This window comes from Mizuhopecten yessoensis, unplaced genomic scaffold (assembly GCF_002113885.1).
Source record: "Mizuhopecten yessoensis strain PY_sf001 unplaced genomic scaffold, ASM211388v2 scaffold9035, whole genome shotgun sequence".
NCBI classification, from domain to species: Eukaryota; Metazoa; Mollusca; class Bivalvia; order Pectinida; family Pectinidae; genus Mizuhopecten; species Mizuhopecten yessoensis.
This window is the reverse complement of record NW_018407846.1, coordinates 88,350-232,528: the sequence shown is the minus strand read 5'-3', so window position 1 is coordinate 232,528 and position 144,179 is coordinate 88,350. Positions and strand designations below refer to the sequence as shown.

Sequence of the window (144,179 nt, the reverse complement as noted above, 5' to 3'; positions counted from 1 at the left end):
TTTTTGCATATTATTTTAATCATATTGAACATCATAAAGTTGTTCAGCAAAAATGAACCTGCTACAATTAAAAATGGTGACACAATGACAATTTAACTGATCAATCTAGTGTCAAAAAAAATGAAATTTTGGCCCTTTGTGAAGCGCAAGAAATTCCCATAAATACACTTTTTCAAAACGGCCGCCAAATTGGTCATTTTTAAAAAATTCTTGTAAAAAATGATCTACACACAACAGACATCTAGTTTTTTTCCTGTTTTTCCAGATGTGTGTTTGCTATTATACCTATCATAATTTGTTAATTATTACAAAAACCCGTTACACTAGATCAAAACGAGACTTGAACGTGACTGAAACCTCAGAAGAGTACATCCTTAAATGTAAAGGGAGAATTCAGAATTTATTATTGGGCAAAAACAGATTTTACCGTCGAAGGGCGAAACTAGTTGATGTCCAATTGGTTCCCTTACGTACATGTTAAGACTGTATGTTCATGCCTATCTATTATACTGACATATATCATGCGATACGAGTCTTTTAAACTAAGCCGCTGATTTAGCCTAAGGGAGGATGTAACCTACCTTCAAATTGTATCTTTATCAGCGGTATATTGTCTTTTGCAGTTTTGCTGATACAACTTGTCCCCGCAATTAGCATGTTTTACGCTTCCTTTTTAATTTACAATCGCAATCATAGGATTATGATACTAATCGCCGTTAAAAAATACAAAATTGGTCAGATCTGTTGAACGTAACAAGTTTTCAACAATAACTAGCTATCATTTACATAAAACACTCTTTGTAAAGTATCGAAAGACTTTTTCTACGTCCTTCTAAGGAGGGGTGAATTAAAGTATCACGTGAACGGGCGTACAGTGACCTCTCGATATATACTGAGTAGTTATTGACAATTTAACTCCAAAATGTATAGGAATGTCATTTACCGTCAAAGCTAGGAAAGGGTTGATTACCTCAATCAAACACACTGATTTGAAGTAAAGTTTTGAGTTTAGACTTTGATGTACAGTGTCGGTGGGAAGTGCAGTTAACCCCACTACACAAATGGTTGATCTCAAGCTCACAAGCTAGTGCACTAGTGTTATCGTTTCTTGATAACTCCAATGTACTAGGTTAGCAAGTTTTATATCAATGGATTAACATCAACCTTAGTAAGAAGGTTAATTTACGTAAAAACTCGGACAAGTTCGGCAAACACTTTTATCTTACATTTCTTTTCCGAGTTATGGACTCTTAATTACGCTGAATTTGTTCGCGCTGAATATCTTAGTAACTTTAAACTTACCTGACACTTTATAACGAGGTTTTATACCATTAAAACCTGGGAAAGTCTGATTAACATTTTTATATGCCTGTAATTAATGGAGGTCAACAAACAACTGATCACTTTGTACATGACAATTGTAGTATGTGTCTCGTCAGGTACCTAATCGTAATGATATCGGATTGTCTAATTATATATTTATGCATTTCAGTATAATGTATGGATACGCAATTACACATATACATATAATATCTTTTGTCTAATGTTTTGTTTCCACAGCAAATGATGTAACTACACATTTAATTTACAATTATCATTGGAGGAATAATAACATGACGAAGTAGGGGCTATTTTCCCAACAGTCGGGTTATGGTTGCTGACCTGTCACATAAGTATAAAACTGAATATTGTTTTACCCTGTCTAAGTTATGCGTTATTGACTAATGAACTAAACTATCATGATTTATTAACATCAGCTTTCGACACTGCGCTAGACTATGTTTTATAGTACCTCCAAAATAATTAGTTTTTTTTATATTTTCGTTCATGATATTGTTTTACTATGTAAGGCGAACTATGAATGTATTAGGATTAATTACTTTGGCAGATTGCATCAACAATGGGTGCTGCTTGGTGTTGTTTCCCTCTTCCCCCACGCGCTGTTGAAAATCATCACAGATTTCAGATAATTGATTTCCGCACCCGCTACATCGACTCTACATCCTTTAGCTAGACGTATAAGAAAGTGGATGTTGGTCCATGTTATTAACACGGTATTGAGGATTTGGAACAAGAACAATTTTAACATTTACTGATCGTTGTTATACCCAGTGTTATAACAACAATAACACATGGAGGATAAGATGAGGACAAAACCATACCGAGACAAGACCAGACCACTGACCTATTTATTATACTATGGAATTAAATTGTTTATCTTTCTCCGGGAGACAGTGGTTGAAGAGAGCCAAATGTTGAGATATAGGAGAAGGGAGAAACACATTAAGGTCATATGTGGGATTCTTAGACCACCCCTGTTCCATCAGGAAGATAAGCGTTATCAAAAGGAATGTAATAACAAGTGTAGAAGCAAGATATTTACTGACCAAAACTGCACTGTCAAACATTAAAAGAAAAATTTAGCAAAGACAGACAATGACGAAATTCATCACTTTGACAAAATCCACCTACCCATAACTATGTTCATAACATCATAAAAAATCCTTTTACAAAAATTAGTAACAAGGCGTATATGGGACGGTGTCGTCTCACGTTACAGGTAAGGTGTTGCGTGTATGCTTGGTGAGATTTGGTGTCAGTAAGAGAACAGTACAGTCCATTTATAAATGCATGCTCTCCGAGCACGGGAACATGTACCAAATAAATAGAGTAAATTGGCAATACCGAGCTGATTTAAATATCACACAAACAACTAAAACTAATATTTTTTGTTTTCCAAATGTTCCTATATGATACATGTAGCTACATTGTATGAACCACTGAAACAGGATCCCGGAAGTTTACAGATTAAATAACACAGAAAGCTATGAGCTGAAAGCTGTTTTAATTTAAAGATGAGCTGCCTACCAGTGTTGTTTATTTTAGCTATCTTAGCCGGTGCCCATAACCGGCCGAAATAGGAGATTGACCAGACATCAAAACCATTTACTTTAGATGATTGTAAAGCGGCCCTGGTCAGCCGTGGGATCTAGAACGTTTGTCAACATTTTAATTGTAGACGCGGGATCGACTTCATTTGTAACAACTATTCTTTGATGTGGACATTTATTTACATATTATGTATATAAATTTCGTTTCATGTCATGCGATTTCATATAAATATATTTCATTGAAATTGAGCGTGATCATTTGCGAGGGACATCGTATCGTAACTCTGTTATAGGCTAACAGCCATTGCTTCAAACTTTTAACGTTATTGTATATATTTCATAAAACTAGGTATCAATTTAACGAAATGAATTATCATTACTTAAAACAGTTGTTTTGATATTGTTCATTTGTGGGTAAGCGTCAAATTTTGTGTGGCATGTTTGTATGTGAAATAGAAATGGAATTATGTTACAGTTATTCATTATTGTAAAAAACGAATAAACAATAACTGTCCAACATTTCTCTGCTTTAAAGAGATACGTTCGTTCAGTCTATCAAATAAATTGTAGATATGTGTACTGAATATGTTCACTATCCATATAAATCACCCAAGTCAATCTAATCATCTATTCAAATGTCCAACCAAATCTTACCTTAAGTGAGCGTAGACTAACTGTTTGTTATTCAAGGTCGACTTGATTTGCATGAAATTACTCTCTAAAGTAATCCGCGTTGTATCTCCGACATATTTCATACAGCAACATCCTGACAGTACATATATATTAGCTCTTTACGAACCTTTGAGATGAATTAATTACAGTGCGGACAACTTCAGTGTCGTAGTTGTTGTTTCATTGTAAGGTGTCTTACCGTAGCGTTGATGCATTGTTCTACTTTTTCTGTTCGTTATTTGAATCACGCTGAGATTAACGATGTGTTGAGAAGCAGGTAATTTTAAGATATACTATATAATAAAATAAAATGAGTCAAATTTTAAGAATTAAGTTATTGCATTCACAAAGTTCATGAACGCAACATAATGTTAAAATATAATTGTAGATTTAGTAAGTTTCAGAATTTTGTTTTCTTTAACTGATAAATTTCACTGTGGTGTTAAATATTCACTAAAACAAAACGACAATATATCATTTTCCTTGAAACATTTTCACACCTATATATATATTTTTTTCTCTCACGTAAAGATGGTGACGTATGTAGTACTGTTTTGCAGCACGAGCGGATATGACTGACCATGGCTAACTAAGTAGTTTGTTGTTTAGTTGTTACAAGTAACATGACTAACCTTGCATGGGAAAGCCACAATAACACATTACTGATGTCCTTGTACTCAGTAACATCTACTGGCGAGTGATACGTCAAGCGTATTAAACCAACCCTGTTTAATTTAAATGGATTCTGAAACTGTTCATCCTGTTTCTCTGAACATATTGACGCATGTGTTAAAGGCATTAATCAGTAGAATCGTACACATACCCGTGTCCATATGGACATTGGTTGTTTCCGAACGTCATGATGTGATGCAATTTAATTGTTTGGTGTCAAAAAACAAGATTTTGAAAAGTTGAGTGGATAACTATTTGTGTGAAGTTGTTAAGAATTGTTGTGACTTTTGTCAGTAAATATCATATACACCGGAGTAACAACACACTCAACATATACACTTGTACAAGTAACACATCTAACTGTATGGCGCAACAAATAAAGCGATAATAATGTGTAAATCGGCCCGCTTGTAGTTTAGTCGAAGCATCATTCTGTGATTTAGAAGCATGTATTTCATTTTGGATTTTTTTAAAATCAATACTTTCTAAATTTAGTTTGAGCGCGATGAAAACATAGTTAATTTATTTTTTAGACGGGACAATTTTACCATTTTCGCTAAAAGTATGAATATTATAACTGTTGTTTAAATTCATTGAATCATATAAGGGCTTTTCGCGCAACATTATACGACAGTTATGTGGGTTTACACCAGTTTATGTAGGTGTAATGCGCCTCCTTAGTCAAACAGTGTGTACTGCCGTGTTAGGGTATTCTAAGCACGTTCAATATTAAATCTGTATAAGAATGTTCGTCAAGTTGCTGCTCCTCTGTAAGGAACTTACTGTATTTGATCACACAGTCGTCATTTTGTTGCAGACTGCAGCACAATCCAAGGCCACAGGCAATCACAGTCTGAAAATTTGACGGGAGCTGATCTTAATCATGAAAATGTCGGATAATACACATTGCACTTTTGATAATCTGTTTAATATATACAGCGTAAGGCTGGTGATATACATACATTTATGCTTAAATAGGCGAAGGCTAGTTGCTATCGCCCTTGGAATGTTCCTACATTCTGACTGCAGTGATAGGATTTTCTTTGGCAGTATAACATCGGTTACGGCGTTATCTGCCTTGTATTCGGGAAGCAAAGCCTGGGAGGGATGTGGTGCGAACTAGTGTCACTTCCTGAGGATCACAAATCATCGTTGCTTAATCAATTTAACCTTATTCGAGATAGCTAAATTTAAATTTAAATTTGACATTGAGACAATCGCAAAGCCTACAAGATTATTAAGACACGGTGTTATAGAAGGGTAAGTGCCTTCTGCTTCATGGACGATGCTGTCATATACATCCTGTTCGAATCAATAGCTACTTAAATCTTTGTACAATCCTGGAAATATCATGTCCCCGAATCGAAAACCGGGGTAGCGACAAGCCACACTCGTGAGTGTAATAAAACACCAGCCTTCCTATCCCGCAAGGACAAAACATACCTCCCAGTAAGAAAGTTCATGGCGGCAACTGTTGGGTTACGATTGGTGAACGTAGTATACTCATGAGAGTAAGATACACGTTATTACCGACTGATAAGCATTGTGAAATGAAAAAAGGTCATGACCTACATATTAGTGTCATTTCCTGATGTTTGTTATGACTTTGGCGTTATTGGTGATTGAACATTGATATGTAACACAGATGCAGCACCAATCAGGAAACGACTTGTGTGACATGTTTTTGTTGGGATCTGTTAATATTGATATATGACCACGGTTTATACCAAACTCGCGGCATCCTGGTTTCCGGTTCGGTCTGTTACAATCATTGTTATGTTGATGTTTCACATATGATATTTCAGTTATGCAAAATCTTTGTAAAGCAACGTATATAGAATGATCAAATTGACATTTGACATTGTAAATGAGATATCAAAGGACAAAATGATTGGCACAATTGAATAATAGAGAAGGTGTGTAGACATTAATGCGTATACATACATTCCTTACCTTTATGTACGTGTCTATACATTTTATGAGATCATTGCATTATTTATGGGATCCAGTGACAGCCCGACAGTAATTATGCTATCGAGGAATACTTAGCATCTACTTTATATCCATACTGGTTATATGGTTATATACTTTATATAGTTAGGTCATATGATTTATAAACGTCCTCCAAACATTTGAAACCATTTTATGATATTGTGGCACAGTTAGGACTTACCGTCGCGATGGTGATGCGTTGATTTGTACATCAGCCTTAGTTGGCTGATTTTGTAAAAGGTGTTAAGGTCAATGTTCTTCCGTTGATTCCTTTCGGAAGACTTTCCCTATTGTTGCATACCGAGGGTTACCGTCACTATGTGGAGGTACGGATTGTAACCCTCCCTGGGGACACTATATATAGTGGTATCCCTTTCTTCTCCATGTTACTTTGTTTTCTACCCGCATGTCTGTCTGACCTACTTGTTTGTTTGACCGTGTGGCCTGGTATAACATTGTCGTGTTTATGGCCGTAGGCATAATTTACTATTTCCAACTAATCAGTCCCTATATAAGCGTATTCATTTCTCGAATTCACTTCCATCAAGTGAAGCCCTTATGTCATTGTATTTTGTGGGACGTTCAGCATTGGTTTATTTTTCTCTAGTAGCACGTTTATATTCAACTTAATTTTTTGCTTAGAGTTGGTTACAATTTCTTTAGTAGCCTATTTATAGTTGGTTAAATTGTCCCGACAGCACAGTAAACGTTAGGGTTATGTAGACATACTCCTTACTGTATACCTATACTGTACTGTAGGCCTACGCCGTACTGTAGATCTATACTGTATTGTAGACCTACGCCGTACTATATACCTATACTGTAATGTAGGCCTACGCCGTACTGTAGGCCTAGTCCGTCCTGTATACCTATACTGTACTGAAGGCCTACGCCTTACTGTGGACATATACTGTACTGTAGGCCTAGGCCGTACTGTATACCTATTCTGTAATGTAGGCCTACGCCGTACTGTATACCTATACTGTACTGTAGGCCTACGCCGTACTGTATACCTATACTGTACTGTAGGCCTACGCCTTACTGTAGACATATACTGTACTGAAGGCCTACGCCTTACTGTAGACATATACTGTACTGTAGGCCTAGGCCGTACTGTATACCTATACTGTAATGTAGGCCTACGCCGTACTGTAGGCCTACGCTGTACTGTAGACATATACTGTACTGAAGGCCTACGCCTTACTGAAGACATATACTGTACTGTAGGCCTAGGCCGTACTGTTTACCTATACTGTAATGTAGGCCTACGCCGTACCGTAGGCCTACGCCGTACTGTATACCTATGCTGTACTGTATGCCTACGCCTTACTGTAGACATATACGGTACTGTAGGCCTACGCCTTACTTTTGTCCTATACTGTACTGTAGGCCTAGGCCGTACTGTTTACCTATACTGTAATGTAGGCCTACGCCGTAATGTAGGCCTACGCCGTAATGTAGGCCTACGCCGTACTGTATACCTATACTGTACTGTAGGCCTACGCCGTACTGTAGACATATACTGTACTGAAGGCCTACGCCTTACTGTGGACCTATACTGTACTGTAGGCCTACGCCTTACTGTAGACCTATACTGTACTGTAGACTTACACTTTACTGTATACCTACGTTTTACTGCAGACCTACACTCACTTCCGCGACCTCAATTCGACAGCATGGTGGCGTGAACGCGAGAACGCGAGAGTGCGAGAATACGACGGCGAGGGAGCGAAATTAAAATCCCTCGCGATCGGTCGCCGTCGTATTCTCGCTCCTTTGCCGTCTTGTTCTCGCGTTCTCGCGTTCTCGCTCCCTTGCCGTCATACATCGTGTACTCGCACTCTTGCCGTTGTATCCTCGTGCTGTCTCGTTGTCGACTTTAGGTGGAGAGCGAGTGATTACGAGATTCGTAATTACCTCCTTACCGGCCACCATAGTAATGTATAAAGATGTGCTATAAGTGGTTTCCAGTAGTTAGCAAGAAAAGTACTTAATATGAATATTGCTAAAATAACTGTTTAAATTATTTGTTTGACCTTAAAGTTACATACAATTTGACAAACCGGTATTTACAATATCAATAAACTAACCATGAGTGGATTGACGTCTTACCAGTGAAGGGTCGGTCCGTACTTTATTGTTGTAAATAGGATACCTCCGAAACCATCTTTTCTCACGGGATTTATACAAGGTATAAAACATACCAAAATGAAATAAACAGTGTTGTTGTAAATCAATCAGTGAGGGACTACTTGTTCACCGACTTCTTAAATACACAGATGATCTATAACAATCTAGTTTCAAGCTGACATATTTATCACATAGTTATCTTCTGTTGTGTGCTATACATTTAATTTCCTAACCCCTGCCTGCTGGGCGGAATGCTGTGATGGGCACCTTCGGCATGATTCTGCATCAGATCCGCGCTATCACAAGGAGGCAAACACACTTACATGGAGGCACGTCCTTAGATGACCTGACCTGTTAACAGGATGTTAAACTAAATAAAACTAAACCATTCCTGCCCGTCCATCACTTCCTCACCATCACCAAAGACTATACCGTAAATCCTACAGATGGTCTCGGACCAGGAATGATTCGATAAGATTTATATTCAATACAGATTTTCTATTCTCAAGTATAACCTATAAACTTCAGAGAGGAGATTATTTTTGAGAATATAAATCACGGGATTGGATAGAAATCATAATAAATTCTAACGAGATTGATACCTGGTTTATATTGAAAATATTTATATATCAGAAAAACAAATATTTCCTCTATGGCAAATACATTAACAGGCGTTTGAGATTTGGATAAATAGTATGTAAAATCTGTGGTAGCGCAAATGTATCTGGGCTTGAGAATTAATTTTACTATTTCGAAATATAAGATCACCAATTGTTTGTTGTAGACGGCATCCAATTTAGAGTATGCCGCATTCTCTAAGGAAGTTGCTAGGAACATCACCACCAGATTTTCAAACTGGAACACATACACTAACGCAAGCGTTAAAAGACAATTCAAGAAGCTTGTTGACATTGGGTTTGCAGCTATCAACGACACAGAGAAACTGAAATCAGTAAGTAAACACATGTCGGTGATGTTTGGCTAAAAGGAACATTTCGCTTGCTTTATTGTGAAAAAGAACATGCCGGCTTAACTGACAAATCAGTGTTGTCAATAACAGGAGAATAATGACTACATTTGTGCTGAAGTACTGGGCAGCTATATGTAATAATCGTACTAAAGAGATTGGTGAAAACAATTTCAGCACAAATTAGATATAAGCAGTACAGACACATATTGGAGCGAATCTATTGCTAAATATGCCATAATTTGGAAAATATTCTTATACAGAATTCGTTTGTAATATTGATACAACTAATAAAGCTATTATTCAAAAGGACTCGGCAGTTTCAAACTTCACAGTAATAACTTATTGGTCACACGGTTGATGCTATATTAAGTTATAGTTCGATCACCCCAAAACCACTAAAATATGAAAGTACCTAAAAAGGGTTATCAGAACAGATAGATCTTGAAAAAGACTAAACGGTCTTCAAATGATAGCAAAAACAGAATAATAAAAAGCAAAATGTTACAAGTCTAGCGAAAAATTGTTTATTGTAAAAAGGGTTTTTGCATTTGTATCTTAGAAATCCTTCCAAATTAAATTAAATCTACAACCCCTGAGACACCCGACATGATGTTTCCGGACCAATCCATGAGCGTTTATAGGTCAACTACGATCCACCAATTTCAAATTACCCTCTCGTACAATATCAATTCAATATGTTTATATGGTAATCCTTTTAACAGCGTTTAAATATTTAAAAGCTGAATTTGTCTAAGCGGTTCTCACCTGGCTATATTTGTCTAAGCGATTCTCACCTGGCTATATTTGTATGAGCGATGTTCACTAGATTTTCCTTAGCTTTGCTTGTCTGTGTGTATTTTTCTGAGCGATGCTCACCTGTTCACAGTAAGTTACATAATGTACTATCAGGTTCCGGATTGTGACGCCATATACTAGCTATCAGAGGATTATTAACTTTTGTAAACGGACATAACTTGCAGTGAAAGACTTTCTGTTTACCAGGAGATGTCTCATCATTTAAAATTATTTTTGTGTAGCTCGTTGATGATTCTTGATGATAAGCAAATGCTCCATAGAGAAAACGCATAAGTACAGAATGAAAACTCGATGAAGCTTTGTGTTTTTTTCTTGTATCACAATTGCAAGAAATTCAAATGATCAGTGATTGTCAATTAAATAGAAAGCTTTCAATGAATTGTGTTAAACCAAGATACATGATCTATATCATTGTTTCTCCCAGATATCCACATTGGAGGCCGAGTTAACGGGTATATACAGTACCGGCAAGGCGTGTCTTCCAGAGTTCGGTAAAGGATGTTTGTCTCTCGAACCAGGTGAGTTACTATTGTGCTGAATCAAGGAACATAATACATTCATTATTGAAACATTAATCGATGATACCAGCTACCCAATGTTGAGGCTATCGTGATCTATTGTTTTAGATAAACGGGGTATTCGAGATACACACTCGATATATCACTGTATTCAGAACTGATTGTTTCTTCCTTTTTTTTCAATTTCAAAAGTATTTCATTGACAATACATATATAATACAAACATATAAGTTAACATTAAAGAAGATATTAGAACAGTATTGACAAAAGAATAAGACAACGACAACAGGCTTTGCCTATATCAGTCTTCTTCTATTTCCGATAGCTATGTACAATGCTTAAATATATAAAATGTGGTAATTCGTTTTCCTCTCAAACACATGCACACCCACACCCACACCAGCTTATGTCTAATACTCGTTATTTAAGGGACAATACTTGCCTGAATAATAATAATAACAATACATGAATATTCATTTGGAATTCCTTCTGAGACCGAAAGAGCCGGAGACACCATGTTGCTTCTGATCCTTGTAAATTGGATGTAAAAATGCAATAAAGTGGATTGATTGATTGTATAAATCGTAATCCATCTATAGCTGGTCCGCGTTGGTCTCTGCAGTACCGGATACTATTTCAGTATTTTGTGTAGGGTTACGGTGCAATTCATTGAATGTACCGTTGATAAAGTAGCATTTCACAGTTTGACTCCAAGCGGTTACTGCACATGTTAGTACCTCGAACGTCTGTAAATTTTCATTACATTAGTATATCTGTTCATTCAATTATCATGAAACTAATCCTGGACTACGGAAGTTTTTTAAATCAAGCATCTCTTAGATATGCCATTTCTTGTAAAGTGGGACGGGGATTGGGGTGCAATTTTTAACAGTACGCGGATCTAAACCTCTTTAAGTCGGTCCAAGTACGCAAGTGATAGAATTTCAAGTCCCAGTGCTATCTCCAACCTTTAGCAGCCCTTTTATTTATCATTTGAATGATACAATTTAGAATAACGAAGGTTTGTTTTATTTTCACGACACAAGGCCTGACGGACTTGATGGCAGGGAGTAGAAACTATCAGGAATTGTTGGCTGCTTGGAAGGGATGGCGTGACGCATCGGGAAAGAAAATGAAGTCGAAGTACACACAGTTTGTTAACGTCATGAATGAGGCCATTGCTTTCAGTGGTATGACGTATACACATTTCTATTTTTGATTCCATTATGATGAAATACAAAGACGTAAACTTTTGATTTCGATATACATGTAATATGTTTTATACCAACTGACTGTTATAAATTTGTATATTAATATATTTAATACAGTATTCGTAAGACGATGTAGACTGCACATGCTCATCTTTAAATAGGTATGATCATGCATGATACCTGGATACAATAGTGTTTATTTATAGATTTGTTATATCCTTCATTACGAATAGAATAGCCTTAAGCTTACTGTAACCCACTTCATGCTGTTATAAGAGGCGACTAATGAGGCCCCCTTGCATAATCAGAGGTGTTCTTCCGTGTCTTCCGTGAAGCCCCCCCCCCCCCCCCCCCCCCCATCACTATGAACACTTTGAGGAATCTGTATCTTTTCTTCTACTTACATCTCTAGTTGTTTGCTAGTCACTTTTGACAACCGTCTACATGCTTCATTAGCTGACAAATAAAAAACTACAACAAAAATAAAAATGTAACATGTCACAAGCATTTGTTTTTGGATGAAGTAAACAATGAAGAACAGGCTTATCAAATCAGTCAGTGACTGCGCATTTACTTGTTTCCCCGAAACTAACCAATTGTAATTGTATTGAACTTTTCTTACAGTCATTAATTAAACTATACTACACCACAATGACGCACTGCTACATATATTTGCATTGATTATTCTTTATTGATAGATATTTAATATTTCTGAAAGAAACATAAATCACGGATTTATAACATAAATTAATGCAAGTATACAAAGGCGTTCTTTAATTAACAGAAGTGACTTATCAATACATGTTTTTACATGATGTAATAACAACCTATGATGGACGAGATACCTTCTTAGACAGGACAAAGAATCAAAGTCTTTTAGAAGTTTACGATTTTACGCGCTCTCGATGAAATTTCACATGGAATAAAGTCTTGTAATACATATATTCACATTGACTTTCCTATGCCATGTCTATATGATGTATCAGCTGTTATACCTTCTGAATTGAAATGCATACATAAGTAAGTCATCTCATCTCAGTAAAACAGTTAACAAATTCAATCAAACAAAAAATAATAAATTGACGCACAACTTCGAGTTAAAGGCTGGTGATATTAACATATTAAATATTATCTTATTTATATTGACAAGTAAATAACAAGGAATGCTGCATGTTATTCTGACTTTTATATGCAGGTTACAATGACACTGGTGAATACTGGAGATCGTGGTATGAGACGCCATCTTTTGAGGAGGACGTTAAAAACCTGTATGAACAGTTACGTCCATTATATGAACAGCTCCACGCCTACGTCCGCCGGAAGTTGATGAACAAATACGGAAAGCAGTACTTTCCGGATAATGGACACATCCCCGCTCATTTGTTTGGTAAACATTTAAAAAAAATAACGTTTGTGGCGTTATATTTTGGTGCTGCGATATAGAAATTGCGACGTCTTTTCTGGTTTTTGAGCAAATTCTGTTGATTGCAATAAGAGAAAAAAAACTTTTTTCTGCAACGGTGTGTAATATAGGGAATTTCAGTTCAACTCTCTTGATTTTCAAATAAGTTCAAAATCCTTTGTAAGCCTGGGGTTTAAACAAATATGAAAACCCATTTAGTGGAATTTCCCTATCCCACACACCTGGGCATGAAACTTATTACTTAATCGCTAATGTGAGAATTGTACATGTGGAATTACTAGTAATTGAGTTCTGTATTCGCCAAACACCGGTTGCTTTCCCGACGACAAATGCATTCCGAGTTATTTTGTATTCGTAGGTAACATGTGGTCACAGGATTGGGGCAATATATACGACCTTGTGGAGCCCTACCCTGACGCTACCAGCGTGGATATCACAGCCAAAATGTTGGAAAAGGTAATCAAATGTTATCACTCTCGGAATCTAGGAATTAACTCTAAGAGAACAAATGCTGATGACTGCTACGCCTCTGATCAACATCATAAACTTTATTTTAATCAGTAGATTGGTTACCATCATTGTTTTGGTTATTTTTTTGGAAGAATTTTAAGAGTAATGTACATTGTTACTGCGTAGTAAATCATTTTTCTTTGAGCATTTCTAAAATCCAAAGAAACAAACCTATTTTTCAATAGTTTGATTTAGTTCAGTATTTTTTTCCATCCCGACGAACTTAATCAAATGTTCACATGCATTGGATACAATCGTGAGTTGATGTATTAATCAAATTTCATTAATGCAAAGTTAAAATTTTAATGCATTTCTTCAACTTCCTGTTAAGAAAATCACAGATTAACTGGTTAGCAAGTGCCGTATTCTATTATTTAGTATCGTTGTCTTTTACCAGGGATACAACATCACACATATGTACCGAGTTGCGGAAGAGTTCTTCACTTCAATCGGTCTCGATCCTATGCCGGCAGGATTCTGGACTAAATCAATGCTAGAAAAACCGGCCGACCGAGAAGTAGTGTGTCACGCGTCGGCCTGGGACTTCTACGACGGACAGGATTTCAGGTAGGCCTCTTTTACAGAACCGCTGGAAAACTGTAAACAATTTACGTATTGAACGATCTCACTTTTCCACTCTTTAGGTGAATATGTTATTAAAGCTGACAGTGCAAGTTAAAAAGTTTACAATTAAAAAAAAAAATGGTTTCTTTTTCAAAATATTTGTTTCTGGTTTTGAGATCTTCCCCGTCTCTTCCGACTAGCGTTTTTAAGGAAGTGCCGACATTTTAGTTTGGTCCTTGCTTGGTAACGAGTATGGGTCTCGCTGGGTATACAAATCGCATTACCCGTCGAACCGGTTATCATTCTACTGTACTATATATATATATATATATATACAATGTATATATATATATATATAAAACACTTTCACGACATTTTGTATCAGATCAGTTGAATAAAATTAAAATTGAACACATCGAAGTTAGCATTTATTTAAGAATAGTGGAAATAGTACAAAATGTAGTAAAATACGTCCAATTAAAATATAATGCACGATCCCTGCCCCCCTCCCCCCAAAACCCCCGAAAACGGCTCTGAAAGACGGAGACATACGACGAACGTTAATGCCTACGTTTAAGATATCCAACTAGTTATAACCTCCTGTGTGAAATTCTATCATTTCCATGAGAACGGTTCTATTATCAAATTTCACATTGTTGACTTCACACCTGGGAGTTTTAACGTGCACTGTCAGCTTTAAGGCTATTTTCTACTTTTTACATCATGGATACACGAGTTATCGCCCTTGCTGATTTAACAAAACGTTTGTTTTAGGATAAAACAGTGTACAACATTAACAGAACAGCAGTTAAATACAGTCCACCACGAAATTGGTCACGTGATGTATTATCTTGCCTACAAGAAGCTGCCAAATACATTTAGAAATGGTGCAAATCCAGGTATTATTATATAAGGGCAGAAACTAGGGAAGTGCGTGTGTAACACAAGCTTGGTGGATTTGTTATAGAAATGGCTTCGGCGGTAAGGCTATTGACTAATCAAAATGATGTTGGCGGGCAGATAATTTTGGTTTTGCTGCAGGACGGTCAATTAGTAAAAGCAGCTTTGCATGGTTGGCAATGTTAAAGTTATGGTGTTGGTGGGAATATTGTTACATATTTTGTTTCCAACTAATAATTAGTAGCAGCTTAGTAGAAACCATTCCATCACAACAGTACTGATAATTTTCATAAATAAGGTATTTTGTTTTATTTAGTTAATTTCTCTTTTGTGTAATTCATTGTGTTTCATTGAATGCAAAATCACCAAACGACTGCAACCTTATAAACAAGACATTTCCTTTGAAAATTGAAAACAAATATTGGCTTTTATATTCACAAGCCTTTACTGGACAGGGAAAATAATAATTGTACGTTATTGGTTGCCATGTCAGCGGTTCCATTTCAGCAAAAAAATTAAACATATTTTTATGCAATTTTTCTGCGTTCTAGCACATTAATTTCATATTTGTTTTCTATACGCACACACCTCTTTATTGAAAACAGTAACATGATTTGATTGTGATAAAACTGTAAAATATCGCATATATGACATTTTCTACCGAAAAAACGTGACTGTCGACTTTCTTTAAAATCTACTGAAACGAAAGATGTTTCTTTCCTGAAAGTCAATATATTACACAAGTAGAATATATTATGTGTTGTCCGTGCTACTGTGAGATCTGTGAGATCTGTGAGATGCTACTGACTGGGGAGTGAGATGCTACTGTGAGATCTGTGAGATGTATACACTGTTTACACTGGGGAAACATTGAATTCATGGGAGAGGGCGAAAGTAACACTGGGGAAACATTGAATTCATGGGAGAGGGCGAAAGTTACACTGGGGAAACATTGAATTCATGGGAGAGGGCGAAAATAACACTGGAGAAATATTGAATTCATGGGAGAGGGCGAAAGTAACACTGGGGAAATATTGAATTCATGGGAGAGGGCAAAAGTAACACTGGGGAAATATTGAATTCATTGAAGGGGGCGAAAGTTACACTGGGGAAATATTGAATTCATGGGAGAGGACGAAAGTTACACTGGGGAAATATTGAATTCATGGGAGAGGGCGAAAGTTACACTGGGGAAATATTTAATTCATGGGAGAGGGCGAAAGTAACACTGGGGAAATATTGAATTCATGGGAGAGAGCGAAAGTAACACTGGGGAAATATTGAATTCATGGGAGAAGGCGAAAGTTACACTTGGGAAATATTGAATTCATGGGAGAGGGCGAAAGCTACACTGGGGAAATATTGAATTTGAATTCATGGGAGAGGACGAAAGTTACACTGGGGAACTATTTAATTCATGGGAGAGGGTGAAAGTAACACTGGGGAAATATTGAAGTCAAGGGAGCGGGCGAAAGTTACACTTGGGAAATATTGAATTTGAATTCATGGGAGAGGACGAAAGTTACACTGGGGAAATGTTTAATTCATGGGAGAGGACGAAAGTTACACTGGGGTAACATTGAATTCATGGGAGAAGTCGAAAGTTACACTTGGGAAATATTGAATTCATTGGAGAGGGCGAAAGTAACACTGGGGAAATATTGAAGTCAAGGGAGAGGGCGAAAGTTACACTGGGGAAACATAGAATTCATATATCTCTGAATCAATAATTATAGAAATTACTCTAACAGCTTAAGTAAATAAGATGTAGATCTTCATATGCTATGACCAGTACAAGATAAATAGGATATGGCATGAATCGATAAGCAGTTTTAACTTATCTAGGAGGCAATGCATTATCACTTGTATCGATTAGGAATTAATCACAACTAAAAGCATATGTATATGATGGTAAGAAGATCGAATCATGTAACAAATATCTACAAATGAAGGAATATTTATATCCATGCTGTTAACAATTGCCTTGTAAGGGTTTCCCTCCAATTAGTCACAAACAAGTTTTGCATAGGCAATCGAAAACTCTGTGCCCAAAGCAGTGTCCTTGCTGATGACAGATACAAGCAGTATGCACTTCTTTTAAGTATAACATGTAAATATTAAACGACTAATTCCCTAGTACCGTTCGATCATTGAAATTACAACTAATCGTTTTTGACAACAAATTTCAGTTCTTTATTCAGAATTATCACCTGAAGATGTATTAATTATTACTAGGCTTCAGCTGCCAGCCGACCGAAGAGATACGCTTTAGCGTCAGGGTTCAAATTTAGTAGTAGGTATTTGGTTATCGTTTATATCATGTACTTGTGTGATTTTATTTTGTAATGTTTGGGTCTTGATTATTGCCCCGAGACTTTAATACATGTCATTGTCCTAACTCAAACAATTGCTTTTTTTCCAGAGACGTAAGTGGAAATTTAGCGTTGGAAAATCCGTGAAAAGGAATAATTATATTTTTTATGAAATATCATTCCTGGTCTGATTCATATAAAGTTGCAGAATTAGTGGTTATGTAATATGAATAATTGCAATTTGTTTGTGTCCAGTGACAGTTTTTCGTTGTAGGATTAAACAATGCACGTTACTGACACAAAGCCAACTTCTCACAGTTCATCACGAGATGGGTCACGTGATTTATTTTTTAGCCTTCGTCAATCAACCTGTTATTTTTCGTGATGGAGCTAATACGGGTAATTGCTTCTCTCCTCTGGTCGATATATGACAATACGCTTTGTTTATTTTCTGTGAATTATTTATCTTGTATAACATTGCTGTGTTTATGGCCGTTGGCATAATTTAATATTTCCGACTAATCAGTCCCTATCTAAGCGTATGCATTTCTCCATTTCATTATCCATCAAGTGCAGCGTGTATGTCATTATCTTTTGTGGAGCGTTTAGCATTGGTTACATTTTCTCTAATAGAACGTTTAAGTTTGGTTTGATTTTCTCTAGTAGCACGTTTATATTTTGTTTGGTTTTCTCTAGAAGCACGTTTAAATTTGGTTTGATTTTCTCCAGTAGCACGTTAAGAGGTCGTCAAAATATCCTAACAGCACATTAAAGATCAGGGTTACGTATACCTATGTTTCACTGTAGACCTACACTGTACTGTAGACCTTCACTGTACTGTAGACCTTCACTGTACTGCAGACCTACACTCTACTGCAAAACTATACTGTACTGTAGACCTACACTGTACTGTAGACCTACACTGTACTGCAGACCTACACTGTACTACAGAACTATACTGTACTGCAGACCTACACTGTACTGTAGACCTTCACTGTACTGTAGACCTTCATTATACTGTAGACCTTCACGGTACTGTAGACCTATACTGTACTGTAGGCCAGCGGCTTACTGCAGACCTACACTGTACTGTAGACCTACACTGTACTGTAGACCTTCACTGTACTGTAGACCTTCACGGTACTGTAGACTTACACTGTAATGTAGACCTTCGCTGTACTGTAGATATACACTGTACTGTAGACCTTCGCTGTAATGTGGACCTTCACTGTACTGTAGACCTTCACAGTACTGTAGACATATACTGTACTGTAGGCCTACGCTGTACTGTAGACCTTCACTGTACTGTAGACCTATACTGTACTGTAGGCCTGTGCCTTACTGTAGACCTACACTGTACTGTATAACTTCACTGTACTGTAGACCTACACTGTACTGTAGACCTTCGCTGTACTATAGACCTTCACTGTACCTGTAGACCTACACTGTACTGCAGACCTACACTGTACTGCAGTTTCACTGTAGACCTTCGCTCCACTTTAGATCTACGTTTTACTCTGCACTAACACTGTTCTATTGGTCTATTAGCCTACTTTTTACTGTAGACCTACGTTTTACTGTGGTTAAACACTGTTTTATAGGTCTATTAGCCTACTCTTTACTGTAGACCTACGTTTAGATGTGCACTAACACTGTTCTATAGGCCTACTAGCCTACTCTTTACTGTAGACCTATGCTTTACTGTGGACTAACACTGTTCTATAGGCCTACTAGCCTACTCTTTACTGTAGACCTACGTTTTACTGTGGACTAACACTGTTCTATAGGTCTACTAGCCTACTCTTTACTGTAGACCTACGTTTTACTGTGGTATAACACTGTTTTATAGGTCTACTAGCCTGCTCTTTACTGTAGACCTACGTTTTACTCTGGACTGACACTGTTCTATAGGCCTACTAGCCTACTCTTTACTGTAGACCTACGTTTTACTGTGGTATAACACTGTTCTATAGGTCTACTAGCCTACTTTTTACTGTAGACCTACGTTTTACTGTGGTATAACACTGTTCTATAGGTCTACTAGCCTACTCTTCACTGTAGACCTACGTTTAAATGTGGGCTAACACTGTTCTATAGGCCTGCTAGCCTACTCTTTACTGTAGACCTACGTTTTACTCCGGACTGACACTGTTCTAAAGGTCTGCTAGCCTACTCTTTACTATAGACCTACGTTTTACTGTGGACTAACACTGTTCTATAGGCCTACTAGCCTACTCTTTACTGTAGACCTACGTTTAAATGTGGGCTAATACTGGTCTAAAGGTCTACTAGACTACTCTTTACTGTTGACCTTCGTTTTACTCTAGACTAACACTGTTTTATAGGCCTACTAGCCTACTCTTTACTATAGACCCTCGTTTTACTCTAGACTAACACTGTTCTATAGGCCTACTAGCCTACTTTTTACTGTAGACCTTCGTTTTACTCTAGACTAACACTGTTTTATAGGCCTACTAGCCTACTCTTTACTGTAGACCTTCGTTTTACTCTAGACTAACACTTTTCTATAGGCCTACTAGCCTACTCTTTACTATAGACCTACGTTTAACTGTGGGCTAACACTGTTCTATAGGCCTACTAGCCTACTCTTTACTGTAAAACTACGTTTTACTCTGGACTAACACTGTTCTATAGGCCTATAAGCCTATTTTTACTGTAGATCTACGTCTTAACGTGGACTAATATTGTTCTATAGGTCTACTAGCCTACTTTTTACTGTAGACCTACGTTTTACTGTTGTATAACACTGTTCTATAGGCCTACTAGCCTACTCTTTACTGTGGACTGTTCTATAGGCCTACTAGCCTACTTTTTACTGTAGACCTACGTTTTACTGTTGTATAACACTGTTCTATAGGCCTACTAGCCTACTTTTTACTGTAGACCTTCGTTTTACTCTAGACTAACACTGTTCTATAGGCCTACTAGCCTACTCTTTACTGTAAAACTACGTTTTACTCTGGACTAACACTGTTCTATAGGCTTATAAGCCTATTTTTACTGTAGATCTACGTCTTAACGTGGACTAATATTGTTCTATAGGTCTACTAGCCTACTTTTTACTGTAGACCTACGTTTTACTGTGGGATAACACTGTTTTATAGGTCTACTAGCCTACTCTTTATTGTAGACCTACGTTTTACTGTGGACTAACACTGTTCTATAGGTCTACTAGCCTACTTTTTACTGTAGACCTTCGTTTTACTCTAGACTAACACTTTTCTATAGGCCTACTAGCCTACTCTTTACTATAGACCTACGTTTAACTGTGGGCTAACACTGTTCTATAGGCCTACTAGCCTACTCTTTACTTTAGAACTACGTTTTACTGTGGTATAACACTGTTTTATAGGTCTACTAGCCTGCTCTTTACTGTGACCTACGTTTAAATGTGGGCTAACACTGTTCTATAGGCCTACTAGCCTACTCTTTACTATAGACCTACGTTTAACTGTGGGCTAACACTGTTCTATAGGCCTACTAGCCTACTTTTTACTGTAGACCTTCGTTTTACTCTAGACTAACACTGTTTTATAGGCCTACTAGCCTACTCTTTACTATAGACCTACGTTTAACTGTGGGCTAACACTGTTCTATAGGCCTACTAGCCTACTTTTTACTGTAGACCTACGTTTTACTGTTGTATAACACTGTTCTATAGGCCTACTAGCCTACTCTTTACTGTGGACTGTTCTATAGGCCTACTAGCCTACTCTTTACTTTAGATCTACGTTTTACTGTGGATTAACACTGTTCTACAAGTCTACTAGCCTACTCTTTACTGTAGTCCTACGTTTTACTGTGGAATAACACTGTTTTATAGGTCTACTAGCCTACTCTTTACTGTAGTCCTACGTTTTACTGTGCACTAACACTGTTCTAAAGGTCTACTAGCCTACTCTTTACTGTAGATCTACGTTTTACTGTGGACTAACACTGTTCTGTAGGTCTACTAGCCTACTCTTTACTGTAGACCTTCGTTTTACTGTGGGCTAACACTGTTCTACAGGTCTACTAGCCTGCTCTTTACTGTAGTCCTACGTTTTACTGTGCACTAACACTGTTCTATAGGTCTATAAGCCTATTTTTACTGTAGACCTACGTTTTAACGTGGACTAACATCTACTAGCCTACTTTTTACTGTAGACCTACGTTTTACTGTGGACTAACACTGTTCTATAGGTCTACTAGCCTGCTCTTTACTGTAGACCTACGTTTTACTGTGCACTAACACTGTTCTATAGGTCTATAAGCCTATTTTTACTGTAGACCTACGTTTTAACGTGGACTAACATTGTTCTTCAGGTCTACTAGTCTACTCTTTACTGTAGACCTATGTTTTACTGTGGACTAACAGGGGTCTATAGGCCTACTAGCCTACTCTTTACTGTAGACCTACGTTTAACTGTGGACTAACACTGTTCAATAGGCCTACTAGCCTACTCTTTACTTTAGATCTACGTTTTACTGTGGATTAACACTGTTCTATAGGTCTACTAGCCTACTCTTTACTGTAGTCCTTCAATTTACGGTGGACTAACACTGTTCTATAGGTTTACTGGCCTACTCTGTACTGTAGACCTACGTTTTACTGTGGACTAACACTGTTCTATAGGCCTATAAGCCTATTTTTACTGTAGACCTACGTTTTAACGTGGACTAACATTGTTCTAAAGGCCTACTAGCCTACTCTTTACTGTAGACCTACGTTTTACTGTGGACTAACACTGTTCTATAGGCCTACTAGCCTACTCTTTACTGTAGACCTACGTTTAACTGTGGACTAACACTGTTCTATAGGTCTATTAGCCTACTCTTTACTGTAGACCTACGTTTTACTCTGGACTGACACTGTTCTACAGGTCTTCTAGCCTACTCTTTACTATAGACCTACGTTTTACTGTAGACCTACGCTCACTTAGTACAAGTTACCAATCAGCAGCTATAAAAATATATATTTTGAATTTCGTGTTGTTGAAATATTTGAGAACAAGCTACCTGGGAACAGTTTATAATAACGACAATCAATATATTATGTGTTATCCGTGCTACTGTGAGATGTATATCATAGTATTTCGAGATTAATATATTTGCGATTGTGTATTTTTACGCAAAATATACCGTAACGTGAAAATATAGTATACGCATTTTTGATTTAAAGAGTTAAAGAGTTTAAAGGGGCATTATATCGAGAGATTTATGTTCTATTGGTTACACTGGTAGAACATTAAACGCATGGGAAAGGGCGAAAGTTACACCGGTAGACCATTAAATGCATGGGAAAGGGCGAAAGTTACACGGGTAGACCATTAAATGCATGGGAAAGGGCGAAAGTTACACTGGTAGAACATTAAATGTATGGGAAAGGGCGAAAGTTACACTGGTAGACCATTAAATGCATGGGAAAGGGCGAAAGTTATACTTGGGAAACATTGTATTCTTCGAAGAGGGCGAACGTTACACTCGGGAAACATTGAATTCATGGGAGAGGGCAAAAGTTACACTTGGGAAACATCAAATTCATGGGAAAGGGTGAAGTTTACACTAGGGAAACATTGAATTCATGGGAGAGGGCGAAAGTTACACTGGAGAAACATTAAATTCATGGGAGAGGGCGAAAGTTACACTCGAGAAACATTGAATTCATGGGAAAGGGCGAACGTTACACTGGGAAAACATTGAATTCATGGGAGAGGGCGAAAGTTACACTGTAGAAACATTGAATTCATGGGAGAAAGTTGTATTCGGTGAAAAGTTCCCGGTATACAGTAATATGTCTCTTATTGATGTTGTGTGTACCGACTAGAACCATGCGGTGTGTTCTTATGTCTTCTAATGTTGCTGTGTATAACAGGAACCATCGAATGTCTACTGATGTCTAGTATTGGTGTTGTGTATAATGCTAAAATCACCAAATATTTACTGATGCGTGTATAATGCTAAAATCACCAAATGTATACTGAAGTCTAGTATTGGTGTTGTGTATAATGCTAAAATCACCAAATATTTACTGATGCGTGAGCCAAACTCCGAGTCAATATCACAAATCACTAACTAGTATTGGTGTTGTGTATAATGCTAAAATCACCAAATGTATACTGAAGTCTAGTATTGGTGATGTGTCCCGTTGTGGTTCTGTGTTTGACACTTGGCCAGAATTAACCTATAATATGGCATCTCTTCTCATTTATTTAAGTTCAGTATGAAGTCTGCTGTTTCACGAATTAATAGAGGCGATATTGCACGCTGTTTGAACATAACATACTTAATTAGTAATTAACATATCAAATATCTTATGGAAACGTTTTAAGGTTCTAGCAAACGGTGCAATGTACAGGAAATATGCTTGACGGATCAATACATAAATAACATTTCAGTACCGCTATCTTGAATTTAAATTGGAATTCACTATTGAAGGTATTGTTTTCTCCTCCCACAATGAAAATGCAGAAACTGGGTCTTGGTATATTTCACTTTGCTTCAGACGCATTAGGTTCGAAACCTTTTAGTTGTGAAGTAGCAATAACCCTTGTAGACGTTCTGGCTGTCTGTTATTGTTAATAACTATATTTTCCTCATGCCATGTAATTATTCGATTGCACAGTTTTTTATGATTCTAAACATATTACCATATTATTTTTTGTAATTTTATAAAAATGAATAATATGACTTTTTACATTACATCAAGTTTTCAAAAACTGAAATGTCCCACATCTCAAGTCTTTTGAATATCGTGTAATAAAACCGCGTCGCGTGGTTGTGAGATATTCAAAATGGAAATAACTCCAGTAATCTGTTACTTTATATCTCTGAATCAATAATTATAGAAATTACTCTAACAGCTTAAGTAAATCAGATGCTGATCTTCTTATGTTATGCCCATCAAAAGATAAATAGGATATTGAATGAATCGATAAGCAGTTTTAACTTATCAAGAAGACAACGAATTATCACTTGTATCAAATAAGATTTAATCACAACTAAAAGCATATGTATATGATGGTAAGAAGATCGAATCATGTAAAAAATATCTACAAATGAAGGAATATTTATATCCATACTGTTAACAATTGCCTTATTCGGGGTTTCTTCCAATTAGCCGGAAACAGGTTTAACATAGGCAAGAGCAGGAGTGTATGTATTTTTTTTAGTGTAACATGTAAATATTTTCCGACTAATTCCTTCGTACCTTTCGTCTGTTGAAATCATAGCTATTCATTTTATTTGTCAACAAAGTTCAATTCTTTATTGAGGTAAATCACCTTAAGATGTATTAATTATTACTAGCCTTCAGCTGCCAGCCGACCGAAGAGATACGCTTCAGCATCAGGGTTCAACTTTTTTGATTATTTCCCCGAAATTTTAATACATGTCATTGTCCTTACTCAAACAACTGCTTCCTTACTGAGAAGTAAGTGCAAGTTTAGCATCAGGAAAATCCGTGAAAAGGGATAAATAAATATTTTTTGAAATATCATTCCTGATGCAAACTCCGAGTCAATATCACAAATCACTGACCCCCATGTGATAATGAGCCAAACTCCGAGTCAATATCACAAATCACTAACCCCCATGTGATAATGATCCAAACTCCGAGTCAATATCACAAATCATTGACCCCCATGTGATAATGATCCAAACTCAGAGTCAATATCACAAATCACTGACCCCCATAGGATAATGATCCAAACTCCGAGTCAATATCACAAATCACTAACCCCCATGTGATAATGATCCAAACTCCGAGTCAATATGACAAATCACTGACCCCCATGTGATAATGATCCAAACTCCGAGTCAATATCACAAATCACTAACCCCCATGTAATAAGTTATTTCAAAAAACATTTTCCATTTCAAAATATTGTTTGGTTATCAAACCACGCTTACAAAACGCCTTGATTATATTTTTTACAGCAGTAAACTTCTTCTCTGATTAATTGATTCATATGAAGTTGCAGTATAAATCATTACATACAATGGATAATTGCAATTTGTTTAAAAAATGGACATTGCAAGATTTTTCGTTGTAGGATTAAACAATGCACGGCACTGACAGAGAGTCAATTCCTCACAGTTCATCACGAGATGGGTCACGTGATCTATTTTTTAGCCTACGTCAATCAACCTGTTATTTTTCGTGATGGAGCTAATACGGGTAACTGCTTAACTCTCCCCTGGTCGACATATGACGACACGCTTTGTTTATTTATACTCTTTAGATATTAGCTGCATTTACAAACAGTAAGAAAAAAATTGTGGAGAGCTATGCTTTATTTATTTGTAGGATTAAGCAATGTACAACGGTTACAGAAAGTCAACTTCTTACCGTTCACCATGAGATGGGACACGTGATCTATTACTTAACATACGTCAATCAGCCCGTTCTCTTCCGCAGGGGAGCTAACCCTGGTAATGTCCACTTAGTTATTTACAGCCGTAGTATAGTCATGGATAATTTCACATTTAGTTGTAGATTTTTTCCTTTTTCAAATATGTATCATTAATGAAATTCTTTAAATACACAAAGAGGGTGTTTTGCGTTGAGTATAAGAAATGATTAGAACCTACATTTCTATTTTTCTGCTGATTATCATAAAATCACATCATTTTGTTTTCTTCTCGGATATATTGCAATACATACCAAACCAGTAGGGTCAATGGTTTACCTAGAGGTATACCATGTGACGTAATATATCATACTATAAAGGTAAGTTAAATCACAAAGTATGCGAGTCATACTGACAAATTACTCATCATGCATATGTTTTGCTTGGTCAACAACTATTTAAACATATGGACAAATTGCAAGTTGATAAAAAGAACAATATCTTAGTAAAACAAATGTAATAGCTTTGATGTAATGAATATTGATAAAACTGAATGAAGCCTAGACATCCACAATCTGATCGCGAAGCACATTTAGTGTCCGTGTTACCATCACGATAATATTAGATTTGAAAGTGTCTTTTGTAGTGTTTTAAATTCACTATTTGTACCATTCATTGAGAGGGAAACTTTGGCAAGAAGCAGAAACATAGTGCTTAACTGTGATAAACTAAAGCTGAAAATCATTGCACACGGTTCGTCTTATTGTGCTCTATAAAACAACCCATTATATATAAACTTGTCACCTATTACCTGAAAGAAAAAAGAATCCGTTTAAAAAATATTTCGTGACGACCCAGTTTTTAGCAGCAATATGCGCATTTTGCTTTATGGCAATTTATTTCTGCATGATTAAACAACTTAACATCATATAATCATATGTATATTATGTAAGCTTGTGTGATATTGAAAATGAAGCATGCTTATAGTTTCTGTTGATTTTATTCTATAGCAATACATCTTTTTGCATGTGACTGTTTCTAGATAATGTATGCAAGACAAATTTGAAAACTTATCATTAATTCATACATTAAATGAGCTATTATGTTTGAACCAAAAAATATAATGAGATAAAGCGATCCACAAATTAATATATGACGTATTCAAAATACTTGTATTATTTACTTGTTGAAATTTTAAGTTCGCATTGTTCCCATATTTATTTGACGTCTTATATTCTTTTTCTAATGTATATGCGTATTTTTCTCTGATTTTTTTTAAAGATTACGAATTGTTTTCGCTATATTATTAACCACTGTATGAAATGTACGGCAGGTTTCCACGAGGGCATGGCTGATATCGTGAGTCTGTCGTTCCAAACTCCTGAACACATGAAGGCGATTGGGCTGCTAGACGAAATACCAACGGATAATAGTACGTACATTATTATCACTGTGTAGTTTAATGTGTTGAGCATCTTCAAAATGAATACGTTCTATGAGTTAAGTAATGACTCGTCGAAAGTATGTTGAATTGAAAACAAAAAAAATCATTTGTTTTCAAGATTTACGACAATATTTCACTCAAGACAAACATTTTTTGGTTTTGTTTCCATTTTGTTTTTAAATGTTGTATTCATTTTGTGACTTTTTTTTGTAATTCGAACCTCACATGCAGAGAGTGACCTGAACTTCTTACTTAAGATGGCTCTTGATAAGGTCGCTTTTCTACCTTTTGGCTACCTGATTGATCAATGGCGCTGGAGCGTGTTTAAAGGGGCAACAACTCCAGGAACATACAACCATGACTGGTGGGATCTACGGTAAGCTGTAGGACTGTTCAAACAAGACAAAATATTTGTTTACTTAAATAAATGACTCTCAGAAAGATGTATAATTTTCCCTGACATAATTGTCATGATATAAGTGAAGTGAAATAACTTTTAGCATCACGATATTTTTTTCGTATATTCTACGCGTGAAGGGTTATCGTTGAACACATTGTGTACTATTTTTATCTTCAGATGTCAATATCAAGGTATATCACCTCCAATTGAAAGATCAGAGGATGATTTTGATCCTGGAGCAAAGTATCATATTCCAGGCAATACCCCATATATAAGGCAAGTCTATTAGTCTTTTTGAAGTATTTTAACACCTAGCTATCGAGATTTACCCTGTAAACACAAATGATATGCTCACGTTTACCGCCCATTAGTAAGTCAATAAAGACAAATAACGCAGCATGATTGAATTGTTACGTTGCTTTAAAGATGAAGAACATCAAATTAAAAAGTTCACAATAAGAAACAAGTTTTTGGACTGTCTGCATAATATAATTATTACTTTTGTAATGTGACAACAAATTATCTTAATAAACTTCTATTTCAGGGTGTTTAACGAAACGTGATTCTAAGATCTCTATGTTATAAGTCATTTATGTGTTTGTAACACTTAAGTGTCGTTATGTTTGTCGAAAAATGTCCACAACCCAAATGATCCAATTTATAATGTCGTGCTATTCTATTGAATAAACAAACTCTCTGAGAAAGTTGATAAAATTGCAGTGATACACTTGAAATGAACTAGTCCTGAAGCATGAAAAATATTAAAATTTTAATATATCTATTTCTAATAATTAATTGCAAGGGGTCCAATGACCTTCGTAATAATCATTAGATACGTATAAATCGATTTCCCCCTTTTATTTAGGGTTTCCGCTATCTTTTTTTTCAAAAATATTTTTTTTCTCGTTGATAGAAATTCGTTAATTCGCTTGGGATTAGATATTCCTCGAACATTTGGAAGATGTCAAGCAAATCCCTTGCTGAACGTGCCCTTTTGTTAATGAAACAAGAAAGTAACATAAAATAAAATGTATTACCCCCCAGACAAAATATACCACTGAACTCAATAACATGCACGACATTCGTAATCAGGTGAGAATCAGGTCAGCTGATGGCATACACTCTTCTGCAACGTCTGTGACCGAATCTTCTCAAGGCGATTATCATATGGATAAGTGATATAGTAGTCAAATGATGCATGTATTCTGTAGATGCCCCGACTCGTAGGACAGGCTATGCATTAGTGAATCATCTATAGCATGGTAGGCGTATGTTACTATCGAGGAAAGGAAAATCAACGGTAGTGAAAGATATACTCAGTCACTCACTGCGTTTATTTCACCCTTTGTCTAGGTATTTTGTCAGCTACATCCTCCAGTTCCAGTGGCACAAAGCGCTTTGTGATGAGATCGGATATGTGGGGCCACTACACAGATGTGATGTCTATCGCGACGTATCCGCCGGTAATCTGTTGAGGTTGGTTACGATGCCTTACACAGTTTGCCATTATACATATCAATTAGCTGTGAGAAGATTGGGTATATCTTAAAGGATTTAATNAAGTATTTTATACATGTAAATAGGGTAACCATACATATAAAACTACAAAGAAAATAACCATCTAGCGTGGCAAATGGTTTGATAAAAGTTAGGAATCACGACGAAAGGGAATAGAAATATGATTAATATGAAAATGACGTGATTGACTTCGTGTCACTTCTGATATACATTTTGAGTATTTGTTCTTCGCCTTAGAGAGATGTTGAAGCTGGGTTCATCGAAACCATGGCAGGACGCCATGGAGGTGATAACTGGATCCCGTGAAATGAGTGTTCTACCCATGGTGGAGTACTTTGATCCATTATTGCAATGGCTGAAGGAACAGAACAAGGAAGAGAACATTGGTTGGAGTTCATCCTGTCCAACAAACATTCCGTCGCCCTATCCTCCTAGCCCTACTTCCGCCTCCAGCAACATCAATCCATCCACTCTCCTGGCCAGTATGGTTCTGTTGGCGTTAACACTTTTTGTTTAGATAGTCCTTATTATTTGTTGTTTCATTTCGTGTGGACATTTCAAGCATTATTCATTGTGTAAAGGATATACAGCTAGTGGTATTTCGCTATAGTATCATTTTCCTTTAAAGTTATGTTATTTCGAATCGTGCTGACCTGCTTTCGCAATTATACTTAAGCAGTTCATGTAGCAAATGACAACATAGCATGCATATGTTTGATGCTAAGCAAATTATGGTAATTGTGTACATATATTGTGTTATTATCTCAATGTTAATTTAATAAACCGCCTTTATCGCCTATACGCTAATCATATAAACAGATATGAACTTGACTTGATCAATTCATACATCGGCAGTAATATAGCTTTAGCGATTTCTCTCTTATTGGGAAGTTAGCATGTTTGATAATAAAAGGATTGATGTTTTTAATAATTAACTTTATTTATTGAGGATTAAAAACCTGATTCAGGGTCCTTCCTCTATATTAGTAAAATGTGTTAAATTTACTTAGTGTTTCTTAAAACATAGTAATATGAATTAAACATAAATGACATCTAAAATATAAGTTATGAGATTGCTGAAAATATTACATGCAATTGCATAGTACAATACATGAAATATCACAGAAAGCATACATCTCATGCTTTGAAGGTCTGATAATAGTTAAATGGCCGGAGCCTTATATACATATATGTTAATATAGCAAAGTATAAAAACTGCCAGGATATACATACGCTAATATAGTATATCCTGTTACATCTTTGATGTTATTGTTATTTTTGTAACTATCTATATTGTAAACATTAATTGTTAAAATCATAAAATTGCATATCAGAGACTATTTGAAATCGAGAGTGTATTTTCTAAATATATGATTTATATGTTAATCTTGTTTTTCCTTACTGTGTTTTTTGTTATTGCTTTCGAAATGAAACCACGTAGATATATGGTAACGACCTTGCATCCAGTCACCGCTAGCTATATACTATATCGCGTAACTACACGGGATGTATTTTATCATAGAACGTGGGGGTTTATGACTGCCAGCCACACTAAACCGGAAGAGCAATATGTTAGTGTTATACCAACCCAAGTAATCAATTGCATGCAATAAAACATAACGTCACTCGTTATACATTATAAGGAAGCCGTATAAATAGAAGATATGAATTTTTGAGAATGCGGCTTAACGTACGTTTCAATCACATCTTGCATTCTGCTAACTGTGTGATTTCTAGTGTGTGTCTTTACATTTATAAAGCGCCCTATCTGATCTCTTCAAAAATATGAACGAATTCCTACCAGTCAAAGTATGCCACATATATTTAATTCAATCCCTACAAAGGTGAACCAGCCTTACCTATGGTCGCTTTACCACGTGCCCTCTTTCATACCTCCAGGGTGTACGTTTTTGTGCTGAGGCAGCACTAAAACCGTAATACCCAACCCATACCACATAATAGGATAGGTAGTTGCAGCTGAAAACAAAGGTAAAGTGATCCTGGTTGAGTACACCGCCGCATCACTCACCTTGTGGGCAACGGTCATCCGAGTAGGAAGAAGGTCAAATGGCCCTTTCAAGATGGATTACGGTAGCTTCTCGACACGAATCATTTCAGTGAAATTAATTCACACTTTGCATTGCTGTGACACGGCATTAATTTTTCCCTTTTTACTCAGCTGAAATAGTCAGCAGGACACTTACCGCACACACACATACAACTCAGAAAGATGTATTCAAAAGTTTATTAATATACACAAATAGAGGCAATGAAATTAAATAGTTCGACATTATTAGACAAGAGAGGATATAATTGGCTGGTAATGGACACATATTTGCCTATTTCCAAATATCACACAACTGTACGTACGTTGCATATACTAAAGTTTCAATGCAATCAATATCTTAAACCTTCGGTTAAACATGCACACACAAAAATGACATATTGTGTTTATAATTGGATATTAAACATAGAAACACCAATAAAATGACTACTGTATTACTTAACACATATCGATGTGGTATTAGCGATATAAGTGCAAAATGGTAATGGCAGGATACAATTAATTACGGTGGTAAACTTATGAAAGCGTTTCTATCCTTCTGAAGCATGATGTTCAGGTCATTAATTATTTCAATGAATCTTACAGCTACACCATACACATAAAGTTTCACCACGAGTCGTCAGTGTGTGCTATCCAATAATTATACAACAATGCATTAATATTAATTAAAATAGAAAACAACAATATACCACAGCGTTAATATTCCAGCAGGATTAACAATCTCGTCCAGTGAATGTGCCCGGTATGTAGTTACTTGAAAAACTATGCACAGATAAAGATAATATTGTTGAAAGTTGTGGAGAAATATATTTGATTTTTATAGAAATATTCAACAATTTTACGGTAAGTTTCGCAGATTGGGATTGCTTTTTGTATTTAGCAATTCGTAGATAAACATATAACACATCAGACAAACTGTAATTAACACAATTAATTATCATTGTGACGTCGTCAAACTTTCTCCCTTATGAATGAAAGAATGTCACATCATATATAAGCGACTGACTTTGATGAAAGAACTACGAACGATAGTTGAATAAAAAATGTATAAAGGAAACATCACCATATCAGCAAATTCGTATAGCCATACTACTAAACCGGTAAATAATACCGACTCGTGGTAGGTAAGCCAGAACAGACAAACGTATCATGCCGAGTAAGTTGATAACGGCAACATCTCGGGATTAGAGCGTTATTATCGGGGACGTTTCAGAATTACCAAGTTTATTTAGGGAACAGCTATGGATAAGTAACATTAAACAGGGAACGTATCAGAAGTTACTCCAGGGAACATTTCAGAATATCTATGTGCATGTAATATGAACGTTTGACGATAAGTAGTTGTTAACGTCTCGTGATTGGTAAATTAATACTATACACGTCTCATGATAAGTATATTAATACAGGGGATGTGTAAGAATGTTTATAAATAAATTGATAAACATCTCGTGATTGGTAAGTTAACACAGGGACCGTCTCAGGATAGGTGTACTGATACAGGATTTATATCAGCATGTTTATAAATATACTGATAAACGTCACGTGACATGTAAGTTAATTATTAATACATGCACTACACAGAATGAACATTAATAGGCAAGGGTGTCATCGATTTAAAAAAATAAGTAAGGGTATACATACATACAGGTACATTCAAACATCTATGAATATCGTCAGATTGAGTAAGCAAATTTTTTTGATAGACAAGTGGTCTTATAGACAAATAGGCGATACAAAGAAAGAACTATTCGGGATAATATAAAAAGGTAGTCATAGCCGATAAAAAGCTACTGCGGGTTTATAAATATTCAGACTTATTCAAACTTTCATGGACGTTGGTTTAAATCATTTTTTTTTTATATTGCTGTAAATCAGTTATTATACGAGGAAATATATATTTGTCCATTATATAAAATATCAAAAAAAGTACACACACTAATAAAGTTTAATTGTAATTCCCTAACCTTTATAACAAAGAGTTGCAGTGGACCTTGTTTACTCGCTAATATTCATCACAACAAGAGAACCAATAACATTGCTAATACCAAACTAGTACACGCTGATGCTGGAAACATTGTGGATGCGACAGATACTTTATTCTCAGGACAGTTGACGTCCCAACCTATTCTGTGTCCCTTATTTTCGTTTGTCAACCAGTTTGTTAAAGGTTTTAAATATTCGACTAACGGCTTTGCACTCATCCTCCTTGAACCCGTCAACAATTTCAAAGTGTCTTGCCAGGGACGAGAGGACCCCAGTTCTAACATCTCTCTGTTGAATGAATAATATCTATTGATATGGTAAAGTCTATCCATCAAAACCTATGTGTTATACTGTTAATGTGGAGAGCATATTCTTGATATCATCATATAGTTACATCTGATGACTAATTACCATTCATGATATATCTTATTCTATAAATACATTGCATTTCTATTAGTCCATTTAATAGATGATGTAGACACATTTCAGGTTTCATATAGATGCATTTAATAAAATGTGTATATATTTAAAAGAGTAGACATATATTATCGATAGTGTAGATATTAATAAATGGTGTGGATTCAGTAGACACACTAATGGCTAGTGTAGATACAATTAATAGATGACGTATGTAATTGAAAGTTCATTTAAAATTACTTTTAACGATATCTAGTGCACTAACATTTGTACCTCTTGTATTTAGATATTGACCAACATAGAATGATGTAGAAATCAACTTTTGGTAAATATGATTTTCATTAGGAGTAAATTTAATTCTTAAAACCCATATATCTGGTATTCAGTCTTTTAATAGGTTGCCTCACACGGTAGAGGTTGTATGTACAGAATAGGCGATCACTGAATTGCAGACTTACTTTAGTTTACTTCCGGCTATCCAGTTCCGAAAGATATCACATCTATGTAGTGGTTTCTGTTGCTGTTGTCCCTTACTACACAGCGCTTTATGCCATTGGAATTTCAAAATATTGCTAACGAAATCTCTGTAATGTAAGAAGAACGTAGTTATACAAATACTCTGTTATATTGATGGAAATACATCAATAATGTCCTTTAAATTATCGAATCTGAAATCAAGGTAAATGTGTGCTCAGGTAATATCCACACTTAAGGCTATTCCATAGATTTGTTTTCAAAATTCATAAAATTCCAGACTTTACTCTGTATGTGTTAAGCTAATGAAGATTGGCATCAGTTACTTACTGTATATAAGGCAGGTTTGAAGAAACATGATGTTCAGAACCGGCGTCAAAATCCTCCTCTGTCCTCAACACTGGTGGGGAAATACCCTGATATTTACACCTTCAAAATAAAAGTATGTATCGAATGACTTGTAAAGAGTTCCTTATGAATGGGAATGTCTAGGGTATTGAGAAAAGATCCGGCGTATAGCATTATGATTTGATATGACATACATGTAAAACAACTTTATTCTCAATTCTTTATTGAAACACGGTTCTTACTCGGAATAAGTAACCAGTTTGTTATAAATGATATTTGCTTGTTGTTTTGTTTTCAATATTTCTGACAGCTGAATTTACTGACTCGGCATATTGTTGCTTATTGACCTCAGCGGTGGAGAGTCGTGTCACCGGCCATTTGCAATCTTTGCTTGCAAAACGTTTTCAAAAGCTCGCAAATAACTTTTCAATAGCTGTTTATGTTCAAAACAAAAGTGGAACTAGTTTATGTCGTTAAGTCGAGAAAATGTGGGAAAGAACAATGTTAAAATTGAATTATTCTTTTTTAGAAAGGAGTTATGTTTACCTCAATCTCCACCAATCAAGATTGTAGGTATAACTTAGGGTTCTGCCTTGGAACACGTTCCATCGCCACTGATCAACCAGGTAGGTTAAAGGAAGAGATGCCACTGTCTCTAAGGCAACGCCCATTAGGGCATTAATATCGCTCTCTACAAACCAAATAAAAAAATCCACATATTTAAAAAAACATATAGTGATAAAAGTTAGATAAAAAAAACGTCAAACAGGTACGGGGCATGTATTTTTACTTCGAACTTTACATAACTTATTTCAACAATTTCATAATAACAAAGCACGTGTCTTTGTTAATGCGTATATATATGTAGATACATTGTATAATACAAGAGAATCTAAAGATACACCAATAACCTACTATTGTCATCTGCAATGTCGGAAGCCAATCCAAGAATTTGAAAATGCTCTGGCGTCTGAAACGACAATTTTGAAAGTCCCGCCATGGCATCATGAAAACCTGTGGATGACATCAAGAAACAGGATAAAAGAAAAACGACATTTGTGTCTGAAATCGAAGCAAATATATAATCGGCTGCCTAGTAGTTCTGGTGTTAGAAAAAGAGCAATTCAAACCATATTGAAGTATTTGAAGGACAGTTGAAAAAAAATCACTCCTGTCTTATATAAACCTATTTATTCATATTTAGATTTTTCATTGTACTTTTTATTCCAGGGCCTCCAGGAACCTCTTCATCATTTATATGTCCATTAAATGATATTATAACATGAGTAAAAGACTTTTTATCTCATTTGGATTTTTATGACAGAGTGGATGCATTCCTACGGAAAACATACTAAATTTTGCCTAAAGAATATCTGCTAACTTACCTGTATTCGTAATAGAGCGATCGCCCTAAATGACTTATTCCTAATATTTAAATGCACAGATTTGTTCTATACCTTTCAAATGAATCAACAACCGAATAAACAAGGTCAGAACTACCATCCCCATGAGTTGTATATGGCTCAGGTTTGAATAGACATGAATCATACATATTTCGGCACTCAACTTACATCAACATGTATTTTAGCTTCAGTTGATGTTTACTTTTGTCAAGTAAATGGATGGTTGGGACATTTTACAACTTCGGCTAAAGCCTTGCATGCTACACTTTTTTACCTGGATTTGCTCCATTCCTGAACAAGAACGGCTGGTGTCTGTAACTCATGTGGTATACTAAGTGACCCATTTTAGAATGTATCGCAATCACGTCCTTTTTCGTTACGTTAGTACAAATCTTTATTCTAAACAAAATGTGAAAAGATAGAAAGTTCATACTATTTTAGCGACATAATTGTGACAATGTTCAACCTATTTCTTTACTTATCCGCATATCTTTACTTACTATTGTATATTTCATATTGTGTGACAACATCCATTTCTGTAATTCTGTAATATCGTATATTTGACCAATACTTCAGGTATTAATGGACCAGGAAACAATTGCCCACAAATTAGTACATGTTAAAAGATATTTGGGTATTTATTCTAAGAGAGTTTATTTTTCTCTGTGCTTTCAATTTACCATACCGGAAATCTTTTCCATTCGAGAAATCAAACGCTGATGGCTGACAAATCATTTCGCGGTTACTCGGTTTGATTGCTATCGAGTTTGCCCAAAAGTCCGCCGTCATGGGTTCAAAACCGAGAGAAGTATAAAAATCTTGCGCCATTTTAAACAAATCAGCTATCCGGTAACCCTGTTTGATAAATAAACAATTGAGTAATATACACCATAATAAAGTCGCATTGCGACTGACTTACTGAATGAACGGATACATGTATAAATGAATGAATAAACAAATGAACGAACAAAAGAATGAACAAATGTATCAACAAATGAACAAACCACCCAACCGACGATTGAGTGAATTAATGAATGAACAAATGAATGCATGGAATGATTAATTGGTGGATGCATGCATGCATTCAGGAATGAACGAAAACAAATGGTGACCTGATCCAAAAGAAAAGATAGTTATTTAACCATTGTGTTCGACACGAAAAGTGTGAGGACTATTCCCAACTCCTGAACACACTACACTTATTTCCTACAACATGTAGGATACTATAGTGACGAAATACATATTATTAATAAAAGTTTATTTAGAAATATCAACTAGCACGACGCAAATACAATCAGCTGCAACCTATAACTACACTACATAAATGCAGACTTGGAAAGGTTCCCATTTCGGAAATATATATATCTGTGTGGTTAACTACAATGTTGAAATGAGCACACAATATGGCCATTGTGTTCGACACGAAAAGTGTGAGGACTATTCCCAAGTCCTGAACACACTAAACCTATATACTACAACATGTTTTGTAACTACAATGTTGAAATGAGCACCCAATATGGCTGAAGGACTCAGAAATGTAAGCAAAAATGCAGCTAGTATACAAAATTTGTCGAGAAAACGATACGCATATGATACCTACGTAACAACTATATATTTACATACAGCAGCGTATCTAGGTAGAGGGGTTAGTGGTTCCTCCAGGAATTACCTCCTCTCTTAAAATGAATAAATCGTACAAAAAAGGAATAAAATAATAAAACAAGAGCAATGCAACGGCCTTCACAGCTTCCTATTTTCATCAAAATCTGAGATGTACACATCTTCGATTTAGGCTTGTTGACTGCCAATATCAATTTCCGAATTCACCCAATGAATCCATGTACTCACTTGTACGTATATTTATAGAAACGTAACTGAAGCATTGTGCTTTCATCCATAATATACGTTTCTTCTCTTTGAGATGTCTCTTATCATCATGCTTTAAAATGAATGAGTAATCCATATGATTGATCGAGGTAACTTATCCTTATAGTGTATTGCAGGCACGTACCATTTCTATCAGGGCTCTTGTGACGTTGAAACTGTTGACCTCAGGGTATGGCTTGACAAGGTCATACATGTCATTCCATTTGTGTCTCCATACATTATCTTTAACATCCAAAATATCACAATTAAAAAGAAAACATTTATAATTTTCTTTTCGAATATCTTAAACTCCATATATTCTTTCGTTTATCATTCAAAGAGGCGCTAAATATGCATAACTGTAATTTACAATATTATAAACATGCATGGTTGATAAAGCTTTAATGATGTAGCCGTGCGACAAATCACGTGCTGTTACTAACTGCCTGTTCGAACGTCTCCAAAAATGTCCTAATTGCTCGCACTGATATTATCTTGCAACTATGTTGGATTTTTGTCATTTTATTGTGTTTTTTTCTCTCTTTGAACATCGGCATTTCCTTTCAAAAGTGGTGCTTGATGACGACAATCACATGATTGCAAGGACATAAACATCCACACGGACCTAAACATCCACATGGACATAAACATCCACAAGGACATAAACATCCACAAGGACATAAACATCCACATGGACGAACAAAGGAGCATTCATAAACAATAGAAAATACTCTGTTGTATCAGATTGTTTAAAAGTAACAAAACGACGTACCTACTAGATGAGCAGGGATATGCCCACTGTCAGGGAAGGGGGTTCTGCCATAGTGCACAGCTAGTTTTCGACGAATGTATGCATGTAGTTGTTCATACATTGGCCGTAGTTCAAGGAATACTCTCTTTATATCCGCTTCAAACGCTTTAGACTCGTAGTTACGTTGCCATACCTCACTTCTATCGCCGAATCCTTGAACAAGCGGTAGAAAAAGCAACTGATATTTTCGTCCTAAAGACGGAACATTAGCATAGTGAACTGCTTGGGAAATAAGAAACCTGGATGGTTTGACATGTTCGTTGATGTTTAATAACATTCTGATATTGAACATAAGAATTAAATGACATTGGGAAACTATACAGGGAAACTTGACTATAAATACGCCTGTGGCCTTTTCAACAAAAACTATGAAAACAAAAATATGCATTTATTGTCCTTTTGGTAGGAACACATGACTGTTTGATTTCCTGAGGGGGAAACAGTCAAAATTGTTTTCTGACTACAACCATAATGACAATTTTAACAAAATAACACAATTATACCAGAGAAAACAGTAAATGCATGAGGCTTGTACGTCTTAAGCTCGTTATTGAACGTTTGGTTTTCTTGTTATGTGATCAATTTTGTCCAACCAACTATGCTGTTAAATAGATTATTGTCAAAGGCGAATTCGAAAAGTGAGGTGACACGATAAATGATGCCGTTGGAAGCACGGTCCCACTACAAACAGAACGCATTACATCCTCAGCACAGACGCAGGCATACACACAAAGGGAGATATAAGCCAGGTGGTATAGGACTAGTAGCTAGCGCCTGATAAGGCAGCTCCTGCGAATTCCTCAAAATTGAATTGATTGATATATATGCTTATTGTATTAATTGTATATATATGTACAGTATAGCCCCTTAGAGTGTATTATGATAGCTAGATAGGGCGCTATATGAAATGCTGTATATTTATTTATCTATTTTATTTAAAATGTCCACCTCACACACGAGTCATTTTTACAATACTTACCACTTAGCTGTGCGACCTTGTTCGATATTTGGACATAATCAATAAATTTGTTTCGGATTTTTCTTCCAGTAGCATTCCTCCATTCTATCCACAATTCTAGTAACTTCTTTTCGCTTCGTTCCTGTGCCATTGGTCCGTCCGAATCTGGTAATACGGTATAAGAAAATGAAAGTTTGATATTGAATATTTAACTCAATTAAATTTAGTGTAGGTTTCACAGCCAAACTGTAAAAGGCGGAGGTTTAACACCTAAATGTAAACAATTAAGTTCGAAGAACTCACCAAAACCAAACAAACTTTGTGATCAAATATGTATAAACTGTTACAAAAACAGAAATACAAGTGCCAAGCTTAGGGCAGTTATCACTGAAACTATTATTTGTAATAAGGATCATGGTGATACTTTCATCGTTATATACATACCACGACCAAACCTTAAGCATTTTCTGGTTCCTGAGCACACTCCGGCAGTGAGGTACATCTGTGATATCTCTGTAACTGTCCTCACCAGCTATTACATAAAACATGGTATTAGTTTTGAAGTTATGATTATCATCTAGATCTCTTTCAAACAGTGTCTATACATATCTGAAATTATCTTGATGATCAGCCAGCACTCATTCCAGTGCTATGCATATACTTATTTGAGTGATGTGATAATTATAGATTATCAAATCGTGTTTTTAGGGTTTGTTGTGAGAACAATTTTCTCATCTGATCATACTTTGTGATAAACTGTTTATCATCTAAATACCACTACTATATATATCCTTCATTTTAAAAAAGTCAAGTAAACACCATATTTCCCAAAAGACTTCTGGACTCGATGGTCATCGATCGCATATCCTCTGTCTGTTTTTGTACGCGGATCACTTTTGTATGGATACTATTACCGATTTAGGACGTCACTTGGCGCGAGCTGACGTTCAGTTTTGAAAAAATACGTTCTCAAAAGCTGGGAAATGTAAAAAAAAAAAGTTCTTCTCAAGTCGTTCTCAACTTCTTCTAATAATAATAACCCATGTTAATGAATCTATCATGTTACCCGTAGGTGGTATAACGTAGTTTATTGATGATGATGATGATTAACTACACATGCATTTAGTGCTGTGTCTATACTGATTTTAGTGATGTTATGATCATGATCATCTAGAACAGAATTCAATGTGTTACCGTTATTGATAGCAGATCGATGTTGTAATACTTTACTAAAACTTATCTTAAGTACTTGTCTGATGTTTAAATGATCATCAACCAGAACTTCATTTAGTGCTGTGCAAATACTGAGAGTGATGTAATCATGATAATCAACAAGAGATTAATCCGACGGGAGTTTATGAACAAGTAACGCTGTTACAAACGCTTCCTCAAAATTGTAGGCAGTAAGACACTTTATGTATTGTAGACAGTAAGACACTTTATGTATTGTAGGCAGTAAGACACTTTATGTATTGTAGGCAGTATGACACTTTATGTATTGTAGACAGTAATACACTTTATGTATTGTAGGCAGTAAGACATTTTATGTATTGTAGGCAGTAAGATACTTTATGTATTGTTGACAGTAAGACACGTAATGTATTGTAGGCAGAAAGACACTTTATGTATTGTAGGCAGTAAGACACTTTATGTATTGTAGACAGTATGACACTTGATGTATTGTAGACAGTAAGACACTTTATGTTTTGTAGGCAGTAAGACATTTTATGTATTGTAGGCAGTAAGACACTTTATGTATTGTAGACAGTAAGACACTTTTTGTATTGTAGGCAGTAAGACACTTTATGTATTGTAGGCAGTATGACACTTTATGTATTGTTGACAGTAATACACTTTATGTATTGTAGGCAGTAAGACATTTTATGTATTGTAGGCAGTAAGATACTTTATGTATTGTAGACAGTAATACACTTTATGTATTGTAGGCAGTAAGACACTTTATGTATTGTAGACAGTATGACACTTGATGTATTGTAGACAGTAAGACACTTTATGTATTGTAGGCAGTAAGACATTTTATGTATTGTAGGCAGTAAGATACTTTATGTATTGTTGACAGTAAGATACGTAATGTATTGTAGGCAGAAAGACACGTAATGTATTGTAGGCAGTAAGACACTTTATCTACTGTTGGCAGTAAAACACTTTATGTACTATTGGCAGTAAGACACTTTATCTACTGTTGGCAATAAGACACTTTATGTACTGTTGGCAATAAGACATTTTATACACTGTTGGCAGTAAGACACGTTATCTACTGTTGGCAATAAGACACTGTATCTACTGTTGGCAATAAGACACTTTTTGTACTGTTGGCAGTAAGACATTTTATACACTGTTGACAATAAGACACTTTATCTACTGTTGCTAATAAGACACTGTATGTACTGTTGGCAGTAAGACATTTTATACACTGTTGGCAGTATGGCAAACTTTGTTGTTTTTAACTTATTAATCAATGACGACACCATCTATTATTCGAAATAATTATTATGGAAAACCCCATTAATCATAAAAGAAAGAAAAGTCAAAACTGGATTCAGAAATAATATAATATTATTTCTTTATATGATAAAGTATCGTCTAAAAATGTCTTAATGAGTTGGGATATACTGTGCGTCGAAAAGTACCCAGTTACTGTATTCGTGTATTTTCTCTGTATTTTCGCTATATGAACATGGCAAAATCAGAAGGTATGGCGCTCAAGCAATTAGGAGATTTTGACGTTATTTCAGTTGTAACATTTTTATAACAATATTGGAGACAGCTGGTCGAGACTGATGGCTATATTTTTCATTTATTGATATTACACCTTGAAAAGAACCTAGTGTACTTAAGGACATTTTTGAATGGGGTTACATTTAATTGAGGGTACAGAATCATTTTAGCATACGCTTCTTACTTAGTGAGTATTATATTACGTTCAATCCCATGTATAAATATAATAAGAATGTACGCTAATGCTTAACTAGACACATTTTAGACCTGGGTCATTGCATCTTACCTGGTTTCGCGATACGTCATTACTGTGTGGAGAAATCTGGACTAATTTCTCAAACTGTCGACGAACGGCAGGATCTTTAAACGTTTTCCAGTCATATTGGGCAGCTTCCTTTGATTGATTTTTCCGAAATGCAATATATTTCCTTGTTGCATTTGTCTGTAAAAAATCAACAAAACAAAATATTATAAAATAGAGGAGGTTGTGGGTATACGTTTAAATCTGAGAAGTATATAGTTGACATAATCGTCTTTTTACTGGTTTGCCTCGGATATTCAAATTGAGCAGATGTTCGTGTCAGAGATGTACTTAATACACAACTGAGTTTTGATAATGATAGGACATAGCTTACTTTCATGAGGTCATAGATCAATGAGATCATCAATACTGACAAATCTAACAAACTTTCTTTCTGACATCTTATAGCAATAGTCGATAAGGGGGTTAACAAGGCTCATAGATAACATCAATCACCAATATTGAACAATATGGCATATCGTCATTTGCACAACTCATTAAAATATTTAAAAAAATCATTTTTTTTATATTTTGATAATTTTTTATAAGATATTCTGATCTTAACATCCAATAAATCAAAAACGTTTTTGATATTTTGAAAAAAGTAGACAACCAAAACATTAATATACGATTTTGATGTTTTAGTTTATTTGTCAAACCGTTTATACTTCCAAGGACGTAGATCTCGGCGATACATGCCTCAATCGTTTTGAAGATTTAAACCATGTCAGCATCATTTGAGCTGTGGTGCGCAAAACGAAAATGTTTACATGTGTTGAATACAGGACATTGTATTTAGTGACGATATATACGTGCGGTGAATTCGTTAGTTATTAGCAAAGTGTCATAGAAAAATAGGCATTAAGAAATGATATACATTGTAAATACATTTAATTGCTTCCTTACTCGGCTCATTATTACATCTATGCTCACACTGTAACAGGTTAACTTTGTCCACAGACTTACACACAAAGCCTGCGGAAGTTAACGTCTGTCATTCAAAGCGCTGGGTGTGGTTAATAAGTGGAAATGTCGCGTTGTGTTCCGACAAAACTGAAAAACCACTATGCAAAATATTTACCTCTTATTCAAACGAATATGATAAAAGAAAACACCGTGTAAAATCATTTTTACCAATTGAAATGATAGCAATATACGCCTTAACTACCAGATTATCTTTCAAATCACTTAGATTTATATGCAATACAATGAGCCAGTATTTGAGAACATCTGAGAACTGTTCCTGAAAATATTACCTGAATCAATCGTATTGCAGAAAACATTGATATTTTCAATCGTGATTTACAAAAGTGAAAAATCACGGTATTCTTCAAAACTAGTGAAATATATATTTTATTCAACGGGAAACTATTATATATATTCTTTTGATATCACCATGAACAAAAAGTGCCCCATTTGATACAATTAAATTTGTTATTTCTTCTTTTTGTCATTTTATTTTTCACAATTTTAATAACTAACTATGCAAAATAACGCTGGTATACGTGTACCTCATGAAAAAAAAGATATTGTCAAGTCGAGAGGTAATTGAAGTTATATCGAAGCAGATATATCTAATTTTACAAAGTAAATAACATTTTACGTCATTAGTATGCATTTTATCTGTAAGCAATACAGACCATGCTTCAATAATGGAAACTAAAAAAGCAGACAATATACAAGTGTTATAACAAAACCTGAACCATCTCCAAATAAACAAATACTTTATGTGTTTTTGAAGAAGGAATCTTACCTATGTAGATTATATAACTAAAACTTTGAGAGTAACTTATCATTAAAATATACTCACCAAAGCAGCTTGGTTTTTGGCGGTAAGATTTGTGAAATAGTTCCATTTCGCTAAAACGTTTTCACCGTGTTGGAGAGATGCTTCTGCATCAAACTTCTCTAAGAACTGTCGTCCTTCAATTTCAGAATCAATAAGTGTCGGTGAACAGTATCCGACACAAAATAATGCAGCAGAGTACATCCAAATCATGCTGTACATTCCTTTGTGTGATACAGATATCTCTATGTAAATTATGAGTAAAAGTGTTCAAGTCTATTGTATCTCACAGGTAGGTGTTAAGTTGGAGAATGTAGACTCCTAGTAAGTCACATATTCTCCACGTTATTATTTGTGTAAACTGTCATTTAGGCTATGTGCCCTAACCTTGAGTTTGTTGGTGAAATAGCCAACGGAAATAGTTGTATCAAGATTAATTCTCTAAATAACACATTGGAGCAGAGCAACGCCTCAAGGGAATGTCGTTGTTTAACAGGCTTCCTAACTGTGAATATATTTCATGCGCTACATTCGTATGACAAACTTAAAGTCTAAATGCTCCATTGTTAGAAATAACATGTTTTGTTAGTTTTCTGTAAATGCACGTTTGCAGTTAAAAATATTCGGCACTATTTATAAAGGAAGCCACATGTTCAAATTATGTCATTCTTGAAAATGCTTTAAAAATGTTCATATTATCGTGACTCAGACTCAGATTGTTTGCCCAATTACTAGTTCCTGTGTTAAAATATTCAAATTTCGCTAATTTTCTTGGGCACAAAGTTCATGCTTGAGTATGAGGATGCATTTATGAATACAGGTCAGGGGGTTTAATGCATTATACATGTACCTTTGACATATGCAAGTTTCCTTATGCAAAGATGTTTGAAAAAAAAGTTATTCTGAACTGTTTAAAATTAGATCAAAATGTTCAACTTCTACTTGTTTATTTAAACACTCACATTGTTTGGTTTTCAGTCTCTCATAGAATTATCATTTGAGATCAGATCATGCTTTGCCCTTGCAGAATCAGTGGCTGTCAATTAACATGTTTGATCGCTTCCTTTTACGGTTCATGACTTCAAGGTTTCTGTTTTACCTTTTAATGGTCACAACAACATATAAAGAATGACGTTCATAGTTTAATATATGTATCATCATGTCTTTCTCACTATCATGTCGTACACAGTTTAAGCAAATTACAGTCTTGCAGTTATCACTATTTTCTAACATAAATAGAATTTACACGTGCTGAAGAACATTTATTAACATGCAGTAATCAAGTTACCATGGTAACAGACCATGACACGATAGTAGTTCTCATGTAGAAAACCATAGCTGGCTGCGTAATTAATTTGCCAAAGAGTTCCATCAATCCAAATATCATGATACTATGAATATGATCTACAGTATCTAATCAAATGTCTCTTTTCTTCTTCATTTTTTATGTCTCTATAAAGTTGTTTTAAACGTGTTTTTTATCTGAAAAAGATGACATTGCCAAAACTCAACAATATTATGCATCAGGTAAAGATAACAATAGTAACAAAATCAAACTGTTCTGAAATACAAAGAGCTTCTTTATCAAAATAAGGGTTAACTTAGCAATACATTAGTTTGCGTAATTACCACGTAAAGAACAAATTGTAAAATTAATGTCTGGAGAGATAACAGCAATAATAATCTTTAATAATGAGATTATTCGCGTGAGTTTTCATTTTTCTTTAATTCGACTGTTCATGTTAACATGCCTTTGAATAAGAATGCAATCAAATCCCCTTAAATGTAAAGTAAAATTTGGCTTTAAAGATATGATTCAGAAAAAGATGAAACAATTATAATCATAAACAATTAAACAACACGCGGAGGAGTGTCCGATCGCAGCTTATAAATTGTACCCAAAATACTGCTCTAACCAAATGTATACAACCGAAGCACATCTTAATGTTGTTTTTAATCACACAGACGTTTCACAACACAAAGTAATAAAGGAAATTAAATGTAAAAGCATCAACAACTAAATACAATTAAAAGATCCTCCTTCCTGTTAGGTTGTTACATATATCTCCTTTCTCCTCACGGGCCTCCTGTCTTACCACAGTCCAATGAACGCACCTGGCGTATCCTATTTCGCAGGTGTATAGTGCGAATGGATATATTTCATTTGTTCAAAAATCCTAGTGAGATATATCAATATGCACGATACCCTCGTGAAATGTGATATCACAGATGTACTCATGTGTGTGGCAATGCGTATACGTATATCATATATATATATATACATACATTATATATCCCTATGTCCTTATTTCCTATTACCAGCAAAGAGTATTAATGATAAGTCCAGTGAACTGAATTTCACCAGCATAAGTTAGGGTCAAGTTATGCCTCATTGATCATACAAATAGAACAGTCTGATATTATCCTAAATGGTGTTAACGAATGCAATCATATTACCAGACGCTAATGATTGCATGTTAGCATCATAACAGGATAAACAGATTTAATGCACATTATACAACATACATTTAAAAAAAAAAAAAGAAAGTTGTGAATGCGATATAAGATATGCTGCTCTGTTAAATGTAATTCTATATATTTATATCTCCTTCCTGCGCCACATGTATTCGGTGTGGCCACAGTCTACTGCACATCGGATCTCCTTTCATGGTCCTACTCATGAAAAGGGTTAGCTGTACCGAAATTTGTTTTATCTATGTTTCATGTTACACACTTTTTTTTAATGTGAGAGGCATGACGTGTACAGCAATTTATGAATTACAAATCATCTTGATTATTCTCGTCACAAACTCGTAACAGTTGTGAGTTATACTGAGTTTTCTAGTGATATTCGATAAGAAATCGTATGTATCAGAGAAAATACATTCCAGGTAAGGGAATTGCCCGTCTTCGTAAGTCTACTCAAGGTAAGTACACAGCACATGTAATTTGACAACATGTAATTACATGTACTTCACGGAGTTTACGTACATCATATACAGTTTTCTTACTTGGTTTAGTTGTTTTTGCCTGGATATTTCGCATGCTTAAAATAATAGTATTTTTCTATGATAAAACTAACTTCATGTTTCATGTTTAACATGTATGTATTACTAATATTTTATGAATATAATATTTCATATCATCACAGCATGCCAGAAGTAGGAAAACACCTAGATGAGGGGATTTCGTTTGCCTGCATAACGATGCACAGCAGCGATGACGTTTCTGTCATAGACATAACGCCTTCATAGTTGATTGGAACTGCAGAAATGCAGGGGGAGACAACACATGAAGACGACAATTCATCTCTTAGATACAAAGTTAATGAACGCCCACCTGTTATGCTCACTATGAGTCTAGCCTTTCAGGTAAAGCAACACTATCTTGACCTCAACTAATCTCTGTAGTCAAACGGCACATCTTTACACTCGACCACGGTCAGTATGTTAAACTTCTCCATCCTGAATTCAACTGAAATCACTTTGGTGTTAGGGGTCCCTGTCCTACTTCAATTAAAACACTAAAGAGTTTTGTTACATTTTTTTACCACACCAGGAGTAGCCTCCCCTCAATTTCATTTCGGATAAAATTGTACTAAGACTGGACCAGGGATCTGCCATTGTTCAGGTACATGTAGGTTAGTTGATTAGAGCGACCGTCATGTGATCGGGGTCGGAAGGTTCGATTACCGGTGTGAACATGTTGCATTTTTAGAAAGCTCTCACACAATTGATTGTATTTGATTTCATCTTATTTTTTCCATAAAAATTAAACGATTTTGAAGATATCGATGTGTCCTGAAAGTAAAATGTTCTCGATTTAAAGTTATAGTTTTTGAAGTTGTACTGGGATCGTTAAGCAATTTCCTGGTTCAAACAGCCATAAATTACTACTAACTTAAAGCTCCGATGCAAAACAACCATGGTTAAATTTTAATATCAGTTTTGTGGTCAAACCATGTTATGGATATGATATGTATATATATATATATATAAATATGATTCAATGCACCCTTTCTGTGGTATAAAACTGTGTCATCGATAAAGGATCCATGACCCAACGCAGGTAAACACGAAAGTTTCCACTGTTGCTTTTCGTATATACTTTAACTTCACCTTATTGCGGTTTGAATATAACTGTAGCACAATTGGACCAAGGTCCTTCTGTTGACCAGGTAGCTGAGTCGGCGAGAGCGACAGTATAACAAGCCAAGGTCCGTCTGTTGACCAGGTAGCTGAGTGGGCAAGAGCGACAGTATAACAATCCATGGTCCTTCTGTTGACCAGGTAGCTGAGTGGGCAAGAGCGACAGTATAACAATCCATGGTCCTTCTGTTGACCAGGTAGCTGAGTGGGCGAGAGCGACAGTATAACAATCCAAAGTCCTTCTGTTGACCAGGTAGCTGAGTGGGCGAGAGCGACAGTATACTAATCCATGGTCCTTCTGTTGACCAAGTAGCTGTGTGCGCGAGAGCGACAGTATAACAATCCAAGGTCTAGGGTTGGAATCCCGGTCTGGTCACGCTAAATTCTACACTCTGAATAATGTTAATCATTATATTATGTTTTTTAATCATCTGTATGTTATTTTTCGTAAAATCTATGTAAGATATGTTTGCTCTTTATTTCTTTCTTTTTGCAAAGTTAACTTTTTAAAGCGATACTTATGCCAGTTTTTTGTTGTGGTTCAGGAATCTTAAACGGCATTGTTTTGAATCGAATCCAGTTTGAAATATATATTTTAAGCGATGCTTAATGTATTATAACAAAGCCCCTATTATGCTACGCACTGAGGAGTAATAATCTTGTATTGTCTTTCGCGTCAGCTCTGGATATTTAGTTGATGTGGAGTATCATTGCTTTTGTATTTTATTTATAATTTGAACAATCTCCTTTCGTAATATAGTTCTTTAAAACAGCTTGAAAGAGCAGGGAGCTTATGTATCAATGTTTGGAATGAACATAATTTCCTGTGTGTATACTAATCTGGTCGGCGTATTATCATTAAGCATCATTGTAATACCTTATGCAAATTTTATCACCTTTTTATACTATTATGGATAATGTTTGGATACAATGAAAACAGCATAGATGATGTAGTAAGCATTTTATATTTTCAGAAATAAAAGAAACTGTATTGATTATAATCAATAAGATCTCTCCTGAAGTCATCTACTTAACGAACACATTATTCGTCATTAATACCAATGACCAATAGTTGTTTCATTGTCCTCATTTTCTGTCATTGACTGTTCTTATAGACTGGTAAGATGTTGTTACTTTCGCTCTGCAAAATATGTATCTAATTTGAAGACAACTAATATAATATTTTGGAAATAAGGAATAATATTATTCATTAACAGAATGTGGTATTATCGTTTGGTATGAACTTACTGGTCAGTTTCACCGTTGCTGATCTTGCGTGCGAGATAGAAATGACCCAATCAGAGCTCAACTCTTCTGTACATCAGTGTTCGTCGTGGGACTAACAACAGCAGTTCAGAGTGCTGTTGGAATCAGGTAATACACATGACAAAGGTATTAACTTAGCAACAGCACTAGACAGATATTTTTAATTACCTGTAACTGATCGATATCAGGTTATTTCAGTCGAGGGTTGGGATTCTGTAACACAATCCCAACCGAGGCGTTAGAATTATAGAATCTTAGTCCCACACTGGATAGCCCGATCTCACTCACTTACAGTTTTTTTTTCTCTAGCACCATTTTGTTGTAAAACTATTCAATTTTGCTAAAGACTACAGGTGTTGTGTCTGGAATAGATATTGCCTATTTACTACTAAAACTACGTTTGAATGCTTCCTTGTAATAATATAGTCCGTCCTTGCAAAGACAAAAACCTTATTTCACAGTACATATTGTATTTTTTTCTACAACGCCAAGAGACATAACAACAGTGCGGATGAATACATTGCCGTGTGAAATTCTACGAAATGTCACGTAAATATGCCAGACAGATCGGACAGGAAATAATATCTAGCAATGAGTCAATTGGGATATTCCTGCCTGAGGTGCGAGAATATGAAGACAAAGAGCGTTGAGCAGATGCACAGAGGACATGACGAACTATTCTCATCAATACTATCACTATATACATAGGTCTGTCAATGACTTATATTGAGGAAGCTATACATAGGTCTGTCAATGACTTATATTAAGGAAGCTATACATAGGTCTGTCAATGACTTATATTGAGGAAGCTATACATAGGTCTGTCAATGACTTATATTAAGGAAGCTTTACATAGGTCTGTCAACGACTTATATTGAGGAAGCTATACATAGGTCTGTCAATGACTTATATTGAGTAAGCTATACATAGGTCTTTCAATGACTTATATTGAGGAAGCTATACACAGGTCTGTCAATGACTTTTATTGAGGAAGCTATACATAGGTCTGTCAATGACTTATATTGAGGAAGCTTTACATAGGTCTGTCAATGACTTATATTGAGGAAGCGATACATAGGTCTGTCAATGACTTATATTGAGGAAGCTATACATAGGTCTGTCAATGACTTATGTTGAGGAAGCTCTGTTTTAAAACCTTAAAATAAAGAAATGTATTATGCAAATATGGAGATGTTGTTAATACTGACCTATGTTTTGATAATATAGACGATAATGGGACTAACCTTTCGCAGTTTGATGTAACGAAATTGTCAAAATAATAGGAGCTATAAATATTGTGACGAATACTGAATGCGGTGCTGGAAATGCTTTTCCTTCTTGGCTTGCTGGCTTCATCTCCCAATATGTGTTGACGCTGTGTATAATATTACCATGATTTACAATATTTGTTTAAATATGATTCAATACTGACAATATCATGATTCCAGACTTCCGGTATTTCAAGGAGTTTCCGTCTCATTTATTGGTCCGCTCCTGTCGATGAAAACATCAGGGATATGGACATGCGAAAATGCAATCAGTATGGAGAATGGTAAACTGATATCAAGATGCGTTAGTTCCAAACACATACAAATTGTACCAGAGATGACATTATACTATTGTTTTGTGTTTCGTCAGCTCCTATTGTTATCTTTTTGGTTCTGTGTCTCCTAAGTTCCCATTGTTGCCTTTTTGTATATACCTTAATAGTCAAGTTTGCTCCTGATTTTGACGGTTAAGTACATTGTTTAAAATGAATTTCAGACTATGACAAATTAGTGATATAGGTTTATGCAGGTAACACGCGCTCATATAAATTGTCTGGTTTTGTATTCAATATAAGCTGAAGCCATATCTACATTTATGTATGATCTCTCATTACATATCCTCTTTGTATAAAGATCGCGTATTGAAAGTCTAATTTGTATACCCCCACTAGGTGAAGGGGTATATAGTAATTACTTTGTTTGTACGTCCGTACGTTTGTGAATGAATCTGTCCGTCCGTAGTAAAGAGGTTGTGTACAAGATATCTAATTCGTTGATATTTACACCACAGTTTGGTAATAATGAGCTCTCCAACTGGTTTAACTTTGGTGGTGATCGGTCAATGTTNNNNCTGTACATAATATGTTTAAGTTATATCTTATTATAGACTTTATTTACGAGTATCGTAACCTGGCTGTTATGATGATTGTTTTTGGTGACTATTTAGAGGACCTGTTTTCACCCCATTTTTCGACATTTGATTGGAACTGATAACCTTTTTGGCATTTCATGCCATTTGACAGGTGCAAGTAATTATAAACTGACCGATGTGTTATGATAGTATATTTTATTATACAATAGGTTTTAATTACTGTGGTACTAACATGGCTGTTATGTTGGGTACTGACGGAGACTGATGTGTTGTCTGATGATCCAACACTCCCCGCTTACGGAGCCCGAACAGACACCAGAGGACAGCTTTTAGCACTGTCACCATGGCTGACCTTTCTGTATCCAGGTATTTTGTTTGATGGTAATGTCCTGCTAAGACGATAGTTTTTAGCTCGCGATTTGTAAGTAATTGGCAATGTAATGTACTGTATACATTTCATACTTGATGTTCTTTCAGTTTTACGTATAATGCAGTACAATCAATTTCTTGGCATATTGTATCTATTATTAAAGGTGCAATACAATGTATGCGTATTACGTTTATTTTATACAAGTTTACTGTTCTGCTTAGCATATTCCAAAAAACAAAAATTTGTATCATGATTTTTCTATTCTTCCATGGATGTAGGCAAAGGTTTTTGATGTTTATAGTTATTATAAAGACTTCATATGTATGAATAGTACTAATAAATGACATACCTACGACAATACGCTAAACCATAGATTATGTTATATGTAGCTTGCTATATAATTAACAAACAGTGTCAGAATGTAACGTGCTAAACTATGCTCGAATGGTGTTACAATGAGTACTGTATTATCTGTTACATAAAAGATGATCGATGCTATTTGTAATTACAAAACTCAATCAATTAATGTTTTCCTTTAGCAATAATATTTCTGTTGTTGTTCTTACACCAGATCGTTTAATATATGAAAGTCAAAACGACATAGATTGTATATTTCTACACATAGAAATTCTCAGATAAAATCATTTTTATGTTTTGATAATGTTTTGATCGACCTTCACATGACATCAACCTTGACAAGTCGCTAAGTTGTTCCTTAAGGACACGATATTAATTTAAGGAAAAAATACCATTTATTTTTTATTTAGCATGTAAAATATTTCGGTACGCCAAATTATTGAAGTGAGCACATTTCCTGTGCATTGCTAAATGTTCGGCTGTATGTACTTTTAACACTAGTAAAACTGGACTCACGTTTTGTTACATAGATATTGGTGATAATGTAAAGATCACCATTTAGTTAATGTTATCACACTTTCTTCACAATGAATGAAAGGGTAACGTTTGAAATCGGTTTAATTTAGGCTTTTGATTAGCGGTAAATATTTGAAAAATTCAAGCTATATGTTAGTTTATTAACTTTTTCAACGTTTCTCTCGTTCTAAACATGAAAGGCACAATGTATTAATGAAAGATAGTCCATTCGTCATTACAGGTAAAATTAATTTGTCGGTGGGGGCCTGCTGGAGTATTAAAAGGAGACCCATTCTGTATTGATAGGTAACGCTTCAGCTGACCAGGTCTTGAAACTCATTTTTAGGACGCAGATGTTTGTTGCTGGAGTCATTGCTGTCGTGTTAGACAACACTGTTAAAGGTATTATGACTAAATCATATCGCATTATGATTAAAAAAATTGTTTATTATTTTACAGTTAGGGAAGGTCAGCATATATTATTATAAAGAATCCGATCTTAACATTTTCCCTTTTTTATGCCAATAAATGAATATTTTTTCAGATTTATTCAAAACATTATTACAGATGAGTTATCGCTATTTTTTTGATAATTTGCAAACATAGTTTACATTCTTTTTGCAATGAATTAAAAGCAGGATAGCACTAGGATATTTGTTACTGAGTAAGTTTTACTCTTAAAAACCCATACACGATTTGAGTTTCATGACGTCAGGAACTGGCGGATGATTATGATATGTTATGAACAATGAATATCAGAGACATAGTTTGGCAGTAATATGCACAAATGAGATTTTAAATATTTAAGGGGATTACGAGAGTATTGAACGACAAAGCAAGTTGAATTCGTTTAATTGATTCAGGATAGTCAGGCACTCAGCGAGTGTCAGTTTTAACGTAATTTTAGGATAGTTCGCTAAGCAATCTTTTCAGTCCTTTTATAAATCGACAACTTCAAATCAATTTCAGGTAGCAATAAAGAAAGAGGCACTGCAGAAATGGCTTCATTTGATACAGCGACTAAAGATGGGATTTCTTTGAGCCAACTCAACAGAGTGTATGATGTACCTGGCGTAAATTGGTTACAGCAAAATGTCCCACTGTTTCGTCATATTCCTTTCCTACAAGCCTATGTACCAATGAGATGAAACCACTATTGAACGATAATAAGTTTTATTTTACTTTAGTATTTTTTCAGACAAAAACATATCAAAGACACATTCTTCTTTTTGCATAATAGGCGAGCACATTATATCATTATTAATTTGGACATTTTTTTTAACTTTTAAAGCTTTAAGCAGTAACATTATGTAAGAATCCTATTGGTATAAGACTCTCTGTGCAGATAAATAAACTTTAAAATAACAAGACCAACACACATATATTGATAATAATAAAACAAGAACCTTTTCTTTCTTTGTTTCAATAATTCAATATTCCAAGGTACGCGTGCAATAGGAAAAGAGCGATAGGCCCTGTAAGTATTCGAAAAACACGTTAAGTGCCCAGCTTTTAAAGCCAACATATGTCTTTAACAGTGTTTAGTAAACTCTTCAAGGAACAACATGCATGTTATATATAATATTTTTATTACTTACAGCATCACATGTTGTATTTAAAACAAACACTTTTGTCATAATGAAGTTTTTATTATGTATTATTTTTAATTATTGTAGTGACATTTTTTGTCCATGACCGCATACATTTCTATGAAATTGATTTGCAGTATTGTGCAAACGTGTCGATTTTACATGTTTTAAAATCCGTTGTTGTTAAGTATTATGTAGATTCCGAAGTGCTGGTCAGCCTTAATATATTTCCTATTTATTTTAAAAGACATTCATCGAAATAATATATCTTGATATTATAAACATGGCGGATATCATGATTAAAGGCGATTTTGCCATAACCCTAATGAAACTCCCATCCATATGCAATGTACAATATCCCTGCTTGATGATAAGTTATGTGTTGGCAAATAAATAACATAAACAAAGGTTACTGTTATTTATTTATTTTTTAATTTTTGATATACAATTACACGTAGAAGCTTTGCCACATCAAAAATATATAAACTAAATGCAAACAGAACTTAACAAAAGACCACAAAACATACATATTTGCCTTGAAATCCTATCAAAGTCAAACAACAGCAAAACAATAAAATTATTCCAAGGATAGATAACGAAACATTTAAATCTGTTCACTCGTTACATTATATATGTCGCCGGAGCAAGTCAATTATATACACATGCTTATTCTTATTCTACCTACATGTTTCTCTTATAAGAGTTATGTGGTTCACAACTCTAGGTTCATACTTGTTATCCAGTTTCACGCAGCTATTGTGTACAGACATTCGGCTTGGCGGTGCGGTCGGTTCTATAATCATTGAATTTTACCCCTGTTCAATCTTAACCTACTTAAAACATCTGGTATTTATATCTTTTTATCGACTATCTTCACAGATATCTGGAGCAATTCTGACACAGAACATTTTAAGTATTTTGTGCTATGAACAATACACTTTATATTTTCACTGCATTACCACCAGATTTACAAAATATTGATATACTTTGATTAATGTTTGTTAGGTAGCAGTGTACAGTAGCGTACGGTGGCCATGGGCGATATTTTTGTTTAATGAATAACCCCTGTAATATGACATGTATCAAAAAAAAATCGGCTCTAAAATTGGCATTTACATGATGAATTGGACTATGTTAGCTTCACATTTAAAGGGGGAAAAAAAATCGAATTCGGCTTGAGACTCCATTTTTCGCTATTTACAAATCTGTGTCTACACAACAAAACCTAGCTTTTCATGTAGTCTATTTTTGTACTCATCAGCACATGTGTAAATATTGTGAAAATTCCAGTTGAACGACCTATGCTATAACGTGAGTATTTCTGTTACCGAGTAGGTGATATTTAATTTAAGACAGGTTTTAAGAAAAAATACTACTTGCGTGGGTCAAATTTTGGGTCACAAATCATGTTTTTTTGCTTTTGCATTTTTTGGCGTTTTTTGATGTGGTAACCATGGTTTTCACAAGTCACAAATCTGGGGAAATCACTTTTTGAAAAAAAGTCATTCTTCTAAAAAAACCTGTTCAAAATGTAGTTTTTAACTATATATATATATATATGTAGGTGTGTTGTGCAGGATGCATCCGCTATCCATGTTTATCCGATACATGCCCTTTATTATTAGGATCAAGCAATTTCTACTGTATGCTGCTTCCTTATTCTTTTTTCATCCACATTTATAAGGTGTTTTTTTTATAAAATATTCAATATTTCTGGTCTTTTTCGCATTACCTTGCCGGAATGTTATCAGAGACAAGAACTCCACGGTCCTAAATAATTTATGTATAATTTTTATCATTATAAAGACTTATGTCTAATATATCATTTAAGTTCATACATAATCAAGCATTCCTTACAAAATTAAAGTCTTTGCATAAAGACATCCTACGCTATTCATCATTTTCATCTATGAGTGTTTTGATATATGTTATCTAACTCTTTAAACACCATTCAACAAATACTGTATGAAATAGGTTTTTACAACCTGACCATCGTTTCGATGTCATGTCCGTGATGGACATAAGATGCCGTGTATTCTACATTTTCATTATACATAAACAAGTGCAATACATAGTGAAGTTATAAGTTTATGTATATATATGTATATACATATGTTTATCAGTCTCATTGTACTTATGTTTAAGAGGAAATTTTTCAGAGGCAACATAATTAACTTCAAAACATAATTCTATCATTAATTTTCCTGATACAGTATTACGCAAAGGTATCCATTTTGTAATGCCCATAAAAAATCAATCATTTTTCTGTGTGTAGAAACAGTAATAAATATTTTATTGCTTAATGTAAGAAACGCTTTATCTTCTTTTAACCACATGTTGACATTATTGTCAAAAACCTTGTTCTTAACATTATATACTTAACTTGTTATTTGATCGCCGGTATGTATGAACTTTGTTATTCGAGCCATTTTGTCGAACACAAATATAGAAGGACAATCTTGAATCATTTTCACTGTAACAAAACAGAATTGGAACCTTTTATTTTAAAACACGTTAGTTTCGATGGGCAAGTTGTTGATTTAAGTGAAAATAATAATTTTACGACAATTGTGGGTTTCACGTCGTGACATAAAAGATAAAATTCAAGAAACAACTTTCTCACTACCGCTCACATTTCATCCAACACTGTTAAAGTTATATCAAATAGTATACAATACATGATCTACATGTGTAAAAGACAATCAAATATAATATCATTCATAGTACTACTATTTCGGCTTCATGGACCTGCTTCAAGGGCGAAAGTCAACGGTGAATCAATATAACATCCATCTTGATATTTCTGAAGAGGGAAAAATTACTGTTGATTTTGCCTTTGAAGAAGTTTAAGATGCCGGAATATTGATATTATGAGTGATAACTATTTTACCTCACACCAAGAAATCCCTGATAATGTTTAGGATCGCCTCTTACAGGACAGAATGTTTCTGCTTATTTATACAGTGACGCTAGAATTTGTACATATATGCATATAATTAAAACTGTAACATGCTATTTCATCTCTTCAGAATATATTCTAGAAAAGAAACAGTTTCTTTTAATTATTTGGCAAGAAATAATGCTTTATGATCATGTTGAATTTGACAAATGAGAATCCCGCAATACAAGATCTAATGAATAATCGTAACAGTTACATTCTTCATTCTAAGTTATCATACTAGCAATAGGCACTGATACTGTTGATCTAACTTCATCTTTAGTGGTTCTTTTTCTGTAAGTTATTTGGCCTAGAATACCTGCCCAAAGTACCATTTCACTCCGCTAGACAGCGCTCATTGATAAGTATAAAGTTTAGGGCTATGATCCGGAATAAACGAACGCTGATTGGCAATTCAATCAACGAATTCTGAGTATGGTTTTAGATTCGGAATTCCCTCTTGGTTGCATTGGAAAGGGTGTATGAGATAATGTGCTGATGTTAATAAAAAGGCATTCAGAATACTTAACGCCCCGAGATAAGTCTTTAAAAATTAACGTTTTATTTATGGTTTCTTTCATGTACCGTTTCAACTGACAGGGTCTTGTCATCGTCATTGATGCATGATTGAAAGTAACAAACACTTCGATTGACACAACTATTCTTGATTTAAGAAGTTAGAAATTTAAATTCCTCCCGCAAAAATATTCTATACGCCATCTCGGAAAGGATTATACACGTTGGAGATATAAATATCGGCTATTCAAAAAATCTACATCTATATTAAATACGATAAAACCGTTTGTAATAAAACAATCACTGCACAATCCCTGATGAAATGGACTATTCTGAAAAGTAAATACATCTTTCTCCTGCATAAAAATCGTTTTAACCTTTTGGTAACTATCTTAACCTTTTTTTTTATATAAGCACCATTGTATATAATACCAAGTCATCAGCTTTACCTTAGGCTACAAAACGTTTACATAGTACGATCACAAACAGTAGGAAAGTTACTGGAGTGTTTTTATGAGATGTTCCAGAAGTAGCAGAAGATTTCCTTTCAGGAGTTATTCCTCTTCGAGTGGGGCAGGCATGTGACCAGCCTGGACGTTCCCGCAAGTTTTCTGTCTGTAACCAGTCACTAAGAGGTTGGAAATATTTAAGTAACGGTCCGACGTCCATCTTACTTTGACCAGTCAATTTCTTCATAGCTTCTGGCCAGGGAACAGATGACCCAAGTTTTAGCGTGTCACTGTTGAATGCCAAATGGAAGATTAAGAACGCATTAATTATTGTTTTGTAAAATATATACTTACCTGTTTGGAAAATACGCGCAGGTTGGTTGTAAGAAAATGGCAAAAATATATATATGTCGATTTTTTTCCAACTACTGACATCGATATACTTTGTATGCGTATCATTATTATTCACTCATTGATGAAAATGGTTGCTTTTTAAAAGGTTTAACTTTTTTTATAATTTCTAAAAGGGAAAGTAAAAAAATGAATGATAATCTTGCAAACACACATGTCTGCAATTGCTTTTAGCTTAGCGAGTTCAAAACCATAGAAATGGTATATCTTCTTTAAACATGTTACATACTATTATTACAATTAGTGCGTGTATTTATGTTTTATTTCATTTTTTTTTTCTCTGCCTGATTAAAGTAAAAGATAGTTGAGCGAGAGTCACTGCATTAGTTTTTCCACAGCCTTAAACGTATACAAGACGTTTTTGCTGTGTCACTTGACATGTGTTTAGGGTATCTGTGTTTCATACACCAACGACAATTTTGTCTCCGCAGACTGATAGATATGTGTGGTTAATAGCGAAACTTACCTCAGTAGTTTACCAGCTTCTTTAGACTGGTATATGCCACACTTGTGTAGGGGACCTGTTTGTCCAGCTGCGTCGCATAGTACCTTATGGAACTGGAACTGCATTACAGAACTGACAAAATGCCTGTGGAGATAGACGAAAGAAAAATACAAACAACTTTGATTTTCTTCGACACTTATTTTACTGAAGGATTTGAAAAAAAATATGTTAGTCTACTGCAAATATTAATTAAAAAAGCCATTCGGATTGATCTGTCTTGCCTGTGCCCTGCTTTGACCATCAATGCACATGCACAGGCCATAACTTTTAATATACAACAGATACGTACAAAATTAAGTACCAAAAAGGCAAGTATAGAATGCTTACCTGACGAAATCCTTATTGGCTGGAATATCATATATCGCCCCAGGGTCGAAATCCTCCTCAGTTCTCTCCAGAGGTGCAGACACACCCTGGTACCTACATCTGTGAGTGAATGGACGTAAATCATAAGTACATGTATCTACATATTAACTAAAATATACACTCTAATATAAATGATAAGTTGGTGAGAGTGAGCGTTACATCATGAACTAGGACAATATAGCTCGTGAATGTATTTCTAGCAATCTTGTGTATACAGACTCGAATTGCGAGATATGTCATTCCTATTTATGACGTATCATGATTAGATCTTTATATTAAGAACCTCAATGTAAATAATTTGACCTATACACATTATCATGATAAAACCCGAGTACATGTTGTGGTACATTTACTGCGATAAACGATTTGTACTACGGTAACCACTGTGATAATCCAACTGTATGTTGTGCCTTGATGGAATAGTGTAACAATGCATGATTGTATGATAAAATTGCCCTTATGCAATATGTACCATCAAATATACTTGTTACTATTATATTATCAACATAAAGGCTCACCTGAGCTGCCACCATTTTTCATTGTACTGTTCAGGAGTTGTCTCCCCTTCAAACACGCTCCATCGCCACTGATCAACCAAATACCCAAAGGGCAGGAATGCAATCTTTTCTAGAGCCATCATCATGAGAAAGTTGATGTCCGCTTCTAAATAAAAAAAAAATCAGACTTGTCAGACTTGAATGTTTGTACTAGCCCCAGTCTAGCCGCATGTATTATTGATATCCCATGCTTGCTTTCCAAACCTGTATTCACCCTAGAATATCGTGCTATTAATATATGTGTTGGCATCTCGAAAAACCAATCCTTTAGTGTAAAAATAGACATCAATGTCGAAGCATCAGTTATCAACTAATAAGGTTCAATATATAACTTACTGATATCATCCTGTTGGGAACTAGTATTAACCAGCCCGATTTTTCTAAGATGTGATGGTGTGGAAACAGACAATGTTACGGCATCACCTATTGCTTCAGGGAAACCTGGAATAAATTTTACTTGATATAAAAGTCCCATTTCATATTATTGCGGTTCATGTTTTATCAAATTCTGGATATTATCTACTACTTAATCATCATATCAAACAGCTAATAGGAAAGATGAATGCAAGACATACACATGCGATTACAACTTTAAGGCATTTGGTAATATATCTGAAAATAACTTTTATACTGGAGGATGGATGGAATTATGTAATGACCTTTTTGTTTTCACGTAACGTTCTGTTTGACTTCTCATTGCTACGGCATATTACAATTTTACTTTACATCGCTGACGCTTGTTTTGTTTTTTGTTTAAATTATGCATTGCTGAAGTTCTGTTTGATTTTACATTTACTTTTCATTGTTTATGTCTTGCGTGATTTATACTGTTGACGTCTTGTTTGATTTCCTATGATGACACCCTGTTACTATTTTATTTCACATTGTTGATGTCCTGTTTTACTTAACATTGCTGACGTCTTGTTGCTGTTTTATTAAACATTGCTGACGTTTTGTTGCTGTTAGACCTAACATTGCTGACATCTTTTAACTGTTTTACTTAACATTGTTGACGTCTTGTTACTGATTTTCTTTACGTTGCTGACGTTTTCTTTGACTATACACATGTTCGAGAGTAAAGTATTACCTGGGTTGGCTCCTCGCCGGAATGTTATTGGCTGATTTCTGTACTGGAGGAAATACTGTATATGTCCAATCTCATGGTGAATAGTTAACAGGTTCTCCATGTTGACAGTTGCACACATCTTAATTCTGTATTGAAATATTTATAATTGTAAGTATATGAGGACACCATTTTAACACTGCAATTATTGTATCCTTGTACCAGTGTAACTACAATTAATCAATGTCTACTTAAATCACTGTAATGAATGTTCCCTAGTGACACTTTACTATCCTCTTTCAAATTTTCTACTGGTGCCATTATAATAAATGAAGAATAGAAACATTACACTAACATGATTCACACCCCTTTCCAAGGTAAATCCCAAATGTTTTGATGATAAACCGCTACATGTACGTGTCACATCCCCACTTACGGAGCCATTCACACTTGATTATATTGTGCCGGAAATATACTCAGCAAAATAAGTTAAGGGTCATATAATTCAAACAAAATGAAAAGAAAAAAAGATTGAAACAGTCTGAAGTTTATTTATTTGTTATTTCATTAATACCAATATATATTTGACATTTTTTCAAAGTGAAATATTGCACTAAATTCAATGTGGAACGGAATAGTCATTACCACTATGTCCTACCCCCGTTTTCAAAGTGAAATCACATGTGCTTCGAAAACCCAAAAGCGTTCAAAAGACACAAATTTCATGGAAGTAACTTGTCCTCCTCTGGCCTAAATTACATCCCTGCACTGTCTACTGAAGCTGCGGATAATTCTACGAATGATCATTTCTGGCACATTCGCCAATTCCCCTGAGAAGTGCAATTTCAAGTTCGGCAATATTTGAAGGAAGGATATTTCGCTTTTGAATTTGTCCCAGATGTGTTTTATGGGTTTCAAGTCAGAAGGAACGTCCTAGATGTGTTTTATAGGAGTCAAGTCAGGAGATACAGCAGGCCAATTCATTCGGTCAATTGTTTCAGTTTCAAGGTATTACTGCACTATTCTTGCACGATGGGGACGTGCATTATCATCAATCAAGGTGAAGTGTAGGCCAATTACACCAGCATATGAACGAACAATAGGATGAAGCATATCGTCTCTGTATCGCTGACCAGTCAACGTTCCATTTATGATGACGTGTAAGTATGTTTTACCGTCAATAGATATGCCTCCTCACACCATTACTGAACCACTTCCAAACCGATTGTGTTCTGTAACACAACAATCACGAAATCGTTCATTCATCTCTCTCCACACGTGTCTACTTCCATCGTTAAAATCTACACAAAATTTAGACTCATCAGTAAAGAGAACTGGACGAAGATGACGCAATTGCCAGTTAACATGGTTTCCACAAAAACCTAATCTAGCAGTCCTGGGTCGTGGGGTAAACATTGGCCTAACACGTGGTCAACAACTATGAAGGTTCGCTTGATGAAATCGGTTGCGGTAGGTTTGAGTTGATATCCGCACCCTAAGATGATTTCTTAAGTTAGTATTCAGCTCTACAGCAGAGGAAAACATATTCATCTTGGCCTGCAGAATAATTGTGTGATCCTGGCGGGTTGGCTCACCACTTTTTGCTCTCTGGCAGACAAAACAGTTTGCCTGGAAGCGTTTCCACAATCTTCCAATGACACTTTGACTGACATTAAAATGTCGGGCCACATCTCGCTAGTTTGAAGCATTGCTATGGCACTACCTGCCTGCTGTACGCTCAAGTACCGCCTAAGGGGCATTTCGTCAAATATAGTCTGAATTCAATGACAATATTCAATAACAGTTGAATTAAGAGTGAATCATCTCATTTACCAATGGATTCTGATGATCATCATATCCAGGTTTCACCCTATGATGTCGGGTACGTATACAAAGCCGGATGCGCTGACTGCTTATCGTGCTCCAGATTCAATGTTGCACGTGCAGACTATGGTGAATGCAATAATTTTTAAAACGAAAAGCGGACAATTTATCCCGGCGAAATTTTAGTGAATTATCTTCAATCTTAAAATATGACCCTAAACCTTTTTTGCTGAATATAATTTAACATTCAGTAAAAAGAAATGATCTTTTAGCTAATACAATTACATGTGACAAGATTGTTTACCACTGTTTCATACTAATACTAATATAATATGATTCAATGTAGCAAGTTAAATTATCATATACATTACCTGACATCACTTTGATTGAGCATATCCCAAGCGGATGGCTTGCACTCAACATCTCGACCAACCGGTTTTTCCAGCATGGATTTGTTCCAGAATGACATGGGCAAGGGAGATAATCCCAAAGAAACATAAAAATCTTCGGCAGTCTTGAACATCCGTGTAACAGTGTACCCCTATAAAAACACACCCATCCTTTACCGGAACACAAGCATTGAATGTAGGTCCTATTGTCGTACATGCATGATCTTTATGAAACACACGTGTAAAGTTCTGAATTATTAGGATATATACAATTATTACAGAATTTTTGCACATGGTTTGATTTATGTGATCAGAAAGTAACTGCATTGATTGAAATAAATATCAAATAAGATAGGTTTAAGAAGGAATTTGTCTTTGGAAAATCTGCATTCTGATCCTAGCCTAAACATGCAAGTGGAGTTGGCTGAGATTTGCGTTTTTGCACCTCGGATAACCCAATGTTTGATTTTTGTATATGGACCAACAGTGAATATTGATTTATTGAGTGTGAATTAACTTAAGGCTTGAGGATATGTACTTAGTTCAAGTATGTTGATTTACCAGATACTTGAGTTCCTACCAGAGATATAACCTGTCGATCCTGTTATTGTATGTAAAACTTCCTGACTATTGCGTTATTGCTTGCAAACTAAATTTACTTTGGAGTTATTTTAGTGTGAATTAACCCGAAATTTGAGTTATTGCACGTAGGTGTTCAAGATGTTGGTGTTCTTGCATGTTGACTTACCTGACGTTTGAGTTCCGGTGTGACCTCCACACTTTCACTTCCCTTATATGGGATAACCAGGTCGTAGATATGTCCCCACGATTGGCCCCACATGCTGCCTATAACATAACTAGATATATACATTTCAATCCTTTTTTCATTCTTGCTGCAGTGCGTTGGAATAATCCCACTACAATAAAAAGACTTTCTCAAAATTCAACATAACGGTTAATAATTCTAATCACACGGATTTCTTCTACGGGAGCTCCTACCTCCTGCCCCAGCGGCAGTACAATTTACATTTATTTGGAATACGTCAGAGGACTAGGAAGCAAGCATGCCCAAACTATTTATCTAGCAGACTGTTCTCAACAGGTCTCACAAATTTATTTTATACAAAGCATAGTCGTCCTGTCAAGTGACGTTTCAAACTACATATGGTAACAATGATTGAAGTCGTCCAGAAGGAGTAAACTTTTGAAGACCTAATTGACTAATTTTGCCTTAATTTGGTGCCGATTATGATGTTTGCTGTCTTTCGGGATGAGTAGACTTTTGAAAACGAAATTGTAGATTCTGTTTCTTTATAAGAACCTGTCTTTCAATCCGGTTAATATCAACAGCCATAAAGAGGTCGGTTGAAGGTGATGTCCCGGCAATTTCCCCTATATATCCTCCTCCCCCAACCCCTATACGACTATACCAATATATCATACCACATTTGTTTCCTACTTATGCTTCATATCAACGCTAAATTGTCTAAAACAACGGCACGGCTCAGTCAATTAGGCGTCTGTACTTGCTAAGTATATACCAGTACATTGCAACAGTGACAAAGTTTGTATGGCTCTTTAAACTTACATAATAACGCATTCCGAAATGCACAAAGACATAAATAATATAGCGTATAATACTGACATTATTCATCTAAATCAGAAGCAAATTCTTTCCCATTCAAGTATTCCAAAGCTTACCAAGGAGATGAGCAGGGATGTGACCAGTGGTTGGAAACGTATCCATTCCATACACCTTTCCTAATCGCTTTCTCACGTATGCATGGATATTTTCATACAAGGGAGTTAACTGTGTCCACAAGTCCTCAAGGTTTGATACAAAGTTTGGGGACTCATACTTTGATCTCCAGTATTCACCAGTGTCTTCGTATCCTAAAACAATTGTCAACGTTTAACAAATAGATATTATGTTATTAGCAAGATGATTTCAACCGCTGGAAAAACGGGTAGAATACAAAACTTGTAACACGGTCACATGTTTTCTTTTTTTCTGACAAGAATCTTTCTTGTGGTAGGATGTGTTTAGACAAAGTTGGCTTAGTCCTGCAGTCTCTTAAAAAATTAGTTTCAGATAAAAGATTACTTATTTGAGGAGCTGGATTATTTTCAACTTATGATTTAAGCAATATTATCATCGGCATATTATAAAAAAGGAGATACTGATTAGCAAGCTGTACCGTACCTAGATCTCTGATTCCCTCGTTAGACAGGTCGACAAACTCGGTGTAATATGGTTTGATGCTGCGTGTTGTTGCCCTCCACCCCTTCCATGCATTTAGTAACACAGTTTTGTTTCTTGATGACGACATAATTTCAGTCATACCTATAGTCATATCAATGATATAAATTTATTAGTATTAACGTAAAACGATTCTGATACAATGTTACCTTTTAGTAATAACAATGATTCGAAAAATAAAATATTTTGAACGATGGCACTGGTAAACATTCGGACAAACTCTTTTTAAATTTAAATGTTTATCATTTAACAATAGATGATAAAAGTAAAGCTGAATGATTTATGTCGAATTCTAAACTTTCTCTGGTAGTTAACACTTTTTTGTCGGGAATCTTATAAAAGGCAATGATAAAAACCCTGACAACTAACTATTTAAGGGCTGATATTTCTTTTTTTTCTTCTTCTGTTAACTTCATTTCATATTTTTTAGTGTTCATAATATCAAAATAATGATCAATGGTTTCCAGAAGTCCCTATCGTAATTTCTTTTATACGATGAAGATATACACAGAAATATGTACACACTAAATAATAAAAGCATTTGGAGAACAGCAGTTTATTTATTAAGAGATAAAAAAGGATAAATAGTTGTGTGCAACTAGGTTAAATTCTTTTCGGTAGGTTACTCACCTGGCTCTAGAGCGATACATCTGTCAGGTGTCAAACACACTTTTCCTTTCTTGTACATACTCTTCATCCTTGACTGGACATTGTACAGCTAACCAATAATAAAACAAATGGCTTAAATGTTAAGCATAGCCCTAAATATTAAAACATAAATGGTTGATAAATAGTCTTTTCCCTTTTATGAGGTCGTTATTTGCGAGAATAGAGTGTTTTAATGACAAGTTAACACAAATCTGTATGTAGCATATTTAAAAAAGTGGCTCATTGGGCATATGTCGCTCACTTTTTGTAATGTATCCGCAAACTCGGGACCATGGTCGCCAGTTTTTCAATTTATTCAAATAATCAAAATAACAGCACTAAGTAAGGACAGTTATGGAAATGTAGCATGGTGTCTGTTGGAACTGAGAATAAGTTGAATAAATCAACATCTTTCATTCGCATCGAGTTTATTTATCATACATTTCTTGTTGGTAGTTTAGAGGAAACAAAACTTCGTCAAAGCCGTCAACATTTGTATAAATTGTGTCACATTAGCCAGATGTATTGTGAAGTAGAAAATGTCTTAGTTAATCAGAGGCCTTATTAGGACATTTCAAATTTCAAACATAACAAGTGGTCATGTGAAAAGCATTTGCCCGCCTCTTAACTTGCAATGTCTCTTAGCGTTTACGACGGGGTAGATTTTAGAGGAATTGAGATAACACTCATAATGTTTAACCATTGACTCTGATTCCTCTTACTAATTTTAGTTAACATTCCTACATCCGTATCAAAACAGTACTCTAAACATTGGTTTATTATATAGTGAACCAATTTCGTAGCTCCTATTTGGTTTCTCCCTCTTTTTTCAGTTTTTGCTTTTCTTTCCAAATGTTGTTTCATCGCAATTTTCTTTAAATCTTATCTTATCTTAAGAAGAGTAGTAGGCATTTAAAGGCGAGGTGGACGGACAGAGGATGCGACATTTCATACTGTTTTCAGAGACATTTTGAGTTGAGAAAGCTTAAAAACTAGCAGATAACAATATTTTTTCTGATATTAATCCACACGATTCTTCATATCTCCTGTATGTGACTGAAGTATCGAATAGTGATAAAATCTCAATACATAAGGCAAAACATATTTTGTTTTGAGTTATAATATTCTTTACCCGTTTAAGTTTCGCCTTGTCATTCATTGCACCTTGTCCAATTTGAGTAATTGTCTTCAACTGTCTTTTTGTATCGTGATCTGCGAGTTCCTTCCAATGGAGTTTTGATATCTCTTCCGCTGATAGCTTGGCAAACTCGGCGGTGTTCAGTACAGAAGTGATCTACAATGTCATATGGACAAATCTTTGATTAAAAGAATGACAATTTTGTTTCATTAATATCATATTTTATTTATTTGTCTATTTCATTTTATTATATGGTATACAGCGAAAACAATGCTATTTCGGAAATATCCGAAGTTGTTGTTATCCCAAAAATTAAAATTACGATGCTTTTTGGGTCTATACCGCAACATATCATTCAGTTCGTATATTAAGTGTTATAACCCCTTCAAAATCATTTAGCTAAATAAAAGCGTTTTGAAAACTCCTTTCTATTCTTCTATTTTATAAATATTTTGCTATTAGAGAAACATGTACTTAAATTTTGTTCATACCATTTTTGCTGCTGTGTCTGCGGTGATATTTACGCTATAGTTCCACTTAGACAGGATTTTATTTCTGTACACATCAGTTGCCTCCAGAATGTATGCACTCAACCAATCACTGGCCTTTTCTCCAATTGTCAAGGCGGAGCAATCATCGACCCAGCCAGTTGACTGATCCATGTTTTGTTCTTTTAACCAATCATACAGTGGCTGAAAATATTTTACTAAAGAAGCAGCATCAATATGTCGCTGATCTGTCAATGTTTCAAGGATGTCTTGCCAATGTTGAGAACGTCCCGACTCTAGCATTTGCCTAGAAAAAGGTAAATTGGTATATGTATTACAAAATAGGAATATTTCTTGAGTGCCTGCGAGATTAAGATAGAACTAAATATGTTAATTAGTCTTTTGCAAAAGATGAGCGAAAGTTGGATTTTTGAAATCGATTTCCATGAAATGTTTAAAGACAATTTCATGATAAAAACAACTTCGTTTTAAAGAATTTCTGTTAAATAAGATGCATGTTAATAAAACGTTTAATAAAAAAAGTTTTGTACAACGAACAAGTATGTTTACATCAATAAAGCTCCGGCTTTTCGTGACTGGTATATGTCACATGTGTGTAGAGGACCAGTGTGTCCTGCAGATTTACATAGTCCCTCGTGTAGCTGGAACTCCAGCACTGTTCCAACAAAGTACCTGCAAATCAAAGCAAACTCCAATATGTAGGTGACCCATACTTTTCACTTATCACATTTGAATTCTAACTATGCCCCGAGAAGTATATTTGTTGGCATGCTGTGTCATATCTATGCAACAACCAGGGTCATATGAAGGCGGGGGATGAGACAGACACCGCCGAAAAAAAGTAGGAAGGTAAGGGATAAAATAGATAAAAGGTGTGGCAATTGGTGTTGCATATCAATTTTGGTTCCTTTTATGTCCCCTAACTAAAAGACAAGGAAGAAAAAAAAAACGATTCTTCAAAGAAGAAAAAAAAAACCGATTCTTCAAATGCCGCGAATTAGCGACTTTAATGATAACATGCACTGTGATACACCAGCAGTATTATTTCCCCGAAACTGCAGGGATACTCTCGTTTAATCCTGACAATGTAGGTTTTGATTTTGTGTGTATATGAATGTCGTCTTTTAAGTTTGCGTGATAATATATCAGCGCAATGATTTGTTTTTCTGTCAGCAATATGAAACATGTTAATCCCCTCTTTTCGTTTTCTTTAGAAACTAGTCAACGAACAATCTAAAGTACAATATCTGACGTAAGAAACAAGTAGTTTACCTGATGTATGGCATGTTGATGCTGCCATGATCTTCAGTTCCTGGGTAGAAAAACCCAGCATCAATTTCATGTTCAGGTGGAGAAAATCCTTGGTACTTACACCTGTGTAAATTTGTTAACAGGTTTATTATTTAATGGGAGATATTCCAAGAAGTCATGAAAGAGATTGGTCTAATTGGAAATGTATCACTTTGAGAAAAAATAACCATTGCCCTATTTGTACAACACATTCTTTTACGGTAAACGTAACACACAAATAGGTGACCTCCACCCCCTCCTTCTCCTCTTCATATATTTGTATTTACATTTGCGCTGCAACCAACTATATTAACATTACCAGCAGAAATGCATTTCATTTGAGTTTGAAAGCAAAAACTCTCGTGACGCAAAACGTTGTTTACGTATGACCTCATAAATTAACCGCTTCGCTTCGGATAACATGGAGAATGTCCCTGATCAAATGACTACGGTTAATTATTGGCGCCAATTTTAGTTAAAAAGGGCTGTTCCGCCAATGTCGTTATAAGGACGACGCATATACAAAACGCAGTAAATAAATAAATTATTTAAGAACAAATTAATGAATTTAAACAATTGTTCTATAGTAAAAATGTAAATATATGGATTGAACGGTGTGTTTTTAATTTTCATGCCGGTATAAACGCAAATCGGCTACACCCATATCACACATATCAAAGACGTGGCGGGCTTCATGCACTTTGGATGTAACCGATTTGCGTTCATACCAGAATGAAAATTTAAAAAACGCCGTTCAATTCCTGTAAGAAAATTGTCACAAATTGGCAAATTTAATAAAACTAACAAAAACGGACACACTATCTTATACTCTTTGAATAAATATTCCGCATGAAATGAAATGTTATAATATTTTTCTGTCTTCTTGAAAATAACAAAACGTGAAAAAGTGATGGTTTTCATATAACACAATCATGTAACTTTTGCAGAAAGAAATCGATGACTGTACCCTTGAGTTTTAAGTATATTTACCTGAGTTTCCACCATTTTTCATCGTAAGTTTCAGGTTTTGTCTCCTCACTAAACACACTATGTTGCCAATGGTTAATAACGTATCCAAAAGGAAGGGATGGTATCTTCTTAAGACCAATTCTCATCAAGAAGTTTAACATGTCTTCTAAAATATAATATTAAAAACCTAATCCGTAAGGTAAAAGGTACCAAAGCATGAGGTATAATTGCGAAGAAAACTTCCATTCAGATTTATTTTATTTGTAATATTCGCCCATTTATATACAAGATGTACAACTAAAAGGACCATTTTCTGGCTTATAGTTACTTCCCCAGCCAAGTTCTTTATATTCTATTCTGTACATAAATTAAATACTAATGTTGATGTTTTGCCTGATCATTTGTGTATGACACTAGTGGTAAAGTGTAGACTTTGCGATGTAAAGTTTCCCGAGTTCGATTCCTGTATGTTTTCCAATTTGAAGCATTTAAATTTCGAACAAGAACTATTTTGTGAAATGCATGGCAACGGGTGATTTTTATAGAATATTTCTTTTGAAAGTTAATGAAACAATTCCTTCAAAATAGTGATACTGCAATTTAACGTTTAACGTGTTGGTATACTTTACCTTATATTGATAGCATTTGGTAGAACTTGTTTTTTAAAACTACACAATAAACGATGAACTTTTATAATTTAATGTCAAGCATTGTTATTGTGAATTAGGACCTGTTTTGTTTGCAGCAGCTTCCAGAAGTCCAATGTGATGTAGATGTTCTGACGAAGAAACAGACAATCCTATAAGTCCTGCAACAGCTTCAGCAAAACCTACAATATAGAATAGTTGCATGTGTGCATACCAAAATAATTTAATTCATGACCTACACGTTTGGTCTTGAATTTAAATATAATACATCTTTTTGCCAGCCAATCAGTATCCTTGTACCATGTTTGAACTAGATTGTATAACTGTCCTTTTCCAATTTCATGGCAAAAACGTTAAGGCATGTATAGAGACACGAAAAATAGTGCCTCATATTAACACAGACGTCTATAAGCCTATTACAAAGGACCTGTTACAGGAACAAAAGAATTTTGCCCACAAAGCAATTTAACCAGTATTGGGTTATATTTGTAGCTCCCTAAGACACGACCCATGAGATATTTAAGAAAAAAATAAAAAGGTCCCCAGGGCCTGTGCTATGAACTATTTAGTGCCGCATTCCAAAGGTGTACGACAGGGTTCACTTTTTTTTTTGTCCAAAAACTATCAAAACAATGTTTTACGCTACCAAATAAAATTATATTATTTAAAATAGGATCTGCTGCAAATTATGAACTCAAATATGTAACAAAACATTGCATAATATTTTTTTTATAAAATCTTAAGCTCTAAAAATGTTGTTATTTTCATACACTTTTTTGCTACATCAATTGTTTTACGGAGTAAAACACCAGTTTGCGGTTCTTGTACACCAAAAATCTTTTCATATTATTTGGTGCATTATGTTGAGATACGATAGTGAAAATTTCAGAAAATTTGAGAACCGGTAAATTTGTCATATAAATGTCAAATTTAGCAACGTCTATTTCCAAATAAAATCCAACAACCTTATGACCTATAGTCATGTTTGATAATTTAACAATACGTCGCACCAATTTATTATCGCAACTGATCAAATTTTCATCAATAAGGTCTGCTGCTCATGATGAGCCCAACTATAAAGCTAGATGTTGCAAAATAGAAAAAAAGTTATGCAGTCTCACACACATAAAAGTTTAGTATGTTATGTACATTTTTAGTTGTTTCGCATCTTTACGGAAGTGATAGACATATTTCCGGTTTTTGTACACCAACATACTTTGGATATTACTTGGCACATTATGCTGACTGACGATAGCAGAAATTTCGAAAAAATCAGTAGCCGGTAAATGTGTCATCTTAAGGATAATATGTTGTACGACCAATGTCAAAATAAATCTTCAATAAATACAGGTCATCACCTGAAGCTGGCACCTGGCTATATCACAGAACATCAACCAGATCGGGGGTGATTATGAGATATGGGTGTACCAACATGCTGATGACCTTCTGCGAGGCCAATTACATTCTCGCCACAGGTCGCAGGCAAAATACAATGTCTGGATAGAGTTTGACCTACACGCTTCAGAGGATCCTGTCAAGGCATACTTTTGTGTGTGTCCTGCAGGAAAGACTCATGTCGCATCAATACTGTATTATCTAGGATACTATGCACATTTAACAGATACTAAAACGCTCCAGCCTAAAGCTCTCAAATCAGAGACTGCATATTGTGAATGCATTCAAAAAAGAATCATTATTCAATTATAGCCTTTGGCTGAGGTAAATACCTGGATTTATCGACCCGAGAAAAGATGTAATGACCGAGGACGCAGTCCGAGGTCAATATATCTTTTCTCAGGTTGATAAATCCAGGTATTGACCGAAGTTAAAGGCTACAATTGTTTTATTATTTTACAAAACAGTAATGCAAGCAATCTGAAAAAAAAGGGAAAAAAAAAGATTCGGAAGTGGGATGGTGCATTGTTTGGAGACACGTCATAATTCTATTTTTATAAACACCCAGTCCTTCAACAAAAATCACGCACTCCAAGTCAATATCGGTTTTTATCGGTAAACACGTGATGCACTTCTGGCCAATCACTTGTCGGGAATAATATGAAAATACAATAAGACCTAAGATTGAACTGAGAAAGCAGAAATCAAAACAATGTTTTGAATGACAAATTTTGACTATGTGTTGTCAAATTAAAAAAACAAACACCAGTAAATACAACAATCCATGAATTGGAAACTATAACTCTCCTAAAAAGAAACAATTTTATGGGCTAGCATAGCTTCAACAAATTATACTGGTACACCCAATGTTCTGACAAATTGCCTAACTTTTGCTGTATGCCCCCTTTAACCATCTAGTTTAGTTAAATAGTCATACTCTACTATAAACCATATCATCCACCTTGATAGTATATTGGAATGATTTGGGGTTAATTATGAAATAATTGCATTGATTGTAGTTATTGAAGATTTATTTTGACATTGGTCATACAACATATTATCCTTAAGATGACACATTTACCGGCTACCAATTTTTTCGAAATTTCTACTGTCGTCAGTCAGCATAATGTGCAAAATAATATCCAAAGTATGTTGGTGTACAAAAACCGGAAATATGTCTATCACTTCCGTAAAGATGCGAAACATCTAAAAATTTACATAACATACTGAACTTTTATGTGTGTGAGACTGCATAACTTTTTTTTATTTTGCAACATCTAGCTTTATAGTTGGGCTCATCATGAGCAGCAGATATAATTGATGTAAATTTGATCAGTTGGGATAATAAATTGGTGCGACGTATTGTTAAATTATCAAACATGACTATAGGTCATAAGGTTGTTGGATTTTATTTGGAAATAGACGTTGCTACAATTTGACATTTATATGACAAATTTACCGGTTCTCAAATTTTCTGAAATTTTCACTATCGTATCTCAACATAATGCACCAAATAATATGAAAAGATTTTTGGTGTACAAGAATCGGAAATTGGTGTTTTACTTCCGTAAAACAATTGATGTAGCAAAAAAGTGTATGAAAATAACAACATTTTTAGAGTTTAAGATTTTATAACTTTTTTATTATGCAATGTTTTGTTACATATTTGAGTTCATAATTTTCAGCAGATCCTATTTTAAATAATATAATATTATTTGGTAGCGTAAAACATTGTTTTGATAGTTTTTTGGACAAAAAAGTGAACCCTGTCGTACACCTTTGGAAGGCGGCACTAAATAGTTCATAGCACAGGCCCTGGGGACCTTTTAATTTATTTTTTAAATATCTCATGGGTCGTGTCTTAGGGAGCTACAAATATAACCCAATACTGGTTAAATTGCTTTGTGGGCAAAATTCTTTTGTTCCTATAACAGGTCCTTTGATAGTGACGTTTAGTTGAGGTTGTAATGACTCTTTACCTGGATTTGCTGCCCCTTGGAGGTTTAATGGCTGCTTTGTGTATGCCCTTGAGTACTGGATACGTGCCAACTCCTCATGAACAGCAACAAAATGTTCCTGGTCTACATCTGTACACATCCTTACTCTATCGAAAAAACACATTTTGAAAATAATGAATACTAATAGTATTATTTCAATTTTAGATATATTTATTGGTATGCATATAAGCATATAAATGATCGCACTTAACTCACAGGAGACCCTTAAGTGTATGTTTTGGACTCCACAATATAAGTAATCTATCTTTAGCTTGAAAGGAAATGCCTAATGTTCTCGCGTTTTACCCTCCAATTTATTTTTCAATAAGTGTTCAACTGAAAATCCTTTAATCAATACTTTTTTAATAACGATGTTATCAAAGGAACCGGCGCAAAATGTCAAAGGCGGGTCTTTTATGATTAGTTTTTTTGTTTTTTGTTACAATATTATTTTAATTTATCAACCTAACAACGTATCATCAAGATTTGTTCATCATTACCTGACGTCGTCTGATCCCAGGTTCAAATATAAAGGATTACAATTAGCATTTTGACCTTCTGACTGTCGCATGAATATTGACTTTTCCCAAAAAGAGACTGGAAGCTTTGATAGTCCGATAGACGTAAAAAACTCTTCTGCCTTATGAAACATAATTTCTGTTGTGTAATTCTGTAAACAAACAAAATAAAAAAGTTGTTAAATTTATGACAAAGCTTGATAATAAACAGTTGAACAGCTAAATCGACAGCAGAATAAAGGATTAAATCAACAATTTAGATCCGTTGCATTCTATTTACAATGTATCATTCCCTACCAGAGTTGGTGACAATTCGATCACAAATAATTTGTTTTGTTTATCCAGTTGTTTCTACTTGAGTATTTTTCAATATATCTACACTCATGACCTTCGGCTACATCTACTTTGGTATATATAAACTATAAATAACCAATATCAGCTTCAACAATTCTTAACTTACAAACCGGTGTGATGTCTACATAGGCTATATCTAATCCATCCTCCAGACTAGTTGTAATGTCAACACCAGATATACCTTACCACGCCATAAGAATCAGAGTAATGTCAACATCAGTTATTTAAGTTATACTTACCCTGGCATTGAGATTTGGTGTAATGTCAACATCAGCTATATCCCTATAAGGCATCAAAAGGTCGTTCAGGTTTTGCCAATTCCCACCCATCAACGTCCCTAAATCCAGAAAAAACCTCACAACATTTAAAAGTCATATGAAAAAGAAATTATTGTAAACATCAGGAAATTTAATTAAGTTCAGATCATGATGATTAACATTCACACGTTGTCAAAAAATATAAAAAAAAATCCGGAATAATTCTTTTTTAAAGTTATTGTATCAGGCACTATTTTGAACTTGCTATTTTAGGGATGAAGGAAGATTTAAAACTATTAGAATGGATTCAATTATTATTGTAATTATCACTTACTGTGTTATTCCATTTTTCTTAATACAAACTTCTCGCATCAAGAAGCAGATGACATATCACCTCCAAATACTGTATTCAGTTCAATATCAAAAGGCAATTATCGTTTGGCAATGCTATTAAATCTATTCATTTTTCCAGAGTTTTAATTTACATTTGCGTACAGACACACTCTTCTACCTAAAATATGTGCAGGTATTTGTCCAGACACCGGGAAACGCTCTGCACCGTAATATGCCCTCAGCTTCTGTCTGACGTAAGTGTGAAGCTCCTGATAAAGCGGTTTCACTTGTTCCCACAATCCCTTCAAGTCCTGTTGGAATGTTTCGCTTTCATACTGACTTCTCCAAACCTCGCTCGTATCCATGAAACCTGTAATCATGCGAAGTAAATTGTTCAGCAAACACACAGGCAAAACATTTTCGTGCAAAGTAGCTATATAGATCACTTATCTTAGTCGCAGTTACTAACGAGCTATTCCGTTGAGGGTCTAAACATTCTGATTACGCTTCCTATGGTTCTTTCTTATTGCGGCCATTAACAATATTTAATTGCAATTGTAGAAAACAAGTTATACTTTTTAACAATGGAGGTTTCCAAACCTTGCTTACTAGATGTCAGTATTATATACTTAATTGTAAAGAAAGAAACAATTAATATTCAGACAGCTTTTGATAAGTTACAACTTAATGAAAATTGTAGGATTACCCAACTCGTTAGCTGCCTCATTGCTGAGCTCGACAATCTCTGCATACTTGTCCTTGCCATTATCACTGCCAGCCCTCTGACCCGACAGCCATATTGTGATGAGCTGACTGTAGTTCCTGTTGGTAGCCAGTGATTTCTTCAAAACATCTGATAGGAAATTAGACATAAATAGTAAAACAAAAGTAAAAATGAATGATCTACGTAATTTACAAACATTTGTATGCATACAAACCGATGAGAGTGCTATTGTTTCAGTTACATGTTTGAACTTTTTGGAAGAATACCAAATTTTATTTTAACGAGTTCTGGTGGGTAACATTAATCTTTCTTTACAAATATGTTCAGGACATATATTTGATATTAAACGAAGATAAACGTTGCATCATGATTCCATCCTTCGACTTTTAAATAACATGTTATCATAAACAGAATGATACATTCAATCAGTTTACATCTGAGTTGTTGATATATTGTTTAAGATGACTGTTTTGAATAAACTCTGTACCTGTAGTCTTTATGTCCTTAAAGTCTCTTATGAGAGCTTTCAGCTGCCAAGTAGAAAAAACATAGTAATATTGACGTTAAAACTAGTCTGCTCAAGGAAACGCTTTGAATTTCCTTCCATATGACTAATATCAACATGCGAACATTTAGGAGCAAAGTATTACGAAGATATCTTTGAACTCATAATGAGTGATACATACCCTTACCTGTAGTGACCTGGCCTTGTAATCTCATTAAATGTTGCCAGAAACTGACACCTAATTACGTTTGATCACAAGCGTCCGTTATTGTAAGGGAATAGCATTATTCGAAGATCTGTAGTTGATTTATGAACAATAAACGTTTAGGAGATGGAACTTTAAATGCTAGGCTGTATAAAATAGGCGTACTTTGATATTTTAAAAATTAATCCATCATATGATATTTTAAATACTTGTACATTTTTTCATATTATGGAGTCTTTAATTCAAATCATTCTGAAAGAAAATCATGAACGTTTCGAACAAATAACAATACAACTAGTGATATTCAGAACATAATAGGAATATAAGAGGCTCTCAAATTTGTCATCATTATTTCATGTAAATTTAAAACAGATTTTCGGGAATTTAAGCGAAAAATCCACTATTGTTAAATCTAAATCATGATGAAATTTCAATCTTTGACGAAAGTTTCCAAATGTTTTCCAATTTACGTGTGTCGTTCATCAAAAATGGCTATTCCACCGTTAAGTAAAATAAACATGTTTATAATTTATATAAGAATAAGAATTTCACTCTAATTATAAACTTTAGTATATTTTAGAAAGAAATATTCTTACCCTTTCAAGCTTGTTTGGATCCGCTAATGCATTAATGCCAACTTGCTCCCTTATATATCCGAACTCACGCTTTAGGTCCATATCTGTGAAACCCTCCCAGTCAAATCTAGATGCATTCAACCATACTTGTCTATTAAACTCAGCCAAGTCTGTCCGCACCTCCTCCTGAAGAATCAATATAGTTTTTATTTTCATGTCGTGTAGCAAGATAATTGTATCAAAAATCTGACCCGTCAACAGATGAAGAATATGCCAAACAATATAACTTTTAATATTGAGTTTATCGTCTGAGTTATATGCGTTAAATCATGTTAAATATACAGATAATCATATTGAAAATCCTATTGATAATTTTACCAGGTCCTTGTTGTCATACGAAGACTCGTGATTGTTTGCATTTTCCCACTCAAGTTTCGAAACCAACTGAAGTTTAGATCCAGCTTGCTTGTTGCAATTGTCCAGCCAAGTTCTTGCCAGCTCTTTATCATTGATGAGACTTGAACGGGGCTGCTGGCACTTGTCCAACCAACCAGTTGGTTTGTCAAGATTTTGTTTAGTCAACCAATCAATGAGAGGTTGGAAGTATGCTATGATCGGCTCCACACTCATTGACCTTTGACCTGTGATAGCCTCCATGGCTTCCTGCCAAGATTTAGATGATCCAAGCTTCAACATATCACTGCACAAAGAGATGATAAAGTCAAATCATAATGTTTCAGGTTACTTGTTATACATGACAATTAAAATAGAATGCTCATTCAATTTGGATAAACATATGTATCCTGAGAGCCGATCAATTGATCGCTATAACAAGTAAAAATAATTTTATACTTTCAAAATTCAAGATGACCGCCTGTCGCAAAATTTAAGTTGCACTAAAAAAAAATTCACTGTCATCCAAGAATATGTCCCGCCATGAAGCCTCGGGTTTGATTTACCAGAAGGTATACGTAAGGGACCTTCTATTAATAGTCAATGTGACCTTCAAATTTTAACCTTTATACAGTAATCTCAAGTCAAACTATAACACTGACAGGTCAGTAAGGACCCCGTCTTGTGGCAATATATCCCCCATAATCATCAGGAAGCAATCTGCCCATATAGCTGAGCTTGACGTTTGACATTTGGACTTCAAAAAGAATCGCAAGGAAGCAAAACATACATTTTACATGTACTATGATGTGAGTCTTGTTTTCTTCCACCTCCATATTTGCTGGGCTAACAGAAATGTATATACCGGTGTAATACTCATTTGTTAGCTTTGATTTGTTTTATTTCACCTGATATACCTCCTCCATCAAGAGCCAGGGTCAAAGTCAGAGATCCACTTTGCCTTTGACCTTTGGACCCAAAGTAAAAAAATACAAAACTTGACCTTGACCCTTTGGACCCCGTAACCTGGACCTAAGGTCAGTTGACTCTGTGTTAAGTTCTGAACAACATTGCTTCATAATGTCATAACAAAATGTTCATCAGGGAAAAGGTACAAAATTTAACCTTTACCTTTGACCCAATGACCTTGGGTCAGTTGACTCCTTGTTTAATTCTGATCAACTTTGCTTCATCATGTCATAACAAAAATGTTCATCAGTGAAAAGATGTAAAATTTGACCTTGACCGTTGAACCTAATGACCTTAACCTTTGACCTTGACTTTTTACCTCATTGTGTATTTTTGTGAACTGAACATCTTGACCAAGTTTCATGTACATCGGTCAATAAATACAAAAGTTATCAGACAGAGTGATTACTATAGGGCACCCGTATCTCCGATACGGGCCCCTAATTATTAGTGAAACCCTATAATGTTTCAATTTCACATAAGTTGATTTTGTATTTATATTCACAGTGAATTTGATTGTTGTACCCCAAATCAATCCCAAGTTATCTTTTTGACAAAACAAATCACCCTTTCTGTTTATATTCAATTCAAGTTATAGCACGAAACTGATAATTACGAACATATAGAGGGCCTAGGTTACTTACCCCAGTAGTTTACCGGCCTCCTTTGACTGATATATGTCACACTTGTGTAAGGGACCTGTGTGCCCAGCTGCGTCACACAGAGCCTTGTGGAACTGGAACTGTACCACATGACTAATAAAATACCTGTAACAAATATCTTAGTGTCAGAGTAGCCATTTTACCTCCGAGACGAATGAACATTGGACCTTTTACTGTATAAATCGGTTGTTTTGTTTGAAAATAAGCATGCCTTGCGATTTGTAATAATCAAATATATTCCCATGGGGAAGCGAATAATGTTTGAACTTCACCGAATGAGTAGTATCTATAGTGTGAGCGTCCACCTTATGTACTATTAAATATTAAAATATCAACTTTATTTATTTTACAACAATAATGAAACAGGTTAATTCAACTTATATTAATCACTCTTGTAGGTTTGTATATCGCAACCTATGTATACAGTTGTGGGATCGCACAACGTTACACGATGTGCGGTGTGCGCACGATGTGTGCACGGTGTGTGAACGGTGTGTGCACGATGAGCGAACGATAAAAAGCTTGACGATCATTGCTTGCGCACATCTGTGCGCACTATCGACGGACGTTGTGCGATAACAATCGTGGTTGGTGTAAATTGAGGAATGCCGTAACAATTTATACGGTTTCGTGTTTAAACATATAAACTTCATGTTTACGTATGTTTCTATATTCTAGCAACATCTATAAACTTATCTTTCTGTCTATACATGCATATATTTAGAAATTGTGCTTTCTGTGTTTTTGAACAAACTTGATCGACACATATAAAATTACAACACAATCCCGTATACAGGTAAACATAACCACTTTTTACATGTACCTGGACCGTAGTTTTTTCCCCGCCTGGGGCGATTACTTAACTCGTCGGGTAAGCCAGGGGTGTGAAAATCCAGGTGAAGGGGAGGTATCGGCAAACGAATGCAAATAACAAATACTATTCATTACGGTCAAACGGTATCGCATATAAGCTCTATGTGTCAGGCACTGGTCAGGTAAAACTCCGGACACTCATAAAATTGTTATTTACCTGTTCTTTTAACTTGGAGCCGAACCCATTCTTGACAGCTTAACGGTCGCTGTAATACATGTACTGTGTAACACGCATTGTGAAATTGTATAATCTTGATTATTGTGATGAGAAATTACAGATATATACACAGTGTACATTATCGCATACGAGTCTTCCGTATTTTTGTCATTCCGTAATTTTGATCTACAAATGATATCAAATCGCACAGTTGTGAGGAGAGAAGAGCACAACGGGGTGAACGATTGCTAAATCGCACAGTTATGCGCACCATGTGTGGACGATGTGCGGACGGTGTGTGAACGATGTATGCACGGTGTGCGCACGCTATTTTTGGTGCGTTGTGCGGTCCAACAACTGTACAATATACAAGTGATTTGACAACCTATGCACAGAAGTTCTGTAATTTTTACTTGGTGGTATAAAAGTTGACATTTACCTTATGTACGGTGTGTTACCAGGAACGTGATACTTGGATCCAGGATCAAAGTCCTCTTCACTTCGTGGGAGAGAAGGAGAGACACCTTGGTACTTACATCTAAAACGATAAGCAACACTTGTCCAAATTAAAAAGAATATATATATAATCTATGTTTTGCAAGTGATCAATCTAACTTGCATCTTTCAACATTCGTTTTGACGACAATTTGCGTAATTATCTTCAAACACACGAATTTAAGTGTACAACAATGATTAGTATAACCAAGAACAGATCTGACAAGTACACTTTGTGAACACCCTAATTCGCGAAAGGGTATTAACCTAGTTACCCACCTCAATTGCCACCATTTCTTGTTATATTCGTCTGAAGTTGTCTCCCCACTAAAGACACTCCAACGCCATTGGTCAATTAGATATCCAAATGGAAGGAACGCTATCTTTCCCAAAGCCATTGACATCAGGAAGTTTATATCACTTTCTGAAAGAAAAAATGCAAAGTTCAGTAAACGATCTTTGATGACTTATGATTTTAGTTTAGCTCAGGTTTACAATTATTATTTTTCATTGGTGAAAACAATCCTTGATATTTGTCTTTATTGTCAATCACAAATATGTATTTTTTTAACTAAACAACAACTATAGTACTTTAAACTGACTTTCAAATGTGTGTGCTGAATTTGTTTTCTTGAACAATCGATATTCAAGACACTGTAATATATGAAAATATCACACACATGACAAATAACAAGTATTGTATCTAAATGAATATCATACAAACAAATTTAAGCTATACACAAATGAAACATCAGCACTGTACCAAAATCTTCTTCGACAGTTTCTAAGAGCCCCAGTTTGTGCAGATGAGCAGGTGTTACAACAGACATGGCCATGACATCTCCCACTGCTTCGTGAAAGCCTGAAACAGTCACAAATAGTACAAAAACATCAACTACATACATGTATTACTTTCTCATTGGTTTGTTAAAAGACTTTTTTCTGTTTTTCCAAATGAAAGGAAAATGTCGCTTATATGTACTTTTGAACGTTTTGTTTTTAATAAAGTCTAAGAAAGTGGAAACAATTTCAATCACTAGTTAAAACAAGAGGCACAGAGGGCCTGTATCGCTCACCTGGATATCTAAACAATCATGGCAAAATATTCTCCAAATGAGATCCAAGGGAATATGCCAGACCCCAAGACCAATCCTTGTAGCATATCTGTATTAGATTTTTCATGCCAAGCAATTTTATGTATGGTTATGGGGTAGGAATCTCAACTGTTTCCAAGCTTCGACTCAGAAACTAGGTCCCTAGGGTTGAGGTCAGACCCCCAGGATCAATTCAAATATCATGACTGCATTTGTCTTTTTTTGCCCAGCATTTGTTTATATAGTTTTGGGGTGGGAATCTCAACAGTTTCAAAGTTATGGCCGAGGGGTTAAGTCTCCAAGGTTGGGGCAGTCCCCAAGGTCATCCTGGAAGCATATGTGCATTCATCTCTGTATACTCAGCAATTGTATATATGGTTATAGGGTTGGGATTTCAACTGTATCCAAGTTGTGACTAAGAAACTAGGTCCCTAGGGGTTCGGTCAGACCCCATGATCTATTCTCATATCATGACTGCATTCGTCTCTTTACTCCCAACATCTGTATATATAGGTTTGGGCTGGGGATCTCAACCGTTTTAAAGCTATGGCCCAGGGTCTACGTCTCCAAGGGTGAGGTCAGACCCTAGGGCCATCTTGGAAGCAAATGTGTATTCCTTTCTTTATACTCAGCAATTGTATATACGGTTATATGGTCGGGATTTCAACCATTTCCAAGTAATTTTTGGCCCTACCCCTTGCCCGGGGGGTCAGCCCCACCATTTGTACAATTTTGAATCCCTGCCTCCAATGAATGCTTCCGACCAAATATGATCGATATCCATGGCACAGTTCTAAAGAAGAAGTCGTTTATAGCAATATAGCCCAACATTTTGCCACGCCCTTAGCCCCCTTGGGGGTCAGCCCCACCATTTGTACAATTTTGAATCCCCATCACCAAGGGATACTTCTAGTCAAATTTAGTTAAATTCCAATCAGTGGTTAAGAAAAAGAAGATGTTTAAAGAAAATGTTGACGGAGGGATGACGGACGCCACAGTATGGCGTAAGCTCACCTTGGTCCATCGGACCCGGTGAGCTACAAATGATAACATAATTTGTTCGTGAGTGATTTAAACTTTTTCGTTATTTTCGAAATCATCCAGGAGAGTGTACTCTGGATCTTATTTACATCTACTGAGTCTAAGTAACCAGACATAACTCCTTTTTCTTAATAAACTATTATTGAAATCTGTAGTTTGATATTGTTACCAGAAAGTAACACGGAAAAAACCTGGCGGATTACCGCAGTGGTGAACTCGCGTTAACACGATAGATTACCGGGAGTAAACATGGATGTGACCTTGAGTGCAATACAGTGCTTTCACCTGTATACCACCTCTTTTCACTACGCGTGCAATACAAAATGCACTAGGAACAAAAGTGACCGGTTTCAATGTATAAGCGCTAGTAAATTTGATGTAATAATTTATTTCGGTTTTCTTTGTAAAACAGGATATTATAGGCGTGACAGATAGATGATGGGGTTTCAGCGTTATACCTGGGTTGGCACCTGCTCTGAATTGCCAAGGCTGATCCTTGTACTGCAGATAGTACTCAATGTGACCCATTTCGTGGTGGATAACTTGGAACGTCTCAAGGGATACATTGGAACACATCTTAATTCTGGAAATATTGAATACAAAACACAGTGAAACATTATAAATCTGGATAAACGTTGTTGTAAAAAGAATAAGAGTGTCTGTAAAACTATATCTGCTTGCAGATGAACTTATAAACGACATAGTCGAAAGCAAGCAGTTATGAGGTTTCTGTCAAGAAATACGGCCAGTATAGCCGTTTCTTATAAAAGAATATGTTTAGTAAAAGCGAACTAAACGTTTGACATATGACGCCAATAGATAAACATGTCGTATGTACTTCAAAGAAAAATATGCATGTAAAGGGGGACATACTTATATAGTAGTTACCGTACATTGCAACTTACCTGAAGTCCTTAGCGTTCCCGAAATCCCAGGCGGAAGCATGACAGACCATATCTCTTCTATCGGTTGGCCGTTCCAATATTGAGTTTTCCCAAAATGACAGTGGCATAGCAGACAAATTGAGGGACACAAAGAAATCCTCCGATAACTTGAACATTTGATTCACGGTAATATTCTGGGAAAATGAAATCAGGAGATATGTGTTAGCAAAGAGCTGTTAAGATTGATCTTCCAATAACTTGTACGGAATGTATCTAAGTCATGATTGTTACAACATGTATTGGCATAAAAATATACTATGAACTCTATAGTATCCGTTGATAATGGAGTTAAAGAAATGATTATGATGTGTTCTATATACATTTCTGCTACTAACATTGTTTTTTTACACAGTTCGAGTAATACATTTACTAGCTCTACCGCCATCGATGCACAACTCATATGCACGAACGTATCAATCACACCTAGAAGTGACAATGAACAACGGGACAGTCAGTCAAGTTTACACTAACACAAGTTAATCATGATAGGTTTTAACTGTTGTAACTTAAAACTAATTATTATTGGTACGTAAAAGAAACTTCTATTCCTGTTATATATATATACACATGTAAACTTACGTAAAGATATGTTTAGTATTATTCGATTGGTTATTTCGATCGATGCCGATAGTTACAGAAAAGACCATAATGCAGAAATATTACCCAAGCTGGAAAAGGCGGACTAGTCATTATTTGCTGTCACATTTCTTTCATTTTTTTATTGCTTTGTTGTTTTTTTTTACCATGGGGATGCCCTATACTACAAATTAAGAGCGCCTACTCTAGATGTACTTGAGGATATCTTCTTTTACACTGAGCCGTAATGTATATCTCATCTAGGACATCCCAATTTTCTTAAGGGTGATCGACACACTGATTAGTTTTTTTGTCAGGCAGGTGCAAAACGTGATTCCAACCGATATATCGTAAAATTGACATTACTAAACTTCGTTTGAACTTTGTCGTTGGGCGATTGTATAGACACAATAGGTTTTGTAATGACCCTCTGCAATTTTCTTGTAATCTCTGCTAGTTTCCGTTCTGTAAGATAAGTTTGAGCACTGTGTCTCACATAACAGGACGAGAAAAACTACTACCTTTTCAAGCATTGTTTTGGTGATATTCGGGGTCTTTTTGTCTTTGAATGGTTGCACAATATCGTAGATATTGTTCCAATTCTGCGCCCACATGTTACCTACAAATAAGCAGCTTAATGTACAAATTAAGTATTAAAACTATATATTTCTGTTATGCTGTGTTTCAAGAGATTTAGAATGAAATTTCAAAGTGCTTATAAAAAAGCAAAGACCAAGCAACTGGGATACCCCACATTGTACTAACGAAGGTAATACTTCTTATCACATAACATACCCCTTTTATTTTGTCATACGACCATGTCATATATATGGTATTACACATGTTTACTAAAAAATAAGTGTGCTACGATTGGTCAAAACCGTCGGAACTTATTCCTACGACAGTGTATCCACTACTTGTTTTAACTGTACCACATGTAACATTAACTGTACCACATGTAACATTAACTGTACCACATGTAACATTAACTCTACCACATGTAACATTAACTGTACCACATGTAACGTTAACTGTACCACATGTAACGTTAACTGTACCACATGTAACATTAACTGTACCACATATAACGTTAACTGTACCACAAGTAACATTAACTGTTATCTAAATATAATTTATTTTTTTTCATTATTATTTTCATTACAGTTAAATTTGTTTAATATGAAAAAAGAAGATAGAACAAATATCCTGAACATCTTTGCACTACGGGAACGACAGTACCATATGATCGGAGTTTTTACCTTCATAGAGTCAGCTGTTATCATTCTGTTTGAAACTGTTTTCTTCAAATTATGAATGTTATGTGATAATAGATTCTCACATTCGTGTCCACGTCATATTGAATTGATCAATCTCGTTAAATAATTTGATACGACACTGGTGTAAAGGCTCGTGTCATATCAACGTATTGCACTGTTTGATGAATTCAATATGACTTTATAAATGTCGGAATAGTTCGATCAACTTAAAAGGAGGGGTTTCCAATATATCAAGGCCTTTTTTTATAAAACGTATGATCGAATCATTAAACTACTTATCATAAAAGATGATAAGCTTCCAGCTACTATTTTTAAGTGTAAGATTTTTGATGATTCAAATGAAAATTATATTCGTTAAAATAAAAGTCTACCTAGGAGATGGGCAGGAATATGGCCTGACCGCGGGAAATGCTCTTTTCCATAATACGTCACCAGTTTGCCCTTGACGTATGTATGAAGTTGCAGATATAACACCTGTAGCCGGTCTAACAATATGACCAGGTCGTCACGGAGACTGGGCGTATCATACCAGGAACGCCAGTACTCACCGACATCGTTGTAACCTAGCAAAATGGAGTAGTAATGTCATATTTGTTTGAAATATAGCAATCATCAAATAGGTATAAAATTTTATGTATTTTTCATAACCAATTCTGTACTTCCATTGTAAATAAAAAAAAAAATTCCCTATCAAATTTCATGTTTCCAGAACGAAGTGAAGATTAACATATATGATGTGCCTAAAGTTCCTTCAGTATAACTTTATAAATTTACCATTTTCCTTCGCTCCCTCATTACTTAGCTCCACAAATCTAGCATAATGGTTTTTCATTTTGGGCCCTGTAGCATTTCTCCATGACTTCCAGCCCTGTAAAAGCTCTTCCTGATCTCTTGACGTTGCCATCAGCACATTCAAGTCTAAGAAATAAGTGAAAACCCACTTTGAATCAAACTTTTTCAGTGCAATATAAAGCTAAATATTTATTAACAAAGGCCTTTCAGACTATATAAATTAAATGATAAATACAAAAATACAGACATGAAAGCATTTTTGTAATACATGTATTGATAGTTATCTTGAAAAAATGTAAGCAACAATACTAATCGCATAAATATAAAACATACCACACAGTGCCGTTCGAGCACCCTCGATAAGTGGAAGACATAAGTTGAAGGTTAGTGGTGCTGGTTTTCACTTTTCATCACTCCACTTTTGTTACATACTTACTGTACCAAACACGAGATCAACTAGACGGTACCATCAGAGTAGCCAAAGTATTAGCAAGTCAATCATCGATTCATATATGCAGTACTGGTTATTATGTGGCTTCCATCGACAGCCATTACCAACATTTCTGCTCGCAAGCGCTACACATATATAGGTAACATATAAGATTTCACGATGGACAAGCATAATTGATTGCTGGAAGTAACACATTATCTACTCATATCAGGTGGTAAACAAAGTTACGTTCTGTGTTATAACATTGCAGGATAATTTAACTTGCAAGAGATATCTTTAAAAAGCGGTAGAGATCGGTACTTTACTAAAACTAACTAATTTGAAAATCAACAAACAAAAGCCTAACTGAAGATCATCATATCTTACCTGGCTCCATTTTCAGACATCTGTCCTTTGTAAGGCAAGCTTTGGCTTTGGCGTAAATGGATTTGAGTTTTGCCATCACGTTGCTGCGCTGAGTTAATCATAAATCCATTAAGTGTTTATTATCATAATCATTATAAATAGATTCATTCAGTTTAGAAGCAGAGCTGTAAAATGTTGTTAAGCAAAAATTCACATTCATATAGCAACATCAATCCTGTCGCAATGAACATGGCTTCGAGATGCATATAGGGGAATTCGCCCACCAACAGTCCATCAGCTAAATCATCTATAACAATCTAATTTCTGGTGTAGAAATATATATAATTGTGTAACAGTCTACAAGATTTCATTTAAATCCAATTCCGCCACTCTGAACAGCTGTAAGCTCTGTCTAAATAGGGAGTAAATAACAAAGAATTTAAATCATACTGACACTTCAACAATTGTAATTTATACCATGTCCCGATAGTAAGAGAAATGACAATATTGTCCAAATAGCATTTTGCTTTTGCTCAGTTTGGCATAAAACAGTTTGTTGCATTATTGTATAAGAAATAATTGCATTGTATAGCATATAGAAAATGGAACTGTCTAATATATATAATTTATAATTTTTGTCACATCGAAATGTTATTGTGTAATACATATATAGTATTATTATATATCATCCGGAAATCGTATTGCATAGCATATCGACATCGTATGGTATTACTCCTGTTATTACCTAGAGAAGAGGCATTATACTTTAACCATCATTTATTAATATTTGTTTTGTTCAAGTAAAATTATCCTAGAGATAACATTATATTGTATACGGTGTAGCTTAAATGATTCAAAGATCATATAGAAATCTTATATGAATATTATTAGATAATTAAATTAAATTTATCATATACATGTAGTGATATATATCATATAGGAATCTCATTGTGCAGCATTTAGAAACTGCAGTGTGTTCATACAGTAACCTCATTATAACTTATATGAAAATATAATATTTAGGTTAAAATAAATATCTGCATAACCAAGCTTATGTACCTCCTTGGTCTTCTCTTTGTCTTTTAAGGAGGTACCTTTGTCAACTAAACTGGCAAACTGTTTCCTCATCAGCGGGTCGGGTAAAGTTTTCCAGTTGAACAAGGAACCATTGAGAGCAGCATTTCTACTGAAATCTGATGCTATAAGGTTTGCCTCAACCTATTAAAAACAAAAAATAAATCTGATATAAACTTGCTTTAATTATCAATTAAAAGGTAGCTGAGAGGGCCTGTGTCACTCCCCTATGTACTTAAGTAATATGGAGAAAATATGCAATAATACGTTCAATGATAATATTTTGTCAGTATTTTTGGATCCGGCTTTCAAGATCTCTATTCCAGTTAGGGTTTAATTATCTTTGTCCAGTTATTCTTTCTAGAAAAAAATATTTAAGTTTGACGAACTTTCAAGGAACTGACTTAAACGCTAAAACTGCCATCTTTGTGGCACATGTGCTTTAACGCAAATGTCAAATCCTAAGGATCAACGATGAAGAAATATCACTAAGACACGTTTATTTATTTATATGGCTATATGTAGCGGATATATATTCTTCCCATGTAACGCCCCCTTAACCATGTCCAATTTTCTGCATGTTCTGCAAAACCAAACTGGTAACGCCGTTTCCTAGTTATGACATTGGACTAAGTGTCGTCAAAGTATAGGCAGGACCCCAGGGAAATTATGGAGTCGTAATATTTTTTGTCTTTTCAGGCCTAAACAATATATACAACTATATGGTTGTTGAATAAAGACATTTTTAAACTGAGGAAAATAATTTTTCAAAGCTTTTAATCGTCATAGCTCATTTGACTCCTGTCAACAGTTAAAGCTGGCGTTTATTTAAACATTTTACATTAGGGTAAAATTGTACTTCTTGCCCAATGAGCATACTGATATTTCGTTGCTGTAGAAAATCTTATAAATATGAAGTGTATGAAAGTAACTTCCCTAACTTGTTGATTGGCATAATATCACTGAATGAAACAAAAAGGGAATGGAACAAATGTCTTGATAAAGGCCGCATGTAGTCAGATGAGTTCTATGAACTTTGTAAATACCTACCTGTTTTTGCTGGTTGTAATCAGTGATATTTGTGACGTAATTCCAGTAGGCAGACATATAGAATGCGTCCATTTCTTGTACCTCATTGTCATAATTCAAAAGGAATTCTTTGGCTAACTCAGCATCGTTGATTAGCTCTGGTTCGTCCTGAGGACACTCGTCAGTCCAGCCAATCGTATCGTTCTGATTCTGTTCTCTCAACCAATCAGTAAGCGGCTTGAAATATTCCATCAGTGGTTCAGCATTCATTTCTCGCTGACCTGTAATCTTTTCCATGGCCTCCTGCCAAGGTTGCGATGAACCCATTGCCAACATATCTCTGTATATCCGAAAAAAATAACACAACAGTTTTGATTTAATATGTATCAGCGAGTCATGTTGTCAATCTGAAATTACCTCAATCAGATATGCTGTCAATACATATAATGTTATTCAGAGACATTGCGTAACGCCAATGTAATCAGCTATTCATATCGTCCATCAAATATATTGTACATATGATAAATTGTCAAATATGTTGCCAGTAAGATATGCTATCAATGAAAAATGCTGTCAATGAAATATGTATTCAGTAAGTCATGTTGTCGATGAGACATTAATAGTACCACATATTGTCAATGATATATCTAATAAATACGAGATGTTGTCAATGAGATATATAATAAATACGACATGTTGCCAATGAGATATGTAATAAATACGACATGTTGTCGATGACATATATAATAAATACGACATGTTGCCAATGAGATATGTAATAAATACGACATTTTGTCAATTGTATAGCAAATCAGTACGACATGTTGTCAATGATGTATATAATTAAAACGACATGTTGTCAATGAGATATATAATCAGTACGACTTGTTGTCAATTAGATATCGAAATAGTACGACATGTTGTCAAATATATATATAATCAGTACGACTTGTTGTCAATGAGATATATAATCAGTTTGACTTGTTGTCATTAGATATCGAATCAGTACATGTTGGCAACGGTATAGCTAATCAGTACATGTTGTAAATGAGATATATAATCAGTACGACTTGTTGTCAATTATATATCAAATAAATACGACATGTTGTCGATGAGATATCTAATCAGTACGAATTGTTGTCAATGATATACATAATCAGTTTGACTTGTTGTCAATGATATATCAAATAAATACGACATGTTGTCGATGAGATATATTATCAGTACCACATGTTGTCAATGATATATTAAAAAAAAACGACATGTTGTCAATGGTATATCTTACAAAAACGAGATGTTGTCAATGAGATATCCTATATGTAAGACTTGTTGTCATTGATTTTATCTAATAAATACGACATGTTTCCAATGGGATATCTAAAAAATTCGACATGTTGCCAATGGGATATCTAATAAATACGACATTTTGTCAATGGTATAGCTAATCAGTATGACATGTTGTCAATTAGATATCGAATCAGTACGACATGTTGTCAATGATATATATAATCAGTACGACTTGTTGTCAATGATATATCTAATAAAAACGACATGTTGTCAATGATATATCTAATTTGTACCACATGTTGTCAATGATATATCTAATTAGTACCACATGTTGTCAATGATATATCTAATTAGTACCACATGTTGTCAATGATATATCAAATAAATACGACATGTTGTCGATGAGATATCTAATCAGTACGATTTGTTTTCAAGGATATACATAATCAGTTCGACTTGTTGTCAATGATATCTCAAATAAATACGACTTGTTGTCAATGATATATCAAATAAATACGACTTGTTGTCAACGATGTATCTAATAAAAACGACATGTTGTCAATGAGATATCTAATCAGTATCACATGTTGTCAATGATATATCAAATATATATCATGACTCGTCCTTTATTAACCATACTGTCAATAACTCAACAATAACATAGTTAGATCTCTTGAACCATTACAATTACAAGAAATAATTTTCGTCCTATTTGCTATATTTTATTGTTCGTGCAATACAATAATTTGAACGAGTTCTGGAAATTGTTAGATCTTTTGCGAAAATTATATGACTACTACATTATTATTAATATCACTAAGTCACTCGTGGTGAAACTGCCTTATAATGGACATATACAAATGGCCCACAGTGGCCTATTTCAGCTATTACAATTTCCCGTCGGATGATTTAAGTTATCCTACATTAACTAATCTAATTGATGATCAAAAGTATAAGGAAGTGTATATTTGCCTGTTTTTAAGGTGAAGTATTTTTGTGTTCCAGCATATTGAAGTATATACTATTTCACTTACCCTAAGAGTTTACCTGCTTCTCTTGACTGGTAGATGTCACATCGGTGTAAAGGACCTGTTTTCCCCGCGGCAGTACATAAGGCCTTATGGAATTGAAACTGTATCACAAAACTAATAAAGTACCTAAAACAGACCATTTAAGTCCCATCAATACATGTTGTAGGCCAAAAAGACTGTTGCAACGTTTATTTTAAACGTTTAAGTCACATGAATGTTTTGTTATCCTCCCATCTCAACATACAGAAACGGTAACAATATTAAGAGGTAGAGAGAAGGTCCTCTTCATTTGAATAGGGCCCAATATACAACAGTAAGTAATTATTTAAAGAACTTCCAATATATTTTCGACTTTAACTGCCCCACCCTCCCATTTCCTAATTGTTGATATTTGAACATGAGGTCCCCTTCATTTGAATAGGGCCCACTATACAACAGTAAGTAGTTATTTAAAGAACTTCCAACATATTTTGACTTAACTGCCCCACCCCTCCCATTTCCTAATTGTTGATGTTTGGACAAAGCGTTCAATAGATAACATTCTAATCACATAACAAATACACCTTTCACCTGATGTAGGCAGTGTTGGACGCGACGTGGTACTTGGCCCCTGCGTCAAAGTCATCTGAAGTCCTAGCGATTGGAGGCGACATCCCTTGTAATTTACACCTATTATATAAAATAGTTGCTTGTTACTGCATATCGATGTTAATATACATATTAACATGTGTTCCGGGTGTTATGTTTAGCACCACACATTGACCTTACCACTATGACCTTACGCTGTTGCAAAGGCAAAGACGATACATGAGTATAAATAATAATTGATTAAGAACAAGACACTCCACAACTACCATTGCTGATGCGAGACATTTTCAAACTTCCGTGATCATTATTCGACGCTCTAGATAAACGTAGCAGCTACGTTAATGCAAGCAAGAACTACAGTGTCTGTTACATGTATTTTTGGAGTGTTACGTTTAGAAAGAGTAGGTAGGAAGGAAAGTACAATAACAGATTCCAAATTCTGCAATGCGTAAAGCAATCGATTGTTGTCTCTTCTGCGTATCTTTCTAGTGGAAGAAACAAAGAAAACCCGATTTAAATGGGCCCCACATAAGTCGCCGCTTTCGATTCATTGTAGGAAATAAGTCGGTAAGCGGAATCTCATTATCTTAACGGCATATAGATTTTACTCACCTTAGCTGCCACCATTTTTCGTTGTATTCTTCTGGAGTTGTCTCTCCACTAAAAACACTCCAACGCCATTGGTCGATCATATATCCGAATGGAAGGAACGCTATCTTTTTCAAGGCCATGGACATTAGGAAGTTGATATCGCTATCTGAAAACAATCGCAATTTACAAGCACACAATAAGAATTGAAATATTTTTTGTTTATTAACAGCAACAAGAAAATCATACCAAATACTAAACACCAACAGAAAACTTCCATAAGGTGAAAACTATCATACCAAATACTAAACACCAACAGAAAACTTCCATAAAGTGATTACTATCATACCAAATACTAAACACCAAAAGAAAACTTCCATAAGGTGATAACTATCATACCAAATACTAAACACCAACAGAACACTTCAATAAAGTGATAACTATCATACCAAATACTAAACACCAACAGAAAACTTCAATAAAGTGATAACTATCATACCAAATACTAAACACCAAAAGAAAACTTCCACAAGGTGATAACTATCATACCAAATACTTAACACCAACAGAACACTTCAATAAAGTGATAACTATCATACCAAATACTAAACACCAACAGAAAACTTCCATAAAGTGATACCTATAATACCAAATACTAAACACCAACAGAACACTTCCATAAAGTGATAACTATCATACCAAATACTAAACACCAACAGAAAACCTCCATAAAGTGATAACTATCATACCAAATACTAAACACCAACAGAACACTTCAATAAAGTGTAACTATCATACCAAATACTAAACACCAACAGAAAACCTCCATAAAGTGATAACTATCATACCAAATACTAAACACCAACAGAAAACGTCCATAAAGTGATAACTATCATGTGGGCTTGAACAATCAGGATATCGTTTTTTAAGTTATGCATATGCAGATTGCAAAGGTCCACAATACATTTATGAATGACTGACTGCTTATATTTAACTTTTCCTGTTATAATAAGCGTTAACTGTACACAAGTTTATTCATTTTGGTTGTGGTTACTGTCTTTGTTTTGAGATCTAGAGTCCCAGTTCAAACTATTTTAATATTTAAATCTTAAAATAATGCCTTTACAACGATACAGACCTGAATCATGTACAACGTTGTCAAGGAAACCGATTTTGCGTAGATGTTCTGGTGTTGAGACGGAAAGTTCCATGACATCTCCGACAGCTTCATGAAAACCATTGTTTGCTCCGTTCCTGAAGGATATCGGGAGGTCCTTGTACTGTAGGAAGTACTGAATGTGTCCCATCTCGTGGTGGATAGTCATCAAATCCTCCATGTCAACTTTTGTACACATCTTAATTCTACATAAAACAATGCCTTTTATTTTACTTTTTAGTTTTAATGCATAGTTAATCTTAATTAGCGTTACGCTTTTATTTTATAAACACAGGGGTGATATAGACTTTACCGGTAAGATGGGCGAAAGAGTCCCGATTTACCGTCTATTAATGAAATATTCTGACATACACGGATATTATCATTTTGTGTGATCATTCAAATTCGTTGAGCTAAATGACTATGAAAGTGAAAGCATATGTTCTACCAATTGTTATAAGTATTGAACGCGCTGTAGATTATTGATTATGAATGCTAAATATAAACAAAGTTAAATATATACATTAAAAGTACGCCTTTACGTCTAATAACATTTACAGTGTACAAATTCTACGATTGGACTGTGGTTTGCAGAATATCTACGATTACGAACAATCATAATGACATCATCAATGTGGACAGATGGTTTACAATCATAGCTAACATACGAGAGTTTTGCTAGTGTTTAATAGGGAAATACGCTGCAAAATGAAATACACACAGATTATTTAATGGTTTTCCGTTGAATATCATATATTTATTTTTATTTATTTTACATTAAGTCTTCCTCGATAGGGAGAAGAGATATGATAACTGTATTAAAATATTGGTAATCGATACACCGGGTCGTTTTTGTGTTACCTGAAATCTTTGCCATTATGGAAATCCCAGGCAGACGCGTGGCACATGACATCGCGATCCTCAGGCTTAACGATCATAGAGTCTTCCCAAAATGATTGTGGCATTTCTAGAAGACCTAGTGAGGTGAAGAATTCCTCCGCAACCTTGAACAGGTTCAACGGCTTAAGTCCCTGAAAATCATAGGCATAAATCAGAAAAAAAACATAGGCATACATAAAAAAACATAGGCATAAATCAGATTTTTTTTAGGCATAAATCAGAAAAATAACCCATCAATTAATGTCATGTATCCACTTGTCACGTATTTTTTTTTTAATTTAAAATGCCACAATCATTTCTGTTCTAAAATTAACTTTCCTATAATGCACCAAGATTGAATAGTATCACCTACTTGATTTATATAGATAAAGATAGTTAAATTGTACATATTCATGTCAGTGTGTATGATAACAGTCAACTGTTACTCACAATTTTTTGTAACCTAGAAGTAACGTCCATACTGGATTTGCCCTTGAAAGGTTCCACAAGGTCGTATATGTTATTCCACTGTTGTCCCCACATGTTTCCTTTATACATTTAAAGGTAAATCACCAAATGTCAATCAACATAATAACACTGTCGATAAATGTGTGGTAGAGTAAATGGTCGGATGGATCATTAGTTAAGACAAAACAATGTTTTGCACGTACTTTCTTATTATAAATACAAGTTAAGTTGTGCATATTTACGGGTTATAATCATAAAATATATCTCGACCATACAGAACTCGTTGTAGGTATTGTTACAAAATACACAGAGTGTGGTTTCTTCCAAATCTCATAGAACCTACAACATGTAACATGTTAGACATTTATACCCTAATGCCATGTACAATAGATGTCATTGTTTGACAATTTTAGTAGTGCAACAGTGAATTTAAACGTTGGACTCTGAAACACAAACACATCTAATGCATAATTGATACCTGCATAAAGTTTGAGAGAAATGCACTGAAAGTGAAATAGCTCTATCGACGACACTAACTAGTTAAAATATTTTAAAAACATTTTTTCTGACTTACCAAATAAATGTGCAGGAACATGGCCGGAGGCAGGGAAATGTTCTTCTCCGTAGAAGTTCCGTAATTTCCGTCGAATATAAGCATGAAGATTTTTATATAGCGGCTCTAACTGCATTAACAGTTGTTCTAAATTTTCCTGTAATGTTGGCGATTCATACCAGGATCTCCAGTAATCTCCAGTGTCTTCATATCCTTAGTTTAAAATATAAAATAAAATGTGTTTTTAATCAAATCTACAATATAACTTACATTCTGTTCACATACAAATAGCATACAAGTAATCAATTCTGTTTTATATTCAGCATTTCATATGCATTTATTATTTGAATATTGATATATCTCAAATTTAAAAACAAAACTTATAGAAAGAACGATTGACATACCATCTAAGAAGTTTTTAAGAAAAACAGTATGTCGTACCTAGTTGCATGAAGGCCTCATTGCTAATGTTAACCATATCTTTGTACAGATCCTTCATTTTCCGCCCAGTCGCATCCCGCCATTTTCTCCAGGCTTCAGTCAGCAGGCTGTAGTTACGGGACTCGGAAAAGACCTGAGTGAGACCTATTCATCATGAGAAATTGATAGAACAGCATAAGTTAGGCGAGAAATCTAGAAAAAATACATCACCAAACATAACCCGTAACATGAACTGGTTATTCTCATGCCAGTTTAACAAGACAATATTTGTTACATGAAAGGTGTGAATTAGAGCTTCTAGCGCTATAATTGAACCTTAAACCAGGGGAATGATCCCTCCTGATTTATAATTCAAACAGTATACACCTTGGCCTCGCTGTGGCACTACACAAATTAAGCCTTACTTTAACACTTACCTGGCATGATCTGATGACACTGTCCATCTGACAGACACACGTTGGCCTTACTGGTGATAGCCTTCATTTCGGAGATTATTGAATTGTGCTAAAATATAATAATAAAAACGTCAATACGGCTCTTCCACCTCCTCTATTACCATCATCTCCTACCTAGTGACAAAACATATATATTCTTTGCATATCGTCATCGCTATTTCACAAGCCTTCTTTATAATACAATTTGCTGAACAAAAACTGACAGTACAGGTAGATTGCACAGTGTGATTTACATCACAATTTCACTATAATCAACATTGTACTTATTTCATTTCATTTCATCAAATTTTATTGACAAGATGTCGTAGTCAATTGGATTGAATAACAGGCAAATCCTTTATAAATTCTCTCCGTCAAATGGCCAAAGTGGAATAAACAAGGAGACATAATATTTTAGACATGTTGCAAATGAAAAAAATAACACAAAATAATTCATATTAACACAAGGCTATGGGGGAGTAACTCCCGAAGGAAACATCTCACACACCTCATACACACTTACACACACATACAAGTACATGTACAAATACATTTATTTCAGCATATATATACACAATCATAGACAGACATATGTGCATATATTGCACAGGTCATTGTGCTTATATTTATCAAACCCCTGCTTACACTCGCGACAATAAAATGACAACAGTCAGAGAACAGGAACCAACCATTGTATGCTACAAACATGACATGACAGGCATATAAAACGTTTTATGGTTGGGATTATTTCACATCTTATGATAAGATATTTCGGTAAATTGGCGAGTTTTCGTTCTCATGGGGGACTTAATGGAAACACTTATGCTAACAGATTACAAATATATTAAAACAACTAATTTTTACTGTCAAATATATCGATGTTGTGTCATCTTTATAAAAGGAGAACATTATTTCCCAAGTCGACCGCACGTAGCCACTGAACTTAAAATAAACAACACGACAGACTCTCCTATATTAGCCGTTTACCTCGAGCTTTACTCATATCATGACTAACAGGGGTGGCTTACTCCTAAGCAGTATGATTTCGAGCTTTGTATTAGGACTTTATCCTTTCTTTATAGTTACAACGCTGCTTCTTACAACAACCTAATTTACATTATCGCAATTTCTGTGAAGACGGGTAACCTTACAACGCTTGAGTTTGAGATTCACATCGACGGAGACTATGGAGACGTTCTATGGTTGAAAACATGATCTCGTTGGGAAAAAATTATATTTCCTTGAACTACGTGAATGTCGACATTTATATTGATGCTCATTATGACGCCTTACCGTATAGTGGTTTCACTCACCCGCCTTTGAGAAAGCGTCATTACGTGGATTTGGCTTAGATTTGACTAACGAATAAGGTCGATGGAACTGAAGACGCTTACCCTCCTGGATTACCTGTACATACCATTCCTGTATTTTGTTCAAGCGTATCAATGTAAACCTTTATTTTGTTTATATTTCATCATTATATCATCGATTTTGAGTTCGAATAACGGTTTGGTTTATACACGTCGGTATTCACTTTTTTTCTGAATTTCAACTGAAATCTCAGAATGTGTGCTAAATATCGGTCATTAATACGAAAGATATTATTTCAGTATGGGGTTGATTATGTCACTTAATTCGACAACACGTTATCACACGTCACATTAAGTGTTGTGAATACATAGAAATTGAAATATAAAGTAAGGTACATGTAATCGCATGCCAGCAGTCAGGTTGTACCAGCAGTCAGTTAAGTTTTAGAGTACAGATTGACCCTTTTTATACATAATTGTCCTGGTAAACCTATGTCGAGAAATGTAATAGCTAGAGTAATGGCGCCAAACTATGGACACCTTATTAACGGCGTATTATGACGTTGTATCAAATTGTCTTTTATGACGTCATCTATATGTGAGCTCATCTTTTTGAATAAACAACAATGAAGTAGAGTCGTATTCCGGACCTCATTTATAGCAAACCAACACAACCATAAACCAATACATTGGTGCCGTAACAAAAGGGAATATGGAGCTGTCCAAACTAAGACAAGTGAGAGCCGGAAACAAGAGCACTATTACTCGATTACTGACAAAACTAGAGGACTTCACTTCATCAAAGAACCTAACAGCTGTCCGCACAGTCTTGGGATCACTGTCGGACAAGAAGGAAGTTATTCAACAACTCAACGAGAAGATCATTCTACAAATTAAGGAGGAGAACATAGAAGACGAGATCGTCGATACAGATGAGTATTTGTTCGATTTAGAATACAAACTGTCCGAAATCAAGGCATCCATTGGTGAACACGAAGTATTTTTTTCACACCCTCATCAAACAACCCAATCTGTGTTGAACGCCCACGCCCAGAATTTCACCCCACACGTCCAGAATTGTACCCCCAGAGTAGACAGAGTGAATGCGAATCAGTCAGATTCCAGTTTCAATCCCGTTGGCCATCAGCTGTCATCGAGTTCAACAAACTTCCCAAGATGAACCTTCTAACATTTAGTGGGGACATTTTGCAATGGCGGACATTTTGGGATTCGTTTCAATCTACCATTCATTTCAACGCTAGTTTGACGGAAATTCAGAAGTTTAATTACATCAAAGTCCAGCTACATGGTCAAGCATCACAGTGTATTTAAGGTTTACCCCTCACCATTGATAACTGTGTGCAAGCCATTGATATCCTCATACAACGCTTTGGACAACCACATCAAGTCAAAAACGCGTACATGGAAAATCTTATCAACATCCCAGTCCCGCGATCCAACGCTAGTGGCCTCATATCATTCTATGGTAGCAGTGTACAGTAGAGGGTTGTGGCCATGGGTGATATTTTTGTTAAATGGCTAACCCCTGTATAATAATATGTAAAACAATTATAAACATAAAACTGTACTAAAATTGGTATAAGCATGATAAAGTGGGCTATGTGAGCTTCACATTTGTAAAAAAGAAAGAAGATTTCTTTGGTTCGAGAATAAAATTTTGGCCATAATACGAAAGGGTGCGTACACATGAAAAGCTAGCTTTACAGGAGGTAAAATTTTGAAGTTTTACAATTTTACTGGGACCCAGATAATTCTGCAACCAGGTAGGTAATCTTTAATTTCAGACAGAGCTTAGGAAAAAAATTACTAGTTGCGGGGGTCAAATTTTGGGTTNATGTATTGTAAATGTAATGCAGTTTACAAATATATATACATGTATACATGTGTTGTGTAGGGTAAATCCGCTGTGTTTACATTTCCTCGACATGTGCCTTGTTTATCAGAGTCGGGCCATTTCTACTGTATTCTGCTACCTATGATAAAATGGAGTCCTACATTCGCGGATTAAATTCGTTAGGACAATGTGAGTCATCATTTGGATCACTTCCCGTTCCGATTATCAAAAATAAACTAACGCCCGATTTAAAACGGAACATTACGAGAGACCACGGAAACGATAACTGGGATTTACAATCCTTGCGTGAAGCAATCAGAAAGGAGGTTTGCATTTTGGAGTCCGGACAAACGGAACCGGAAGTAGTACCAACGGCATCATTTGTAACGGGAACTTTCGATAACAAACCACCTAAAGGTAAGGGTCAAGCCTTACATTCCACAAACACCGAGAACCGAAAGTCTTGTTTTGCCAGGATTCACATTCGCCAAATGAATGCACAAATGTCACAGATTATATAGTGCGCGTTGATAATGTAATGGCAAAGAACATGTGTTTTAACTGTTTCGGGTCACACAAAGTAGTTGATTGCCGTTACAAGTTCAAGTGCAGGAAATGCGGGAAAAAACACCATACCAGTAGAGAACAACAGCGACCTCAGCCATCCAGTACTAAATTTACAAATTCCGTAAGGAGTAACGAGAAAGAGGAGAAACTAGGGAAAACTTCAGCGCTTCATTCTACATCCATCACCACACACTCAGATGTCCTACTAAAAACCGCAGTAGCGCCAGTATGGTCAGATGATCAGAACACTTTGGCTAACATTCTTCTCGACAAAGGTGCGCAAAATTCGTTTATAACTGAAGACATAGCCGAGAAGTTAGAGAATGAGTGCGTAGGAACCATTTCCATTAGGATAGCTGCCTTCGGAGGCAATGAACAACATGCACGTCATTTGAAGACCGCGCGCATTTCTGTTGAAGCCTATAATGGTGACCGAATTCCAATGGAGGTTGTAATTATACCAAAGATCACCACACCTATAGAGATCAGAGCCCGGAGTAAAGTGTTACTGTTGCCGTACTAAAAAAATCTACCGCTCGCGCACCTAGTCTCAAACGATGACAAGTTCAACATATCACTTCTGATTGGAGCAAACTAATATTGGGACATAGTGCAAGATCAGGTAATCGGATACTTGCTATTGGGTCCAATCGATACGTCGAATGCTTCTACAATGTTGACCTCAACAATGGGATTTATGAATACATCAATCATGAACATTTTGATCAACCACAGTGCAGAGGGTGTAGACTTTTTGGAAACTTGAATCGCTAGGTGTGAGTGAGGACGAGCAAACGCCGAAACAAGTCAGAACGATTGAGGAGTACGGAGCAACGTCAATAGCATTGAATGATGGAAAGTACTAGGCAAAACTTCCGTTGAAACAGGAATCTGGTTTCTTACCAACAAACTACGAGATTATCAAACATAGGACGGAAAGTGTAGTCAGACGGTTGGAGCGAGAACCGCACTTACTGACACATTACAGCAACATAATGGAGGAGCAAGAACAGCGTGGATTCAAAGAGAAAGTTCCAGACACGGAAAACGACGGAAAGAAAATCCAATACATCCCTCACCATCCTGTTCACAAGGATTCGTCAACAACACCTATTCGTATTGTGTTCGACTGTAGTTGTAAAGAAAAAAACAGGAACCAGTTTGAACGAATGTCTCGAGTCTCATGCACCGATAATGAACGATTCAACCGCAATACTTATAAGGTTCAGGCTACAAAGATACGCAGTTTCATCAGACATCGAGAAAGCTTTTTTAAAGATTGAACTGGATGAAGATGATCGTGATGTTACACGTTTTCTTTGGTGGAGTGACCCTACAGACCCTACGAGTCCTCTCATCTCCTACCGCTTCAAGGCAGTATTATTCGGAGCAACTTGTTCGCCTTTCATCTTGAACGCAACGCTTTTAAAGCACTTCAAGGACAACCCGAGCGAAGTATCAGAGATCTTGGAGAAGGATTTGTATGTTGACATTGTCCTCATGAGTTTCAAAAATGAAAGTTCAGTTCTACAATTATACGAAGAATCGCGAGATCTCCTCAGCAAAGGAGGGTTCAATTTACATTCCTGGAACTCAAACAGCGGAAAACTTCAGGATCGTGCAAAATTGGAAGGAACACTTGACAACGGCACATTGGTGAAGATCTTAGAACGTCGAAGAAGACACATTGCAATATCAAGGAAACAAATTCGGAACGCATACACACCCGGAGGTTACCAAGCGCGCCATACTGCAAGAGTCTTCGAAAATCTTCGGTCCTTTGGGATTACTGAGTCCAGTAACTGTGCGAGCGGAAATGCTCATGCAAACGCTATGGAAGGAGACAAAGGAGTGGGATGAAAGTCTACCTACTGATGTTCAAACGCAATGGAACTATCTTTCGGGGGTCATCAAGGAAATAGTGAAAATCCAAATCCCTGGAGCCCTTCAGTCAGCAACACAAGGAAAATTACGACTACACATCTTTAAAGATGCCAGCTAACGAGCGTATTGAACATGCGCATACTTAGAGACACCAGATCAAGTGACACTTCTTATGGCGAGGAACAGAGTGGCATCCATTCGTCCTATTACACAACAGCCACTTGAGTTAATGAAGCAGTTAGGGGAGCACCTCTAGCTTCACACATACAAAAAAAGCATTGAAGTTAATGACATTATATTCTGGTGCGACAGCCAGATCGTCCTGAGCTGGATTTCATCAAGTAAACGACTGAAGCAGTTTGTTGCTAACCGCATGATGGAAATCAAGGAGAAAACGGGACACTTTCCATGGAAATATTGCCTAACTGACAGCAACTCAGCAGATCTTCTCACGCGTGGCATTTCCGCAGCTCAATTTAAGGATAATACACTTTGGTGGAAAGGACTCAACTGGCTTACAGACGATTCAAAATGGCCACACTGGGAAAACAGCCCCAGGAGCACTGTGACTGGAGTGGATTTTACCGGAGCGCTTACTGTTAAAGATCACGACAACAATGACCGAAAAGTATATTTATGTCTGTTCACGTGCGCGTCTACGACGGCTATTCATCTGGAACTTGTGAATGACCTTACGTTCAATTCATTCATGTTAGCTTTTTACGCTGCGTCAGTCGCCGATCATTGCCGAGCATTGTAATATCCGACAACGCTTCGACGTATAAAGCGGCAGCTGAGGAGTTTGTAAAACTATGCCAAGCGGATAAACTTTGAGAAGAAATTGGGAGACATGGAGTAGAGTGGATATTCATCCCTTACCGTGCCCCGTGGTATGGGGGTTGGTGGGAAAGGCTAATTAGATTAAAAAAAACTACCCTTAAGAAAGTATTAGGGAAATCTTGAGTTGATATAGAGACACTAAACACCATCGTCACTGAAGCGAAAGCTATGCTGAATGACCGCCCCTTGACCTACATATCAACAAATCCAAACAACCCAGCACCACTTACACCTTCCAAACTGCTATTCGGCCGAAGATTGACGTCCCTATCCTATCCGTTCACTGACGACACCGCTATGGAGCCAAGTGTTATCAACCATGTTAAGGTTAATGAGCGCATAAAGAGACAATCACGCATCCTAAACAACTTTTGAATACAATGGAAAACTGAGTAATTGACGTCGCTTAGAGAGTTCCATCGTATATCTGGAAATAATGACTGTAAAATAACGGTCGGAGATATTGTGCAAGTCCACGGGGATTTTAAACGGGTAGGCTGGAAGCTCGCCGTCGTGGAGGAACTCATGGAAGGCCGAGATGGACAAGTCCGAGCAGCAGTCATCAGGAACAAAAATTGGAGTGATAAACAGACCGATCACTAAACTGTACCCCCAGAAGTTAGTGACAATGTCGATGGTCTCAGAATCCGGAGAAGCGAAAGACTTAAACAAAAACACAACGCGAAGTGACAATTATAATACGATCACGAACTAAAAACTGAGAAATGAACGGGAAGTTAAACAAAATGATTTACGCGTGTGAATTGAATATATAATCGTGTATATTCCAACTATTTACCATATTGACAATTATAAGGATATCGAGAACAATTAATTAATCGCAACTTAATTTATACATGTATGTCTATACATTGCTATTCATAATATGATGAACATTGTGCGGCCCCGAGAATGTCGGAAATTGTTATTGTTAAGTGTATATACATTTGAACTTGTATATTGAAGGATTATTTAAAACCATTCTGTGGCCCCGAGGATGTCGAGAAATGTAATAGTTAGAGTAATGGCGCCAAACTACGGACACCTTATTAACGGCGTATTATGACGTTGTATCCAATTGTCTTTTATGACGTCAGCTCATATGTGAACTCATCCTTTTGAATAAACAACAATGAAGTAGAGTCGTATTCCGGACCTCATTTATAGCAAACCAACACAACCATAATCCAATACAACCTACCATTCCATAATCCAACCACCTTTTCCTGTGAATGTCAGAGCATGGATTAACTACTAGAGTCAAAAGTGGTTTTTCTACTTAAAACAAAATTGTCAAGATTGTTTATTGAGAACGAAGGTACCTGGATAATCTTCTAGGAACGACGGTGTCTTCGTTGTAACTTCCATCGAAATATGTGTTAAACACATGGACAAAATATAATTAGAAATGTGTTGATCTGCAAATCATTGTTTCGTCTACTTACCTGTTCAAGTTTGTCTTTGCCTTCAAGAGAGTTAATACCAATGGTGGTATTAAGTTTTTTAAACAGTCTTCGCAGGGTCTTGTTTTGAAAGCTTGTCCAATCGAACATACTTGCTTTCTGAACAGCTACCTGTTCATATTCTGCAAATTTCAAAGTGGTGTCTACCTACAAAATACAAACAGCTGTTTTTGGACTCGTTTAATCGGTCCATTTTTCAATTTACGGAAAGCTCCTTGAATGCACTTTTTGTGTGGAATTTGAATCCTAGCCGTAAGTCAATACATATGACACACTCGCGGTATACATTTGTAATAGGGGCATAAACCTTCGAATGCACTTTCCAATCTGGGATTGCTGAATGATCTCCTACAAATCATGCAACGTTTATATGATTATACAAACTATTTGATATACAAATATGTTTCGTTACAATATCAGCCGTTATGGTGGAATGAATGTAATACGAATGATGAAAGGACTTAAATGGATTTTTTATTTTAAATAGCAGTTATCTTTAACATAACCTGCCTTTATTTTTCTGTTATGATCGGTGATATTGGTAGCATACTGCCATTCAGCATTTGCCATTTCGGAGAAGATATCGGTAAACAATTTATCATTCTGCTCGATCCATTCCCATCCTGCTTCCTCACTGTCAATTAATCCTGTTGTCGATGAAGGGCACGACAACTCCGTCCATCCCGACCGTTTATTTTTGTTCTGGATTTTCAGCCAATCAGTCAAAGGTTGAAAGTATTCAATAAAGGCTCTTGCGTCCATATTTCTTTGTCCTGTCATGATTTCCAAGGCATCTGGCCATGACTTGGACGACCCAAGACTGAGTAATTCTCTATAAAGGTACAAGGTAATAATTATTCGTAAACATACTGTGTGATCTCATCAAAGTTGAGCATTTGCTCAATTTCACTGATTTTGCAGTTTTTCGAGCATAATTTCCATGCATGAAAACGTAAAAAAGGTTGACAAGACTACAAAGATAAACCCATCCTGTTCACCCACAAATAACATAGATTCTCATCTTCCCACTCATGAGTTTATCACCTAAAACATATCACTCGCAAATATTATTTGGTCATAGAGGTTTGAGATCGTCCGATAAAAGCACATAATGTGTTACCTGCACACTCTGTAGCCTGTCATCAATACATCCTTTATTGTCATAAGTACATTTTGCTACTACACACACCTGAGTTTGTCACCTGCAGCAGTTGAGTTGTATATATCACAGAGATAAAGCGGACCCTTGTGCCCAGCGACATCGCACAAAGATTTCTGGAACTGGAACTGCAGTATGAATGCCACGAAATACCTGGGAAACAACCAACGGTCTATCAAATTGCAGTATTTGAAATGTTTACGTAGTTTGTTAACCTCTCAAATTCTCAAAACATGTTTGTGTTTTTTTCCCCCAGTATTCATCAATATCTTTTTTCTCTCAATGTATTTCATTTTTTTCCTTATCTTGAAATGTTCTACACTTTTAAAATATATGTGGCTGTCTTGTTTTAATTCAAAGTAATTATTTACACACCACTTGACTTACCTTATATAAGATACTTGGAAAGGTACATGATATTTAGATCCCGGGTCAAAGTCCTCCGCTGTCCTTTCGACAGGTGGAGAAACACCCTGATATTTACACCTGAAGAATATATACAATTAACCCGTAAAAACGCCTGATTTCAATCTTATCAGGCTACCAATACCAATTACTGCCCTGGGCTCATTAGTATTTCCTGTACAAGACAGTGAATTCAGACAGGGACATACCTTGTCGGTCGTGTTTTCTAGAGCTTTTGTCATCATTTGAACCCTATTGAGCTGATAGGTCCAGCTTTGATCTAAGCATCAGCGGCAACGTTTGCTGGACATTAAACTATGATATTAAATTATCATATATAATGTAATTTTAGCTATGCCCCAATTAGACTTATTGACGTTAACTCGTATAACCTAAAAGAAGGTACTACACCAAAGGGGATTACGTCATTTACCGCAATGTTTGAATCGGTCATATCCCGTATACATGTAACCCCAAAAACCTGGCTATGCCTTAAAGAAATTGCTTCTTTCAGGACAGCCCTTGATAACAGTATATATTGTCCACGTTTAATATAGTGATATTGTATATTTAAAATCAAGAGCAGTTGGAGAGCTGATTTTGATAAGGCGCCAAAATGGATTGGAGGGAGGGAAACATTCGAACGAAACAGTAGTGTCACAAGCTTACGGACCTACTTAACTTAAATTATAATGTTTCAGAGATGTGGCTCTGTTTCAGATACCTGTATCCATCAGTTGTCCCTACAATGTCTTACCGTAACTCCCACCATTTAGAGTTGTAGTGCTGTGGAAGAGTGTCTCCTCTGAAAACACCCCACCTCCAACTATCTAACGTGAAGCTGAAGGGAAGGAACGCCAACTTATCTAATGCAATGTTCATCAGGAAGTTGATGTCACTTTCTGTTAACAAAATAAAAATCGTTGCAATAATGTAGCATTGTGATATAATATCAAAGTTTTACTTTCTTCACAAACAATGTACGTAATAAACGTACTTTTGTGTAGAAAGTAACACTTTGATATTACATATCTCCAAACTAATGAATCTTGATGAAATCATTGTGATATATTTATGGCAAATGTTAAATGATGAATATGGTATTATGTATGACAGATATCATTCGAACTTATCTATTAATAGATACATAATCTATAAAAGAACTATTTGGCAACCGTATGATATAATTTTACAGAAAACCTTTGTTTTTTAGTTCTTTTGCAATAAGTGTCTTACACACGATAGAAGATATATGGGACACTTTGCAAAATAAATTTAGAAACTATCAAGAAATATATGGGAGGTTTATTGATAGAAGAAACTGCATTTCTGAATTGCCAAGACTAAAGTCTGTTCCGGAAAAGTATAAAAGAATGATGAAAGTGAAAGAAACAATAAGTGAATCTGTTGAGTATTCCACCCAAACAAGATTCAACATTACATGTTGTAGATAAATACAATAAACATATCGATTATAGAACACTAAAATTGTGTTCTATTCGTAGGAAATTGAATGGCAATACGGAACCAGAAGTATATAGGAAATGGGAAAATATCTGAAAACTATTTTCATGGTGTCAAATTGGGCAAAACTGTTTTAAAATACTGACATCTTTAAAAATTAAGGAGTTTCAATGAAATGTGTACACAGAATACATATACAGAAACGAAAATTAAGACGTTTGGAAATTCAAACGGAAAATGTCACTTTTACAAAACCGAAGATGTAGACATACAAAATTGTATATATTATGTAGAAACATTAATGAGGAACACTGTTCCTGGATATAATAACAATGTACTCGATACAGAGGAAAATACTTTACTAAGATATCCAGGGAATAATAATTTTTCAATATTGCTAAATACAGTCATAAGTATTTTGAAATGGAACATATGGAAAGGGAAGAAATGATATAAAGCATAACAGCAAACAACCAAACCTGGAACGAACAAAATTATAAATAAAAAGACAACTGAAAAATGACCTGTGGTTATATTGTAATAGAAGCAATGCTAATAGTTCCGATTGAAACTGTATCATACTTCTATGAAATAATAATTAACATCGTGTTATAGAGGCTTAATGATGAATTGAATATAGATTGTGTGCTTCAGTGTGGATCCTGGTCAATCATGTCGATAGCTCGTATATGTAATGAGAGTTAATATGTTACATTATGTAGGATTTTGTGTAATGTTGCCTTATGTAGGGTTGTGTGTTATGTTGCATTATGTAGGATTGTGTGTAATGTTGCCTTCTGTAGGATTGTGTGTAGTGTTGCATTGTGTAGGATCGTATGTAATAATGCCTTATGTAGGATTGTGTATAGTGTTACATTATGTAGGATCGTATGTAATGTTGCCTTATGTAGGATTGTGTGTAGTGTTGCATTGTGTAGGATTGTGTGTAATGTTGCATTATGTAGGATTGTTTGTAACGTTGCCTTATGTAGGATTGTGTATAGTGTTACATTATGTAGGATTGTATGTAATGTTGCCTTATGTAGGATTGTGTGTCATGTTACCTTATGCAGGTTTGTGTGTAGTGTTACATTATGTAGGATTGTATGTAATGTTGCCTTATGTAGGATTATGTTTGGTGTTGCATTGTGTAGGATTGTGTGTAATGTTGCATTATGTAGGATTGTATGTAGTGTTGCATTATGTAGGATTGTATGTAATGTTGCCTTATGTAGGATTGTGTCTAGTATTGCATTATGTAGGATTGTATGTAGTGGTGCATTGTGTAAGAATGTGTGTAATGTTGCCTTATGTAGGATTGTTTATAGTGTGTAAATATGTAAAGGATATAAGATGGTTTGGAATGCTACATTGTTGGAGATTGTGTAGTAAATTTATATATAAAAAATAGATACATAATCCTACTTTGATATCCCGAAAATCACCTTTTATTTTCACCGGTTTTAAAGAAGAGATACAGTGCAATTTTTGTATGTTGGTCATATCAGATACAGTAAAACTATTAATCAATTTTACCAACGGAGATCATATATTTAGGTTGAGGTGTAATTATAAAGTTTACTTAAGAGATATCATGACAAAGGAGTAAAACATTTTGGGAATTAAACGCCATCTAAAAAGGACAGTTTTGTACCAACACCTAACAGATAGCAGCCCTATAAATAACTAACACGTCAATGAAAACACAAACTTTAAAAGTGATCCGTGAAATATAGAAATGTACAACAGTTAAAACAAAGGCGTACATCATCAGTGATACTGATTAAACTATTAAGAAGTATATATTCAAATAATTCACAATATGTCTACATTATATGCATTTTGAAAAACAAATTACTGTCGCTGAGTGGGAAATGCGGTTGAGCTTAACAAACGAGCATATGAATAAAGTATCAGGTAAAAGAGTGAAAGAATAATAGAGAAAAATACGAACAACATATGATACGGTGTTCTTGGTTCTCCAGCCAGCCTAGTTGTGTTTACAAGCAGAAGGTGTAAAAATGGTTACGGATAAGGATCCAGTTATTATGTCCTTTCCAATATTTCATCATGCGAGCTGTTGATTGTTAGTTGGACAATGAGGTCGAAAAATACAGACTTCTATTTGGTTAATTAGTTTTGATTTCAAACTGATTATGCTTCTTAGAATGTTTTACCTTGTAGACTAACCTTTACTAAAAGATACAAATACAAAAACAGTATTCCTGAATCAACTGTTCTGTCATATGTTAGTGAAATAGTTAATATGCCACATAATTATAACGTGTGTTGGGTCAGATTTTGGTGCTGTATTTGATTTGTTCTACTGCTGCTTTTAAAAAGTAATCAGAGACGATAGTGCTGCAATAGTAATGTCTTCAGTGATCAGAAGTACAATTGTAATCGGATTGCCAGACAGGAAAAGCCTTATATATACCGACAGACTCATGGAATTTTAGCTTCCTTCACAGTACTCTAAACACATTCTCATATTTAAGAGATATTTTTTCCTCCTAATGATTGCTCTATAGATGATGTATGTAAACAGCAGAAAGAAGACAAAGAACCATTATTTTTGCTTGTTTCGTTATTGTAATCAATTGAAGTTAGTGTCATGCATCATTCTCCCCATACATTTTCAACCTCACCTTGATCATTTTCAACGGTGTCGAGTAGTCCAATCTTGTGTAGATGAGTAGGGGTGACCACTGATAAGGCTATTGTGTCTCCAATAGCTTCGTGGAAAGCTACAATAGAAAAAATAATAAAGGTAGTATTCAAAATTATGTCGAAGGTTATGGAAACAGATTTCATTTTTTTTGATAATTCCATAAACAGTATTTAATACATAGAGCTTTTCCACTAAAAAAGCATGCTTACACATTGTATCTTATACAACTGTTTTCAAATTCTAAGACCCTGTGACATATCACTATGACATTATAATTTAAATTCCTCAAAAAATTTGAACACATTATATTGCTTTTGTATACAGAAGAAATGTTATAAAAACCTTATTTGCCACAAAAAATAAAACTGGTCATTTCCTACCATATTTTTTAATGATGCACAAATGCTAGTGCATTGTCCCTGATTATAAGAAAAAACAAATGTCTATTATCAATTTGAAACTTTAAGGTAACAAGTCGATAGCCAAGAGATGTTTGAACAACTGGGTACGGTTTGGTTCGGTTTGGTTCGGTTCGGTTTTGGTTTATTGAGTTGTAGTGTCCTCATAACAACTAATGTCAATTAAGGAGATGTATCAAAATGGTAGTTTCTACTCCTGTTGTCAGTATAATGTGACCGGTTGGAGTGTCCTGCTGGGTGTCTTCGGCAGTATGTTTCATTGAGATAGCACTATAAAGTCGGCATCAGTTCCGCGCTTTCACAAGGAGACAAACACGAACACATCGCAGCCTTCCAAAACACACACGCATACACTAGACGAATGCATCTTGCACACCTGGGAGGCCGTCCTTAAACGGCCATAGCTGTTGATAGGACGTTAAACAATACTAAACCGAACCAAACCATGTTAATAATATAGGGGGGTGTTCTTGAGGCTGTTTGTTAGTTTATTTGCCTCTTAGTGATAGCTCAGGGGCCCGTAACTAAAAGCAGTCGTAGGGTAGAGTTAGGAATATAACGGTATATCCGCTAAGAGCAACGGGACCTGCTTCTCTTACTGCTCTATTAGTTATGTAGGGTATCTGGAAGCATCCCTACTTAGTTAAGATTACCTTCAGACATTTATTGACGTTTTATGGTGTAACTGGTAACATTCTTACTTTCCAAATTGTATTACTTAACTAAGGGTGGCCATACCTTTTCTTTGCATTTAATTACACAGAAAAAAACGCTATCCTGGCTGCCATGAATAGTTAGAAACACGGAAGGCTGTAAACTTTATTTTCCAGAAAATTTACAGCTCTTAGCGATGGTCGAACGAGAGAAGTTTAAGGTTGGTAGGGGCGGCTTACGAACACATTTCAGTTACACTCTTCCAGCATTCTTTGTGTCATCCTAAACCATTCCGTAAATGCTTAGTTAAGAGTGACCTTTCAGTAACGGACTCCTGATGTCGACTTTAGAGTGTTATCACAATGAAATAATACATCGAAGGCACCCAGCACAGCACTCCACCCAGTCACATGTTTCTAACAACAGGTATTCCGTCTTTGCGTATTGCAGAGTTATCTTCTCTTGTGCGCAGGTATTGATTGTAACGTCATTTGTTTGTGAGAGTAACGTCATCAATTTTTGAAAAAACGACATAATTTTCCTACACAAACCAATGACGTAACAATCAATACCTGCTCACAAGAGAAGATAACTCTGCAATACCCAAAGACGGAATAGCAGCTGTTAAGTGACGAATAGCAATATAGCCAAACGTGAGGTGGTGCTGCGGGTGTCACAATAGAAAAATAAAGGAAAAACAGAATAGAGAGAGATAATATCCTAACTATCGTAACTGGGTGCGTTATATACAGTAAAGCCACCGATGAGCCTTTATTAGATGTAATGGCACATAGAAAATTCAAGGTATAAAACGGAAAAGGTGGATTTATCTTTGTCTAGTTCCTCACTCTCGGCCAATGCCTACCCAGCATAACTCTTAGGTTCATCGAGATGCTAGAATCGGATTCCATAATGATGGCATTGAATGATATTCCTATCACATATACCACATTGTTTTGCCATAACTAATCATTAGGAATATCTACTTTCAACAAGACGTTGTGGAAATAAAATCATTTTGGTTGCTATCAAGTCGTATGATTATATTTTAGATATAAAGGCAAATTATGACTGTCTTATCTCATCTTATCCTTAAATCACGTGATACTCCACTAGGATGACTGTTCGTTGACATAAGAAGAATCAAATCTTAATGTTTTAGTTTGAAATTAATTTTAATTTGTAAGGAATTAGGCGTACAGAAAGCACATGTCAGACACCCCGTACGGATCAATTAGGTGTTTCATTGTGTTAACAGTAAGTGATAGTATACCTGGGTTGGCTCCATCCCGGAATGGCATGGACAGGTTCTCATAGGCCATCTGATAGTAGATGTGGCCCATCTCGTGGTGTACCGTGTACAGATCTACCATGGTGATGTCAGTACACATCTTTATCCTACGTAGGACGGAAATATTAATGATAGAGAAAGAGAAACTTTCGACAACAAAGTGTTGGAATGGAGAATCGACAAAAAGAGATGGTAAGGAAAAATGAAGTGGTGTCGGATTGGAATGTGGGGGACGGGGAGGGGGTTAGATCTGGAAGAAGGCAATAGACAATGTATGGATAGGAGTAAAGGCTGCGTGCGGGGGTAAGTGGGAATGAGAGTAAATTTTTTAGACGGATATGGAGGAAAGAGATATATTGAAGAAGTGGGGAACAATGGGTAAGACATGGAAAGGGATAGGTCTGATTATCGATACGGAAGGATTTGGAAAGGAATGATTCATGTTTCCATTTCCTGATACATATCAGCAAAAGCAAGAATGGAGGGATTCTTTATATTGTAAATAGTGTTTGTTAAGGTCTTTCCTGTAGTGATTGTATTTGTCTCTTATTATAACCATTTAGTTTCATGAATTCACTGCAATAACTGTTTTGTGACCTGTAATCAATGTTTGTGTCTAACCTTTAATCAAATTATATATGTCTCACCTGTAATCATAATTTTTTAGGAAATCCCATGCAGAGCCGTGGCAACTAACTTCTCGGTTATTTGGTCGCTCCAGCATGGAGTTTTTCCAAAAGCTATCCCGTAATTTTGGCAGTCCTAATGAAGTGAAGAATTCCTCAGTAATTGTGTACATCTTTTCCACTGTATAATTCTATAAAAGAACATCAAAAGTAGCTAATGATTATGTAAGCATTTCTTTTGCTATTTTTCTTGGAAACAAACTACTTTGTTTATGAAAAAATGTGTCTTATAAATTACTGTTAGGGTGAGGATATTCTAGGCGCTAATTGTAGCAAACTGATCGGTCGGCTGTGTACAACTTAGTTTGTACATAAAGGATTATACGGTCTCAAAATACATAACTGTTCTGCTTATCTTTCGTTTAGGACATATCAAGAGACCCGATCTGACTAATGTTATTATGGATTATGGCGTGATCACGATTTCATGTTATAAACATTCTGAAAAATAAAGGGAAAATTCATAGAGCAGTCAAATCAATTTTGGAAACTTTGCTACCAGAATGCGCATTTATTTATTCATTTTTAGTGACTGCTTATGAAAACACAGAAGTCTGCGATATATTGCGGAAATTCGTCTTTTCCCTAGTAAGTTTCAAATAGAATTCTACCATAAGCATCATTGTCTATAGGGTAAAGTTACCTGAGAGACCATTGCTTCAGTGACGTCGAATCTGGTCTTGTTCTTGAAGGGCTGCATGATGTCAAACAGGTTATCCCAACTCTGTCCCCACATATCACCTAAGTAAAGACATTTCATTTTATAAACGTTAAGCCAAATGAAAGAAGTGACCTAACGAGCATTGGTCGATTAGGAGATTAACACGAAACCATGCTAGTCGTATTGCATTTGCCACTTAACACTAATAAAATCTTCCCCTACCTTGAGGGTGTGACAGAGAAATTTCCAAACCGAGTGGTGATGATTTTTGTTTGTCTAACCCGAGGCTCTGCCGAGGGTTAGACAAGCAAAAAATCACCCCGAGGGTTGGAGATTTCTCTGTTATATCCTCAAGGTAGGGAATGATTGTTTTTTCCCATCATATTATTCCATGTTTGTAAACAAAACCACATGTGGGGTATGTATATCGTCATTCACTCTTGATGACGTCACAATTACCGATGAAGCATTTTAATGACGTCACAGTTGAACACGTGATAATCGGCACGAGGCTATCATTCCCCAGGGGGTTACAAGCTGATCTCTCCCGGCGACAACGGGAAAAACACCTCTGCTGTCTGAATGCAGTAATTCAATGTCTCCTGGTTTAGTTGAATTTGATTATGACCTTGATTGTCTATGGTTTTATGTCATTTAATGGACTAAATTTAATAGTCATTCAACTAATACTTTATACATGTACTTTAATCTGTATTACATGCCAAGAAGTGCAAATTGATAGGTTACTATCTGGTTTGTTATGTATATAAACATCACTAAAAGTATTTAAATAGATTGAATAACAGGGAGAAAACAAAATGTTAAGATCCACTAGCCCTTCATCAAGGTACTTTTGAAATAGTATTTTTCGAAAACAAAAACTTGTTTCCTGCCAATTGCGTTAATGTGAAATGATTATGTTTCGAATGTAGTTGTATCAGATTAATGTATACTGGTCCGACGGCCTAGTAGACACAAACCTTCACTTGTCCACAGACTAAAGCGTCTGGTCTCGGACCATCAGACTCAGGATTTAAGAATTTTCGCATAACGTACCGAGCAAGTGAGCAGGTATGTGTCCTGTAGCCGGGAACATGTGGCTAGGATATATTTCCTGGAGTTTTTCACGGACGTAGGTATGTAGCTCCAGGTATAAAGGTTTCAGTTGCTCCATAATGGCGATAACTTCCTCCTCGAAGCCCGCGGAGTCATATAAAGACAGCCAATACTCCGCATAGTTGTCGAAGTCTGAAGAAAAGAAAGAAACGATAATATTTACAGTTTCAAGTGTAATTGACTCAATAACCTTTTTTGAGGTCATTGCCTTTATTCTCGTGCGCGCAGTGATACATACACCGTGTAAATCTGTCTAAGTTACACTGTAACAACCCGGGGATACCAGATTTGTACAACCCATTTAGTGTATTCATGCAAAAGATACATTTTTGAAATTTATACATTCCGATGACGTCATGTTGTTTACAGCGCCCGATAATGACTGAGAGGACGGCTGGATTTTTTTTTTTACATGTTTGTGTTCATTTACATATGTTTACTTTGATGACATAGTGTAAACAATACCCAGAAATACAATATTAAATTCAATTTTGACAATAACGTTCGATATACGGCAATTTTGCCGTAATATTTTCAACTGCTTCGCCTATTATTCAATTTACCCGAGTTCCATTGTAGTTAGCAACCGATAACCTAAAACTATATATAAAATAGAAAAGTAATCCTGAAACAGTCAGATCTGTTTCAGAACTAGTTTTCAAAGATTAGAAGGGAAAAACCATAATGAACACATTCACAGCATACAAACACCTGTTCTAATGAACAACTTCTTATGTCATTTGTTTGATTTATTTTGTATTGATTTATTTTTTATTGTTGTTGTTAATTTAGGCTAACTGTTATAGTAATCATACCTTTTATATTAGTACGTGTGTACATACTATTCGCTAATTTCTAATTTACATATTAAGCTCGAATGGCGCAGGTCAGGAAATGGCGCCACGTCTTTTGAATGTTACTGACTTCACTAGTCCAAGGCAGAGTGCCCAAGATGTTTAGGGGGAAACCCCACATAAAACTATTCTAAAATAGTCGGTTTTTTTGTAGTTTTAGCTTATATAAATTAGGGAAGGGATTACCGTACTCGATCTGTTTTGAAATTTGCGTCTGTATACTTTGTATATTGTGATTGGAGTCGCCAATAAAACTTCATTTCGACAGTATCTTTACGATATTGGTTTGTGTGTGATGTAACTGGTAACAGCTGTGATCATTTAGGTACAAGCCATGCAGGTTTTTGTGGTGGAGAAAAACCGGAGTACCCGGAGAAAATCCTCCAACCTGTGGCCAGTGTGGTGGAGGGCTAGTGATCATAAAGTAGCCAAACACCACTAAGCCATCGAGGCTCTAAATAGGACATACCGCCACGAATCGCAAAATACAGTGTACAGTAATGTCATCTTACCGGAAAAACTATGTGAAATTTAATCCTACTATGTCTATTGACAAGGCATGTTGGTGTATCCACAGTGTATGTCATATAGTGTAACCTTACCCCCTATTGACCTAATAGCATGGTTGCTGAGGTTGACGAACTGTTCGTATTCTTCCCTCATCTTCTTCCCAGTGACATCCCGCCAGCCTTTCCATGCCTGCAGCAGCTCGTTATAATCTTTAGAATTTGCAAGCAGGCGTGTTAAATCTGTAACGAAAAGTTAAAACGCATTTTCATTTAAATTGAGACTGATTGAAAATAGTTCAAGGTACATGTTGCGGATTTAAAACATTACAATTTTAATCAAACTTCGTTCCTAGAGATTCGGAACCCACCCACCCCATTCTCCCAAACCGGGCCTCTACTCTTTTCCTTATTAATGATTTTTTTTTTTTAAACTTTAAAGCTCCATTGTATTTAAAATTGCGCCAGATGCAAACGTTACTTCAAATTAATATCTTCCCCTCCCCCTCCCTCTCCCTTTCTGGATGTTTTCTTACCGGGTTCAAGTGCCAAGCAGTTTTCTGTAGACTTGTAGCAGACTTTTCCTGTGCTGTAAGTTTTCTCCATGTCAGACTGTATCTTAATGATCTGAAAATAAATAGAAATAAAAATACATTTTAGACTATCTGTCTCACATAAAGTATAAAATAATGAAACTGATATCCAGTTTAATATTTGGCCGTTCCATTACTAAGATGCAGTGCACCGCATCACAAAAACGCTTGCACATGTATACTAGACAAATAAGTAACGTCAATACTCTGAAGTAGGAAGGGAATGCGTTGCCAAAAAGAAAGGAAAAAACCGGAAACTATGTGCTCCAGAAGAGCACCCCTTTCTTGAACTGCATGTGGCATCCGGCCAAGCTCCAGAAAAGTTGAAGCATTTCTTGAACCGCATCTAGCATCCCGTCAAGCCCCAGAAGGGCACGCGTTTCCTGAACTGCATGTGGTATCCAGTCCAGTTATGCCACTAGATCTGTGTGACATGTGGTACCCAGTCCAGTTATGTTAGGTCTGCGTGACATGTGGTACCCAGTCCAGTTACGTTAGGTCTGCGTGACATGTGGTACACAGTCCAGTTATGTTAGGTCTGCGTGACATGTAGTACCCAGTCCAGTTACGTTAGGTCTGCGTGACATGTGGTTTCCAGTCCAGTTATGTTAGGTCTGCGTGACAGTAATGGCTAACAATAGAGCGATCATATCATCCATTACGCAGACACACTGACATCACATAGATGTAAATCAAACAAGCCATGACAATGTGAAGTTCAAGTATCTTCTTTGTAGATTTAAACACCGAGCTCTTTAGTGGTATCATAAGTTCCTAGTGATCGGTTCGTCTATAAAGAAACCCGTAATACTTCGAACAGGCAGTAAGAAAGATTTATATACTCTTTACTTACCTGGATGTAGCTCTCAGGGGCGGATCCAGGATTTCCTAAAAGGGGGGNTATTAATTTTCAGATCATCTATAACGAGCGGTCAATAATATAATTATGCAACTTATGCTAGTATATTTCCGCCGAGCGTTGCAAGTTGCAACTTGGGGTTTTGCGGAGGTGGTAAAATAAAAAACACACTTTAGGGTCAAGATACAAAGTAGACGAGCGTAGCGATGCCAACAAATATTGTTTTAATAAAGAAAATATAGTAAAAACATCAGATAGCGGAAACCCACAATATTTGCTAGGATGCCGTATGGGATGTGTGGGGCGTAGCCCCAGATTTTTTTTATACAAGCTCCGTGAATTATTTGATGCATTTTAAAATGTTAATATGTTCCCATTCCCGGCCGATCAGACCATTTCGGGCCGGCCGGGTGTGCCTCCCCCCTAAATCCGCGCCTGGCTATAAACGCCCTGCAATTATACAAGTGTAACCTGTTTCAATAGGTCCTCGTCCCTGCAAGCACTGAGCCCAATATTCGTGATGAGTCGGAACTGTCTTCGTAAAGAACTGTCGGTGAAGTTTCTCCAGGCAAATGTGTTGGCTTCTTCAGACATGTTTTTCTGGAATTTGGATACCTCTAAATAGTTTTCCAACTGAAATGAAAATGGATGATATTCATATCATAAATGATTATTTCGAATTACGTATGTGGTTTCGATCTGTGTACCGGTATAATTAAAAATTTGAAAATCCGTTGAAAACGAGATAAAGACAAGTAATTTCAAAAGTCCAGGATATTGTTCAAGAATATCAGTCAAATTCAGACCTAGGGTCTAATTTGTCAAATATGTTTTTAAATGCTGTCAAAACAACTTTGATAATGAAAATGTAAACTTGAATAATTTTACAACAATAATGAAACAAGTTATTTTAACTTATACTAATCACTCTTGTTAGCCCGGATGTACCAGAGTTCTCGAAAAAAACCGTGGTCGGGCCGGAACCCCTTACATTTTTACGTCCGATTGGGGAATCGAACCTAAGCAACTTTGATAATATAACATTATACATGTACTGTAAATGTTTTAGAAAGTATGGTTACATTGATGGAATGCTCCAAGGTATCTCAACTACGATTCAAAGACTTGAATAATCCTCAAACGTCTAGGGCTTATACTTTCACACGTTCTCTGCACAAAAGAAATCCTTAAACTTCGAGGGTGAGACTTTTACAAGAAGCTCAACATGTTTTGTGTCCGACCCCTGTGCTTGGAGCTAGGGTAAAATCGGGGTTTTTTTCCACGCATATAGCAAGACGGCGATGAATCCAAGGAAGATCACCCAGATAGCGGACTGTATTTTTATTGTTGACTTTTATTTTATGCTCCATCTCGTTTTAGAAATTCGGGGGTTTCGCTCTCATCGTACATATCATTCACACCTTGCCGTTTGATTAGTTCCATTTATACAAAAATAACCTATCGCTCGGCTGATACCTGTGTGTTGAAGATTGTATACAGGGCAAAATGTGTGTGTGTGGGATTCGTTTTATCTCTCACAAAATCAAAACCAAAGATATTTAAGTTATGATGTATTCCGTAACATCCGCAATGTGGCGCGTACTGTTTGCAAGACATATTCCAAGGGGGTAGAGAAAATACGTAGAGAAAGCTAGATAAAACATCAGTTTTACGAGTCGCTTCCCTTTGTGCTTCTACACAAGAATTTAGGTCTATATCCCGAACCTCCTACCTCCGCGTGATTATGGTCCAACCACAGGTGCACGCAACTACTATTAATATTGATCTTGTTTTAGGCTTTCAGTCGCTAGGTACGTAACTTATTTTAGGCTTTGAGTCGCTGGGTACGTTATATAATGTACCCAGCGACTGAAAACCTAAAACAAGATCCATATTAATAGTAGTTGCGTGCCTCTGTGGTCCGATCAATGAGGATGTCGGGAAAAGGTGTGTCCTCAAATTATGCCAAACTTCCTTCATCCTCATTTGTTGGATAATAATCACGTGAAGGTTGGTAATTTGTTCTAGAAACATCAGTGTCAAAGATATTTACTTTATGAAGTTACTTCAGTTATGACGTTACAATGGTGCTCTGTGCCAAATGCCGCAGTATTCTCTCCTATACAATTAAGGAGTATGTACATATTGTTATAATGACTGAGAAAGTGATATTAATCTCGAGCTCGTGCCGGTGAATAACACTATCTCATGTCTATAGAACTGCATATTCACCTCAATAAAAGTCCATAATTAATAAATATTACTTTCTGATATCTTGATCAGAAAAAGCTACAGATCTAGCTTTCACCAGAATTGAGAAAAGAATGTTATTATAGATAATACGTGTCATAAGTAACATCTACAATATATATATAATACGTGTCATCAGTAACAGCTACAATATATAGATAATACATGGCATAAGTAACATCTCCAATATAAAGATAATACGGGTCATAAGTAACAACTACAGTACTACAATATATAGATACTACGTGTCATAAGTAACGTCTACAATATATAGATACTACGTGTCATAAGTAACGTCTCCAATATATAGATAATGTGTGTCATCAGTAACAGCTACAATATATAGATACTACGTGTCATAAGTAACATCTACATTATATAGATAATACGTGGCATAAGTAACAACTACAGTACTACAATATATAGATATTACGTGTCATAAGTAACGTCTCCAATATATAGATAATGTGTGTCATCAGTAACATCTCCAATATAAAGATAATACGGGTCATAAGTAACAACTAAAATATATAGATAATACATGGCATAAGTAACATCTCCAATATATTGATAATACGTGTCATAAATAACATCTCCAATATATTGATAATACGTGGCATAAGTAACAACTACAATATATACATAATACGTGTCATAAGAAACATATACAATATATAGATAATGTGTGTCATAAGTAACATCTACAATATAAAGATAATACGTGTCATAAATAACATCTCCAAAATATAGAGAATGCGTGTCATAAGTAACATCTCCAATATCTAGATAATACGTGTCATCAGTAACATCTACAATATAAAGATAATACGGGTCATAAGTAACAACTAAAATATATAGATAATACGTGACATAAGTAACATCTCCAATATATAGATAATACGTGACATAAGTAACATCTCCAATATATTGATAATACGTGTCATAAATAACATCTCCAATATATATATAATACAAGTAACATCTACAATATATATATGATACGTGTCATAAGTAAAATCTCCAATATATAGATCATACGTGTCATAAGTAAAATCTCCAATATATAGATCATACGTGTCATAAGTAAAATCTCCAATATATAGATAATACGTGTCATAAGTAACATCTCCAATATATAGAAAATACGTGTCATAAGTAACAACTACAATATATTGATAATACGTGTCATAAGTAACAACTACAATATATAGATACTACGTGTCATAAGTAACATCTACAATATATAGATAATACATGTCATAAGTAACAACTACAATATATAGATAATACGTGTCATAAGTAACATTTCCAATATATAAATACTACGTGTCATCAGTAACATCTACAATATATAGATAATACGTGTCATAAGTAACAACTACAATATATAGATAATACGTGTCATAAGTAACATCTACAATATATAGATAATACGTGTCATAAGTAACGTCTCCAATATATAGATAATACGTGCCATAAGTAACAACTACAATATATAGATAATACGTGTCATAAGTAACATCTACAATATATATATATAATACGTGTCATCAGTAACAGCTCCAATATATAGATAATACCTGTCATAAGTAACATCTCCAATATATAGATAATACATGTCATAAGTAACGTCTCCAATATATAGATAATACGTGTCATAAGTAACATCTCCAATATATAGATAATACGTGTCATAAGTAACAACTACAGTATATAGATAATACGTGTCATAAGTAACAACTATAATATATAGATACTACGTGTCATAAGTAACAACTACAATATATAGATAAAACGTGTCATAAGTAACGTCTGCATCACATACATTTACAGGGTCTACGTGTCCGGACAATTAGTTTATATTATGCAGATTATTGGACTTTCCAGTAAGTTTGTGTCCTTCACTGCTCAGTTCTGATTGCAAAATGGTAATTTTAATCAACAATTTTTCAACGGGAAAATGTTTGTCTATGTTTGCTTTTGTTTATATATGCGTAAGATGGCACTTTATTCGGAACTAGACAAACCATTTTCACATGCTCAAAATCGTTTTACGTCGTTAAATGTAAAAAAAAAAAAAAACTTCTGAAGTTTTGATCACGCGTGCATGCTTTTACATGACTTTAATTGAGGATTGTATGAGTAAATCTCATGCAACCACTTACTATCTTTTTCATTAGTGATCGCTTCAATACTTCTAGCATTGTTGTTGCTCTGATCCTCCAGCTGTTCCGCTGACTGTTATCTTTTACTGTGTAGTTTACTATTCCACGAAACGTCTGTTTTTATATGATTTCGTTGATTGGATACAATTGGAATTGTAATACAATTCGAGAATAGTCTCAGTAGGGCACTGCGCTACACACGACCAGAAACATTCATCAAGTACTTCACGAACTATTGGGAAAAAACAGATGGTTGCAAATGTCGTGACTTTAATTTCAACATTCTTTAAGACATTACTTAGTTACAAAAAAAAAATCACGCAAAATCAGGGAGACTAATGTAAATGCACTAAAAAGAAAACTGATGTCAGCATATGTAATGTTTCAAAACGAGTATCATGCTGAAGGCATTGCTAAACTGTTGTTGTAAACCAAAGCCGTGATTTATTTTTACAGCTTGGGCCTCTCCTGTATATCAGATGACAACAGCACATTAGCTCAAGCAGTAAGAGCCCCTTATCTGAAGAACCTGTCACCGTCAAGGAACGAAGCACGGGGCGGACATTATCAAAACTGCCATTTGTTAAAGGCGAAAACGATGAATGTGTTATCATATGCTACGCAAGACATTACCAAATCATTCGTTCGTGTAATGAAGAAGATTGCGAGTTTTTAGCTAGCGAGGCTAAAGATAGCGGTCACTATGTGCCTAATCTTGTTTGATACGACACAGATATTCTCCGTAGTGTTTTCAATCGCGCTACGCTTATACATTGTGTAAGTGCGAATCGAACGCAAGCACCAAAATATGGCAGTATGTAAAATGTGAACTGTTTTACTTCTTACCCACACTCGCTGTGATGCACTACTTGCCGTTATTAGCGTAATTTTGACCTTCCTAATGCATTTGTACACATTTTGTAAAAACAAGAAGATGTAAGGACCAGTCAGAAATTCAAAATCTTGACCTTCCGAACTTTTGACGGACGCTCCATCGCTATAATGTATATATAATCACCAGATTTCGACTCGATCAGATCCGCTACACGCTTCACCCCGAAAACAAATCTTTAATCATTTTCCCTGAATACATGCCCGCTATGTTAGATCTCCATTCGACATATGTACAGGCAATTGCTGGAACTGTCCTACAAACAGTATCAGTAAGGGAAACAGTTGTCATAGAAGTCTGACGTGCTAGATAACTCCACACCCTTTTTTTTAGCTCATCTGGTCAAAAAAGGATCATGCTGTGGCACGGTATCGTCCATCCTTCAACTTTTTCGTAAAACCGCTAATAATCCTGAACTGCTAAGTGGATTTTGACCAAATTTGGTTGGATCTCCATTAGAGCAAAGGGACTCAATGTTGTATGCATGGAAGGTGTGGCCTCCCTGGGATTTAAGGGGCGGGGAAATTCATTCTTAAAAAGTCCTTTTCCCTCATTACGAATGAAGAGAATGTTTGCCAAATTTTGTTGCGAGCACCCTAGGTAAAAATGGACTCCTCTAGGGGCAGAGTCATGTGGGCCAAATGAGGGAAACAGAGGTTAAATTTTATTTCTTTTTCCTTCTAAACGAAAGGAAACATTTTAAGTAAACTAGGTTTGGAACATCCTTGAGTAAAAGGGACTCAATTTTGTATAAATTAAGGAGTTCCCCACCTCTGTGGGGCAAAAGGGCGGGCATAGTAGTGAAAATAGAGGTCACCTTCCAAAATTCTTCTCTTCCTGTTCGAATGGAGGAATCTTAACCAGATTTGTTCTTAATCATTCTTGGGCAAAGGGTACTCAATTTGCATAAACGGATGGTGTGGCCTCCTTGGCCAAAGGTACAGGCGCCCAATAGGGGAAATAAAGATAACTCTTAATATTCTTCTCTTTGGTTACAGAAGAAGGTTTTAAACTAAATATTCAAAATCCTGCTTCGTTTATTCTAAAGACGTTTGGTCTAGAGCAAACTTGGGCAAAAAGGACTTAATTTTGTACATGTATAAACGTAGGCTGTGGCCCATTTTGATTTAGGGCTCAAAGAGATGGCATACATTTAAACGCGCCCGTACTGTATACAGTAATGGGAGAGTATAAGTTATTCCTGTCAACAGTAACACAGAGTAATGCTGCAAACCATAAATTCCAGTGACAAAACCAAACATTACTGGATTAATCATTTTAATCATTTTATCATTAATTGCTATCCATCACGTATTGTTATTGTGTATACTTGGTTAACAATCTCCAGATGTAATGTGTGTTTCCATTTTTTCTGTATATTCCATATTTTACAGTGTTCCAATTACAGGTACAATGTACCCATAATCAACCAACAGACTTATGATTTACAGGTCGTCCCGACCCTCTTCACCAGTATTCAACTACATCTAAGTGCCACTTCTATACTTGTGCAACTTTTTGTATGCACGGTATAATAAATGATCTTTCTTAAATCAGCTGAATCTTTTTTTCTGAAACATGCATACTATTTGAAAAGAAGTGCAAAACAAATATTCATATATATAATAATTATTTAATGTATATCTGCATAACTGATTGTTACCATATGACCTTTAACTAAATACATGTAATACATTGTGTAATGCGTGTGATGCACGTTACACCGGTATGTACAAAATACACAGTACACGTATAATAGTAAGTTACACCGGTCCGTACGAAATACACAGCACACGTATAATAGTAAGTTACACCGGTGCGTACGAAATACACATTGCACGTATAATAATAAGTTACACCGGTACGTACGAAATACACAGTACACGTACATATAAAATAGTAAGTTACACCGGTACGTACGAAATAAACATTGCACGTATAATAGTAAGTTACACCTGTGTGTACGAAATACACATTGCACGTATAATAGTAAGTTACACCAGTACGTACATCATACACATTGCACGTATAATAGTAAGTTACACCGGTGTGTACGAAATACACACTGCACGTATAATAGTAAGTTACACCAGTACGTACAAAATAAACATTGCACGTATAATAGTAAGTTACACCGGTACGTACGAAATAAACATTGCACGTATATTAGTAAGTTACACCGGTGTGTACGAAATACACATTGCACGTATAATAGTAAGTTACACCAGTACGTACAAAATGCACATTGCACGTATAATAGTAAGTTACACCAGTGTGTACGAAATACAAATTGCACGTATAATAGTAAGTTACACCAGTACGTACAAAATACACATTGCACGTATAATAGTAAGTTACACCAGTACGTACAAAATACACATTGCACGTATAATAGTAAGTTACACCGGTACGTACAAAATACACATTGCACGTATAATAGTAAGTTACACCGGTACGTACGAAATACACATTGCACGTATAATAGTAAGTTACACCGGTACGTACAAAATACACATTGCACGTATAATAGTAAGTTACACCGGTACGTACAAAATACACATTGCACGTATAATAGTAAGTTACACCGGTACGTACAAAATACACATTGCACGTATAATAGTAAGTTACACCGGTACGTACAAAATACACATTGCACGTATAATAGTAAGTTACACCGGTACGTACAAAATACACATTGCACGTATAATAGTAAGTTACACCGGTACGTACAAAATACACATTGCACGTATAATAGTAAGTTACACCGGTACGTACAAAATACACATTGCACGTATAATAGTAAGTTACACCGGTACGTACAAAATACACATTGCACGTATAATAGTAAGTTACACCGGTACGTACAAAATACACATTGCACGTATAATAGTAAGTTACACCAGTACGTACAAAATACACATTGCACGTATAATAGTAAGTTACACCGGTACGTACAAAATACACATTGCACGTATAATAGTAAGTTACACCGGTACGTACAAAATACACATTGCACGTATAATAGTAAGTTACACCAGTACGTACAAAATACACATTGCACGTATAATAGTAAGTTACACCGGTACGTACAAAATACACATTGCACGTATAATAGTAAGTTACACCAGTACGTACAAAATACACATTGCACGTATAATAGTAAGTTACACCGGTACGTACAAAATACACATTGCACGTATAATAGTAAGTTACACCAGTACGTACAAAATACACATTGCACGTATAATAGTAAGTTACACCGGTACGTACAAAATACACATTGCACGTATAATAGTAAGTTACACCAGTACGTACAAAATACACATTGCACGTATAATAGTAAGTTACACCGGTACGTACAAAATACACATTGCACGTATAATAGTAAGTTACACCGGTACGTACAAAATACACATTGCACGTATAATAGTAAGTTACACCAGTACGTACAAAATACACATTGCACGTATAATAGTAAGTTACACCGGTACGTACAAAATACACATTGCACGTATAATAGTAAGTTACACCGGTACGTACAAAATACACATTGCACGTATAATAGTAAGTTACACCAGTACGTACAAAATACACATTGCACGTATAATAGTAAGTTACACCGGTACGTACAAAATACACATTGCACGTATAATAGTAAGTTACACCGGTACGTACAAAATACACATTGCACGTATAATAGTAAGTTACACCAGTACGTACAAAATACACATTGCACGTATAATAGTAAGTTACACCGGTACGTACAAAATACACATTGCACGTATAATAGTAAGTTACACCAGTACGTACAAAATACACATTGCACGTATAATAGTAAGTTACACCGGTACGTACAAAATACACATTGCACGTATAATAGTAAGTTACACCGGTACGTACGAAATACACATTGCACGTATAATAGTAAGTTACACCAGTACGTACAAAATACACATTGCACGTATAATAGTAAGTTACACCGGTACGTACAAAATACACATTGCACGTATAATAGTAAGTTACACCGGTACGTACAAAATACACATTGCACGTATAATAGTAAGTTACACCGGTACGTACGAAATACACATTGCACGTATAATAGTAAGTTACACCGGTACGTACAAAATACACATTGCACGTATAATAGTAAGTTACACCGGTACGTACAAAATACACATTGCACGTATAATAGTAAGTTACACCAGTACGTACAAAATACACATTGCACGTATAATAGTAAGTTACACCGGTACGTACAAAATACACATTGCACGTATAATAGTAAGTTACACCGGTACGTACAAAATACACATTGCACGTATAATAGTAAGTTACACCAGTACGTACAAAATACACATTGCACGTATAATAGTAAGTTACACCGGTACGTACAAAATACACATTGCACGTATAATAGTAAGTTACACCAGTACGTACAAAATACACATTGCACGTATAATAGTAAGTTACACCGGTACGTACAAAATACACATTGCACGTATAATAGTAAGTTACACCAGTACGTACAAAATACACATTGCACGTATAATAGTAAGTTACACCGGTACGTACAAAATACACATTGCACGTATAATAGTAAGTTACACCAGTACGTACAAAATACACATTGCACGTATAATAGTAAGTTACACCGGTACGTACAAAATACACATTGCACGTATAATAGTAAGTTACACCAGTACGTACAAAATACACATTGCACGTATAATAGTAAGTTACACCGGTACGTACAAAATACACATTGCACGTATAATAGTAAGTTACACCAGTACGTACAAAATACACATTGCACGTATAATAGTAAGTTACACCGGTACGTACAAAATACACATTGCACGTATAATAGTAAGTTACACCAGTACGTACAAAATACACATTGCACGTATAATAGTAAGTTACACCGGTACGTACAAAATACACATTGCACGTATAATAGTAAGTTACACCAGTACGTACAAAATACACATTGCACGTATAATAGTAAGTTACACCGGTACGTACAAAATACACATTGCACGTATAATAGTAAGTTACACCGGTACGTACGAAATACACATTACACGTATAATAGTAAGTTACACCGGTACGTACAAAATACACATTACACGTATAATAGTAAGTTACACCGGTACGTACAAAATACACATTGCACGTATAATAGTAAGTTACACCGGTACGTACAAAATACACATTGCACGTATAATAGTAAGTTACACCGGTACGTACAAAATACACATTGCACGTATAATAGTAAGTTACACCGGTACGTACAAAATACACATTGCACGTATAATAGTAAGTTACACCGGTACGTACAAAATACACATTGCACGTATAATAGTAAGTTACACCAGTACGTACAAAATACACATTGCACGTATAATAGTAAGTTACACCGGTACGTACAAAATACACATTGCACGTATAATAGTAAGTTACACCGGTACGTACGAAATACACATTGCACGTATAATAGTAAGTTACACCGGTACGTACAAAATACACATTACACGTATAATAGTAAGTTACACCGGTACGTACGAAATACACATTGCACGTATAATAGTAAGTTACACCGGTACGTACGAAATACACATTGCACGTATAATAGTAAGTTACACCGGTACGTACGAAATACACATTGCACGTATAATAGTAAGTTACACCAGTACGTACAAAATACACATTGCACGTATAATAGTAAGTTACACCGGTACGTACGAAATACACATTGCACGTATAATAGTAAGTTACACCGGTACGTACGAAATACACATTGCACGTATAATAGTAAGTTACACCGGTACGTACGAAATACACATTGCACGTATAATAGTAAGTTACACCGGTACGTACGAAATACACATTGCACGTATAATAGTAAGTTACACCGGTACGTACGAAATACACATTGCACGTATAATAGTAAGTTACACCGGTACGTACGAAATACACATTGCACGTATAATAGTAAGTTACACCGGTACGTACGAAATACACATTGCACGTATAATAGTAAGTTACACCGGTACGTACGAAATACACAGTGCACGTACATTTAAAATAGTAAGTTACACCGGTACGTACGAAATATACATTGCACGTATAATATTAGTTACACGGATTTTTGGCAAGGTATACGGGATGGTATGACCCGAAAGGGTTTCGTATTTCCTGAGGCCGATAGGCCGAAGGAAATACGAAATCCCGTAGGGTCATACCATCCCTTATACCCTGCCAAAAATCCGTGTAACGAATTTATTCCCTCTTTGAGTCTTTTATATTGGTTTTGTACGGTTCTCCGTCAACTTTTCAGTTGTCAAGATGAAAATGGCACAGTACCTCATTTAGTTTCGTTTTATCAAATTCCTCGAACTGTTCTTCCTGATTCTTTTCTTTCAAATACGTCCTCAGCATGTTTGCCACTCGTCTGTTCGACTTTTGTGTGTTTTGTGGCACATAGTTTGCCCTTTTGGCGAGTATTTCCTCATCAGTATGCGAAGCGAAACGTTTTGCCATTTTGTAAACAGCGCCGGAAGCAGACGACGAATGCGAGTTGTCTCCCGTTGCCCGGCCGCAAGATACAAAGACACGTGACCCTTGTAAAATCACGTGATTCCACCGTATTACTGCTGAGAATCACGTGACATGACCGTATATCCCCTGAGATTTTCGTATACCCTCTGAGATTGACAAATGCGGTTTTGGTACACTGTAGTTTGTAACCAATCAGATTCCTAGATTTTTCTCAAAGGGGAAATAATAGTAAGTTACACCGGTACGTACGAAGTATACGTTACAGAATACCTTACACGTGTACGTACCATATATACATGCACATTGTACAATTCGTCACACCCGAAACTAATTACACGTTACACCTCTACGGATTACTCTGCATATTGCATCGGTACTTAAGGATGATACGTTACACGTGTACGTAAGATTTATACGCCATAACTGTACAAATGAATTATACGTTACACTTGTACGTACGAATATAAGTTACACCCGTACATAGGAATTATACTTTACACCTGTAAGTACAAATTCTAATTAACACCTGTACGTACTCATTTTACTTAACACCTATACGTATACATTATACTTTACACTTGTACGTGCGAAGTATACGTTACATATGTCGCACACATAATACAGTATACACGTATCTGTATGTAAGAAATATCCCCTTTCTGTACGTACTAGTATGTTACACCTGTTCGTATACATTATAGATTTGAACGGTACTCTTTTGCGTACGTATTATGCGTTACAACTGTTGCACGAATTATGCATTATTTATGTACGCAAGAAAAATATTATCTATATGTACTTACAAATTATACGATCATGCGTAACACCTGTATCACGAATTTTACATTCTATCTACACTCAAGAAATATACTCTATCTGTGCGTACGAATTTTATGTTACATCTTTACGTACATAATATACATTTTATGCTACACCTGTAGGTTCGAAAACATGTTACACCTGAATATACGAATTATATGTACATTGTATATGTATGTAACGACGAGTTCACCCTGATTGTGTGTTTGATATATGATACCTGTATTTACATATTATTCTTGATATATGAATTACATGTTCATATCTTTTATAACATTTATTTGTAATTATTAACACAAAATACTTGTACAGTGTATTACATCTTTTAGGTAATATCTTCAGGTAAAATAAGCAATGTGGTACACAGAATATCTGTATGTACAGATGTACATATTATGGATGACACGTGTTGCATCAAACATGTATGATGTATATCATATAATATCATACAATGTACTGTACATTAAACCTGCATGTACGTACTAAACATGGTACAGGTATGTACAGTACAGATTATACATATATACATTATACCTATAGGACAAACGATCATGCGCTATACTTACATTGTGTAAGTATTATTTCACCCGTTTGATTATAATGGGTACCGATATTGATACTTACCGTTAGTTTCTGGTTATATACTGTTATATTTGTGCTGTAGTTCCAGCTGATGACTGAACTCTCATAGAAAATGTCCGTGGCATCCCGATTGTATTGATCGAGCCATGCACGTGCAGCCTCCTCGTCTGTAATTTTGTCACCAATATCACTTTGGTGTTTAGTGACGTTGCCACAAACAGTTGATATAAACCCTATCATAAGGAACATATACCTTAATACATCCATATTAAAATTTGGAATGTGACGTATAGACGAACACAGGTGAAAGAATGTATGTGAAGTCTATATCAAAATCACTTTTTCCGGGGAATAGCCTTCTTAACATCCATCCATTGATTATTCAATTATTCATAAGTAAAACATGTTCTCACACACTGGCAAAACGGTTAAGTTTTTCAGACCGTATTTCTTTTACCGTTTCCGTGAAATGTATTATGTTGAGCTCTGTCACTAGCGCCAGGTGGCCAATGTCAAAAAACGAAATTTCTCCGTTCGGGGTTTTACTAGTAAACCGTCATAGACATTCTATTATAATCCGGAAGACTGCTCCTGTGCGTTATTCACTCATTTCACCTGGTAAACCGAATCTAGCTTGTTCAATGATGATGTTACATCAATCCAATGACGATCGAACTATGTTTTTTTATGTTGTGGTCATGTGCGTGACATATTGTTCTAAAGAAATCTCTGGTACACAAAGTGATATAGAATCAAAGCAGCATTAATCCAACACCGAGAAGTTTCAATAATATTTTTTACGATTTCATTTTAAGCACTCACAGTAATCCAATTTTGATATCATTCTCGATGCTCCTTTTGTAACAGATGAATATTTCATTAGGAAAATGAATTCAGCATCCGTTCCGGATGTTGTGTACGTATTCACAGTGTATGCGGTCCAGAACAATTGCTTGTAATCATACTCGGTAGTGGTATGAATAAAAATACCGCGGTGAGAGCGGAGTCGGGTGTAGCTAGCAGCGAACATAGATATGAAGGAACGTTTCTCGTTCTGGCGTGTGTACCTACTCTTCCTTTACATTCCATTCATACATAAGCACGTTGTCCGTACGCCATCGAAATGAGTGAGTTTGTGAACTCGTATTGATCCCGTTCTAATATTGACAAAACACTTGAACTTAAAAACAGTTTGCCTGAATTTTGAATACATATCTCATTGTTAAGCCGAGTTCAAAGTTAGTTTTAATCGCGTAAATGCAGAGTAACAATTTATATAATCAAGGTGTCCCTACGCTGGGAGCTGTACGTAGTAAACCATTTTATATTAGTCTTGATATTGCTGGTGTCCAATAGATCAATCTTCATCAATACGTTGCATTGTCTGATAGTTCTGATTTCGATTAACTGATTGTCCGAAGGTTCAACGTGGTTCGGAGCTGCTTTCTCGAATGTAGCGGAACTGATCTTCATCGAGAGCAGAATTGTCTTTTGGTTATAATGTTAGATACGAGTTCGTCTGATCAAAAAATTGTTCTACAGTAATTCAAAGACCCGTCCTTCTATTTCAAGAACAAAATACCCTCATATTTCTCTTTATTTCCTTATCGTTTCGTAATACTTTAAGAAAATGGAAAAGATAATAACAAATTCAATTATTTTCTGAATTGTAAACAATGCTAAGATTTACAAGGGATTACTTTTATCTACAATGTATCATTTAAGCACTAGCCTGTTCTCAGCTATACGATTCATCGTAATCCAACCGGAAGTAAAGTAATCCTACCGGAAGTACCGTAATATTATAGGAAGCCACGATCAGATAGCTTGTTTACATATTTTTTAAGGTGCTGAGCCCAGTTCGCGCAACCTTTGACATTTTTTTTCCTTTCCTCTCTTTGGCACTCTTTTTTCCCCCGACAGGAACCGATCCAGGAATTGGATTTTAAAATAGGTGTAAGGATTTTGAAGATGCGGGGGGATTTTTTACTTGCCAAGGTCATTTGACAATTAAGAGGGGGAGGGGGATAGAGAGAGAGGAGGNATATCTGCGCCTGTATTATACTATTAGAACATTGTTATCAGTTCGTCCTTACTTTCCAGTACTTCTAACACAGATGTGTTTGTTCAACTGTTTTATTTCAAACATTGTTTACTCGATCGTTCACGGAGTAACTTGACAGAAATCACACCCACCCGCCCCCTTTCCCTCGGACATTCCGTTATCACCTACTAATTACATCGCAGCAGTGTATACAGACTGTCAACGTTAAAGGTCGAGGTTATAACCAGATCAAGAGCCAGGATGTCGTATTAGTGGAAGCGCAAAGTTAAACCTCACACTTCTCCTATATATCGAGACAATAGTACGAAAATAAAAACAGAACGTGTTCGTGAAAACCGATATTTTGAACATATTATGAGGATAGGGGGTGGGGGTGGAGGGTGNCATACCAGATGGGAATTCAGATTCAAGATCGCGCAATATTGTCATTTTCAAGTTAACTTTGTGTTTGTGTACTTCTTGTTAATCTTTTTACGGTATAATTGAAGTTTTAATAGAAACACATCCTCTTTCTCATTGCAAACTATTCTTTTACCGGGACCAGAGGTTTCATACTTACGTAAACAGCTGTAGCGTTATGTTATAGTCTACCAATAGAAATCTCAATCAGTCCCTTGGCTCAGGTTTGTTATCGCGTGAAACGCATACCCCTTATATATAAACCATGATTCGTTTGATGTACTTCAAAGTTCGCGGTGAAGTACGATCGCTGCACGAGTAACACTGATTAAACTGGACAAACGAAAGGGTCGAGGAGAAGCCAGCTCTTAGTGAACAGACATCGACGGCATATTCTGCGGTAAATAAAATCATGTTCCTCTAAAACAAATATCAAACCAGTGTCTGCAGATATTCACTGATTTCCAATATTGTATGTTTGATAATCACAAAAACATTTTTTTTCGATGTTTTATACTGCTTCTTTGAAGTTGAATATACATAACCCAAGCATGCACTTCCAATGATTAGTCAGTAGGCGCGTCAATTAAGTGGGTTAGTCCTTAGGTAGGGGGAGTGCGAGAGGTTATTCGACTCAGCTTTATGAGAAAAGACAGGAGCATCTTACATGGGTTATTAGTGAAGCTTTGAAGCTAATTGGAATTACCACACTGTAACCATTTTTCACATTGATGATACAACAATGATGGTTTTGCATAAAGAATTATTTTATCCGATGTTGGGTACCGAGACACAATATCCTTGCAGGGTTTTCATGGAGAAAAAGAACTTGTATAAACTAGGGATTGATTTGATGTCGAACTAATAGAAAGTACTGATCACTTTATGAACTCTGGGATATTTAATGTAATTACAAAAGTATGAGTCTAGAGTCTAGAGTTCGGATGGTCCCGGGTTCGGATCTCGCATTGGCCGTGCATTTTCCCGCTCCAATACAAAATTGGCGAGCTTGCCAACCCTTGTTTTAAGTACATTTACTTCGTGGATTCCTGGCAAATGGATACCCAAACATGATTTGTTTCTTTGAGGGTGAAGACTTAAAAGGAGGGAGGAATGTAGCAGAACTGGACTGGATCGATCTCCGGCGACCAGATAAAGCGTCCGTCAAGAGGTCGGAGAGTCCCTGGTTCGAATCCCGGTCTGTCCGTGCATTTTCCCGCTCCTATAACAAATATACTGTATGTCTACAACAAATCGTAGCTTGGCACTTATGTAACTTGCGTCAACACAAATTCTGCATCGAAATAGTTTATATAGATGCCAACTAATACCAAACAAAGTGCCGTCATTATTCGGCATCCCTTGCTTCAAAGGTACATTCCAAACAAAACAAAAACAAGAGCAAGATAAAGGGAAACCAGGGTTTGGTTTGGGTTGTTTGTGTTGTACGTCTTATTAACAGCTATCGTCATTTAAGGACGTGCCAGGTTTTGGTGGTGGTGGAAAGTCTGAGTTACCGGAGAAAAGCCACTGACCTACGTACGCGTGGACTTAGGGGCGAACCCGCGGACCAAGCCTAAACCACTTGGCCACCGCGGCCTCTAACCATGATGGAACCAGGAAACCAGGGTCACTTAGCGTCAGTTATCGCAGTTCCGTCATTCTTTGGCATCCAGTTCCATTAATAGTGGGCGCTGATAACAGTTTGGTCAATTCTGTGCGCTTATATTCAATTTGCTGCTTCGATAAATCACCTTTGCAACGAAGAATATGCTGTATAAATCCAAGTTTTTACATGTACCATACCAATACAGAATTTTAAAGTTATGGCAAAAAAAGCTGTTTGACCTATCAAAAGAATCCGTGTAACACGCACACGAAACCAGTCTTCAAGTTGAGAGCATATGTTAAATATCCTTCACCATAAGTTTCCCATCGTCAACAATATTGTATCAGGATGTCATGATCAATCTGAAAGCATCCGATAAATACCCAAAGATAACGTACCACCCAAATGTGTACCGAATATAACTACCACTCAATATGCAACCGTACTTCAATACTAGTCGCTGTAATTGACAAAGATTGTGACCTGATACTTTTTAATTAGACGTAATCTCTAGCTAACGAGGTTTCAATCTCAAAGCATATCATGTAGTATTCAAATATCATATCTGAGGACATGAAACATTGAGAATACCCTTTTCAATCTTTTCACCTACGTTAAAATTAGCAAAGAAAAGTAGACTCTATACTTTTGAGTGGTTTGTTTTGATTCGAGATATATTTTCGATCTTTTTTTTTTTCAAATCAGCAAGATAAAACTGGCATTTCTGATTTTTCGTAGGTAACAAAACTTTTTACCTTTCCGTAAATAACACACTCACGATGTGATACGTGTCAAAGATATCAAATAAAAAGGAACTGGATTTTATTTTCTTGTGTGCTGGAAAGACTTCGCTAGTTTTACATAATGTCACGCATGCGCGGACACGTACACTATAATGGCGATACCATGCTAAAGCAGGCAGACGCAATCGGCTAGAAAAGGAAAAAAATACTGGAAGCCGATCAACAGCGTTACCAATGAAATGCGCTTAGAGAGAAAACAATGTTTGCGCTGTGAAGGGTAGTACGTTTATTGCGTAAAAATTGCCTCTGACCCAGCCCAGTCGAAGACGAGGTCGCCATTCGTTGGTTTCTGCTCTCGTGACTTCCCGTGAATTCGTGTATGCATAATAATGATGTGAGCAGCTTCTGATGAGATACGTAGCTGTTGGGAGAAGGCTTCGTACGCTTATACTTGACAAAATTCATTGATATTTTAAATCTTTTCAAACTAATATACTTATAATATTTACGGAATTTCGTTTAGGGGATAACCTTACTGTATTTTGAAATTCGCGACAATATATTGTGGTTTACCAATCAAATGTCGTATCAAATGTCATGTTATATTTGAAAAGAATGAGAATTTAGTTTTAACCACAATTTTCCCGAAAGATTGGGCGCAGTAATTTTAAACAAACGGTTTTACCAAGTGGCGGAACAGCTATTTTTGCTGTAAAAGTGGATGTTTTCTTTACATACTATTTCCATCAGGTGGCGAACGGCCCTCGGAAAATATTCGGGATTTGCCGACAGAGTTTGAATCTAAGTCGAAGTCACATGACTGGCCCCCGATTTCTCTAATATTATAGTATGACGGAAAGACTCGAAGAATTTCCGATTGGAAAGCAATGGTTCGTGATGTTGTTATATCAGAGCAACATCTTTAGCTGACAGGTTTATCAAATGGCTCTTCAAGTTATTTCAAGTTTATTGACTTTAATATTATAATAGTATACAGTGTATTTCCCTCATAGACATGTAACAAACTGTTTATTTTTATTTTATAGACACGATACATTGTATTTGCATACTATTATATTTTTTCTAATAATTGGAGTCCAATGTTAATATTGATATGACATTATGGTTTTATGTTCTTATATTGTGACCTTTACTGAGGTAAAAGAAACTAGCGACGTAATGCACTATATACGTTGATAGTGCGTGTCATTCAAGTTGATCGTAAATCCGGATGTTTCGTTGCGTATCTGGACCCAGATGTTGCATAACAACCTAATATCTTCTAACGATTTGTGTCAGGTGATTGGTGTTATCTCGCGCTCGTTGATAGGTATATCTGTCTCTCTATGCTCACTTACGTGTACTCACTGTTAGCTTTGTCACTGTTCAAAAGTTTGTGCTCACTGAAAAACCGGTGTATGTCAATCTAAACTCCCATTGATTAGTTTTCGCGTTAAAATGTGTATTTCAATGACAAGGAAAATGGAAATTTTAAGAAATAAACGACTATTATACCCTCAAAATGTATGTAATCTCGTTGTGAATGTAGAGCTAATATAGATCTAAAACTCAAGTTTGATACCCCGCTGTCTATCAGGACAAGCATCCTGGCACGGCCTAGATTTTAATACTTCATTGCCCCAAGTAATTTTTATAATAAAACTTAAAATCAACGAATCTTTCAACAAGATATTTTTTTATTATGTCAACAAGATATTCTTTATATAAAAATGAGAAGACTAAAATGTTATCGGAACCATGGAGCAGATAGTCAGATTTTAGAGTCACTTTAAATTATTAACTGACAAGCCTTTTTTTCAAGCTAAGCGTCCGTCCGTGTATCACACCATAGCTTCTGGTCTTTCGTGGTTATCGCAGTACGGTGTTGGGATTATGTATGTTACTGTAAATCAAGACTTCTGTGAAATGCATACATTTTACATAAGATATTTTTCTTACCCAGCTGCCGTGCGATAAAACGGTTGCGTATTGACCTTATATGACCTTATGTGGCCTTGTAAAGGTCACGGTAATCAGACCTCCAATAGATCACTATCCTACATGTAGATCTAGGTATTTTTCGCATTCTTTTGCCGGATACTTTCCATATTGAATATCTGACATCTCTGTGATATTTGCGCGTGTTTAGTTTTGCCTCTGAGTGATACATCACTCCTAAATATCAATTTTAGTATCTGACACGTGGTTTGTACACGTGCATTTTTCAACAGGTTTTTATTATTATTATTTCTGTACATGGATATCCTTTAATAATCTAAACAGTGACATTTGTAGGCGAGTTTTCGTTAAGACGATTCCTGAGGTGTTTTCTAGCCATTACGTAAGGCACAAGTGCTGGATACACTAATATGAATTGCACACATAATGTTAACGTGTCCAATACCTGTGATGCAAAGTATATGTACTTGTACATATACAATATATTGAACCATTAAACGTTCATCACATGTCCCAAGCGTATATATATATACTAGCGTAACCAGCTTCTTTGAAGTAAATACTTTCGTGACGTATCTTTCGGCGTCATCATGCTTGTCTATGACGACATATATCCACTGACCTCATAAGTGTTTCACAGCCTAGTTACCTAAAACTTAGGAGTGACGATCGCCCTTGATCCTGATGATAATGTAAACATGCGTAACCACACATGCCTCGCACATGTATTGATGTATGTGCGTTACATATAGGACGGATGAACTACACGTGTGTATGATGCGCGAATATCACCATTAGCATATTAATCAGGTTATTAGTCTATAGCACGTAGTGGTGGACCATTCACCCGCCACCCCTTTCAGCACCGAAAAATACATTTCTTTAAAATCGATAGGTTTTGGTATATTTTAGAGGTTAGACCCATTTCCCTTCATAGATAGGGAATGCAAATGAAATACTGAACCTTTCAGAAATCTTGGATCCGCTAGAACCAACATTGTAAAAATGTAACATTTTATTTGTCCTTCCAATAATAAACACCACCTAAACAATTAGAGAGCTGTCGAGGGCAGCATATCCCTCGAAAATGTCATGTGCGAGATAAGCTATGAACCCATCACGGATTTGTGTTACAGGTTACACTAAGACCGCTGGAGTATATCTGCTAGAACCACAAAAACACCAAGGTTAACTTTGTATGATAATAAGTTTTCAAGTTATCATTCAGAGAAACAATAATCTAATTCTAGCATCAGTGACATTGACCTTGCTGGACCACGCCAAAAAGCAATTCGTGTATTTGCAATCACCAGGGCAACTCACACACCAAGTTTGAAGTATGTATGGTCATTCGTCATATGTGGACAAGAGCAACCAAGCAAAACTCTATTTTTAGCAATAGTGATATTGACCTCCGATTATAAACTTCACCAAACCTCATTTGGGTTCTTTGCATTTACTAGGAAAATCTACGTATCAAGTTAAAACTTGGTATGCAGGTCAAGCACAACAAAGCAGAATTCTGTTTTTAGCAAAGGCGACCTTGACCTCAGACAAAACATGCCCGAAATCAATAGGGTTGTTTACATCTACTAGGGACACCCACACACCAAGTTTGAATTTTGTGCGATCACTTTTTCTCAAGTTATCGTGCAGTAATGCGCTACGGACAGACATCAGGACGCAACGCATGCCCGCTATATCCTTCACTGATTCTTTCTGGAGGATAAAGACGGACGGACGACTAAAATGCTTTGAAAAAAGATCGGACTGAAGACCATTATCTGTCATGAACCGGATATTGATTGTGAAAAGCGGTATATTTAAGAATTGGTTGTCATATTTTTGACATGCATTGGTGTGTAACATATATTGGCTTACCTACATATTGAATGGTGCGCGCTAGCGCACCATTTTAAATATGTAGGTAAGCTAATGTATGTTACACACCAATGCATGCCAAAAATATGACAACAAATACATATATTTACATTTTATGTTGATCAACTTACAGTTCACGCAGACATGATATTTGTCTGAACACGTTTCAACGTCAGGGTAAATCCATACAGAGAACAGCCACCAGGTGACAGTAGTGGAGCAGTGCAATCTCCAACGTTACAGTTATGACGTCATAAGCGTAGCGACGTCACAATGGTCCACTGTATGTTATACGGAAATAACATACATTGGGCCCAGTAGAAACATCTAGGCTCTGTGCAGTGGAAATGTAAATATAACTGCTGTATACATGCACAATTGTTCAATCGCAGTTACATGTATTGGCTTTTGATAACTTGAATACTGTTAAAGTTTCGAGTGAACTGAAATATAGGTAACATTAGCTTGCATCATTACAACAAGGAGGTAGCGAAGTTTTTTTTATAGGTAAACCAATGATCAAAACTGGTTAACCAAAACATAATATGTGTTAACCCCAATTTTATGACACTTATCATAGAAATCAATATTATTTATTAAGGAGTCTGACTTTCAAATATCCAATTTCAGTCGACCTCTGTTTATATCTCAGTGTCGACGTCTATAATTAGCTACTGGCTATTTGAGGTATATTTCCTACAGATTGGCGCACCTATATATCTGTGTCATTCGAATTACATCCGCACTAAACATGTCGCTGTCTTTTTTCGATATCACTTCATCCCCTCAAGGTTTCAGGGAAGATGGGCCAGCTATGATCGTTTAAGCGATGAATTTGCAATGTGAACCTGACATTATTGTGTGAACGAAATTAAGAAAGAAAGAAATATTCAATACTCAAATATGCAATTTGTTATAAATATTACCTCGTCATACTAAGAAACTAGATGGGGCGTACATCTATTATTTTATAAATAGCATTAAAGTTGCCCCAGATTTAACGCAATTTGAAATTAAAAAAAAAAAATCCTTACGAGATTTTTTTTATAGAAAATTGATATATAGCCATAATACACTTAGTATTACTATTGAGCACACCAGTGTTAGATGTTCGGACCTCTGTTAATACTTTGGGACCTAACAAGCAGTTGGAATGTTCTAATATTTCTGAATGATATTCAATGTGCTGTTAGGCGATAAGAAAGCACATTTACGTTATGTATAGAAGTATGTATAGATACATGTAAGTAAATGATGTGTAGATACACTGTACATATATAACAGATGGAGAAAATCTGAAATATAGATGTGATAGGAATGCATTAGGCTGAGTAAGTTTATTAAAACCAAATGGAACAAACAAATGAATTAATCTGAATCTTCAGAATTATACCAAAAAAAAGGCATTCTAATTAATTAAAGTCTCCCGGGGATATTGGATTACAGAGTACAATTAATTGTGTACAGAATTACAAAATTCTTACGAAATATTGTTTCTATAGCAACAGAATTTAAGCGTTCAAAAAAATTGTTGTAAAAAAATACAAAGCCTTCATGAATCATTATAATTGTACAACAGTTCAAAATGATTAAAACCACTAAATGCTCTGTGGGTATATGGATAAAATTATGTAGTTTGTACGCTAGATGTTGTAAAATGCATGTTTGTAGGTTGTATGTATAATGCATGTTTGTAGGTTGTATGTATAATGCACGTTTGTAGGTTGTATGTATAATGCATGTTTGTATGCTGTATGTATAATGCATGTTTATAGACTGTATGTATAATGCATGTTTGTAGGCTTTATGTATAATGCATGTTTGTACGCTGTTTGTATAATGCATGTTTGTAGGTTGTATGGATAATGCATGTTTGTAGGCTTTATATATAATGCATGTCTGTACGCTGTTTATATTATGCATGTTTGTAGGCTGTATGTATATAGCATGTTTGTAGGTTGTATGTACAATGTATAATGCATGTTTGTAGGCTGTATATATAATGCATGTTTGTAGGCTGTATGTATAATGCATATTTGTAGGCTGTATGTATAATGCATGTTTGTAGGCTGTATGTTTAATGCATGTTTGTAGGCTTTATGTATAATGCATGTTTGTAGGCTTTTTGTATAATGCATGTTTGCAGGCTTTATGTATAATGCATGTTTGCAGGCTTTATGTATAATGCATGTTTGTAGGTTGTATGTATAATGCATGTTTGTAGGATGTATGTATAATGCATGTTTGTAAGTTGTATGTATAATGCATGTTTATAGACTGTATGTATAATGCATGTTTGTAGGCTTTTGTATAATGCATGTTTGTAGGCTGTATGTAAAATGCATGTTTGTTGGCTGTATATATAATGTATGTTTGTAGGCTTTATGTATAATGCATGTTTGTAGGCTGTATGTATAATGCATGTTTGTTGGCTGTATATATAATGCATGTTTGTAGGCTATATGTATAATGCATGTTTATTGTCTGGATGTAAAATGCATGTTTGTTAGCTGTATATATAATGTATGTTTGTAGGCTTTATGTATAATGCATGTTTGTAGGCTGTATGTATAATGCATGTTTGTAGGCTTATGTATAATGCATGTTTGTATGCTGTATGTATATAGCATGTTTGTTGGCTGTATGTATTATGTATTTTGTTGGCTGTATATATAATGCATGTTTGTAGGCTATATGTATAATGCATGTATATTGTCTGTATGTAAAATGCATGTTTGTAGGCTTTATGTATTATGTATTTTGTAGGCTGTATAATGCATGCAATAATCTTCCTAAGTTAGCGCATGTTTGTAGGCTGTATGTATAATACATGTTTGTAGGCTTTATGTATTATGTATTTTGTTGGCTGTATATATAATGTATGTTTGTAGGCTTTATGTATAATGCATGTTTGTAGGCTTTATGTATAATGCACGTTTGTAGGCTGTATGTATAATGCATGTTTGTAGGCTGTATGTATAATGTATGTTTACACCTTGAATGTCATTGTGAAGTTTGTACTCTGTTTGTATTATACATGCTTGTACGTTGTATATGATAATGTATGTTTGTACGCTGTTTGTAATAATGTAGTTGGTACGCTGTATGTATAATGTATGTACGCTGTATGGAGCATTGTAAGAAATCCAAACGGCCAATTTCGATTTCTCAAAACAGCACTTCCACCGAATATATTTATTTAAAAGTCCTTTTTGTTTTAAAATGGAC

At 35.6% G+C, this 144,179-nt stretch overlaps 3 protein-coding genes across 6 annotated transcripts in view; 1 reads left to right on the top strand and 2 right to left on the bottom strand.

Annotated features, from left to right (window-relative positions):
* LOC110457180 (angiotensin-converting enzyme-like) overlaps window positions 1-30,680 on the top strand; it is a 32,607-nt gene extending 1,927 nt beyond the window's left edge. Inside the window, exons 2-13 of one of the 4 annotated variants that reach the window (XM_021508332.1) lie at window positions 9,142-9,309; window positions 10,568-10,661; window positions 11,708-11,851; window positions 13,068-13,259; window positions 13,654-13,751; window positions 14,203-14,372; window positions 25,890-26,014; window positions 27,266-27,364; window positions 27,608-27,752; window positions 27,954-28,052; window positions 29,130-29,252; window positions 29,532-30,680. In XM_021508332.1, coding sequence (XP_021364007.1) covers window positions 9,142-9,309; window positions 10,568-10,661; window positions 11,708-11,851; window positions 13,068-13,259; window positions 13,654-13,751; window positions 14,203-14,372; window positions 25,890-26,014; window positions 27,266-27,364; window positions 27,608-27,752; window positions 27,954-28,052; window positions 29,130-29,252; window positions 29,532-29,811 — 1,737 coding nt within the window. In that variant the 3' untranslated portion in view covers window positions 29,812-30,680. Of the gene's footprint in view, window positions 1-9,141; window positions 9,310-10,567; window positions 10,662-11,707; window positions 11,852-13,067; window positions 13,260-13,653; window positions 13,752-14,202; window positions 14,373-15,143; window positions 15,269-17,855; window positions 17,981-25,635; window positions 25,761-25,889; window positions 26,015-27,265; window positions 27,365-27,607; window positions 27,753-27,953; window positions 28,053-29,129; window positions 29,253-29,531 lie in introns of all 4 variants that reach the window. The other 3 variants (XM_021508331.1, XM_021508328.1, XM_021508329.1) reach the window with 3 other exon arrangements.
* A 25,719-nt stretch (window positions 30,681-56,399) lies between these two features.
* On the bottom strand, window positions 56,400-105,767 carry LOC110457194 (angiotensin-converting enzyme-like). The gene is made up of 47 exons (XM_021508355.1): window positions 105,671-105,767; window positions 97,752-97,839; window positions 97,336-97,479; window positions 96,916-97,107; window positions 96,324-96,421; window positions 95,856-96,025; window positions 94,977-95,200; window positions 93,863-94,007; window positions 93,233-93,331; window positions 92,666-92,788; window positions 90,366-90,684; window positions 89,301-89,459; window positions 88,263-88,350; window positions 87,428-87,571; window positions 87,025-87,216; window positions 85,898-85,995; window positions 84,762-84,934; window positions 84,315-84,439; window positions 82,485-82,583; window positions 82,001-82,145; window positions 81,666-81,764; window positions 80,179-80,301; window positions 78,551-78,872; window positions 78,194-78,358; window positions 77,375-77,417; window positions 76,870-77,016; window positions 76,342-76,533; window positions 75,813-75,910; window positions 75,202-75,371; window positions 74,684-74,808; window positions 71,393-71,491; window positions 70,684-70,828; window positions 69,676-69,777; window positions 68,953-69,075; window positions 68,386-68,689; window positions 67,889-68,050; window positions 66,739-66,826; window positions 66,052-66,192; window positions 65,550-65,741; window positions 64,597-64,694; window positions 63,831-64,000; window positions 61,660-61,784; window positions 60,909-61,013; window positions 60,534-60,678; window positions 59,977-60,075; window positions 59,611-59,733; window positions 56,400-59,023 (listed from the first exon to the last, which is right to left on the bottom strand). Exons 2-47 carry the CDS (start codon window positions 97,816-97,818, stop codon window positions 58,735-58,737), a joined length of 6,798 nt encoding a protein of 2,265 aa, XP_021364030.1. The 5' UTR covers window positions 97,819-97,839; window positions 105,671-105,767; the 3' UTR covers window positions 56,400-58,734.
* Window positions 104,586-133,139, bottom strand: LOC110457181 (angiotensin-converting enzyme-like). Its single transcript, XM_021508333.1, has 16 exons — window positions 133,118-133,139; window positions 132,338-132,528; window positions 119,498-119,659; window positions 118,111-118,201; window positions 117,671-117,817; window positions 116,155-116,346; window positions 115,081-115,178; window positions 114,399-114,568; window positions 113,734-113,858; window positions 111,365-111,463; window positions 108,010-108,154; window positions 107,235-107,333; window positions 106,878-107,000; window positions 106,199-106,520; window positions 105,671-105,835; window positions 104,586-104,888 (listed from the first exon to the last, which is right to left on the bottom strand). Exons 1-16 carry the CDS (start codon window positions 133,137-133,139, stop codon window positions 104,586-104,588), a joined length of 2,454 nt encoding a protein of 817 aa, XP_021364008.1.
* Between the last annotated feature and the right edge of the window lie 11,040 nt (window positions 133,140-144,179).

Bases quoted from the DNA above. Each gene is read 5' to 3' on its own strand.
- LOC110457194 (XM_021508355.1), bottom strand. From the start codon at position 97,818: ATGAAGGCTATCACCAGTAAGGCCAACGTGTGTCTGTCAGATGGACAG. The intron at 74,809-75,201 runs GTAATGATGAAC...TTTTTTCGATAG, and splicing joins CTGGGATCAGACGACGTCAG to AGTAAGGATGTGTACAGATG. The intron at 66,827-67,888 runs GTAAAGAATATT...ATTATTGGTTAG, and splicing joins ACAAGGCGAAACTTAAACGG to CTGTACAATGTCCAGTCAAG.
- LOC110457181 (XM_021508333.1), bottom strand. From the start codon at position 133,139: ATGATATCAAAATTGGATTACT. The intron at 111,464-113,733 runs GTATACTATCAC...TTTCTATTGTAG, and splicing joins CCGGGATGGAGCCAACCCAG to CTTTCCACGAAGCTATTGGA. The intron at 104,889-105,670 runs GTAAGTAGACGA...TTTTTGTTTAAG, and splicing joins GCAAAGACAAACTTGAACAG to TCTTTCGCTTCTCCGGATTC.